The sequence below is a fragment of the Papilio machaon genome, chromosome 5 (genome assembly GCF_912999745.1).
Source record: "Papilio machaon chromosome 5, ilPapMach1.1, whole genome shotgun sequence".
In the NCBI taxonomy this organism is placed as follows: domain Eukaryota; kingdom Metazoa; phylum Arthropoda; class Insecta; order Lepidoptera; family Papilionidae; genus Papilio; species Papilio machaon.
In genome coordinates, this window is record NC_059990.1 from 3,927,345 (window position 1) to 4,071,523 (window position 144,179).

The window sequence follows — 144,179 nt, forward strand, 5'->3', positions numbered from 1 at the left end:
TAATGTTAGTTACAGATATTTTATAATTGCGCACGGTATGACCCAGAACACGAAGAAACTTGTAAAAAAAAAATTGTTACCAAAAGCTACGATTAATACGCTAGACGGCGCACGATCAAGATAACTGATTATTAATTGCCGCTAATTACTGCTGGTGTTTAGTTCGACACCATTTGCCTTTGCACCAACAAAAAAATTATTCGACAAAAACCGTGAAGAAAGATACGAATGCTTTCCTCGCCGATTCACCTGTTCTTTCGGCTTAGTATAACAAAAGGGTACAGACATCACAGTTTTTTGTCGATAATAGCTGAAGAATAAATCTTTACTGATAATAACTGCATTTGCGGCCTGTTATTAGCTACATAGCAGCGTCGGTATAGATTTAATTGTGATTTATTAATTTGGGACGTTTTTATCTGCAGGAAATGTTTTTATTTTATGTCTTGTGAGTTTTTTATCTCGTCGGACAGATTTCCGCTTGCTTTTGTTGCGGACGCACTTGTTTTGATGCTTCTATAGATGCATTATTCTTATGATAGTAAAAAGTATTTTCCTTCCTATCTTACATTTAAATTTCGTATATTTCTATACAAAAGAATTTATTTCAATTTAACTCTTTAGATACAAAAAACACACTTATATGATGCAGAAACATCGCCACTTAATAGGGACAGAGGTTATTCCCGATCAGGTAATGGAGGGTTTAGGTAAACGACATGTGATTTATTCGCCAAACATATTAGTTGCGAGGATCACGCGGGTGGGGTGAGACCGGGAGGGGCCGGATGCGGACGCATGCTGCCGCGATAAATCCAGGCTACGCCGCCGGCGCTGCTTTCGGGGTCCATCAATCATTTCGCGTATGAACCACTTCGCAGGCGGTTTCATGCCACAGATCACTTATACCGAATTTATTGTATTGCGTGTAATAAACAAAAAGTCACAGAAAAACTAATGTAGGTTTATAATTGTTTTGGTATTGTTTTTTCTTCTGATATTTCGAATTCAACAATTAAATATATTTTTAATGATAGTACAAAGATCATTTGGTTTGAGAATGCGGGACTCTGGGATTAGACAACATAAAATCTTATACATTTTATACCACCTGATCTAAGTTAATTAAATATGACATACACTCCCTTATTTATACTGACGTAAAAAAGCTCTTTGTATCATTACTTTACATTACATTCGAACTGCACATATTAAAAAATAAGCTGTGGAAGAGTTTATCTGTCGGAATCTGTGATACATGATAACTTGAGGCGAATCCACATTAATTCAAGTTGCTCGCACTTAGCGCGTGAAATTCACTTAACATCACTTAACCAACTTAAGTGCTGTAATACCTCCTTATTAGGGTTTATAAATATTATTCAATAATCCTGTATGCTGTATGATCAACGACCGCTGTTTACTGGTCGGAGCGAGGAAGTGAGTCGGCTACCGCTTTTTTGTAATGCGACTAATACCTCCATCATAACTAGATTTCTTGGCACATAAATTATTAAATACTCGTTACGGCTTAGGATTCTTGAATTTATGTATAATATATACACAATGGAAGGATATGATCTAAATAATGGCAAAATTCGAATTAAGATGTTTTTCAGTTCCTTTAATATATTTAAAACGCATTTTATTTCATTCTTTAAATTATCTTTTAACGTTTTGGGGAAAAAAGTAACATTTCGTTTATACAGTGGTAGATCCCGCAACAACAATATTTGTTGGTTGCACGGATACCACGACCACACAGAAGATAGGCGTAAAGTGAAAGCAATTCCGCGTTTGGTCTGATGAGTGTTCTTGTCGGAGGCCTAATTTTATTCCACGTTCCCTTCTCATCCTTTTATTATAAGGAAAGGATGGGAAGGGGAAGTAGATTTGATGGGGGAGGGGACGCATAGGAAGAGGATATATCCTCCTTCTGTTCGTTCCCTCCTCTGACGATTAAGGATAGGTTACGCATCTGCAACTGCTGATGTCTATGGGCAGCGGTCCATTCGCTGTTTGGGCGTATTCAGGTGGCCGCTTGCTCGTTTGCCACCTTATGATATAAATACAAAAGTATTTCTCACAAATAATAACCTTGTCTTCGAAACGAAGTTACAAGTTTTGTATTTCAATTTATTTTTAATTGCTTCACATCTTTGTTTGATGAACAAACAATAAAATAAGTTTGTAACGTATAAAAACAAAGGATAGTTAAGTTGAAATTGTAGCATGTTTTGGTTGTGCAATTGAGCGCGGTGAAGGCAACAAATTGCGCAGTTGGCTTTTGAACCCGATGAGTGAGCCTTCGCCGGCCGCCGCGCCCGCCGCGCCTCGCCGCGCATCTACGAACAGGTTGTCTTCTGACCTGGCTTCAATTTTATCGATGTGATTTAATTTTAATGTTTAATTATATTATTTTTGCTATATTTTACTTAAACGACAATGAGATGCCTTTTTAGGGAAAGATTAGATCTGAATAGACAGGTTAGAACGTCTGAGATGTAGACTTTGCCAAGAGAACATTTGCCAATCATGTCCTATAAATAGTTATATTATCAGAAGTTTTTTTAAGAAACTACAATTGCAGATACACAACTTAAAAAGGTTGAGGAATCCAAAGTAGAAGAACAACAGATGCTAAATTCTAATTATCAAAAGATGTAGAAGATTTAGTCGAATCAGTGCATGCATGGGGGTTGGTTTATTTGGATACTCGCAGTTTAAATCGACAGTCACAAAGGACTTGATAGAGTTACATCACTATAACTCACAAAAGGTGCCTTATCCAATAATGATACGATTAATAACATTGTAAAGCAAACGTCGATAGAACAAGTCCCGTATAAATCGAATGGTGATCGAGAGCCGAGTACCATTATCCTGTCGATACTCCGAGCGGCGCGCACGAACATCGCTGACTTACACCTCTATTTACTGTCAAATATAATTCCTTACTCGTGTCGCTCGAAAGTTCGCGGATGCTTTGAACATTGCAGCTACCCTACAGATTACTCCCTAGATAAGCATGGGTTCTATTATCTGGTATTCTTGACAATTAGATTTCAGTACGGAGTAACAATACTGTCACGACATAGTGATCAATAAAATAACATGATATAAAAAATGTATAGGAAAATGCAATAAAACAAAGGAGCAATAAAAATATCTTTCAAATACAAAAAAGGTAAACTGAAAAGTTTATTTTTCAATTTAATCACATAGTTTGTATAAGAAAAAATTTTTCCGTTTCAGACTTTGATATATCGTTATGTAGTATAAACAAACTCTTACTTCTTCTATTTGTAACCATGTTTTACACCTATACATTTAGAGTGGCATTCACTCCAAGTAAGTGTATCGGTTTGATATGATGAGTGATTAGTGGCGATGGTTATAATTTAGGCTTAGCTGCACGACGCTGCTTGTTAGGCTCACTTGTTATGCGCACGCTCACGTCACGAAAGATTAAGTGCTCGCTAACTATAGAATTACCTTTAGTAAAATATTATATCCATACGTTAAATTGCTTTACATAAATAAATCCCCACCTCAAAAAATCGTTATGATATTTGTTAAGATTTATATAATTATTTTGCATTAATAATTGTGATATACCTTGCCATTCCTATAAAGTGTCCTATTTTGTCTTGATTTATATTATGATGCAAATGTGTAGCTTGATAAAAAATAATGAAACCTTCTCTATATTTGATTAGCCACATATAAACACTAAAATATCGCCTACCATTTATTTATATTAGTATCATTTCTTTATCAGTTTATCACCGATTGTCTTGAGAGGTGCTATTGATGCGTTACACAGGTTATGTTGATAAATAGGCGATGACTAAATGTAAATACGATTGGTTTTTTGTATCGACTGCGAACGCCTGCGCACGGATCTGTTTGGCCACAAGAATTCGAATTGATGCACTGATGATGTGTGCTCTAAGTATTCTTGTCATGATAAATATGAAACTTTATTAATGATTCCAAGGCGTGTGCGGGGCAATGAAAATATAATTTGTTAACGCAATAAAACGGGCATAGACGTGTTCTGCTGATACAAACGGCATATATCGCGGCAATCAGTTCATAACATCAATTCAGTGTAGTTAATGAGACATGTATAAAACATTCAATGGCTTTTATGTGTCAGGAATGCTCTTGAATACCTTTTCATACTTGTTAACACTGAATGCTTCGATAAAAACATTGTTATGCCGTACCAGATTGTTAACACCTTTACAACGTAGAAATATTTTTTTATAGATATTGCTATCAGTATTTGTAACTACAATTGTCATGTCGTCCAAAGCTTTTTCCACATAAAAAAACTTAATTGAAGGCGAGCAAGATTTTTGAATTGCTATTCTGTAATATATATATCACAATATTTTGTAGGGTGTTTGCAACATCGTAACTTCGAATTTGAGAAATTGTAAATAATAAGAACTGTTTTATAACTTCAAGTAATCATTTGCCTATAAACTGGTGATATTCAATAAAACAACCCTTTGACCGTTGATGTTAAAAAAAATCTGAGTCCAATTTATTCAAAACTCGCCACGTCTTTTTTGTGGAGGTTCTATTAACTGGTACAGAAGTTCATAGTTTTTTGTTCGCAATCAACGTGAACGACATCTTTTGTTAATGCGTGTATGATGTATCAGAGGTCTCTTGTCCCGCTGCGGTCCAAGCCTTTTGAATGCTCAACGTATTATAAGACTATTTTGACACATTGCGTTGTATTGTTTAACTTTTTTAAGGCCATAAATTAATCATATCGCTATTGTTAGTTTGGAATTTGTAAATTTGACGAAGATACAGTGCTGCGATATGGGATTAACTTGATTTTATGATTTATTTCATATCTTTTGTACGATGCACTTTACTCGACAGAACGAAGTGTATAAAATTCTTAAAATTTTTACTTTTTTAACACCTTGTAGCGTATTATTACGCTTAATAGAGTTTCTTACAAGTATGTAATGTTAGAAAGTAATAGCATATGTGAATAGTTCGAACTAAATCTATTTTTTTTAAGTTCTTGTTTATATTAATACGTAAAGTGAAACCTTTGTTTCTCTTTTAAGGAAATTGTGTGAACGGATGAAAGAGTTTGACATGAAATCTTTGTTTATGAATTATGGTCGAATTTCGATAAGCGACGACTATTTATTGAAAACACTCTTCAAATATATGTTTAAAAAGTAGGAACTATTCATATATTACTTTACAGTATTTTAGTACAATAAAGTATGAAATTAACAGTTAAAAGTATGTCGCTTAGTCGGCTTATTTCAAAGGCTTAAAGTTTTAATTTATGGTAATTGTTTAGCATGGACTATGCGTAAGTCGCTATGAGTTATTGTACGGAACTGACAACGAAAACCTTGCAGGTTCAATAGAGTTAAAAATAATTACGAAAATTACCAGACGCTAGCGACTTCGTAGCATGTATTTATGTATATATTGCGTTTATCCCCATTATTTAAAACTTAATATTCACATGTACACTTGGAGATATCTACTTTCTTTAAAGTTTAAAACTAATTTTATTTATAATCTGGGTGCTTAGATAGCGCACCCGTCGTGCGAGAACGGTCGAAACACTGTTTTCTTGAAGCGAAATTACTGACACAATACAACTATATTCATTACGTGAATGACCTGTCTGGACTAATTCCTATATCTAGTAGTGCTACACGGAAGCCCGCTACTGTGTGACTCCATTGTACGCGCACCTCCTTTCAATTAGTTACCACACTATTTAGCTACGGTTCGCTCTGCCAAAGAGGCCGATCTCTATTGTCACCTCTCGACAAATATGCCGACTACACCTTACCTATTCACCGGTGAAAATGTGCCTTTTTATTTTGGTTTAGTCAGATGCGCGACGCGGCCGCATCAATGCTAATGTATTCAACACTCCAACACTCGCACACTGAAAACTGCCTGCTGGCTATAAATCTAACAATCCATATTTAATTATTCCAACTACATTTATTCCAATATTATAAAGATGAAATATTTTTATTTTTGTATGTAACTACTGAAGAGATTTCAAAAATATTTTTGCTATTGGGATTGAGTGTCATATTTATTGGACTAAAATTATCATGTTAATTTGATGACGTCATTTTGCAAATGAATGTTAAATTAGTCACGCATAACAATACATAAGGTCGGCATTTGTATATATGTGTTTCGAGGTGTTATCAAACAGCTAATGTTCACTGGGCATGTACTGCTTATATAGCGCGGTCCCCTAATGCTTACTCATTGGCGAGCTTTCCCCTGCCGCGAGCAATTAGCCTTTTATTACGGCCCCCATTGGTCCGAACGAACAAAGCTTACACATTGCGACTGCACAATAAAGTGCAGATTAGGAAGTTGTTACATTATTACATAACATAACATGAAAAAACGTATTAGGTACAAAAAAAGTTATTATCGTAGGTTATTTTAACTATTACATATCATGAATGTATCAAAATGTTAGTTGTTAACATTCTAAAATTACGGTAATGTAAGGCAAAAGATTTGGAACAATATATATGAGCTGAACGTGTGGACATTTGTTCTCCTAATAGTAACCTTATAAGTAGACAGAACTTCCATCATGTAAATATTACTGTATAAATTACTAACTTATCGTTATAAAATTAAATAACGTTAATTAAAAACAAATAACTCTAACACCGTTACGTTTTAAGTCAACTTCAATATGTAATATTCTGACATCGTGTTTGAAACAATGGCTGGTGGCGGTTGCCCCCTTCACGCTTATCACAGCCATCAATAAATGCCTTTTTTTTTATTTAATATGTTATGTGAAATTTCAAATTCAACCATTAATAATGAACTATCAAATGCGACGAAGAAATTCCTACATTATTGATATAACGAAAGGATGTTACTTGTAAGAAAGGTCTCGTCAGTGAAATAATGAAGTCAAATTTATACAGACTTAGTTTTTTGCTCGGGTAATTTTGGGCGACTATTAGATTTGTATGTTGATCGTTATGCTAGATGGTCAGCTTAGTTGATGGCGTTTTAATTACTTATAACTAGCATTTAAAATAAATTTAATATCTACTGTGTTGTTGTAGATTTGGCTTTTAAAATAAGGAATTGCTAGATAAGTACCTAATTAATTCGTTGATTTTAAACTGAAATTCGATCACCGACGAATGATTTATCCTTGCATTTCCATTAAACTATTTTTTTTTCATGATTAGATGATATACGCTGCGAATTTTTCGCAAAAAAATGATAAAAATTAAGAAGGATGTACAAAATATCTGCAAATGCCAATAAATAATTAGAAGATAATGGTTTATTATGTTAACGCACTATTAACTTTGGTGCAGTCAAAGGCTACTGTTTATTTGTTAGCCCGAAACGTTTAAAACACCGCAGGGCTGAACCGACACCTGTCTCTATTGTTTGAGTCAGATTCTTTTTGGTAAAAGTCCCTTTAAATTATCATGTGCCCTGGGACTTAATGTTTTAAAATTCTAAGTGTCGGCCATCAAAATATCGCAAGGTGTGCATTTGAATATGATTAGCAGCTTGTCAAAAATAAGTTAGTGCTCTAATGTATTCAAATTTAATCAGGAAAGGGTTACATTTATTTGGGGAATAATTATTGGCCGTAGTCCTATCAAATATTACTTTTTAATTCTAGTTTTTGTTGTCCGCATGCAACGTCAGATGCCTTAATAATTCCGGTTTTAGGATACATTTTGAATATACTTAGCAATATTGAACAAGCTTTTTCTTAACACTGTTTACACAAGGGTTTTTCAGTAATTTATTTTGGAACTTGAAGGGTACTTTTACCGGACATTTAGAAATAAAGATTGGTAGTCTGGTCTGCATTTATAGTAGAGTACCTAGGAAATTAACATTCGCTTTGACTTATTTAATATATTAAATATTTATACAAGATGAGTCTCAGAATTATTGAAATTATTCAAATTAATATCGAATTGAATGAAACTTCTAAGATTATGTTTATAAATATTGTTTATTTAAAAATACATCGAACCATCGAATGTTGTAAAGCAAGTGTTGTGTAAAACACTAAAACAACCATCGATGTAAATTAAAGTTTTTGTTTACACAAGCGTTAATATAACGATACCACATTGTCAAACTAATTAACAAGATATAAAACAAATTAGCAATAATGATACGTAATCGAAATTAATTGTAAGCGTTTTAAACGGTTCTTCGTTGAAAGGAATAGTTTGTTAGATGAAGATATTCCTTGTAGATGTTCCGATAATTGACCCTTCACTAAACGGCTACAAATGTCCGCCTGTTCTTGGGGGGTGCTAAATCGACCCGACAATGCATTAACATATCCGACTTTTATCGTTTTGCATAATTACACCCGTTTTGTGGATTGTTTAATGAACGTTAACTACATTTTGTAACTTAATATAGCTCACATTTTGCACAATTTACATATAACGTGCCAGAGAATAAGTTTAATTTTCCGGTTAAGAAAATATTAAACGAGTTTCGCTGTAGTTATAAATAATACTTAATTATTAGATTTTATATAGAGCGTCGGTGACTCAGGGGTTAAGCACTTGACTTGCAATCTGCAGGTTCTGGGTTCGAATCCCGCCACGTACCAATGTGTTTTTTGATTTTCGATTAACATATATACATTTATCCGACGTTCTTAAGATGCAGGAAACATCGTGATGCAAACTGCACATATCTGCGAAGAACTGAAGAAGCGAAGAACACGCACTGGGCCAGCTTGGTTAACTATGGTATAGTCAGCCCTAACTTAGGGTAGACTCCGAGCCTCTCAGTGGGGACGTGAGCTGATGATGAAGATGTTGATGATGAGAATTTATATATCCCTATTGTAACCAGAGAGAGAACCTCGGTAAGATGACATACGTTACCCTAGTAGAGTGACAAGTATGTATTTTGTTGAGCAGAAAGTGCGCCGCTTATTATAAGGATTTAAAGTAGCCTCAGCACAAAATGGCCTCGTACTCGTAATTAAATGTGGCCTTTAGTAGTAAAGTAAATAGTAGGCTTAAATATTCTGCACATAATTGTCATTTTTATGCGACTTTAATGGCAAATTAAACTGATTAAGTCGGTAATAGTAGGACACATATAAGTGACAGCAATTGCAACGCAATTGCGCAGCCACTGTTCATGTCCTACAATCAAGGTGATGTGACAATGACGGTGAATTGTCACTGGTGCACTTTGCAGTACATATTATAAGCGATTGTAGTAACAATTGTCGAACATAAGTAGGTGTAATTCATGTCGAACTAAATCATAAATTTCCCTAGATTTATTCGAGGTTGTAAAATAAATATAGGTATGTAATTAAAGAAATAACTATGGTGCATGTGTGAATACTTAACAATCAAATCATTTCGTCGCAACATTGTATATTCGTTAGCTTAATTTCTGCGTTTAGAAGCTTCAAGCGTAATGCTAAAATATATTCGGCTTAAGAATTCGAATCTAAATTTCTAATACGCTGGGGTATGTCCAGCTGCTCTGCAATACGTGACACGAAACGTCTATATCCATGTTTTTGTTATACAATACTACTATACGTATGAATTTATTCTATAAATTATTTCAAATCAATTAAATAAGTAAGCACTGAGTCATTTTAAGAATGAAGACTACAGTTTCAGTGAATGACTTTGTCTACGATTTATTTTAATATGTACTTAATACATTCTTTTCGGTTATAAAAATAGTTTTATTTCAATTGAATTGCATAGTTAATATATTAAAATCAAATAATTTATCAAACTAACTGACAGAAAACATTTTATCCCTCGTTGAAAGCATTTATTAAAGTCTTCATTTCGAAGCTTCGTTAACTTAACACGTGTAAGCAGTCAGTCATACAAGCCGATGCTGTCATAATATGCAAATGTGCCTATCCCCTCGTCGAGGCATCTAGCACATTGCGACGTAGTCCTACGTCTCGTTTGAAATTCGTCTCGTCGCGACTCCGATATGCAAATGTTGGGCGACATTCGAATACAAAAAGCTCGAGCGCGGTGGCAGCGAGTAAATCAATCGATCAGCGCCGGATACGGCGGGGATACGTCTTCATTGTGTTCATTAGTGTCGTCGTCGTTGAGGGAGCCCGGCACGACTACACCTGCCTCCAGGATATGTCCGGCATTCGGCAAAAACTTACAGAATTAAACAGTGAAACTTGTACGATCGATAGCGGCACAGTATCGTGCGATCTAGATACCTTTAACAGAACAAATAGTAGAATTACATTAAATATGTGTAACCAATCAGTGATCCAGACCTAATTGAATTTTGTTTAAAGTTTTTCAGCAACGTATTCTGTATAGAAAGAAAACTATTGTTGCTTTTTAAACTTTGTTAAAAAATTTTTTTTGCTATTTCGTATTATTAAAAAGTCTATTAGCGGTAAAAAATGAAGAGCAAGAAATTAACTGATCTATTAAGTATATAGCAAAACCAGAAGCGTGACGATTAGACTTAAACGTGATTGTAGCCGGCAGAGTATAAAGGACACGCGGTCATTATAATATGTTTCACGGCTTTCAAGAAGCCGCAGCGTTTAAACGACTCGAAAACACAATGCTATCAGATTGGAACCGTTACACGAAGCTATTATGCTATTAACCACCCTAATTACAGATCAAACTTTGTAACCACAAAAGCTTCATCTCGCAACGCACTTTCGACTTTTGTGTCGTAAAATTCACGGTGTGGGTGCGATCGTTTAGCGGTTTCCATAAATTGCTTTTAGGTTCCACTTAAAGCTATTAGCATCATAAATTACAATAAAAATATTCAATTGTTTGCTATCGATTGTTACAAAAACTCATTTGGTTAAATTATTAAAAAGTCACTTGCCCGAGATAAATCTATAAATTAAATATTTTTTAAGATTGTTAATTTTACCAACATATTATATTAATGCACTTTTCTTATAAGAATTATATGATACTAGCTATCGTCTGCGACTTCGTCCGCGCGGAATTAAAAAATAATTTTTATTAGCCTATATGTGTTCTTTCAGACTGTGTTCTCCATCTATACCAAATTTTGTCGAGATTCATCCATCCATCCATCCATTCGCATTTATATTATACATGAGATAAGCAAGAAGATAATTTGTATTGAGAAATAAAGCCGTAAGTGTATTTCCAAACTTGCCCGAATCAGGGATTTTCAAGTAAACAACATAATCAACATAAGGTTCAGTGACACACATGTTTTCCTTTCCTTTTATTGTACGATTCTTAGCGATGATGATTATTTCACAAAATATTGCAAGAGAAATCCTATATTTATTAATTTTTTTGTGAAAGTTAAAACCACAAGGCCCGAGTATTTTTCATTGTGATTTTATATTGTTCTCATCATTACGGCTATGGTAGCCTGTTCTCAACTTGGCACATTTCAACAACAAAACGGTATTGTTAAAATAATTGCATCTTGTAATTGTACTTTTCACAAATTCATTTTAGTCTGATAAATCAAGAATTGCAATAACATTATTAATCAAATTAGTATAATAAAATGAATGCATTAGTCTGATTTTGAGATCTATTTAAAATATTGTTTATCGGTATTCGTTTTTTTTTGCTTTTTTTCAATTAATTCGAATTTGAGTTTCAACGAATTCATAAAACAGTAAACATAATCAAATCGCTTTTAACTTTTTAACAAATTATAGGTATGTTACTATTTAATTCAGTATGTGTATAACTCAAATATAATTGGACATCGTCCATCGTGCTATATGGACACTATGCCCTTGTTTAGCGAACAAACTTTACAATGGCGTTTTATCGCACCCCGTGGAACATGTTCTGCATTCGCGTATGTGCTTTAAATCTAAGCACAGGCGAGCCATAAACGTAGTCAACCGTCCATTTACTCGCTATCACGTCTACAGTCAGTGGACATGGGGCTAAAAAGACTTATGAAACACAAAAAGTCAAAACTCACTGAAGAAGACAAGGAATATCAAACTCTATGGTCAAATTTTATGGTTTACTTTACCTTAGAGATAAAATGGTGTATCGTAAGCTTAGTAAACCAAAGAATGGTATTAGCATAACGATCCGCGCTCAACTTAACGCAGCAAGCTCGGTGAAGCCGAGCCGTGACTCTGGTCGCTATTTCCACGGCGGCGCGCGGGCGGCCGACGGCGCCGTTCCGTGAAAAGCGGCGCGTGCAGACATCACGGCCGCACCTACTTAGTCTACATTTAACAAACTATTGTAAACTTACACAAGCTTTGAGACATATGTCAACTGTTTTGTGTGTCCTTACCTTTATTAAATTTTTATGATAATCGATGAATGCAAGTTGGAGGTAAAATTCTGATGCATTTTTGACTCTTTTCGTGGATTTGTTTATAAATAATACCTACGTTAACTTTTAACATTATTTTTTACATATACTGGTTTACGGTAAAAAACTATCGTCGATAAAAACACAAGTGTAAATAATATTTTTAACATTTAAATATAGTAATAACATCTGACAAGCTGGTTATAAATTAACTATTTTGAATACATATTTACATTAACAAAGAATTTCTTTGCCTAAAATTATAATACAATACCCCAAGAACACATACGTCAAGTTCGCCTCGACCGGTAAAAGTCGCATTTCACGTAAATCCAATTTGTGCGGCTCGTACGAAAGGGCGATTCGTGGCACGATGTAATTATTCACGTGTTATGACATTCCATTTGCATATAATCGCCGAGACGGCGGCCGATGCGTGAGGCAACCGCGGCCTAACCGTGGGCCATTCACACGAACCGCTGCTATCTTGATCTCAGTCGACCTATGAAAAGCGACCACTAATTAAAAAATAAACCACCTAAGACGCCTCGTGAGTTATTCACGAAAGCGACCGGAAGAGTTTTACTCGTCCGCGATCCCCACTGGTTACGAAATGCGGACGAAGGCAATTAGTTGAAAGATTAAAATTAGATAGATACGCGCACCGAGCGCAGTCTCTTAATGAAAATAACTAGATATATCATTCATGTACGTTTCGTAGGTATACAGTGAAAAAAGGGAATGATTTCTTTTACAGATAGTTCATGTAATTGAAATGAATCTTATTTCTTACAAATCTTACTAATATCATAAATGCGAATGTTTGGACGGATGGATATTTGTTAAAAGGTATCTCCAGAACAAACTTAATGTATCTCGATGAAATTTTTCATAGATGTAGACCATAGTCTGGAAGAACATATAGGCTACTAATAAAGTTTTTTTAAATTAATTCCGAGAGGACGGAGTCGCGGGCGACAGCTAGTACGTATATATACATAAATTACTTATAAAATGATGTTATCTAAAGAAAGAACAATTTACATGTCCTTCAGCAACAGCAGTTAAACAGGTCGCAATAGCGTACGAAATATGTATGCCTATTTAAAGAATTTTCGGTTTAAAAAAATATTTCACAGCTTCCTTAAATTTGAGGGAATAATCAATTTTATTTACAAAAATAAAGGCAAAGTAAACCTCTGTATTTCATTTGAAATCTAGAAAGCGTCGAGTGTAGCATGCGTTCGTGAGTGCGTGCGTGCGTGTGCAGGCGGGGCTCGAAATTTGCATAGACTGCATCACTCGGCGCATATCTATGCATATCCTAAACCCATTGTGCCTAGTGCAGACCGCGAAGCGAGCAAAATCACCTACTTCATTTGCGAAATGTTACACCGATAGCAAAACAAACATAGATACTGAAAATTTTAATTGAAATAACAAATGGTAACCTGGAATGAAGTTTAGTAGTATTAGCAGTTTAGTAGTAGGTAACTATAATTAGGATTACAATATTCGCAACGCATCTAGTCATCGTTGGTTTCTGAGACCGAAATACATAAAACATACTGTTATATCGGTTTTGTCAAAGGTACTGAGAGGGATGACTATGTGTTTCATTAGGGGTTTTGGTCTCAGAAACCAACGATTAGTCAGTCATTTAAACATGCGTCTTTTGTTTTGTAATTAATGTTAATTGTCAAAATAAAACATTAAGTGATAGTAAAAACGTACATAACGAATTTATACTAGATTACCACGGTATAAATAAAGAATTGAACGAAAATGCGTTGTTAATTTCAAAATCGATAATCTCTTTCCACCCCATACGAGAGCTCCATTTTGTAAGCTGAGTGTTCCGCTGACGCAGCTACCAAAGTTGGCTTCTGACACCAGCACCAATGCCTCCTATCCTGCAATTTCTGGAGATCTATATTGGATTATTAAAAATTTTATTTCTTTTACTTTTAAAAAATTACGGTGTTAAATTATTTAATTTCTTATTTAATACAGTATTTAATTTTTTTGCGGCCTGTAGTTGATATAATCGTAGAACATTATGCAGCTTTAAGATATATGTTAGAAACGTAGGTATATATGTGGCATTCGTCACTGTACACCGTATGTGAAATGACGATTAAGAACAGTTGTAAGTAGCCTTTGTTTGATCTCGTGTCTGATAGGACAACCATTGTGCTGCTAACTGTATACTTTCGCGGAGTGTGCTGAACATTAGGGATGTATTATTACACGTTATTAAATTTCCTATCGTCTTAAAAAACTTCATAATTGTAGACAAAAATTGATATTCAAAGGTATTGTTAGTTATAAAAAATTACGCACAAGTATGTATACCTTTAATAAGAAAAATTAGGTGACTTATTTGATTGACAAAAATAATGTTGAAAGTAAATTACTGTTCATCTCCAGGATTTTAAAAGCAAAAGGTAGGAAGTTAAAAGCAATTCAGTGGTAAAATTTTATAGGAAAAAGTACAAATGTAACTGGTATACAAGCAATCAGGAAATTGTTCAGTATTTTTAGATTTGACATGTGAATTTATTATAAGAACAAGCCGATGTCTGAAGTGGTCGTAATTACGTCAGTTACGTGCTGATCGATTCCTTAACAATAGTCACGAGGCTTTGGTTTATTAAGTAGCGTCTGTAATATAAGAGACTTTAGATAAACCCTCATTATCCTTTCATATCGTTTAGTAGCTTGTAATTACGAAATGGTAGTTGGGTAATTAAACGACGGTGAGAACCGAAAGCTAACAATGGTGAAGGCATTAGGCGGTAGTAAAACGGATACGTGACGTTCGTTCTACATTCGGGAAAAGTGTGGTTGGTTAATAGTTAATGCATAGTAAATGGATGTAGTAGGTACAACTTGATAGTAAAAATTAGATGGATTAGAATTAGAAATCATACTAATATTACAAATGTGAATGTTTCTGAATGTTGTATGTGCATGGATCTCGATGGAATTTGGTATAGACGTAGAACATAGTCGGGAAGAACTTTTAGGCTACCAAGTAAGCTTTTTTTAAATTCAATGTAATCGACAACTAGTAACGAGAAAAGAATTAAGTCGTCGTTTTCACTATTGGGCTTAGTTTACATACTAATTATCGTTTATGTAGGAATTTTCGTCAAGTTAGTAAGCTCGCGATACAGGCGCGCTAAGCTACTACCAGTGCGAGGATTTTGGATTATTCTGTTTACGGAAAACTGATGTTTGGCTTTTGATTTAATGGCACGTTTTACTGTATATTTGGATATACATGAATTATTATTACTGTTATCAAAATACTAATTGTTCTTAGTAGCAAGAAATAAAAGAACAACGTAATTGTAGTAGATCTAGGCGATGAATACACCGTTATAAAAATAAACAGCAAACATAAAGTGTTTCTTATAAGCAATGTCGCAAAAATTCCTACACATTTCACATTGAATAAAGCCACTTGAAGCAAAGTTTTCTTTCCAGAGCCTTTCTAATGATATTTATTACTTTCACGAAAATAAATTTTACTTCAATAGTCTTTAAATTAAATATAGGAAAAACAAATCGTCACAAACAATATTATTGGTGTAGTTAGTGTTTAGTTTATGATTGGTGTAATTAGTATTGAAGGACAATTGATTTCCGTTACAAAATTTCGTTACTTCTAAATTGGCTTACACGATGAGCGGGCACCGCCCTAATGGGGGGCCCTCGGACTATATAATCTCATATTTACATAGTGGGTCGGCGGCGTCAGTTGCGCGGCTTTTTTGCCCGTTAATGTATGTAAATGGGAAACAATTAGGCGAGTTAAAACACGGGGTAGGCAGTCTAGGCAAGTGCGCCTCGCGCCCCTTCCTTCCAAACGCCATATGTTAATGGGCGGGCGGCTAGCGGTTGCTTTTTATACAGGATGCTTCTATTTTTTTGATTTTAAAAAAGCAAATTAATTTAGTTTCATATTTCTGCGCTTTATACTTCAAGCCATACGTAATAGTCGCTATTGTTTCTTCAGCCGTTTTTTAAGCTACATGCTTCGGTTCTTTACTCAATGTTTTGTATAAGGTATGCGCAGGTTTATTTTATAAGTAATCGGCCAACAAATTTCGGAATAGCATTCTATTATACGAGTATATAACATAATAGTCAAAACGAAATCTTTTACAGTATGTCACGCCACTAAAATAGTAACTTGACTTAGTTCTAAGTATTTTACTATTCTTACTAAGCGATTGTAAGTATCGCAAAAGGCAACTAAATGAATTTCTGAGCGTATAAATGATGTATAAAATCAAATCAAATTTCTACGCTACATTAAGTTCAGTTTCTTAGTTGCCATATTTTAAAAGAACTGGGAAAAATTAAGCTAGCTGTATGTAAGTTCTATCGTATTTTCGTGTCCTCAGATTGCATGGCTATGTTAAAATAAAAAGACCAAAAAATTGGGTGAATGTTTTCACGATTCGACCTCAATAACAATATACGTAGAATGTGCTGTAATTAAAAATGAAGGTAGCGTCTTAGTCGACAAAGAAATTATAAATTTTCTGCCATAATTTTTTATTTAAATTAACAATTAATTTAAATGTTTTTCCTTAAGTATTTAGTAAATAGTTAGCTAAAGGCTTTTAATTGTTATTAAAGTGGTTTATTTAAGATAATTGACCGTCATCATCAGATACCTTTTGGTACTGAAAGAAATTAACCTAACTATAAAAATAGAGTATTGATTACATTTTAGTTTAAACATATCTCTTATAGAAATTGGAAATTAGTAGAAATCATGATTATCAAGATACGATTATGCGTAGACTTCGGAAATTACGATTTTGACAAATAAATAACAATACCGGAGATACATGTTTAAGAGCAAAATATACCTACTCTTTAAAACCAGGTTAAAGTCCATAATATCAATCACGTTTCCCGCGACTCGGTGCGGGGTATTAAAAAAACGTAATAATAAGGCTATGTGTTCTTCCAGACTATGTTCTACATTTGTGCCAAATTTCATCAAGATCCGATGAGCTGATCCGGAGATACCTTCTAGCAAACATCCATCCACCTAAACTTTCGCATTTATAACATCAGTAAGATTAGATCTATTTATAATTTCTGTTAGTGTTGATTTTAGATATAGGTAATTTTTATGGAGAATGTATAATTTTTTTCAAGTAATTAAAATTCGTAAATATTAACCGTTAAATTAAATATAATTTATTATATAAATAACTGAATATAACTATCATAAATGTCCACGTTAAAAATAATTAAAAATTTATAGAATTCAAATTGTAGAAAAAACAGATCTATGTATATTGATCATAAAAAAGTTTATAATTTGGTGTAAAATGTTAAATTCAGGTTGTAACATCAAATTGAATTTGTAAAATCAAAGAATTATGATCATCGGAAAGGAATCTTACAATTAAATTCGTTTGCTAAAACAACAAGACGAGATCTCCTTCGTTAAATTTTATCGAATATGTTGGTGTCAAGCGAGTCGAAAGCTAAGGGGCGGGGCTGCGCGAGGCTCCACCCCACCGCATTGGGGGCGGGACTAATAATCGTAATGCTCGTAGATACCGAGCCTACGGTGACGCCGTCATAGGATACGAAAGGACACGATTATAAAACCACTTCCTCTCTGATCGTGTTGGCGGACTAGCATTGATGGCCGATCATGAAATAGACATTATGGATGAAAGATATTATCGCTTGAGATAATTTATTATAGATTTGGTACAAATTTCGCTCTTTTTACATAACTACTGTCATAGTTAAATTATTAAAAAATCTTTATTGATAACAGATAACAATAAGGAAATAAAATTTTTAGTTCAGAACTTTGTGATTTTTTCGGTTTCGGTTTTACTTGTACTTATTTAAGTTCTGAGCTAAAAACTTTATACCTATAAGGATATGTTTTTCTACATTTGTTCTCCCAGTAAAAATTACCGTTAAGGTTGGAAATATTGTCCATGAAATTTATATTTACATTAGAGCGCAGTCCGACTAGTCGACAACAACGTCGTTATACAGCATTCGGGGATTCCCCGCATACGGGTTAGCGAATATTGAAAATGTTCGGTCAATGTAAAGCAAGCCTCGTGCGGGGATTCTGTTGGCGAGTACCTATAATGCGCAGTAATAAAAAGTAAGGACTATCGCTCAACGCATACAGGCTCTAACGACTAATGAAAACGGTTCACGCATACGAGCGCTATGGCATGAAAGAGAAATCTCTCGCAACACGCATGATATATAAAATATTGTTAGAACAATGGTTTGGTAAATAAGTATGTATATTAATGTTCAAAAAATAAGTACATATAAATTATTTCCTCTATTTCTAACGTAGTACCTAATTCATGATTTAAAATTGTACTTTATACCTAAATATAATTTTCTTGGACGGTTAAGATGACACTTTTTGGACGATTAGGTTTTTGTTTCTTATAGTCGATGTCTTTAGAGTTAAAAAATAAAATCCTCAATGAAAGAATCAAAGCTAGATATTGTTGTGAACCCTTGTATTTCATTAATATGTTTTGTTATGTAAATATCGTATTTGATAAAGAATGTCTGACAGCTTAGAAATACGTATGAACAGGTAGCCCAATGTATTCCGATACGAGAGAAAGACCTGCTGCCAAGTTCACCGCGTGAATAGACGCGGGACGATGGCTTTGTTCCTAAAGGTACCTGTCAGATCACATCACAGCCACTTGGGTGGTCTCCGATAGATAGCATAAATATTTTGAACATATTATAATGGAAATGGGCGACGCCTGTTCTGTCGCCGCGCCTTTGTCGTATGAACCAAGACGAATTTCGTGCGACGCGCCTTCCTTTTAACACCGATGTAAGATGATCCGCGACGTTGAAATACTGGTATATACAGGTAAGGAGAAATTGCTTCCTTCATTACTTTCATGTGTCAAGTTATTCTGGACGCTTAGGTCTGCACGGTTGTTGAAGTGTTTCGTTATTGTATTTACGGCAACACCTTGTTCCTTTGTTCCGTAAATATGAAGTAGGGGAAATGCAAAAATGTTTATGTAGGTATATAGTTAAAGGTGCCTATCATATATCATGAAAATACATTGATAGGAAATAAATAGCTGGGAACATTAAGAAAGGTATATTTCAGTATTATAGTCGGAATATAAGTGTAAAAGGAGAACATGGTTGGAAAGCAGTAAAGCAGTTTTTGTCTGGTTATGTCTTATAGTACTATTTATGGCATCGGTAGGATCCACACGAGTAAAATAAAATATAAGAGGTTATTACAACAAAGTCACTGTATAACATACTCTGGAAAAAATAATCACAGAGGATTATATAATTGTAAATCATATACTTTTCGATCATTTGATTATTTAATCAACTTTAACTGGGTTTAATTTATAAATCTATACTAAAAAAATGTCAATATCACAAACAAAAATACCTTTTTGCTAAACTTAAAATATTCAATTGTTTTATTTCTTCTACTATTACGCACGGCTTCGCGTTACCGGCCAGTACGAACTCCTTGGCAGCCTTTGCCTTGCTACGAAGGAGGTTCGATGACCATCAATATCTAGTACCTATTATCCCGGGTAAACTTTGCTTTTTACGCACAAGTCTATATTAAAGTTCTATGAAATTTCAACAAAGGACATAATGCGGTATGCTAAACATTAGATAAAGCGTATAGTAGTTATAAATAAAACAAATAATCGACATAACGTCTAGTTAACTTTTAAAACCGTTAAAACGTAACATAAATTCGTGTCATTAAATTTAATGTGAACTAATCTCGGAATGTTAATTGCACTCATCAAATCTTCACTCGAAACTATTACAACACACCTTTGCTCACAAATAAAATGATAACGCTAATTTTAGTATCACTGGTGCAACGAAACCACTTAGAGCTCTCCGGAGTTTTATCGCGCGGACGAATCGATACGGACATACAGGCAGACGGGCTCACTCGAACCCGTTCAGTAACAGGGAGGCACCTTACGACTCCCAGATAGGGACTTGTCTCCCGTTGGTGTCAGATAAAAGTCGGCGAGAGCGCCGTCACAAATAAATATATTCATTAGGTAACACCCACGCGGTATCTTGGCACTAAATTCTACCCGCGTCGGCGCCTGTCCGAGGAAGCTGGCCGCACGGCCTGACTCAGAACAAAATAAAATATATAAAACATTCACTCCAATAACGACCTTACGGATATCATTAAATAATAGGCCATGAAATCACGCTCGCTCTCTTTAAAGTTTCTTATTCAGTTAAACAACAGTCACATATTTGAACATTGTTAGGGTAAAAATAAAGAAATATGAAGAAGTACTTATCTGTTCTCTAATTTTGCATATAACTTCGTGTGCGATTTTTGTAGTCATGGTCATAGCTAATTCGGGATTATCTCATCTTAATACTATAAATGCGAAAGTTTGTATGTTTGTTCGATAGTATCTAAATGCTTAACGAATCTCTGACATTTAGCACAGATGTAAAACTTATGCGGGAAGGACATATAGCGTTTAATTAAGATTTTTTTTTTAATTTCGTGCAGATGGAGTCGCCGGCGACATCAAATATAAAAAAGATTTTTTTACTTAGACCCATGTAAGCTGCAATAAGGACAGACTTATGTACTTAAATAATTAGAAATCTTACTAGTAAAATGAGTTTATAAATTTTTTCGACATTGTAAATATGTACACTGAAAACATCGAAACCAAAAATAAATCCCTCAGTAGGTATATAGTCTTACTTTATGTTATAAATGCTAATGTTTAGATGTATGGATGGATGTTTGTTTGAAGGTATATATACGGCCATAACGGCTCAACGGATCTCGATGAAATTTGGCATAGATATATAGCATAGTCTGGAATAACACATTTACTAAAAATTAACTTTTTTTTAATTCCGTGCGGACGGAGTCGCGGGTTACAACTATTTTACTGAACTTTTTTATCTCTATCTTTTGTTATAATTTATCAGTGTTCAATTCATTGCCGGGATGTCTACTTTGTCTATTATGACAGTGTTTTATGTTTGTACGTTAATCAGCATCAACATAATGTCTGGTTTTCATATGTTCTAAATTCTAGCTCCATGCTTGATTTATATCAACTGTATTTCTGGCTGACATTTGTTTGATTCAATTAAAATATTTTTATGCCGCCTTAAGTAACGTAAAAATATAGTGAGATCACATTTTCATATCTACAAATAAAAGGTGTGAAAAAAGATTGTAAAATTTAAATTGAAAAAGTTAATTTGTTATCAAAGAGTAAAAGTCTTCCAGTACATTTATTGTTAAAGTTTGATCACAGTATTGTCAACAGAAAGCAGATACGATGTTAACTGGACCATAAGGTCAGTAATCCGTTTCGTATTACGTACACATGTTTGACTATAAATAAAATATGAAAAAAAAATGATGCGTAAGGCCAGGTAAACGTTGAAAATATTAAACAAAACGAGTATTGCTTTATAAAACATTTTCTAGATTTTTTTATCTCACTTAGTATAGTAATAAATTTAGCTAGTCTGATTAGCGAATTCCACAAGGTATCGGGAAGGAGGCGAGCATTGATATCGTGATTTTATATATTTTTATCATTCATTTTCTCTTGTTAACTTTGCTATAAATGTATTGAAAATAGTTTTATCCAGTAAGGATTTAAAAATCTTCAATTACTGTCATTGATTCCCTAGTGAAAACCTAGTACCGGGTAGAAATTCATGTCTATTGCAACGTTACCTATATTAATCGCCTAAATTGAATAAAATCAAATAGAAAAAAAAAACAAACTCTATCCGCCGCATTCTTATATTAAATCAAAGTCTTCTAAACATAGTGTTTCTCAGCATTATTGCTTTAATTTTTTATTCATTGTAATCATATAAATACAACATAATATAAGTAAGCATATATGAATGTAAAACATAAATTGGAAACGTATTGCCTACATAGAATTGTATTGTACAGGCGAGCGGAAACCACAAAGATCGAGATTGCCACAAATTAAAGAACCCCAACAAAGAAAGTGTATTTATGATCAAAAGAGTCGATTGAAAAGCGACTACCATGCACGGCAGTTGCACTTCGGCCGGGACCTTCCGGCGATTCCGATTCCCTGTAATTATTAATAAAAAACCCCGCACTGATAACGTATTCATTGTACTTCCAGCAAAAAGCCGACTAAAATACAACACTAATTATTGTTTTGTATAACCTCCAGAATTCATAATTAAGCCTTAATTTAAATCCTAGCCATTACTGCAACAGATTGCTTATAAAAGCCGCCATCTGACGGCTAGGTTTCTTTAATATTTTATTGTTGGAATGAAAATGTAAATACACACTTTTAAAGGTATCGAAGGTATTCAACATAACTCAATTTATTTACGTTCAGCGAATCAATAAGCAAATAACATATGGGGTAACAAAGTATAGGTAAGTACTCAACTAAAAATGAAATCCATGCTTTTCGACTTAATTAGAATGGTGTACGGCGTTACAGCGACTATTAAACTGGTAAGCGTGGTCAACTTGAATCGCGCTTAATTAACAAACGAGTCATTACTGTTTTTGTCTCCGACTGCTGACGTTACGTTACACTTGAGTAAACGAGAGAGGTATACATTAACACCTCCGTTATAAAGGAATGATAAAAGATCACCTGTGCTCACTACTGTAATTCTACCACCGAGCGGTCGAGCACCTGTCCCTTTCATACGGTTCAAGCTTAAGCCGAACCGAACGAGTGTGAGTAGGAGTAGTTTCCAATGTATTCACTTTTAAAACAACTTATTGACCCTCATTCATTCTAAAGTAAAATGGTTTCTATTGCATTGGAGGTAAGACTAAAAATTTATCTGTAGATTTGAAATTCAGGACGGAAGGCTTGCAATGAATCGAGCGCTGCTGTACTTTTGACGCGTTCGGAAATCGAATTAAGAGCGTTAGAGTGAGAGGTGCGCGGAGGTTTGATACGGTGGAGGTAGTTTTTGTTATTGTTCGTCGGCGGTGATTTTTTCCGAGGCGTGCTAATGGGAGTGGGCGCGTGAGTGGGCGCGCCGGCACACCAAGCGCGCTCTTCAGTGTTCTGGCTGAGCTTCGAGCGAGCGCGTGCGGCCGGCTGCCGTCACTCGTATGCTTAAGTTGACTTTAAAAACCAATCGAGTAGCGGCTATTTGACCGGCTACCGTGGACTGTACCCGTGCCGGTGTGAAGCGTTTGTTGCGTATGCTAGCGTACAGTTGGGAGACAGTGGGTCTCTACCATGTTGATATCTGCGGGCAGCGGCCCTACGCCTGAGTTCTCGCCCGCCTCGTGCTGCGCTCCCTGGAAGATGGAGCCGGCGCCTACGGCGTCTGCCGCCATCTCGCAGACCCTCAATATATCACCCAACGGTAAGTTATCATAAAGTCAATTCTTCATTTCATCTCGCTAGTAGTTTTTATTTATCTATCCATTACTACCATATATGTTTTTCCTGTGTCTCGTAAAGTGACAAACTTGCTTTAGCTCAGTTTAATTTAAAATATCAACCAATTAATAAAACATTTGAACCATTAAACACTAAAATAAAAAAAAGCATAAACAGAAAAAAGTTGTAAAGTTTTACCTGAAAACTCTAATGCCGACGCTAAATGTAACAAGTTCACAAACCATGCATTCTTTGTGTACTTTGTACACTATAGTTTTATTAACTTACTAATAACTAGAGTGTAAAGCATATTAGCAATATAAAAAAATAATCATGGAATGCAAAAATAAATGCAAGTATATTAAAAAAAAACAAACACAATACAAATGGAGGTGTCTGTGAAGAGGTTTTTAACAAATAAATTAAATAAATTATCTGTGTTAAATTTCATTCAAGTGTAGTTAAAATGATTACTAAATTATAAAATTTAAATATAATTATTTAAAGTATAGTTTTATTTTTATTCATGTAAGTGATATGAGGTGAAATTACATTTTGTATGTTTGATTTTTGAAAATTCACCTTGAAAGGTCAAAGGTAAGAAAGTTTATATTGATATATATATATTTTTCCTATTTATGAATTACTTGAAAATTTACATAATATTTAGATAAGTACTTATCAGCACAAAGAAAAACTTATTACAGGATTTATGAAAATCCACCCTCCAGGCGAATTAAATCGCGGATGCCTGTTTGGTGTAAAAAATACTACCCTCCTGACTGCTATCTAGTCGGTTTTATAGCAATTTGAACTGTTTAAACTTATTTGCAAAAATAACATAATGTCATTGTTTAAGTTTCTAATGATAAAAGTAAACATAATTTCATCAGCCTGAGTTTGGCCACTGCTAAACCTTTCAGTCCCCAATGCTTTCCACAGTAGGTGTGCGTTCCTTCGCCTCTTGTCTTCAGCCTCAATTCATTACATAAAAACTAAAGTTCAAATAAATATTTTAATACTCTAGTTTCAGCATTAAATGCTTATCTGGTTAGAAGTAAAACTACTTAATATTTCAGTGTTATGGCTTGCATCAGTTACACTAATTCAAAGATTAACCTGTTAGTTAAAGTTACGTTAAATATGTCCGGTCATAGATAGAAACGACTCTAGCTCTTATCAGATTGATCTGTCGGCGATAGGGCAACGAAAAAAAGCTGCTTGTCTGAATACAAGAATGATTTAAATAAAATCTTAAGGTAAATTAAAATAAATTGGTATTTTATATGCGGAAACTTCAAAGCGTGTAGTCTTAAGGAATTTTAATGTTTATTCATTACTATGTGTAAACATGTACACTATCTTACACATATTTACAACTAAGTTACACCAATAAGGTAGTCAAGAATTAAAGGCCTAACTCACAATTTACCAATATGATTTGGATTATTTTGACGGGTAACATCAATTGATAATTTTGATAAGGAGGGATATAGCCTATTAATTATTATTAAGATGAATATTAAGACAGACGAACGAAAATCAACACTTAGTCAAATGGCACAAGTAAAAGTAAAAAATTTCATGGCGTTAATTTTTTTAACTCTATTTATAATAGAACTTAATCTTTTATGTCATCTAGGATCTCGTGGTTTAACGACATATAGGGATTGTGGTCAATAAACTAGTTAAAAATGCAGTGCTTCAATCATTAACAGCAAAGGGCACACAGGATGTGGTCAAGGAAGCCACCGCTCGGTCGTTCCAGCGCTAACAGTGATAGGTTATCTGTTAGTTTCCATTGATTGAAACACCTGTGCAAAAATATATTGCTATCTCTGTTTTTTCGAAGAAGAATGAGTGAGCGAAGAATATATTTTTTGTACTCAAATACCTATATATTGTTTAGGTAGTGTAACCTCACGGTAGTGTTCAAGTCCTGTCTACACTTTCACTTCACTATGCTTTTAGCAAATAAATACATTTCTGTTGAACTATTTGTCATTTATCCTTAATGTATAAAATACTAAAGGTATATTTCTAACTCATTCAATGAAATGAGTTGTCAAAAAGAAATATTTTTTTCCTGTACCTACCTGAAGTTTAATTATTTTATTGGGTACATTATCACAACTGGTACTCAGTACTACTTATTATAATATTTTTTATTTATTTAGTTATTAAAAGGGCTTTGTCGCGATACGACCGTACCGCCCCATAAGTCTTCTAATTAATAATACACCAATCATCTACATTATTTCTTAAACATATACATATTATCAATCAACTTAAACACCATCCGGCATCGTCCGTAGACTGGTATTTATCTGACTGACATTACACCCAAAAATCGTAAAATAATTAAGCCTAAACCGTTGGTTCCGAACACACTCCAATACAACATGGTGGATGTCTTCCACCACACGAATTATAATACATATTATAAAAGTTATTATACATAGATATGTATGTCTCGGTTTGATATAATATTAGCACGGAGCTTCCGAAAGCTACAGTTCGATAAAACAGTAGAAGAGATATAACAATGTTGTAATTACCGTGCATTCATCTCAGTCAATCACATATTTATGATCCACTTACTGCGAAGGCATTTTCGGTACGTAGCCGAGTCCGGCGCAGGCGGTCGGTTCGTTTCGAAAGCCGATGCAATGCGTCGAGTCTCGTCATTTGTTTTGTCGCAGAGGACAGCTGCCGCGATGAGTGAGCGAAAATTTAAGTCTAACAGGACATTGCAAGCATTGTATTACCGATCGAGCTAATTAATCGATAGATCGGTCGCTAGATTGTTCGGTAGCGCTTCCGGTGAAGGCTGATCAATATTCCCCCTACTGTTTGAGTTACAATAATATGCAATGTGTATTTTGTAATAGTTAGTTATTAGTTAATGTTTGTAAGACAATAGAAAAGGTTTTGTATCTTTTAATTATCTATTGATAGGACCTATCGAAATTGATAATTAATCAGTTATTTAACTATTCATATTTATAAAAAAGTAGAAAATGTAGTGAGCGCTATATACAGGCACATTCGTGTATACTTTTTGCACCTTTTTTCTTTGTTATTCTTCTTTCTTAAACTACAAACTACTCCACACATAAACATTTGAAATTACTTTTTTTTGCTTTGTAAATTATACGGCTCATATAAACACAATCTAATAGGCCGTTTCATACGACACTTCCATTCACTTTCGTAATACACATTTTCCTTGTTTCTCTTACATAATAAGTTGTTTGTGAATGTTTTTGTACCTATCATTTTTCTTTTTATTTTTTACCTGCCAGCATCTGTTGTTTTCCGCGTCATTTGATGAGGTAACAGGCTAGCAGCCTGTGACAAGGGCTACCTCTTAAGACTCTCAGACAAGTAATACGTCTAGTTCTCTAAAAAGGTAAAGTAAGGCATGAATTGTTGGCTCAGTTAATTGAATTTTTATATTAAAACGCGTAGTATAAATATTTATTTTATGGTAACTCTTTGATGTAGTCTTAATTCACCACTTACATGTTTCAAAACAGAAAAAATATAACGCTGCAGAATGGTCCAACTTCATGTCATATTAAGATATCGTAAATTAATATTCACTTACTATTTAATATCGAAAGAGGTTCTGCAAAATATTTGTTCTATAAATGGATGATGAGGGGATTCGATTTTTTTTGTTTCATTTTGTATGTTATATTACAATTAAGCAAAACTTAATGTTATATTAATAAAACAGCAAAATTATCAAAGTTCTGATTAGAAGTTACTAAACAAAAGCGTTACTAAAGACTCTTGATAGCCAGCGGCCAACTTCGCTCCGCGTATTACATTTCTCATTTTTTCTAAGAATTTAAACCAACGCGATTAAAAGAACACAAAAACAACACAACTGCTACACGGTATGAAATAAGCCAAGCCTTACCAGAAACTTTAAGGTACATAATTCTGCAAGACATTTTATAATTGATTCCTTTTAGATTTTTCTTTTATTATTTTAGTTAAAACTGTATCCCTTTTATCTGGCCGTAAAAATTAAGCCAAAACTATAAGGTTTATAAAACCTTGTGCAACGACTCCACGTGAGTGGTAAGGTCAGGAAGATGATAATATCTGATCATTCACAACTGGGAAAGTAAGATAGAAAAGAAAGATTAACGTGTTTCTTAATAACATTTTAAACCATTCCAAAACCAAGCAGTTTGTAACTTGCAACTACAATTCATATAATTGTTATACACAAAATTTACAAAAAGGTTTTCATTTAAATTAAATTTCAACAAAAAATTGTGTTGCCATACATTTTATGTATATATATGTTATACATACTTCTATATAAGATTTCCTTTTAAATTTCAAAACGGTCATTATAAATGACTTAACAACACCAATAATTCAATAATACATTCAACACCTTTATTATAATTTTATAATGTGATTCAGATTATCATACTTAAATTAATTTCAACGTCGAACTTTACACAACATTGCCGAATGGATTTGATCAGGTGCTAAATCTAATTAACATCTAAATGGTAAACAAGCATAATAATCAACAGCTTTTTGAAACAGTGACCGATCCGCTTAATTAAATGAAAATTGTCGTACGGGAGGTAAACTTAGCTACATCATTAGTACCGCATATTTAAGTAAACCAAAGACACTTGATAACATTCTGTGGCGTGTCTACAAACAAATGACGCAAATGCTCAAAGAAGTCTTACAATGCCAACTTGACATTTTTATGTTCGAGTTATTTTTAAAAACATATATTTTTTATAGATATAGAACTAGATATCTCGGGTACCATAGAAATTACGATTCTTATAAACATGATCAAGTATCTAATTTGTATAAAAATTATCAACAAGTATAAATAATTTATCATAGAAAGGTTGGCACAGATAAATAACTCTTAGAAAATGCTTTCTGTAAAAAACATAACCTTTCTAAAGATGGAAAAAGTTTTATTTTACAGTTACATTTCAAAAACTAATCAAAGTAATACTGGAATTTGATATATAATATTACAAATGGTCGCAAATTTTTCCAAGTTTGCTTTTATTAGTTATTATCACAACGACAGATCAGTATTTTACGACCATATAGTCGTCATAAATAAAATAAATTCTATCTTACTCTAAACTTTATAGTCAAGTTGACATGCTGTATTAAGAAATAAATTAGATAAACCAGAAAACGTTCGGAAAGAAATTTTATTAAGCCGTTTTCTATTAACATGTGACATGTTATTACATGAAGAACACGTCTAATGTAAACAAATCTGTATAAACTAGACAATAATATGTTCTCCGAAGCTAACTGTTCTACAGTTAAGAGGTAATAATTCTTTTAAAAAAAATGTATTGAGGTCGTGGTGAAATTGTTGTGCGCAATTGACATGTGATATCTGTGTACATATTTAGATCCTTGACAGGTAATGGGCCATATCTCACGGATCCGAGCAAATATTTTCCTTAAAACGAGAAAGTTATAAACGGTCACCTTGACTTTAAACGACAGGTAATGAAACAGCCAGATGTCAACCAATTTTATGATGTCCTAAAGAAAGTTATTTTTCATATTACTTAGAACGGTATATTTGATCCGTTTTATTACATTTAACTGTAATAGATGTTTATTTATTCGTCGTATCGTTCGTATATGTAGATTTATTCGATAAAGCAAATTAAATGTAGTACAAACGAGAGAAATGCGTTGAAAAACATGTATATTGTTTTGCAAACTACAGGTCGTCGTTACCATACATTCGCAAAAAGTTAGCATCGCGGTGGGCAAACTGATTTGATTTATTTATTCAATGCTCAGTTCCGCTGTTAAATCTGAATGTGACTTATAAATTTGCGGATTCCGCCTACACCGGAAAAGCTATTAAAGGCATTCGTTAAAGTTAAGGATCACGAATTACAAATTATAGGGCATCGTTGGCCATTAAGTTGAACTTACATTTGTGGTTATTCTTGAGGCAAAATAAATAAGAAGAAAATTTACTTGAGAATTTGTAACTTTACAGTATTTTAAAGTTTTTCATACACTTTGAAAGACTTTTAAAGGCATATGCAACTCTTGTCGTTGCTTCCTAATGAATTCGGTTGTGTTTTGTGTTCACAAATCAAAGTTAGGTAAAAAAATTGCATATGGTGGAACATTTTATATATTATTCTTAATGAGTTCTCATGAAATATAGCTTCGAATAACCAAGTATATCGATACGATTAAGGATTTTTTATACTGTAAAGCAAATTAGTATAAAGTAGTTCGGGTGCGTATTGCCAATCATTGCGTTTTTGCCTGCATAACAAGACCTAAGGTATATTGAATTTATTTTAATTAGTATAACTTCAATGCAATGCATTTACATGTATAATTATCGTCTAAAAATGGTATCGAAAAAAAAATGACGGCAAAATATTTCGAGAAATTAACCGGTGAGACGCCACCACGTCTTGATCGATGTAAAAATGAGTGTGATGTCTAGACTTTAAGCTTACTTGAGGTAATTACGAGTTATACGATAAGATAAAACTGCGCTTTTTGGCCTGACAATTATTTTTTTATATTATACTAGCTGTCGCCCGCGACTCCGTCCGCACGCAGTTAAAAAAAAATGAAAAATAGATGTTGGCCGATTCTCAGACCTACTGAATATGCTCACAAAATTTCATGAGAATCGGTCAAGCCGTTTCGGAGGAGTACGGTGACGAAAACTGTGACACGAGAATTTTCTATATTAGATTTAAATCTTGTTGAGTAACACAAAAAACTAGTCTGAAAACCTAGGTTTGAAGTTACAATATTGGCGATGGCTAATAAATATTGAGCATCTTGATGACATGATTTTATGACTTCCGGTACTACAATATCTATAATTCATTTTAACACTGTGCTTGCTTACAACTTTTTCGGGTTTTTTCATATCTTTGACTTATATCGTAAGATTATTGCACATTATTAATATCAACAAGTATCAATATTAAAATCTTGTCTATCTCTGATTGAAACCTGCTACCGTGTAACGTAATTTAGTAATTGCTTTTGTTAACTCACTCCAAACCAAATAGTCACATGCGTATTTGGTTACATGATTTGAGACACGAGGAACGTGTGACTGCTCTGTTAATAGTTGAAAATGTTTATACCCGAATACATGGCTAGTCTCTTAAGTTTTTTTTAATATTTAAGTCATCTAAGAATGCTGATGACTTTTCCTTCTAATCAAATTTCATAGCCTTAAAAATAGAAACTGCATCAATTATCTCCACTGATTATTATAAGTTTGAGTTATGGTACGAAAACAGACTCATAATATATTATTACACCTGTACCAGCATTTATATTTTACTGGTAATTTAATGATAGCGAATGAGAGGTAATTAAATAAGTAGCAGATATTTACCATAAGTTGCTTCTGCATTTAATTTTTTTTTAATTTCACAACTAGCCGTTGCCCGCGACTCCGTCTGCGCGGAATTAAAGGAAATTATATTATTTATTGCCTATGTGTTCTTCCAGCCTATGTTCTACATCTGTGGCAAATTTCATTGAGATGTGTTGAGCCGTTACGGAGATACCTTCAAACAAACATCCATCCCTTTATCTAAACATTCGCATTTCTTATATCAGTAAGAAGTAAAACAAAATTAAAGTGATACCTATTTATTAAAAATATTAATAAACCTTAACATGCGAAAGTTAACATTTTACTTAGAAATAGTTTAGTATTTATCGTAAAGCAAGTAATAAAACAGTAATTATGATTGTAAGTAACAATTTCATTGGTAATGGCGCAAAGGATCGGAGGCGTGTTATTAGTGAACACAATGAAAAGGCGTGTGCTCTCACACCGAATCAGTAGAGCTATATTAATTAACAGTAATCACGTTTTGTTACAACTTTCCCCTCATTCACGAGCGCTTTTTTATCGCGCGGTTAAACTCGGCTTGTGCGGCTCTCGAGCATAAACGCTTGAAAATCGCTCTTGTTCCGTTCGCCCAGCACACAAAATGAAACATAGCGCTATAAAAACGTCGCGATTTAAAAGCGATGCCGTATGAACAAATACGTGGAAATACATTTGTTCTATTTGAACTCTTTTATAACACGCGATAAAAAAGCGCCTGTCTGAAAGAAGGTTTACAATTAAATGTATATTCTAACGAAATAAAAACTGTTGTGTTTGGTCACACTATTTTTATTGCATTAAACTGATACAGTAAAACTCATGAAAATATTTTGATTAACTAATAAATAATAAATAAATAAAAAAAACTTGAGAGGTGTCAAGGGACACCCGGATGGAAGTTCCTTTCGATTAATTAGTGAAGGAACCAATGTTTATTCTATGAATAAAAAACTTAAGTCTTCACAAGAAGTACATTTTATTTCTATGAATTTTCGTTATATATTGTCACGTCGTTGCCATGGTGAAGTAGCGCTCATTCGTCGTTAACATACTATAGCAAAAAGTGTCGTGACAACTTTTCGTAAGAATTTTTTCCGTATAGCCCCCTTTCACAACGCGCGATAAGGAACTTCGTTCCAATAATGTAGTACGTACTTGGAGAGTTGGATTGGCTGGAGTGAATCCAGATCCTGCTCACACGCAAAATACGTGCCAGCCGTGGAGTTGCGGAAATCGAGCCCTTACAACTAACGTAGTACTCGAATTAATACAAAGACATAATTAAGAAAATTATATTTCAAAAATAGTTAACGCTTTTTAATTCACATTACAGTATAACATTTTAATACAAATAGCGGTCTTTGTTTTCAGAATGTTTTGATAGAGCCTTGACAAATCGAATTTGATTAATTTCGACGTGTTAGTTGTCTCCTTTAATAACCAGATTACAGATTACAATAACCAGATAAATAAATGATGAACTACTAGGATGATCACAAATGTATGCGGAATTTTGGCTAATAACTGTGGAAGAAGCATTTTATATGTTTACAAAATAGCTACAAATTAAAATCTGTTTTCAAAGAAATTCAGTCAATGTAAAATTTATTCTGTATCTTACGAAGACCTCATGTTAATAGAACCAGAACATGTAAACAAATAACATTGTATAAGTTAAAACGGTATATAAATGTGAAAATACTTTCACCAGAAATGTATTTTTATTATGATGAATAAATATTTTATTTATTAATATTTATACCTTGAATGGGTATCGTTTTCAGATAAAATAATAGGTTATTTAACGCGTAAACAAAAATAACGGATTAATAAAATAATATCGCATTTAAAGATCTTTTACGAAGCGATGGTTTTCAAATTTTATACAATATTAAGCAATTTAGAATTTGTGTTGTTCGTTTATTGAGACATCTTTTTGTGAAATTTTACGATACAAAATGGCGCAGATTCGAAGTAATCAAATTATTGAGTAAAAAACATGTCGATAAGCTCTTTTTCCAATCTCTATAATAATAAACACTTAATAAGTTCTGGTTATGTTTACCATTTGGAATTATTTCATTCTTAATAAAAACAAACATGGAATCGAGGTTAAGTAGTCAATAATCACAAGCGCTTATAAACATAAAATTTACAATGCGTTCCGTATAAGCTGCATTGTAATCTCTTTAAGGCGTTGCATAAAAGGGAAATGTCATATAATGGCTTCATAGTTTGCTTGCTTTTTATTGTGAGTATAAAATTGATTTTAACTGCCGTCTAGATCAATAAGATAGCAATTAAATACATTATTTACTTGTTGTTGTACTGATTATATTATTTTAGTATTTTAAATGGTAGAAGGCAATATAAAGACAACAGTGGTAGATCCCGCAACAACAATATTATTTTTGTTGGGTGCACGTATGGGCCGGATCGACCGGTGAAATACCATGACCATACAGAAGACAGGCGTGAAGTGGAAGCAATTCCGCGTTTCGTCTGATGAGTGTGGTGCCGAAGGACTTATTTTACTCCACGTTCCCTTCCTACCCTTTTCTTATAAGGAAAGGATGGGAAGGGAAAGTGGATTTGACGTAGAAGAGGACGCATAGAAAGAGGTAATATATACTCTTTCTGTGCCGTCAACTGCAATTTTTGATGTCTATGGGCAGCAGTCGCTTCGCTATTTAGGCTTATTCAGGTGACCGCTTGCTCTTTTGCCACCTTGTGATATAAAAAAATATGGATAAGGAAAGTTATGAATGTACTTAGTTAGGAATTATTATTACCACATAATACCATAACGACTGACCGTATATGAATTAAATTTGGAACAGATAAATTACAGTACGGAAAAAGAACGGCTCTAAAAGGATATATTTGATTTTAATATTCACACAATTATTCGATAACTCCGCAACCAAATAAAAAAATTAAGAAGTGTCGAATTCCAGAGCAACATATACTTTTCAATGTATTTTAAACAACTATCAAAAAGTTTCGTATTGTTGCTTCTAAGTATGACGTTATAAAAGAATGAATGATTTAAAATCATTCATTCCATATGAATACTTTTGTAATTGAATAGTACCAACGAGCCGTAGCATGTAAACATGATCGTGCTCTAGTTAGACAGGCGACGTAGAATAATCAAATTACTGTGAAGACATCTTCGCGTCTCAAGGTAACAGGACAAGTGTTACCCGTCAGAAAACTAGCATTATCACACAACTAAAATCTATTCTTAATATAAACCTGTTTAAGCAAACCGATAAAATTGTACATATTGAATAATATCTAATAATAAAATAAGAAAAAGTTTTCACTAAGAAAATGCAATGACCATGAACAAAATTAAATCTTGATTCCAAGTTAAGATCGTAAGGCAAATCACACTATACAGAAACAACAAAAATTTAAATTATAAAACGCCAAACGAACGAAATCAGACAAAATCGATTAACATCTAGAATTAGAGCATTTCACGGTATATTTAATTTCGCATCTCTTAAATTATATATCAGGAGTCATAAAACAAGTTTATTTGCATAATGCTTATGAATTTTATACAATGGAATGGAATTAGTCATGATATTGGCAACCATCGTGTGAGATTGCTGCGTCGCTGCTATATTGATATTTGTACAAAAGGAAGTAATTTTACGCTCCATGCTGACATAAACAGCGGTAAATCCTGCGTTAAAAACTTTTTATTTCCAAATTAAACTGCTTCATATTCTGCGAACACTTGTGTACCCAGCTTGCATCTCCCGATATCCACTCAGACTTGTGCAGGTGAAATCGACTTTGCATTAAAGAAGTCAAGACACGGCAATGTCTTTTTTATTTTGATCTCAGATGCGGAGTTTACTCTTATTTTAATTTTGTTTACCATTTTAAAAACCTTAATCTCATGAATGTACTCCGTCGAATAAATAAATTTCATTATCTTTAATTAAAACTTACCCTTTAAAGATCATAATCCATAATTAATTAAGGCTACGCTGGCAACTCGTAAAACGTAGGCCGATTTGCATCTCGTGTTAATTATGTAAATAAAATCATTACTAGTCGAAGTGTTCGACGTAAAATAATGAAGTCATAAAAGCCTAAAAGCTAGCGGTATATAAATAAGAGAGAAGATCGTGCGCCGGAGTCGACGCCAGTCAATACATTCTAATCAGTGATTTATTGCCCCTAATCCTCAGCTCAGCACAAATAAGCTATCTTGTCGACTTAATGTTGTATCAGCCCAGGCGTGAAACTCCCGCGCACCACTAAGTGGTCCTTCCAGTTTCCACTCGAAATATTTTAATAAGGCCTCGCTACTCACGCACCCAAATAAAAACACACGCACTCGGCCACGGCACCGCGGACCAACTCAGATCTCGCCTCGGCTTGTTCCAGCTCCCTTTATTTATAATAGTAGTGACACTAAGGATCTACATTTTTGCTCTAAACGGTGTTAATTTATTGACCGTGGGCAGATAATATAACTTTTTTCACCCATTATTAAAGCGATTACACAAGAAATTATACGTCTAAGTCCACTCCAGACCGCTCAATGGGTCGTTATCAACCAATGGAATCTGCACTTTACAACAATGAATTTAAGCTTAAATTCGTTTGCACGGAATTGAAAACTTGGATAATGCCTTATTTGACGAAACTGCCTTACGGACTTGCTAATAAAAAGTGTTAAGTTATGAACGAGTTATGCTTCTTGCATTAATTTCGATGCTTAACCTGATAAACAAATTATTGTACATTAAGTTAATAGCTTAATTTATAATTGAAAGTGTTACGACGTATTCGTAAGAAGGCATTGTTACGATCGCCTTTAAGGTAAGTGTCCGCAGTTAAGGACAAATTGCCGGGACGAAGATAATGCGATATCCATTAAGAACGCGACACCTTAAAAGTCGGGGACGTTTTAATTTTGTCTTTGTACCATCTTAACGGAGCGGGTTGCGTATAAAATTTTATTGATATAATCTTCTGCATGGATTTACAGAATTGCATTTGCGAGTGGTGTTATAAAAATTTAATAGGGTTTGTTGCGAGTTTTCAGTATCAATTTGGGACTGAGGAAATAATACTAATATTATAGGGTAAGCGTGCAGTGCTATCATTGTCGGTGATTTCACCATGTGAAATTTCCCACGAAGTTAATTTTTAAATCTTTTACTATTATGTGACGATATAATAAACTTACGATAAGTATAAATAATTGTAGAAGAAATGACAGAGATATCGTACAATAATTTGATAAGTAATGCGGCCCTGGAGGCATTTGCTCAAAGAAATGTTGGAAATTATCAAGAAAATGACACATTTTAACGCTGTTACTATTTCTATCACTTTTTTATCGTAATAAAAGAAGTTCTGCATTTAAGTTTCCTTATTAAAAATCAAAAACTTGGATAGAAAATGTAGAAAAAATTAAGCACTAAAATCATTTTTTCCATTTGATGAATTTATTTACTAAATTAAGTCAATATTTTGAGTCGAGTAAGTGTTATTTTAATTTTTATTATTATTTTCTGATGTATTAATGTTCTTACGTGCAAGGGGTTTTATCGTCTACCGGGACGTAAAAAAAACGACATCTGACGCCCGCATTATCTTAATGGGAGTGTAATGAAACATAGTGCTCGATTGGTAGCGTTTGCATTTCATATCAGCTCGTTTTACTATGAGTTTCCACTGGCGTAACAATTATACGAAACATATTGTTATAGTGTAACCAAGAATATAAAAATCTTGGCCTTGGGGAACATTAAAATTATTAGTAACATTATTAATTATACCACTTTCTAATAAGGCCTTAGTTCCATATTTTTCCGCAATATGACGAGGGTTTTTAAAGTTCTTGTCAGGCTATACCTCAGTTTTTGGAACGAAGTTCCTTATCGCGCGTTGTGAAAGGGGGCTAGACGGAAAAAATTCTTACGAAAAGTTGTCACGACACTTTTTGCTATATCACCATGGCAACGACGTGACAATATATAACGAAAATTCATAGAAATAAAATGTACTTCTTGTGAAGACTTAAGTTTTTTTATGCATAGAATAAACATTGGTTCCTTTACTAATTAATTGAAAGGAACTTCGTTCCATCCGGGTGTCCCTTGACCCCTCTCAAGTTTTTTTTAATAAAGAACAATAGTGATGACATTGACTATTAATAATGAAAATTAATAATACTTAAAATTGAATACGAGCTATAAACATTACAGATATGTAACAATTAGCAGCTTTTAAATGTCAATATTACATCTCAATTAAGGTAAAACCACTGAAATATCCTATTTATTTAATGCACATTGACAAGAGTAATTCGCTGTTAATCTCATTAGTTCATTACCTATCTACGCAATGCTCTTCATTCAGCTGACAATGTAGCATACTACAGCTTACAATGTTTATTTTCTTTGTATTTTTTAAAAATTACCTTTTACTAATTTCTCTAAATGTTAAAAATATCTATGTTAAATAAAAAACATATAAAAAGAAATTAATTAATTACGTACTTATATCAAAACTTTCAATTCACACATTGTAATTTAAGTCCTTGATACAAAAACACAAAGCACACACGATAAGGTTTTCTCACTTTAAGGCTTCAGTTAATTAAGTGTTAAGTAACCGCCAAATTTTTCAAACGGGACGCAGTAACACAATCATATCCGATGTTATTGTATTTTAGGAATGTATAATTTTTGCATATCTGGTTCTTAAATTGTGTATTAGTAAATAATAATAAATAATTTTAAACCTATTCTATAAACCTTTGAACAAATAACAAACAAGCTTACTTGAATCAATTGACATGTGATGCTTGTGGTTCATAGATATGAACATCCATCCTCGATAAGAAAACAGGATCAAGTTGCATTTTGCGTAATTAAGTGACGAGACAGACAAGATGTTTTGTGGCGCCTAGACTTGGTACGATCTTTAGCACGATCTTTAGACATGAAATAGTGCACTTTTGACCATTTTTTTAAATTCTACATTACCTCTGTAGTTAGTTCTAGAATGAGCGCAATGAAAAGAAGTTTTAGTTCAGTTGATTCGGATGAAAACTCACAGCTAAATATTCTGTTGGCAGCGTCATACCTATATGATGATGTCCATCCAATATGATCTATCAACAAAAATACAATACAAACAAAATACATAGATAAATTGTTTCAGTACCGGTGTCGCCGTCTTCTTCGGGTGGCGGGGCTGGCGGAGGGGCGGGCGGTGGGGCGGGCACTCCTCTATACCCCGGCGCGGCGTCGCACCCGCTGTCCTCGCTGTTGTCGCAGCAGAGGCTGCTGGAGCTGTCCCGCTTCGGCCTACGTCACTACGACATCGCGCACCACGTGCTGTCCCAGCAAGGTGCTGTAACCAAATTGCTCGGTAAGATTTGACAAGTGGCTAGTGCTATGGCTTACAAATAAGCTTATAAATATACCCACTAATAAGCGTAACCGGCCACCATAGCTTTTGTAAAAAAAAAACTTTCAATAGGATTTTATCTTTAAGTTTCTCGCGGCAATTTTGCGAAATAGGAATAAAATCCCTTAACTTTACGCCGCAAAATGCAATTTTTAAAGGTAATCCTGACAAAAAAAAACTTCGCTGAATGGTACTAAACACTGAATACAAATTAATTTAAACGAATTATAATAAAAATAACATTCATAGCATTTTACAAATAAAATTAAATTTATGAGTTAGAGGACTTGCAATGCTTGACTGCATATATTAATTGATAAAACGACCTTCTGCCTACTGGGTATCGGTTGCACCGCAATTAACTCATATTTCATTTCAGCAAAATACTCCGGGCTACGTTCTGCGTTATATTGATTCATACGGATGATCTTTAATGTGTTACTTATCGATTCATTGTTGCAAGGTGCAAAGTTATTTCCAATAATTACTGCTTGCATTATATTGTAATCATTTTAGGCACCATTTTTTATACCCGACCACGCCAAAGACGTTTTAAACATTAGCTTTATTTTAAAGGCACGTTATCTTCGTGTAGGCTACAATCATGTCTGAGTGAACTTTAACAAGAAGCGATGTGATCCAATGATTATATACACTTTCCAGTAGCATACTCTTTAGTCATCGCTTGAGTGACACGAGCGCTTGTCAAGTCAATTTAAATTGATAAGGGGCTCCAAAATGTGAGCAGGCGTTTAAATACTGGAGATAAAATAAAATGAACACTCACAAATATAATGCCGTACAAAAATAACCCAAACTTATTTTAGTTGATTTCCATTTTCAACTATCAGATTGAATATTAATTAATCACGTAATAGCAGTTCAGATTTTAAGTTATTGAAGTTTTTTTTGCATTCACATCAAGTACTTCAGTACTAGTACAAATAATATAAAAATTTATAGGTCCGACATGTCATCTTTGTAATATAAGATCAGAACAGTGTTATTGCGATATAATTTTTTTCTTTTAAAAATATATCACAATCTTTTGTAGTCCAAAATTTATAAAAACAAATAAAACAAATCCACCTGGACTCCAAGAACATACTCACGGACGAAAATAACCGATTATTACCAGCAAATTATAATCGATACCTCGGATTGTCAGCATTCAGTGACCATCCGGTGATTTGTCGAAAGCGCCGTGGCTCGATGCTGCATTTAACTCTGTTCTAATTATATAGAGCCGCGGCAAAAATCTCAATCGCTATTAATCAACGATAAGCCATCGGCGTGGCCGCTGCGAGAGCACCCTATTGACGAAAGCTTAGATCCTAATCGATACATAAAACTCGCAGCGTGTTAATTATAAGCCACTGGGCTGCGGACTCGCCGCGAGCTCTGCATCAATCCTATCTGAACAACGATGATGCCTCGTCTGTAATCGTTTGTTTGTCCGCATCCTTTGTTATGATTGCAGTTGCGTTTTGATAGCAATCTTTATTTGTCTGTCGATGTCCGGTGAGATTCCTCACGTTTTTGCCATAGGTTATTTTTACTGTAACCCGTTTTATTAGCATATAATTCAGTGTCTTAGCTATCGATGTTTGCAGCATACTAGACTTTATTAAGTCTGATTTAAGTTATGAAGCTAATCAGACCTGGGGTCAGCATTTAATTTTAGCTAATAGCTTTTCACTTAGCGTATTCATTTAACACAATAAAATACTCGACTGATCAACATCTTTTATCAACTATTTCCATGTAACTACACGCACTTATTTTTTCTATCGAAGCATACAAGTTTATATAACTTATAGTTTTGTACTTTTTTTATACAGAAAGTAATTTGTAGCAAAAAATACTGTTTGTAAGAAAAGTAAGAAGCACTTCTACAAAGTATGACTGGTATTTACTGTAATAGTCTCGACACGCGAACCGCGCTGCTTTACTATCTTGAATCAAATGTTGGTCATTAATTAACCTAATTATTTTATTACCATTAATTGCTCTCACATTAACATCGATACTGCCGAGATTGGTTTATCACTTCTACTATTACTAACAACGTACACAGTTTTAAGAACTACGAAGGTTTGACTTTTTTGTCAATCAATTAATTCATTATTGGAAACCTTGCAGAAGTTATTACTTTCTGGGATATAACAGACACCTTTTATATTCGCATTTCCTTAACATAACACGGATTTAATTGATAAAAGTTCATCAAAGAAGTTTGTTAAATATCCAAAGAAATTATTCCAGTCAATTAAAGCTGTATAGGACAGTCAAACAAAGCGTACGTTGGGTTCGCCTTCGCCGCAAACACTTGCCTGTATTTGAGGAATTAGATTCAGAAGTTGCATATAATTAGAACACATGCTTGCATTGTATTTGTTCAAGAAACGTGAAAGGACGATTTCAAAAGCACTGAAGCGTACCTCGACCGACATATAATCATTTTGAACGTCGATCTCACTTGAATAACTGAATGTATAATTCGTGAAATTATTAAGTCGCCGCAACATTCAATTAACTTAACTCCTTCCTGTGAGAATACAAACATAATTCTTTGTTGACTAGAAGTAAACGTGTCATTTACTATTAAAAGTAACGCTTGAGCATCATTGTTTTAATTTGTATTGTATACTCATGTCATTATATTTTCCTTGAAAGAAAACTTTAATCGTTGATAGGAGAAAGAATAAAACATTGGAATTCATTTGTTTTTCATGTGAATCACTTTTATATAGGTACAAACCAGAAGTATCTTATAACTATGTATTGTTTAGAAGTTCTGAAGACGTATAAAATGTTTTATAATCTGCAATAGTGTGTATTCGTGGTGTCAATCAATATTTGCCGTGGGTAATTTGGTAACGTCAAGTGTTGCGTTCCCACGGAAGCCGGGCTGCGATGCGCCCAGGGCCGTCATGTCCCACCACTTACGTATTTAACATATACCTTAAACTTAGCTTTAACTTAAGAATCATTATCTAACGCAAACGTTTTGTGATCTGACGGCGTGGAAATGGGTACGCTTCATGATTATAACGTTATTTAATTTTATTTTCCAGTTACATCTTTAAAATTAAGATATTGTATGAAAAAGATTTTACGACTCAAAGTTGCGCGATGTTGCGCCGATGCGAAGTTGTTTTGGTACATAAAATATATTTTGATGTTTATTCTTTCTTTTTATGGTTTTGTTTTTGTTTCATTTTATGAAATTAAAATAAACTGGAGTAACTCAGCGCTGGAACATTAAATTTTAACAGGTGTAATTGATTTTTATACCCGTTAAGTTATTCATGATATTTGTTAATATACACCGAAAATACTAGCCGAAACGTTCCGCAGTTTTGGTATGTCACAGAAGTGTTTAAATAAAAACAATGATGATCGTCTACCAATCTAACCAAAACTCCTATCTCTTCCAAAATTTTAAACCGGATGTAAGCAACTCTTTCAAAATGATCAATGTCGAAGTTTTCATTACAAAGAAATTATTTAGAATCAAACAAAGCAACCGAAATCACGAAGTGAGTAATTTCATATTAAGACGGTCATTTATTTCGTCGCAACCAAAATTTCGTAGGTAGGTAATGATACCCACTCTAGAAGATTGTACGCGGATGGTCGCGGCAACTAATGAAGCCATATTTAGTCTTTGGTACTATAATCAAAATTGAATTACCAGGGTTGACATTCTCGCTACTTAAAACATTTTTCTTTTTCTGCTCCAATTATCGTAGCTTGGATTTTAAATTTATAATGAACATCAGTCGCATTATTCGAGCCATATTTTTAGTGGGGCGTCGCATTGGCGTCAATCGTCTATTTCTAATAATACTACGTTAAGCCTTTTACTTTACCTTTTGACAAATGTACCTACTATTTCCTGTGATTTTTTGACAGGTAATAGTTTCTTCAAGACAGGTTGCTGTATAGGACAAAATTACCAATATACATTTATCTACACTTTTCGACGGCCCAAACACTGCTGATAAAACTCTTATTCCTTCCTCGAAGTCTCCGTCTAAAAAAATAGACAAAATGACATCATTATGTCATATGAGACACAGTAAAGCTAGCGTTTTCATCTGTCTTTGCAAAGTTTTTGGCGTAAATAGGTGAAAACACTATCTTGGAAACGATTACAGTACGTGTTAAAAATACACAAGAAGAGGAAACGCCGAAAAAGTAGTATACAATCACGAAGTAGGTAGTTAGTTGACTAGTAAATGGTAAGAAAGATAAAACATCATCAACATATGATACAAAAGAGTGCAGAGATTAAATATATAAGATAACTGGAAATGTAAATATTTCAGGATGCAACCAAAATATTAATGTGGTACATTCTAAAAAAAATTGATTAGCCCCTCCCACAGAAGCAACGTGTTCTACATTAAAAAAAAATCCATCAATCACTGAATCAGGCATCGTTAACACGCGCGTTGCATTAACTTCTATAAATCAGGACCACTTGCCTGGAGATTCTGATCTATTAGTTCGATGACGCAGCAGTTCTCGGCCTCGGTTAGCGCCAGTTAATACCAAGCGTCACTTTTTAATACAAATTTAATCAACCGCACTGGAGCCCTTTCTGCATCGTTTACAATGTTCTTGTCCTGCTTTACGGAATCACCGTGTAATGATTTTAAGCGTCCATAAACCACTTTGTATGGAAATTTATTGGCTGACGTTTAAGGTACCTACGTATTGTGCTCTTTGGGACGCTTATTGCCTTTAAAGTTTCGGAATGATTAATTGTTTGACATTATTTTGGAAGTATTTTTTTTTTATTTGAGCGCACATATACTAGTAGCGTAACATCAAATATTATTGTAAATGTTGTGTTATAAAAAAAATGAAACGACTCTACATAGTAGGGTTTATTTTAAAAGTATGTAATAACTTTTTTTTTTCAAATAACCGTTTCAAGCAGGAGATGTAAAAATATGATCATATGAAGATTGTCTATTATGTTGTAGAATATTAAGCAGCTATTGTACTATTTGTAATAATTTTATCAATCTTTATAATTTAAGATTGATTACTAATATAAATTTGTTGGATGTTTGGTAGAAATCGTGCAATGTAAACAATTTATGACGGCGCAGTCTGAGAGAGCCGTATCGAAGGCGGATTGAGCGCGCCAGGAGCATTAAAGTTTCCCGCAAATAATAACAATTTAAGAGGTACCTCACACGATCTAGCCACGTAGCCGAGTACGGGTAATTGGCCCCGGTCATGCGATTACGTTTCTAGCAGATTTAATTATCGCGAAATGATTAGTGTGCCGGCCTCCCGTAATTTACCTATCAATCAAATGGGGAGCGTTCCGCTTATTGGCGCTCAAACGCAGACAAAACTACGATATCGGTTTTCAATCACTCTTGCAAAACACCGGCTGCAAACCGAGAAGTCGACTTGCAAACCAGAAAAGCAATATCGCCTTCTACACTGCGACATGAATAATTACTTACGCATTATACACACTTAGCTGGTACCGTAGTATACTTATCTTACCTCTTCGGGCTCTGATTTACTAGAAAGCATTAAATAGATCGGGAATATTACAAGTATCTAATAACAAAATCAAGTCACATTTCGAACAATTTGAAAAATTTATTAGTCCAAAGCACTCAATGTTAATCGCAAAACGGATTATTAGTTATATTTGAAATAAAATTAGGTATTATATATTTAATTAATTAAGAATTAAACGGTTTTTTTTTTTAAATTTGCTTTGAGGTGCAATTCCGATGTTAATATAGTCTGTAAAATGTGGAACCACAATCAATAATTTTAATTTAAAAATATTTTACACGGTAGAAGGTCACAAACAAAAATTCCTCCAGAAGGAATGATCTCAAATTTAGACTGGTATAAAAATTAAAAATGGCCGACTCGGGTGTACGTGATGAAGGTGAGATACGGTTTTTTTTACCGCACATCACCATCTACGGACTTAAGCATTACTTTTATCAAGACATAAAGACCTTTATGAATTTATCTTGAATGGCGTTGACAAAAATGAGAATATAAATAATGTGTTGAATTATTCAGCGTGATCTGTATGGAGGCCATCGGTTGCCGCAGGTCGGTAAAAACCGTTCGCGCGCCCGCCTGCCGGAATGCAACGCGCTCGATGCCTTTTTGTCTGATTGTCTTTGGCCACGCACTCATCCATTATCTAACTGAATTAGGAACTATATAAACCTTTTCTTTTTACTCAACTCCTCACTTTCTTGATTTAATAATTTAATAAACTGTTTTGTTAAAATTAAGAATTAATTGGTTTTACTCCTCTTAAGCGTTGAAAAACAATTTTCGGGTCACCAATGTTAAAAAATGTATCGATTTTCTGTCTAATTAATTATTATAGAAATAATTTCGCTGTACAAGTAAAAAAACTGGCTGTCAAAGCTAAGGATTGAACAAAAAAAGATTTATCCATAGCTTTTGTTTAAACTGAGCAACAATACATACATCGATCGTTAATTGCGTTGTCCCTTCTTAATCTGTCGCATGATTCAATTTGCTTGACAGTCGGCGGTACAAAATAAAAGCCCGTATAATCTGAAGTATAAAAATGAATTATAAATTCTGCTCCCGCTGCTCCGACTTCGTTTAGTCGTTTTCATTGTTTCTGTAATTAATACTAATTTTCAGTTCCATTGTTATTCTACGCTGACGTTCTGATTATCAATTTTTTTTTACCTTTGTCAGTCCACCTTCCCTTTGAATGTTGCGTCGTCACCGAGAGCTAAAGACAATTAAGGAGTTTGAATCTTATATCAATGACGTTTAGTGCCGATCGATGATCGAGACTATTTTTGTTGTTTGAAATTTTATTGCTTCGGATCCTCACCGCATACTCACGTTTGGCGCTCAATGAAATTGCATCGATTGTTAACGTGTCGCAATTAGTGGAATTTTTACTGTGGATCTTGAGTTGATTTTAATGTTTAGTTCTGTGTGCGGAGGAATGCCGCAGGTGTCACTTTTTCGACACAGTTCTGTTTTTGAAATAGCTCAGGTAGACGTATGCCATTGACAAAGATGTAACACGTTTAATCCGAGCGTGAAATTAGCTCATTTGAAAATAGTTTTGTACTAATTCATTATTGATTCTACGGCGACCAATTTATTTAAATATAGATATCCTTCATGCTAAGCTTATTACAATTTTCAGGTACCCTCCGACCGCCGGGACTCATAGGCGGCAGCAAGCCAAAAGTCGCCACACCCGCAGTTGTGTCGAAGATAGAACAATACAAACGGGAAAATCCAACGATCTTCGCTTGGGAAATTAGAGAACGACTTATTTCAGAAGGTAAGAAATATTAACTTTTAACTAATTAGAACATAATTCATAAAATTGACCAAATAATTAAATGCGAATCTAACTTGGAATAATTCGTTACACGAATTCGTGTTGACTAAACTATGCCATTGTTGTTGTTGTTTTATTAAATTTAAATTTTTAATTTATTATTAAAACTGAAACTATTTTTACACCGGCTATTTTGCAGTCCTAAAATATTTAATAAATACATAATTAAAATGTATATATATCAATAATACATATCGATGTCTACGTGTAGGAAATAAGATCTTTATCTTAAGTCAGTTACTGAAAATTTTGCAACGTATTACATTAGCAAAGGTAAAAATATATTAACATTAAAAGGACGTACAAATAACTTAATTTTATAAAATTGTATATATTCCTATGTGTAAATATATTATCATTCAATCTTAGAGATCACAAATCAATCAAATCGAGCTTTAGTATACCTTAAAGCAAATTTGCGTAAACAACAAACCTTTAAGAATAATGACAAGAATTTGTTTATGGCTGATGCAAAATATTCCCCTGCAAAGCGTTACTCGAAGAACGCCAGGAGCGATCACGACCTAACCGTTAGCCGCCGTTGATCTCGTGCTTCCAAAATAATGTATACTTGTTTTATAAAGTTTGAATCGATCATTACATGAAAATTATATAAGTAATACAATGATGATATACCTATATTTGTTCATGATAAAATTCAAAAAGAATTGAAAGATTAAAAGTAAGCCTGCGTCCTTAAAAAAAAACTTTAGAGGAACATAAAAAAGTGCATAACCAAATACTAACAAGTAAGTAGTTTTAATAACTAGCCAATGCTTGTCTATGAAACCTACATAGTCCCGTTATCTTACTAATATTATAAAAGCGAATATTTAGGTGGATGGATGTTTGTTTGAAGGTATCTCCAGAACGGCTCAAGGGTCCGGAGTCCGCAAGAACTCTAGGCCATTTAATAAGTTTCTTTTAAATTCCGTGCAGACGTAGTCGCGGGTGTCAGTTAGTGAGAAATAAATCCTAATATCCTATCCTGATGCCAGAAATTAAAGTTTAATTTGTTTTTATTTAGATAAGTATACCAAAATTAATATTTTTATGACTAAAAATTCGCTTACTTTTTAGGTATACCGATAAAGAATTTCAAGCATCCGCTTTTTGAGGATATCAAAATTTGTAGGATGTGCAACAAATATAAAAACTATGCTTTCGCAAGTTCTAATTAACTGTTCTGAATTCTTAATAGTTCAATAAAATGCGCGACAATTGTTTATCCTTTTTTTTCAAAAGAAATTTAATTTAAAAAGAAGAAAAATTCGCGAACTCAACTTAAATTGAAAAGCGTACCGCTATTAAGTTTTTGCGCTCGTGCAAAAACTAGCTAAATATTTAAGTCGCATAAATGAAATCAATAAAGCGGCAAACTCGGACAATGATCTCTTTGAAGCGTTGTGTCGTTTTATTATATTAGACGTGCTAGAAAGAAAGAATACAGTAAGGTGACCAAGATGTCTAAGTAGTTTCTTCATAAAGGCTGTAGACAATTTATTGAATGATTATATTATCTTGTGTTACAAGATGTGAAACAGAATCTGTTATTTGCTTTTTTTATATAATAAGGTGGCAAACAAGCAAGCCTGTCAAATTCCCAACCTTTCCTTATAAGAAAAGGGTGGGAAAGGAAAAAGGACATAAAATAAGGCCTCCGGCACCAAATTCATCGGATGAAACGCGGATAGGTGACCACTAGTACTACAGAAACAAAAAAAAACTCCTGTGTACAAGAAAGTAACGTTCAGGTGTGCTCACGTTTCGAATAACACTTACGTACTCAAGTAATAGGATTTGGGTATTGGTTTAATGAACTTTACATATATAGTGTCAAATAGTTTTTAGGGAGGTCAGCAGGTAAAGCCAGTGAAGTGCAACCCCGAATATGGTCTAATAGTTTCGTAAATGGCCGCCGGCTTACCGACAGCGGATATCTTGTAATACGAGAAGCTCTATTGGTTTTAATGCTACTATGAGCAACGAAAGAACTTTGTTGTTGTTATGTACACGCCATATAAGCCTACTCTGTGGTTACGATACATAAATTATATAATATACACAATAAAAAAGTTGATAGAAGATTCTGTGATCTGAAGAAAAAACACCTCCTTTTTGAAGTCGGTTAAAAATTAGGTCTATTTGAAAAATAGAAACTGTTGATGCATGGTGGTGCATGTGTTGTTGGTTTTTAGTGCTGAAATATTAATGTTAAAACTTGCTATACATTTTCAGTTTTAACTGAACAGTTGAAACTGAAGGTGTTATCAGGCTTAAGAATGTTGGGGGAACTAATTTTATACGAGATTAAGCATCAGTCATCCTAGGCTAGGGCAGCGCGACAGTTATTACGTTCCATACAAATATCAGCGACGCACAGGAAATACTTGTGGGTGTTCACTAATGAGCATTAAAAATTGTTTTAAGGTTAGATCTTTCACAAAATAGGTTTTAAGGACTAATCCTGTTTACTAATTCTAATATATACATACAATGGTGTCCTAGTTCGTAACTTTGTTTGAGGATTGCATAAGTAATCGTTCAATTAAGCTCAAAATTGAATTACGACTAAGTTAACGAAGTTTTATTACAAAACTGATATCCTTATAGTATTGTCACTTTATGGCGGAATGCTAACAGTTTACACATATAAATAAATCATCAATATTCCCTTAATTATTAATTCAGAAACTATTATAACCACCTGTATTCATGCTTTGCTATTAGCACAAAGTGAAAAGCGCACGTATATAAAATCTTGGTATGCTAATGTACGTTGGGTCGTGCAGTTTTACTGCTGCACAGTGGAGTCGAAGAGCATGATGGGCGGCTTTAGCTTGGACGCCAATGAGCCAATTGCCATAATTGCACCAATGACACCTCTTGTGCCCATGCGTGACAATAAACATCACATTTATACACAAGAAACGACTCAGCTGCTTAGTAAAATATTGAGCAATTTGAACAATAAATATATGTAACATTAGGTTGAAACTACATTGGCATAGCTGTATAATGAACGCCTTTATAAAGTGCAACGTTGTGCGATTGCGTTTTCTCTAGCACTGAGGCAGAGGCAGGGTGCGTGCGATGGCTGGTGGAACAGGTTTTGCTTACGAGACCGTTTCTGGTTTACGATATCACCGCGGACCGGATTAGAGGACGATAACGTTCGCGATGGGATCACTGCGCTAAACAGAGTTGTTAAATTGGTCCATGCTCATTAAATCCACAGGTGGCAACGTAACTTCTGAGTGCAGCACCGCGTAAACATCGAATCAAAAATCTAATTTTATATTGAAGTCACCCACGTTATGTCATTTTATTTTTCTCGTTATCATTTGTTTATTGATTCCTACTATTATTATTGTTCACACTCTTCCTATACAGGGTGTACGAAAAGTTGAACTTGTATTGAAATTAAATGATTTTCATACTATATCCGCGTGAGGTGTTATTCCCAAATTACTGAATATATCCCGGTACAAAAGTTACTCCGGAGATTTTAAATAGAAACTAGGTACAAAGAGTCTGGGCTCCGAAAAAGGGGAAATACTTTTTTTCGCGTCGTGTCATTTTTTTATTTTTTTATAAAATATGTAAAACTTCGCTTATGTTTTATATTAAAATTGTAAAACTGACCTTGTACCCTAGAAATTTGAACAGTCAAAACACCACATTGACAGTTTCATCAATCATCATGGGCGATAGAGGACGTGAACGATATTTCTTTTAAATTTTACAAATTTGAAAATGGATTTGCGAACAATCGTTTTCGAAAGGCCCTTTGGCATATTCGCGCTTCAATTAAGAATAAAGGTAACAAAAATTTGCACTACATATAAGTATCGTTGTAACTTGCCAGATTGTAATTGTGACCAGCTTGTATGAGCTTCGCTCGAAGAAATATTATTGTTATGCGACTGGTTTATGTTTTTTTGTTCAAAAGTTGCCTGTCATTACCGTCATTTGTTGAAATGTATTTAAAATAATTGCGCGATCGCGGTGCGCGCTCATGCCTCCGTTGTATGCGAAAATTGCACGCGATCTCATGTCACTTGTTTTGTTTAAATGCTCACATATTTGTCGTAAATGTACAGAAAATATATGTACTTAAATGTATATTTATGTTTTCCTTCGAGTATAAACGTGCAAATAGAAAAATACGTTAATGTTGTCAACAATTACATAAATTACATTTAATTCATATTTTATCTTTGACATTGCTAAATATTAATTTTGGTGGTATCGAAAATAATACTACAAATATTTACCAATGTTGATAAGATTGTTTTATTAAATCTTTATTCTAAACAAGGTATACATTCTTAACATACTGAGTTGTACGTAGTTATATTCTAGTATATGTAGACGAGCTTGCTGTGTGTTAACTGGACCGGCCCTCCTGCTGACAGAAGCGCCTCGTCATTTTATTGTAAGTTAAAAGAGAATCAGATGTTAAAAACTACAAAAATTCGTTTAATTTACTATTCTAAACTTACAAAATCTCAAAATCAATTTAAAAATAAATTACCTTTTGGCGTACATTCATAGATGTTACGTATGAATTAATTCTTAATTTCAAGATATTTTTTAAAACGTTAACTAATTTAAGTAAGCCTTGCTAATTCAATAAATAAAAAGTAACTTATTAAGTTTGTGTTGTCAACAAACTTTTATTATTTGCAATGTCTGGTAATATATTAGATCTATGGTTCATATAAAAATATATAAGTAATAGTAATTTAATCAAATTTGTAACAAATGATCGCACTCACAATGCCCAGAGTTTTTTATTGAGACGCGTGCCTCGTTCTCAGCTCTCTTATGAAACTAGCCAAATTGATTAAATTTCATAACTGAACGCCGGCGGTACACTTTCAATTCAGTCTTTTTATTATGGCTTATTCAATTCTGCGGAACTGTTTATTGATGTTGTTAAAGTAAGCTGAATTTCGATCTCGCCAAATAAATTAAATTAACGGAGTTATGACATCAATACATACCTACCGTTTTTTTATATTTTTGTTTTTGTTCTTTAATAAATGTTATGGAAGTATGAACCTGAAAAAAAAGAGGCTTTTATTCTTTTCAATTATATATACAGGGTGTCCGGTAATGAATGGATAACCTTGAAATGTCTTATAGTACAACTTATGGCCGTTCTGAAAAAAATACGAAACATAATATATCACAAGTAGTACCTTTGATATTTTTTTTTAAAGAAAAGTCGATTTTTTTCTATCTTATTTTACTGTCTTGAACACTATGACCAAAAATGAATGATTTCTATTGATTTTTTGTTGTTTTATTATTATACACTAACTGTGCTAATAGATAAAAAGTAAACAGTATGAATAGCTTTTGTAGTTTTTATTTAAAAAAAATCGCAAATTAATTTATTTCTGAAAAACATGCATAAAATATTATTTAAGCGAAGTTCAAACCTCTTGGGTATGAAAAAAATGTATGAATGTATGGGTGGCCAATAATTTTAAAATAATGTCGGTTGCATGTAGATTTTATAATGGTATAATTCATAAATGTATCTTCCATAAATAGTGACTTATTGCCATTAATGTAGAAAAGGAGAAAATTTGACTAAGTAACAAAATTTGTAATATGGGAACATTTTTTAAATTGAATTGTCACTGATCATTAGGAATTAATGAAAACACATCAGAAGTTGATCATACATGAAAACAGCTATTTTTAAAGAAATTGAAACCAAATTAAGCATTAGAAATTAACTTATTTCAATGTAATAAAATAACCAATTTTAATGTAAAAATGGTTACTTTACTAGCGTGAAATGGGTCGTGTGACCTTCATTTTTTATATCATAAGGTGGCAAACGAGCAAACGGCCACCTGGATTCGCCACAATAGCGAGGCGACCGTTGCCCATAGACATCCGCAAATGCAGATGCGTTGCGTACCTTTAATCAACGGAGAAGAGGTCGCACAGAAAGAGGACATTTCTCTTCCCTATGCGTCCCCTCCTCCGTCAAATCCACTTTCCCTTCCCATCCTTTCCTAATAAAAAAGGGTGGGAAAGGAAAGAGGACTAAAATTAGGCCTCCGGTACCACACTCATCAAACGTAACGCGGAATTGCTTCCACTTTACGCCTGTCTTCTGTGTGGTCGTGGTATTGCACCGGTCGACCCGGCCAATTAGTGCACCCAACAAATATTGTTGTTGCGGGATCTACCACTGTTAATTGTGTTTGTTAAAACTGTTTGTTCATATTTACTACCTGTTGTCTTTTGTGTTATATTAGACAAAGACGGGTCTGAATTGAGTAAGCGGGAGAGAAAAGAGCTAAATGTAAATTTTGTGGCTCCCACGTTCACCGGATCTAAATCCATTGGTTTTTTCTTATTGGGGCTTTCTGAAAGAGGAAGTATACTGTAGCCTGTGCAGTCTTTGGACGAACTGCGCAGTCGTGTCCGAGCAGCCGCAAAAAAAATATGCGAGCGAGCGATGGTATACAACACTGCTCAGAAGATCATTTATTCAAAGATTTAGGGCATGCATAAGAGTGGGAGGCAAACAATTTGAACATTTTTTGTTAACTAATGAAAAATAAAATAAATATTTTAATTTTAAATGTTGTTTTTCATTAATTCCTAATGATCAGTGACAATTCAATTTAAAAAATGTTCCCATATTACAAATTTTGTTACTTAGTCAAATTTTCTCCTTTTCTACATTAATGGCAATAAGTCACAATTTATGGAACATACATTTATGAATTATACCATTATAAAATCTACATGAAACCGACATTATTTTAAAATTATTGGCCACCCATACATTCATACATTTTTTTCATACCCAAGAGGTTTGAACTTCGCTTAAATAATATTTTATGCATGTTTTTCAGAAATAAATTAATTTACGATTTTTTTTAAATAAAAACTGCAAAAGCTATTCATACTGTTTACTTTTTATCTATTAGCACAGTTAGTGTATAATAATAAAACAACAAAAAATCAATAGAAATCATTCATTTTTGGTCATAGTGTTCAAGACAGTAAAATAAGATAGAAAAAAATCGACTTTTCTTTAAAAAAAAAATATCAAAGGTACTACTTGTGATATATTATGTTTCGTATTTTTTTCAGAACGGCCATAAGTTGTACTATAAGACATTTCAAGGTTATCCATTCATTACCGGACACCCTGTATATCTCATCAGATCAATATCTTATGTAGAGTTTAAATAGATTCAAAATGTTGCATTGTTAATTATAATTAATTATTATTATAATTGTATGTAAAAGATACGTACGTGAAACGTACTTTATATTGAGCGCAAAAGAATTTAATAGCACACTATAGATCCTATATCTTCATCTGTCAATAAACCGTGTAGAGAATGGAGCGGAGCGGCGGTAGGTACCTACGTGTTAATTGTCGATAGTCTTCAGGAGCGCAGTTATCAAAACAGAGCGGCTCATCGAAACCGTCTAAATTTTAATAAGGTGCCCACTACCGCCTTTGTTAGCGATGACTCGGCGGTTTTATACAATAGCTTGCGCAACTTATCGACTAAATCGATATCGGTTTACGAGGCGTTACGGCCCGCTCTAGCTACTGACCACGTTTTGATTAATTGCATTCTTAAGCCACAAATTGTAGCGACGTGGTGCCCGCTGCCCGCTTTCTGCCGCCCGCATTTATTTACTGGCGCCGATTGATTAGCGAAACCGATGACGTGTAGTTTTACAAGGGGCGTGTTAAGTATTTGGACTAATATCTTTTGTATCACTTTTTTGCTTCAAAAACTATCCTGGGGCAATTTTTTTTGAAGTAAAAATCTTGTTGCCACAATCAATGAGGGATACAAACCGTTCCTAAATAGTTAGAAGCTCTCAAAGGTTTTTTGACATTTACTAACAAGGCATCGCTACGTTAGGTTATATTGTTCGACAGAAATAAATCAAATCGATCTCCACACAGCTTCCAATAAACCGATACATTTATTGATTTGTTACAGCATTAAATTGGTTCCCAGAGAAGGATCACACTTACAATGTTGTCCGTCGTTTTAAGGGTCACGCTCTTGATTTCGGAACGATCTTGTCGCCTTTTAAATGGCTACGAGGTCATAAAGTTTTGACATTAAATTTGGAATGAAGTCGGTCTTACGATGTCATTTCACGTGAATAACTTTAATTAGTATTCGACAAGATTTAATGACGATCAACTCATAGTAGAGTAGAATGAAGAAATGAAACAAGGTGTGGCTTCTAAGTTAATTTATTGCAGAGGACCACGTCTGTTACTTTGCCTATTCATTGCTAATTGAAAAGGGGAGTGAGGCATGTGCGTAGTGTAGGCGTTTAGCGCAACGGTTGCGGCCCGCGGCCCCCCGCCGGCGCGAACACCTTTTTACTCGGTCCACGCCGCGGGTGCCGCTTGATTGCCTCCGATCTCATCGTTTTATGTTCCTCATAAAGCCTACAATAATTCATTTAGACGACGTGACGCCACTTACTCGTTAACTGGTTCCTCTCGCACACTAGATGAGGGATTTCAGTATCGAACTGTTTCAACATTTGAAGAAAAGTTGTACGATTTGTCACTTTCATAGCGCTGCTGAGTGGCTCCCTGTCTAATCTATGTACCTCGGTTATTAACGGATCACTAGTAATCTTTCACCACTCACGCCGCTTTTTCAACTGTAAACCTTCTATTTTATTGATATTATCCAAAATAATTACAGCACTTCTTAAACGTTATATTAATAAATGTTAGGTAATAATTATTAGTAGTCTATTAGTGACATCATCTTTAATGCGGTTGAAATCGGAATGAAGATTTTACGTTCAAGTTCAATATCCATTTACACTATAATGAGCCTAATCAAATTTTTCGTAGGAGCCGGCCGACCGGTGTATAATAAATAAATTCATTTCGAACCATTAGGCACGAGATCCGATTGTTAATGTCTCAATTTAGAAGCGGACGTAAATCTTCAAAGGCGTGACAATTACTGTTACTTTCCAGCAATACAAACAAAAAGGTTTCCGTCAATTATCGATAAATTAACCCGATTAAACACTCCAAAGCAGACGGCGCCCGACTGTCTTATCTCGGAACATGCCACGCTTTTAGGCAGGTACCGACATACAACACATCGCCACAGAAACATATACCTACATTTTTTTAACGAATATGCTTTTTATTACGATTTCATGGGAGCAACATTTCCCTAACATGGAAGACAAATTAAAAAGCAAACGACGGTGAGGAGACTTTTTTTTTTGTTTTAATTGTTGACTACTTTTTTATTCTATTTTAGGTGAAACATTACAACTGTCTTTGTCCATTTCATACTAATTTTATTAACATCTTTTATGTGTGCCATAGTATGATATGTAAAAAACCCTATCTGGGAGATAGGATTTTTATATCCTATCTGTTGACATTATGCTTAAATGTATTTTGAATATTTTCATCACGAAAACATGAAGTTGATTATAATTTCTAAGAGTCAAATTTATTAGTTTTATAACATCTTACATGAGTTATCGTTGGCCCCAGAGTCCAAAATCTCTATATAAAACATATCACCATCCCTCTAATTACTCGTATCTTTGACAAAACAGAGATAACAATATATTTTAAACGGGGATTTTAGTCTTAGAAACCAACGATTAGTCGAATAATGCGCTAGCTAATCTATAATAAATATTTTCTTATACGTATTTTATTTTATTGTAGTATAAAATATAAATCAATCCGGTTTCATTTAAATAACTATTTAAAGCAATTAAAATATTTAAATCATCTGTATGCAATAATTCCAAGAACAGTTACGTTCCAACGTAACGAGGTGTTTTTATTTGAAGTGTCTAAACCTTGTAATAGAAGCAGACCCTATTGTGACTAATCATGATTGAACGACTTTAGACAAATTGCATGACCGTGACTAGGCATTTAGGGATCGATCCGAGCGGGTCGATCCCAAATCATTAAAAGAACAATTATAGATATCACATTCCCACCTGCAACTTGTTGAAGGATGATGATCTTTTCTAAATAAATACTTCTACTGGCTCTCCATTGTTCAAATAATTATACAAGTACGAGAATAATCTTACTAATATAATAAATGCGAATGTTTGGATGATGGATGGATGTTTGTTAGAAGAAATCTTCAAAACGGCTTAACGGATCTCGGTGAAATTCGGCATTGGTGTAGAAAACAGTCTGGAAGAACAAGTAGTCGCAGGAGAGAGTTAGTCGTCTTAAGAAAGGATTAACCATCGGCTATGTACGTTTTTCTGATCAATAATTAACGAGTAGGAGATGTTTTTTAATCATGAATTTTTAATTTAAATATTTTTTGAATTATTAAATAAGTTGCCGTCCTATTAGGAGGTTTTCAATGAATTGTATTTTATTCAATAACAAAGGTATTCGCAGCCGATTAACGTGTACGAAGTGAGAACTGGACCTTAACTGTGCGTGATGGAAAACGGTTGCGGGTGTGAAAATGATATATTTTTACATATGATATTTTCTCAAATGTGATACATATAAAACTTACATTCATATAAGAAGAATAATGACGATAGTGTACTTAAGCTAAACTATGAATATCCGCGTTACTTAATCATTGACTTATCCCCGCACTATTTCAGTGAATCGAATGATAACCATAAAAAGCCGCAAAGCATATTCTCCTTGCTTAACAAAAACCCAATTTAACTGTTCACTTAAAGTTCATTGAAGTTTTTTGTTTGAGCGCAACAAACAAGGAACCAGATTAAAACGGCCGGCTCTTAGAAAACGTTACAGAATTTTCAACGGTTTTTCTTCTTTTTAAAAGAGCTATACTCATTATGATGGTGGATATCGATTGGTAAATTACGACCGGTCATCCATTGATGTATTTCTTTGGCGCTTTAATTCTCCGATGGGAACAGAAGGCTCTATGGGAGCGGGCGCGGCTAACATAACGCGCCGATTACGAAGCAAACAAATTGTATGGATCTTTTTGTGCTTTCGACGTGTTAACAATGAGATATCCGACGCAACTGATCATTACCATTATGCCATATAAGGCTTTGTGTTTTGAGTAAATTATAACAGATCCGGTCCTCGTTTATTTATTCGATGTTCTTGTGTACGATGTTCGATCGACGAAACAATAGAGCTTCATTAAGTACAGTGATCATTTAATTTTTTTTCTAAAATTTATAGCTTAATTACTGTTTTAGGGCCAGCATAATTTGAGACTGTTACACAATTGATTGAAATAATTGATTTATTTTAGTATACCAAAAATGTTTTGTATGTTTTGTATAAGACATATGTGGTAGGAAGTTTTTCTATGAAAATGGGCATAATTAATGGCAATTTCGAATCAAGGATTTGATGGTAATATCTGGTGAAAGATTTAGTTTTCTTATGAACAACAACTCTTTAGGACAGATAATAAATTACCGTCGTAAAAATGTTATATTATGAATCATCGGTGGAAAATTACCTTAAGGAGGGTGATCTGACATCTTTGTCATAAACAAAGTCGTATATTAAGCAATTATAAATTGTTGTCCCTAGATATAATTAGTTCTTGTAGAAATGACCGCAACTTGAAATAGACCTAATTTAAGTAAATACTGGCAAATTGCTTTGAACATTGCAAAATGAAAGGACGTCAAAGCACTTAACAATAATAATGTCAATTTGTGTCGATAAACACTGCAACATGATTAAACTCCGCAATAAGAAGGGAATATTTAACTCGTATATTGCTAATTTTCATAATTGATTTTCCGGTTTTCCTTGTCAAAGTACGTCAGTTATTAATTGCGTTACTAAAGGAAATGTATGAAAATTGCTTTATTAAATCTTTTTGGTTGAATGTTGGAAATCTAAAATAGGCTGTACCGAAATTCCGGTAGGAAAAAATAAGTTTTTCATATTAAATAATTAATATTCTTCAATAACAATACTTACATGTTATTTAGAAGAATACGTTTACACGGAATCCAATTCCGTAATCGCTTAAAAGAGCAGTAGTAGTATGCTTGAAGCACCTGTATGCCCATGCAACCTGATCAGTACCCCAACAACGAATTCTACGACAATTACAAACGGACAGGCTATGATTAAATTATGGCACTTATTCCGAGTGTTTCCTGAAAATAACATGAGATGGCTCTGGCAAGGCTGCGCCGGCACGCAAGCGCTGCACGCATTAGGCTGACGACGTACGTAGCTATGTTACGACAAAGTACAAATAAACATGATACCATAATTTGATTAGGTAAACTATAACTAGAAGAATTTGGAAAAGATTTTCACTTACTCCGATCATTGTACACCTTATTTCTAATTTCTTTTTGTACTTTTTAATTACAGAATATCAAGTTTTGTTTCTATTCAACCCTTGAATTCTATTTACCTCGTTGTACTGTACATAAGCGTACTCTTCGTCGGGTAGTCTTAATTTCTAGTTAATATTAGTATTAATATCGCCCCATCAATAAATATATGCTCCTATATACAAAATATTAAATCTTATTCGATAAAATTAGATAGGTGCTGGAAATGAATGCGAGGGATCATTAGACATTTCTTTACGACCGATACTAAATCGTATTATGATTTAAAAAAACGAAATCGACCAGTGTAAACTGGCCTTAAACTACATAATAGTGAACGATTTTAAAACGCGACCAATGAATGACGCATCGGTTTTAACGCGCTGCTGGTCACTCATTTTGCGCGCAAACTGCAATTATTCTTACTTTGCTTAAGAAATATCACTGACTACCATAATTATGCCACTGTACCGTTTATGTACTCGTAACAGATCATGTACATACAGCCTTAGCTTTCAAGATCACGACTAAAATGTAAATAAATTTAATATTAAAAACTAACAACAGAGGTAAATAATTATTTAACTATTATGGATCTGTCTAAAGCTGAAAATTATATGGGACTGGATTTTAATGTGTAATTATTTTGTTTTGCCATTGAATTATGTTAACGGAAACAGCGAGCGGCTTGTTTTGATGATTAGTTATAAATAATACTAATTTATCTATAACCAATGACGGGTCAAAGAGTAAAATCATCATTTTCAACACGCTAATGCCACATCGATTAATACATCAACTGTGGGTATGACTATTAAATATTAGTTCTTTATCATTAAAATTCAAAACACATTATTTTTCTTTTAATGTTTTGTCCGTATACATTACAAAAGCAATTTGGATTAAATGGACGAAATAACTTGCCTTTGTAGAGTCAGAAGATTTTACTTTACCTGACAAAGTATTAGTGTGAAGTATAATGCTGATTTTAACACAATTTATGTACTTTTTTCTGGATAACACGATGCTTACGTTTTACATTTATCAGTTCTCATGTATTTCTTATTTTGCAGGTGTATGCACCAACGCCACCGCACCAAGTGTATCATCAATCAACAGGATCTTGAGAAACAGGGCGGCGGAACGAGCGGCTGCGGAGTTCGCGAGAGCGGCTGGCTACGGGCTGTACGCTGCTCCTCCTCCTTATGGAGGATTCCCTTGGGGAGGTGGTGGGGGTGTGTGGCCACCCGGAGGACTTCCCCTTCCGCCGGGAGTACCTCCGCCGACCGTCGGGATGCAACACCCTGACGCAGTTCAGCAGGGATTTTTGTCGTCTTCGGGACGTGGTCTTGTCGGTGAGTACGACGTTTGAATTACTAAAAAAACTATGCCAATTTTAACTTTTATACTTGTAGGTTTGAGTTTCTTTCAATTATTTCAGTTAACTTTATTATTTGTGCAGATGTCGATGGAGATGATTCTGGATCTCTGGACGGCGAACAACCGAAATTTCGCCGGAACCGAACTACATTCAGTCCTGATCAACTAGAAGAGCTCGAGAAGGAATTCGAAAAGTCTCACTATCCTTGCGTCTCAACTAGGGAACGCTTGGCATCAAAGACCTCACTTTCGGAAGCCAGAGTACAGGTAAATATTTATTCTTAATTACACTCAAAACATAACGAGACATTATAAAATATCTGTGAATTCAAAGTCAATTAATACAAGGTGAAATAAAAAAGTCAACTGGTCTCGACTTAATCGAATGACTGCGCTATCGTTTCATTTCCATTTACATACATGAATTTGTTAACACGGCGAGAACAGAATACTAATCACGCTTGTTTACCGTTACTGACAGGTTTGGTTTTCCAACAGACGAGCCAAGTGGAGACGCCACCAGCGCATGAACCTCCTCAAGCGCGGTGGCGGCTCGCCCTCGCACCGCCTGCCCCACTCCCCCTCCCGCTCCCGCTCCCGTTCCTTGTCCCCTACCCGCGGCCCCTACCATACTCCTCAGATGGGTGGCGAGAATAGCGCGTTCAAAGCTCTGTCGCATCAAGACACGAACGCACTGAAGGCACTGTCCCACCAGGCGCAGCTGGAGAGCAATGCACTGAAAGCGCTCACGCAAACACCCTTCGACGGCGGTGCGTTTAAGCCTCACCCCGCACTAGAGAATAGTGCGTTCAAGGCGCTCGTCCCGCATTCGGCGGCTGCGGCGCTTCTGGCCGCTCAGTCCATACAACTAGCTCGAGGTTACGAATCTCATTCAGATTCCGACGAGGAGATAAACGTTCATGACGAGAGCGATGATGAGGGCGACAGACAGAGGAACAAGACGAGGTCCAGATCGCCGAGCCCGTGCAGGCAGCGACCGTTGACTTCTAGCGACCTGCCGCTACAACTCACCAAGCACGACCGTTGATGTTCCAAGACTACATAATTTATTTGTTCACATGTTCAATATACTAAAACCATTGATATCGAATATTATATTTTATATAAATTTCATCGTAAGGTGTTAACACTCCTGTTTGCTTGTAAATTTATGTAAATAATGTAGAGAATTAAGTTGTTGATTGTTGTAATGGAGACTAATGTTTAGTTGTAAAAGCAATGCACAAACGATGTCGCTTTATTTATAAACTTGGTATTGTATAGACGCTATGTTGTTATTATGTTAATGATTTAAGTTATAAAATGTGCTTAGTTAATTTGAAATGCATATTGCATTATGTTTGAATATATGTTTTGGTAGTGGTATTCAATTAGTAAAATGGTTGAAGATGTAATAGATTGCAAGGTATTAATTACCAAAGTATCAAAATGGTGTAATCACGGTTGGTACAACTCAATAGTTCCTACACACTTTACCGTGTTAGCCAGGAATATAAATTAATTTAAAATAATAAAAAATAATACTGATTGATATTTAAATATGTATTCAACGTTCAATATTATTAATGTAATTTACAAAACGATAGCACCAATTAAATAATGTAATAGTTAATATTGTACATAGATAATTATTGCTAGAGCACTGTATTATTTATTATCTAAATGAACATATTTTATTGTACAATATAGTAAAGATTTTACAAACGTACCTACGAAAATAAACAAATTATCTTATTTTTGTCTTTAATTTATCTTTATGTAAAATCAAATCATCATCAAATCAGTATATCTTGATTACTTTATTTATGCTCAAAAACTGAAGAAGTATTCTTTCTAACAATGATGTTACCTTTTTTTTATAACAACACCTCAAGTCATATTACAATATACTTAACAGACATGTATCAAGTAGATAAGGGCAAAAGATTAAGCAGAAAAACTCACAACCAATCACACGCAAGATTTAAACAACACTCAGTAGTGTACTTCTACTGTAAATAAATGGAATGGAATTGGTAAAGGACAGAATATGACTACATTTTAAAATTTATAATTCTTTGATAGGTACTAAAACTTGGCTGCAATGTATTGGTACAATCAAACTAGTTGCAAGGCAACACCTAAAGCTAAAAATTCTAATTCATAGCCAGATTCTGGGACTCGAAATATAAATAATTCTTGAGCTGACATTACCCTAAAATTATACTTATCGAAAGTGACACTAGATCCCAGCGCAGTATAACCACTTACTGCTTTGTTAGCTTCAAAATATTTTAATTAATATAAACAGTTAATAGTGGACGTCAAAGTACCTTATTTAAATAAAATGGTTAAATCGAGTATGATCTGTGGGCAATCACAGTCAAAATAACTTGATTCACAGCATTATTATTTGATTTCCCTCTTGTGTTTCATAATAATTAATAACTGACTCCTCAAATTGGATTTTACCTTTAATATTTATTTTTAACATTCTTTAAGACACACACCTTTTAATTCTCAGTCGTTATACTCGTATTCGTATCATCGAAAACAATTATCCTTTTTCGTCCATTGTTAGTAAAAACGTTCCCGAATTGGTCTTCCCGGATATCGATAATCACATTGGAGAGAGTTCGGAACAAAAACATTATGGTGAAATGAAAGCCGACAGAAAATCTCTGTATGATTTTGTTTTGTCGATATATGTGGTCTAAGCATGTATCAATTAGAAACGTGAGGGATTCTAAATCGAATTATAGCACGTCGGGTATTCTTGAAATTTACTTTAGCTTAATTCTTCGATATGCGACTTTGAACGGACATGCAACTACAAAGGAACTGCCGCAAGTGATATTGTTTTATTCTTGATGAAAATATTTTTAACATATTTAAGACATATAATATTAGTACATACAAACAACTCTACTAGACATCTCGCGTACTAGACCAGTGTAAGTTTTTCATTGCTCCATTACAAATTGTATTATTTGGTAAAAAGGACAGTACAGAAATTATTTATGTAAGACTAATTAACTTACAATTGTAGTATATTGTAATTTTATATTGCTTTGTTCACACTTCACTTTCATCTTGACCGTGATCAGTTGAAATGTAATTGAAAGCCCTACAAATTTTCGGTCTCGGTAACATTTTAATAATTGTTAAAAGCAAATAAATGTATTAAAAATAATGTTAAGAGTATTAAAGACAGTATGATCAATATAAGTCACTTTTCGAGATACTCGTATTTAAGAATATGTGTACCAACTGCGCTTGCCGCGACAAATCTTTTCTAATTCAGAGATGATCATTATATAAGTAACTCTTTGTCATCCTGAGGGCGATCCTATAAGAGACTCGCACTAACCACCATTACATATGTGACTCTTTGTCCGTCTTAGGACGTTCCTGTAAGAGCCTTCCACCAACCCCCATTTTATAATAATTGCCAGTTAGTCAAATTTGATCGCTGATGTCATTTTTGCAAATCAAAGCGTGCAATTTAGTGTTTTGTGTTATAAATATTATGTAGTGTGAATGGTATTACGAGTTTTATTTAACATTTACAATAAGAAATGGAAAATTTGAAGACTACAAGTACTTTTGACCAGTGACCAGTGGTATACCTATCTGTAGATTTTATTATAAAAAAAAGTTTCGAAATCTATTCTCTTGCTACCAAACTCCGGACACTCTACTATGGCATGCAGCACGGATTCGCCCCGTGCCGGATCGCAGATACACGAGGGGCTCGTCTTACACTTGAACCTGTGGCGTCCACAATAACGAGGGCGAGTCTACTATGAATATTACTCTAAGAAGAAAACAAAACCGACCCACGGATGCAAGCTACTTAAATGATCAGTCAATTGATGATATTGTTGGGAACACTATGAACCAAACTATTTATAGCATTGATGTTATGTCAACCAGCCCAAAACATACTAAAAGTCAACATATTACACTAGATAATATCAGTAAATTACTGGATTCAAAATTGGAAATATTTAAAGCCTCCTTGATAGAAGATGTTAAAAGTTCAATCCAACAACAACTAAGCAAAACAATAGTAAAACTCCAGAATCAGATGGAACTTACAACAACTAGCCTAACAGCTGAACAAACAAAAATAAAAGAAAACATAACTATTATTGATAAAAAAATTGAAAACATTGAACAACAACTAACTCACTTAAAAAATACAAAAAAAATTGTTCTATATGGCCTCATTGAAAATCGTCAAGAATCCGAATACAATCTTATAGATAATGTGTCCAGAGTGTTCCATGACATTATGAATATTAACATAGGGCCATATATAGAAGAAGTGAAACGTATAGACAAAATTCCTTATGGAAAACGCAAGAAACTTCCAGAACTCAGGACTAGCAATAGGACCTTTCATGGATAGTAAGGCACTAAAACTCGGAAACGAGCTCCGGCAGAAACTACGAAAAGCTAGACAGAATGGCGATCACGGTGTTATAAGAAACAACAAACTTTTTATTAATGGAAGAGAATGTGAGACAGAAACAAACTACGAGCATAGACAACTACTAAAAAGACTTGACTTATCCAAAGGTACTGGCCCTGATAATTTGCCTCCTATATTTTTGGTAAGGTGTGCAGAACCCCTTTCGCTACCTGTTAGTATCATATATAATGAGTCTTTAAAATCGGGAACCTATCCGAACATCTGGAAAGAAGCCAGAATTGAGCCAATTTACAAAAAAGGCGACCGTAGCGATATAACGAATTATCGACCAATTTCACTGATTTCAGTTTTGCCGAAAATGTTGGAAGCCATGTTGCGTCCAATTTTTGTTTGTCATGTTAAGCGATTAATTTCTGATGCACAACATGGTTTCACTAAATGTAGATCTACTGCCACTAATTTATCCAACTTTGTAACCTTTCTTTCAGAATCAATTGACTCTCGTGTCCAAGTAGACACAGTATATACAGACTTCTCCAAAGCCTTCGATAAAGTTAATCACTCGCTACTTTTGGAAAAACTGGCTAACTTTGGTTTTGGAGGGTCAGTACTGTCGTGGCTTTTATCATATGTTGTAGACAGGTTATGCATCACAGCCTTATAGATCTACATCAGGTGTCCCTCAGTGTCCCTCACCAATTTTATTTAATATTTATATAATTGATGTCCTAGAATGCATCCACGAGTCGAAATGTTATATCTTTGCTGATGACCTAAAGATTGCGAAAGAAATAAGATCATGAGCATGATCATGAGAAATAAGACCCAGGGAAGGCGTATACTGGTGGACGCAGGACCTTGCGGTTTTGCGCGCTGCCAGTAACGCCGCCCGGCTCGCCTTCACCCGTTGCCGAAGACGTCGGCATCGAGTGAATGGCGAACTGAAGCGCCTTCAGGATAAAATGCAGGCAGCCAAGAAGGCGCTCACCGCCGCCATCGGGGCCGCCAAGGACGCCGCTTATGCGGAGTTCTTGGCGACCCTTGACGCGGACCCATGGGGGCGCCCGTACCGTATGGTACGAGCTAAACTGAAGAGGGCGCCCCCCACGGAGGATATGGAGCCGACCGTCCTCAGCGCGGTGGTTGAGGGGCTGTTCCCTGACAGCCCCCCATTCGAACCACCGCGCATTGCACCGCCAGATGCGGAGGAGGAGGTCACCGCCCTTGACGCTCCTCTGGTAACAGAGGAGGAAATGGATAGGGCGGTTGGCCGGCTCAGGGGCCGGAAGGCTCCGGGACCGGATGGGGTGCCCGGCAAGGTGCTCCCCATCGCCCTCAAACACCTCGGAGCCCGCCTCCGCTGCCTGTTCAGTGATTGCCTGGCAGCGGGGCGCTTCCCTGGGGTGTGGAAGGAAGGACGGCTGGTGCTCATAAGGAAGGAGGGTCGACCCGCACACTCTCCTTCCAGGTACCGGCCACTCGTGATGCTGGATGAGGTCGGGAAGCTGCTTGAAAGAGTGGTGGCTTCCCGCATCATCCAGCATCTGGAGAGGATCGGGCCGCAAATCTCCGAGAACCAATCCGGGTTCCGGTCGGGGCGATCGACCTTAGACGCCCTGACCGCCCTGAAGAGGTTCACGGAGGACGCGGCCCAGAGGGGGCAGGGGGCTATGGCGATATCTCTGGATATTGCCAACGCCTTCGGCTCCCTCCCCTTCGCGGTGATAGAGGAGGCACTCCGATTCCATGGAGTGCCCCTCTATCTCCGGAGGGTCGTAGGACACTACCTGCAGGGGCGGGTAGTGTCCTACTTAACAAGGCGAGGGAGAGAGGAAAGGCGGATGGCCTCCGGTGTTCCCCAGGGGTCTGTTCTAGGACCCCTGCTATGGAACATCGGTTTCGACTGGGCCATCCGCGGAGAGGTGCTGCCCCGGATGGCGGTTATCTGCTATGCAGACGATACGATGATCGCCGTCCGGGACACCACCTGGAGGAGATTGAGGCGGAGGGCTGAGGCCGGAGCCACCCTGGTGACCCGGAGAATTGAAGCGCCGGGCCTCCGGCCGGCGCTCTCCAAGACTGAGGCCCTATGTTTTAAAGGGCCGAGGTGGAGGGTGCCGTCGGGGGCAACACTCCTGGTCAACGGGGACGAGGTCGGGGTCAAGGCCAGTATAAAGTATCTGGGCCTTGTCCTCGACGGGGGGTGGCGTTTCGGGGAGCATTTCCGGGCGCTAACCCCCCGGCACGTAGGCGCGGCAGCAGCCCTCTCGAGGCTCCTTCCGAACCTGAGGGGTCCGGGTGTACAAGCAAGGCAGCTGTACACCATGGTCGTCCGCAGCATGGCCCTGTACGGCGCGCCGATATGGGCAGAGGCCCTAAACGCGTCGAACAGGGCCCTCCTCCGCAGGCCGCAGCGCGTCATTGCAGGACGTGCCTGCAGGGCCTACCGCATGGTAGGCCATGCGGCGGCCTGCGTCCTGGCCGGTACTCCCCCGTGAGAGATAGAAGCGGGAGTGCTGGCCGAGGCATACCGGGCGCGGGTTGAACAAAGAACCCGGGGAGAATCTCTCGCCCCGGAGGAGCTCGCCCACGCCCGGGAGAGGAGAAAGCGGAGGACCATGGAGCTCTGGGTGGAAGGCCTAGCGGACGTCGAATATGGCGTCCGCACAGTCGAGGCCATCCGCCCACAGCTCCCGGAGTGGTGCGGAAGGGGCCACGGGTCCCTCACCTTCCGACTCACGCAGGTGCTGTCCGGACACGGTTGTTTCGGACAGTATCTGCGTCGGATCGGAAGGGAGGAGACGGCGTCGTGCCATGGGTGCGGCGATGAAGAAGATACGGCGCAGCACACACTAGAAGTGTGCTGCGCCTGGACAGAAGAACGCCGCACCCTGGTGGCGACGATAGGCGAGGACCTCTCACTTCCTGGCGTTATACGCGCCATGTTAGGAAGTGAGAGGTCCTGGGACGCCGTTGCCTCCTTCTGCGAAGAGGTGATTTCGCAGAAGGAGGCACAGGAGCGGGAGCGCGAGAACGACCGTCTGGCGCCCCCGCTCCGACGCCGTAGAGGGGGCAGAAGGAGGCGGCAATTCGCCGCCGCCCTTCCCCCCACAAACATGTGAGAGGGCGATAACGCAGGCGGGGTCACGGAAGTAAGCTCACGCGTCCCCGTGGCCCCGCCATAATGCGTCGGAGGGCAGTCAGGTTTTAGTGGGTATTCCGGTCGCCTTCTGCGGCCGGCGAGTCCCACACTCCCTACGCCATTGCACAGCCCGGCGTAGGGGTGCGTAAATGCATTTCCTGACGTTAAAAAAAAAAAAAAAAAGGTACAAGGAAGCAATATTAAAATGTGGTTGTCAATAATAGAAAACTACATAAGCTATCAAAATAGAAAAAAGGTCCGCAACAAGTAATAAAATAGCATTATTTAAAAATTCATTAAAAGATATCAAATGGGAGAACATAATAAATACAAACTCAAACTTAAATAAAAATTACAACTCATTTAACACAGTTATCCAAGAACTGCTAAATAAACACATACCAGTACAAAACATAAAAATAAAAAATAAACCCCAAAAACGATGGCTAACTATGGGAATAAAAAAGTCATGTTCTAATAAAAGATCTCTAAGGACTTTACTAAATCAAACTAATAACACTGTTATCCACAATTTTTACAAACGATACAGTCAAACGCTCAAACGCAGTATTAAAATATCAAAAAAGTTAGAATTCATAAAATAAATGGAAAACTCTGAAAACAAAACAAAAACCATGTGGAAAATTATCAACCAAAAACCGGAAAACCTAGAATAAATACTCATAATAACAATATCGTGTTATAGTGTGATATAGTGTAACAATAAAGTCACCGAGTTGTCCTGTAGAGATTAGCAACATCTTTAATGACTATTTTGCAACTGTCGGTGCAAATCCAAACAACAAACACAACCCTACAGGTCGACCTGTAGTAAACCCACCAGTGTGCTCCTTGTACTTACGTCCTGTAGAACAAAAAGAAACGATCCACATCATACGTCTAATGAAAAATAAAAATAGCTGCGGTATAGATGACATTCCACCAACAGACAGTGTGCTGAACACCTTTCTATTCCCCAAACCTATTTAATAAACCAGAGTTTTCAAGAAGGACAATTTCCAAACGCCCTAAAACTAGCATTAATCAAGCCGATCCACAAAAAAGGCAATACCTGTACCCCTTCCAACTATAGGCCGATAGCTCTATTACCAACATTTTCCAAAGTATTTGAAAAAGCTATGTGCAATAGACTATATAACTTTTTAGAAAAATATAACATCATTGACGATAGCCAAAACGGATTCAGGAAATCGAGATCCACCACACTAGCAGTATACAAATACATACAAAGGGCCCTACAACACATAAATGACAAAAAATATGTACTAGGAGTATTACTTGACATGACGAAAGCTTACGACAAAGTTCAACACAATATCCTGCTAGACAAAATGTACGGTTCCGGTGTCCGCGGCCCGGCATATTCATGGTTTAAATCATACCTGGAAAATAGATCCCAAATAGTTCAAATAGAACACTACAACTCTGCCACCGCTAAAATAGAAACAATTCGATCTCGAGAAAGGAAAATAACATGCTCTATCCCACAAGGAAGTGTACTGGGGTGTGTACTATTTTTAATTTATATAAATGACTTACCAAAAACACTAAACAAAGAAAAAACCTTGCCAGTTCTATTTGCAGATGATATATCCATTTTAATAAAATATGAAAATATAACCGCACCTAATCCTATATTACAAGATACATTACAAACTGTAACAAATTGGCTCCAAGACCATAACTTAGATATAAATTATAATAAAACTAAAATTATGCATTTCAGAGCACATAATAAATCCGCCCTAAATATAAACACAACTTTTCAAAATACAACCCTAGAAAGTGTAGACACCTTTACACTGTTAGGATTAAATATTGACACACATATTAATTGGAACACATATAGAGTGCATTAAATCAAAGCTGTCCAAATTTACATATGCTCTTTTTCAATTAAAATGTAGCACAGACGTAAAAACAGCACTATCAGCGTACTATGCATATGCATACTCATGGCTGACATATGGTGTAATGCTCTGGGGAAATAGTGTAAATAGCCAAGATTTATTTATATTACAAAAGAAATATACCTTTTAGAATAATTGCTCAAATAGACAATCAAGATAGTTGCAGACCCTACTTTATTAAATATAACCTACTAAATCTTCCCTCCATATATATTTACGATATTAGTTTATTTACATTTAAAAATATAAAGACTTTTACAAAAGTAAAAGACACACATAATGTTAACACTCGTCACAAACATAAATTACACTTACCGCAATCTAGAATTAAAATGTTAAATGAAAGTCCCTATTATATGGCTGTAAAAATTTTTAACCACTTACCAAATGAAATAAAAGAAGAAGTAGAATTCATAAAATTTAAAAGAAAATTAAAACATTTTCTAAGTAAGAAATGTTTTTACAATATTGAAGAATACTTTAAAAATTCAAAACAATTAAACCTCTAAATAAACACAAATAAGCATACACACATAAGGCAATAAATAGGTAACATATATTAAATAATATATAAAATAAAAGTAATTACTTACATGTTGAGAGTGGCGGGTACCTTTCAGTTCTAGCCACGTCTTGCCACTCCGAGTATCTTCTTCAGACTGATCGTCAGACTGACGTGCAAGGGTTTATATAAGCTCAAGTCTGTCCCCACCACGCTTGATTCAACACAACTATTGTTTAAGAAAAATAAGTCTATCCACCATTAATTGTGAGTCTCCCACCAACCACCATTATATATGTGATTCTTTGACCATCTTAGGACCTTCCTGTAAGAGTCTCCCTCCAATCACCATTATATATGTGACCCTTTGTCCTTCTTAGGACGTTTCTTAAGAGTCTCCCACCAACCACCATTATATGTGTGACTCTTTGTCCATCTTAGGACGTTTCTTAAGAGTCTCCCACGAACCACCATTATATGTTTGTATTGTACTACCTTACAATAACATAATAAACTTTTTTCTACTACCCTACAAATTCTCCTACACCTTACATAATAAACTTTTTTCTACTACCCTACAAATTCTCCTACACCTTACATAATAAACTTTTTTCTACTACCCTACAAATTCCCCTATACCTTACATAATAAACTTTTTTCTACTACCCTACAAATTCTCCTACACCTTACATAATAAACTTTTTTCTACTACCCTACGAATTCTCCTACACCTTACATAATAAACTTTTTTCTACTACCCCACAATTACATTATGTTATACGCGTTTTTAATTGTGGTTTCATTTAAAAATAACTACTTAATTTAAATTAACTTTGATCATTTCTCTAATATTGTTTGTTTAATTGCTTTACTTACATAGATAGTCTTTTGTTTCATTATTTGATTGTTTATGCACCGATACATTATACAAGTTGTGTTTATCTGTAAGTGAAATTACATGTTACCTGAAACCTGTTGTAATAGTGTCTAAAAGTGATGTATGAACACATGTACTTTTGTTGGTAAACCAAATAAATAAATAAATAAACAAGCAGAACACAAGTCATACTGAAACGCAGAAGCTAACTGAACTGCAGCTGACGTCAAGAGCAGGACAGACACAAATGAAAACTCCAGCGAACAAGACGTTTCGTTACTGAACTAAATGTGATTTTTCAAAATGCACAAAGTATAGGCAACAAGTCAGACTTAATAGAACATTTTTTAATAGATTTAAACATAGATATACTATTACTATCAGAGATATTGAAAAGTAAGGATTATTGCGACTCTATTGTAATACCTGGATATAAAATAGCTTCAATCTTTTGTAGAAAAAATTATGATGGTGGAGGTGTTTGTATTTTTATAAAAGATACCTTAGAATATATAGAAAGAAAAGATATAGCTGATCTTTCCAAAGAATTTGTATATTAATAGGATTATATAGAGCAGATCGTCATATTAATATATTTTATGAACAGATCGAACATCTCTTATATAAGCTAAATACAAAAAATAAAAACAAACATATAATAATAGGAGGAGATTTTAACATAAATATAATAGCAAATAATAAAGAAGCAAAAAAACTCATAAATACAATGAAATCGCGTAATCTTACTCAAATAATAAATAAACCTACAAGAGTTACAAAAAAAACAGCCACTTGCATAGACCTCTTATTTACAAGCTATACACCACTCATACATAAAATAAATGTGCAAGACTATGGTCTCTCTGACCATAAAGCTTTAAATATAAAAATAAAGACAGCTAATATTCACACTAATAATAAAACACGGTACGTTAAAAAAAGAATATTTACTAGTAATGAAACGAACAAAATGAAATGAACAAACCAATAACTCTGCAAATGACTATATTTAAAATAAATAACAAATAATTAAGAAATAGAAAGAACAAGGGTAATCGACAGCCAAACGTCAAGAAGCAATATTAAAATGTGGTTGTCAATAATAGAAAACTACATAAGCTATCAAAATAGCAAAAAGGTCCGCAACATCCTCCCCCTCGTGCAGCTAAGCACAAACTGGTTATTCAAACCAAGGTCAGTCAAGGCCTTAGGTGGAGAGCCTAACCAGCTTTCATACGGGTCAGTGTAGCGTTCTCCCTGCTGTTGCAACGTCCACTACCCTTATCGCGCCATTGAATTGACAATGGCTTCTGCCTCGGCTAGTAAACTGCTTAGGGTTTCTTCTTTCGGAGCTCGTTCGGTTAATGTTGCGTTCAGAGCCACCTTTACTGATCGCACCAAGCGCTCCCAACATCCTCCAAAATTAGGTGTCGCAGGTGGGCCCGGCATATTGCTGGGGTAGGGCTTTTTTGCCCCGCGAACCATACACTGGGGTGGGGAAATGGGAGGGCGGACCCCGGCGCGCACTAACCTCCCGTCGGGGAGGGGTGGGGGGGTATCCGTCCGAAACTAGGGGTGGTGCGCCGCCCACCATCCGGAATGGGCGTCACCCGGGGGTGGAGTTTATATCGGCCCTTCTCGTGGGAACAAATATGGAAGAATTAAACAAAACCAAAAAACAAAGAGAGGGAGAGAAGGAGGAAGAGAGACGGGGAGAGAGAGTGAAGAGTGAGGGAAACAGAGAGGGAAATGAGCAAGTGGTCGTCCTTAGCGCGTCCTGCTCCAGTGACGAAAGCACCAGTGGTGCCGAGGAGGAAGCGTCTGCGCGGCGGCTACGAAGCCACACCAAAAAGGCTGAGCCGGCGCCAAAGGTGACCCTGAGGTTCATCCCAGGGGAAAAGAAGAAAAAGAGGGCCCTGAGGGACTCGTCCGGCGAGGAGGCAGGACCAGCCGTAGCGAACAAATTGTCCACGGCGGCCAGAGGCCGGATACGAGGCAATGCAGGAAAGCATACTTTCCTGAAGGCGGCAAATGAAGACCTGGCGAAGGGGTTGGAGAGCGAATCGGGCGACTCCGACCCCACATACCGATGTTCCTATCGGCCGCCAAGCTCGACTGCAACGAGGACGCAGCCAAGCAGGGAGCAGCAGGGCGCCGGCGAAGAACTGCGCAAGCTCCGCGCGGACAACGCTCGACTAGCCAAAGAGCTTGAGCTGGTCCGCGCGGAATTACGCGCCTTTAAGGAGGCATACTCGGAGTCGCAAAAGCGAACGAACGCGATTGCGACTCCGAGGGAGGCGCCCGAGGCCCAGCCGGGCCTAGAGGAGGTGCTGAAGAGCGCCCTGGAGGAGATGAGGCGCGAACTCCTACAATCTGTTGGCGGGATGGTGAATGCCCGCCTTCAAGGCTTAGAGTCGCGCCTCCCCCCAGAGCCAGTGGTTAGGCCCCCACTGGCAGCGGACAAGCGGCAGCCGCCGCCGCCGCCCCGGCCTGAAGCCCGATCCGGCCCGGCAGCAGAGGCCATAAGAGGAGACCCGGCGGAACCGGCTCAGGCCCCTAAGGCCAAAGCCAGGCCGGCCAGACGGGGGCCCAAAACGGGCCCCAAAGAACGACCAACTGGCCCTCCACCTCCCCCTCCCCCCTCTCAGGAATTGAGAGGACGGGCAGGGGGAGCCCAGCTACACAAAGCTGTAGCGGGCCAGGAGGACAACGCTCCCCAGGCATCGGGGAGCGAAGTCCAATGGTCAAAGGTGGTCGGCCGAAAGGCTAAGAAAAAGGGCAAAGCTCCGAATCCAGCCGGAGCTCCCCCCCAAAGCGATACAACCCGGCGGGGGACTGTGGCCACCCCCCTCACCAAGGCAGTTAAGATCGTAGCCCCCAAGACGGCTGCTATAAGCCTCACCCTTAAAAAGGACCCTGGAGACGGTGAGGATCCGGACAAGCATGACCGGATCCAAACTCATGGAAGTGGGGGGGAAACCCCTGAAGAGACTGCAGACCGCCTAGCCTCCGAGCTAACAAAAGTTATTGGGGACTGGGCGGACATCGCCCGCCCGTCCAAATTGGTCGACCTCAGGGGTCACTGGCCTGGATGAGACGGTGACCCGTGAGGAAGTGGCGGACAAGTTGGCGACGGCTGGGGGCTGCCCCTCCAGTGCGGTCAAAGTGGGTCTCATCAGGCCCAACTTCTGGGGTGGCGGCTCTGCCATTGTAAAGTGCCCCGCGACGGCTGCCAATGCAGTCGTCAAAATAGGGAAGGTGGCCATCGGTTGGACCATGGCCACCATCAACGCGGTATAGGCCCGGCCATTAAGGTGCTTCAAATGCATGATGCTGGGCCACACTCGCGCCCTATGCCCAACGGAAGCGGAGCATTGTCAACTTTGCTTCCGTTGTGGCGAAGCGGGGCACAAGGCGGCCGCCTGCGAGGCGCCCTGTAAATGCACAGTGTGTGCCACCACAGGGCGCCCGCACACGCACGTGATGGGGGGAGACAAATGTGTACCCCCCACCGTGAAAGGAAAGGTGACCAGGCTGCGTCCTAGCCCGCCGCAGCCTAGCCCGCCGGCCGAGGAAGCTATGCAGGTATCTTAATGCCCGGACACCTGCATAGCGAATTCCTGCAGACCAACGCCAACCACTCCGCCTGCGCACAGGACCTGCTCATGCAGGTCCTGACGCATGGTCGGCGGACCCCCATCAAGGGATGGGGGTCGAAGAAAGGGCCGTCGGGTTCCGCCGGGACCTGACGGCCATCTGCGACGCCGGGATGCCCCGGGCACGACGCTTCGCGCCCAGGGAAGGCGTATACTGGTGGACGCAGGACCTTGCGGTTTTGCGCGCTGCCAGTAACGCCGCCCGGCTCGCCTTCACCCGTTGCCGAAGACGTCGGCATCGAGTGAATGGCGAACTGAAGCGCCTTCAGGATAAAATGCGGGCAGCCAAGAAGGCGCTCACCGCCGCCATCGGGGCCGCCAAGGACGCCGCTTATGCGGAGTTCTTGGCGACCCTTGACGCGGACCCATGGGGGCGCCCGTACCGTATGGTACGAGCTAAACTGAAGAGGGCGCCCCCCACGGAGGATATGGAGCCGACCGTCCTCAGCGCGGTGGTTGAGGGGCTGTTCCCTGACAGCCCCCCATTCGAACCACCGCGCATTGCACCGCCAGATGCGGAGGAGGAGGTCACCGCCCTTGACGCTCCTCTGGTAACAGAGGAGGAAATGGATAGGGCGGTTGGCCGGCTCAGGGGCCGGAAGGCTCCGGGACCGGATGGGGTGCCCGGCAAGGTGCTCCCCATCGCCCTCAAACACCTCGGAGCCCGCCTCCGCTGCCTGTTCAGTGATTGCCTGGCAGCGGGGCGCTTCCCTGGGGTGTGGAAGGAAGGACGGCTGGTGCTCATAAGGAAGGAGGGTCGACCCGCACACTCTCCTTCCAGGCACCGGCCACTCGTGATGCTGGATGAGGTCGGGAAGCTGCTTGAAAGAGTGGTGGCTTCCCGCATCATCCAGCATCTGGAGAGGATCGGGCCGCAAATCTCCGAGGACCAATCCGGGTTCCGGTCGGGGCGATCGACCTTAGACGCCCTGACCGCCCTGAAGAGGTTCACGGAGGACGCGGCCCAGAGGGGGCAGGGGGCTATGGCGATATCTCTGGATATTGCCAACGCCTTCGGCTCCCTCCCCTTCGCGGTGATAGAGGAGGCACTCCGATTCCATGGAGTGCCCCTCTATCTCCGGAGGGTCGTAGGACACTACCTGCAGGGGCGGGTAGTGTCCTACTTAACAAGGCGAGGGAGAGAGGAAAGGCGGATGGCCTCCGGTGTTCCCCAGGGGTCTGTTCTAGGACCCCTGCTATGGAACATCGGTTTCGACTGGGCCATCCGCGGAGAGGTGCTGCCCCGGATGGCGGTTATCTGCTATGCAGACGATACGATGATCGCCGTCCGGGACACCACCTGGAGGAGATTGAGGCGGAGGGCTGAGGCCGGACCGACCCTGGTGACCCGGAGAATTAAAGTACTGGGCTTCCGGGTGGCGCTCTCCAAGACTGAGGCCCTATGTTTTAAAGGGCCGAGGTGGAGGGTGCCGTCGGGGACAACACTCCGGGTCAACGGGGACGAGGTCGGGGTCAAGGCCAGTATAAAGTATCTGGGCCTTGTCCTCGACGGGGGGTGGCGTTTCGGGGAGCATTTCCGGGCGCTAACCCCCCGGCTCGTAGGCGCGGCAGCAGCCCTCTCGAGGCTCCTTCCGAACCTGAGGGGTCCGGGTGTACAAGCAAGGCAGCTGTACACCACGGTCGTCCGCAGCATGGCCCTGTACGGCGCGCCGATATGGGCAGAGGCCCTAAACGCGTCGAACAGGGCCCTCCTCCGCAGGCCGCAGCGCGTCATTGCAGGACGTGCCTGCAGGGCCTACCGCATGGTAGGCCACGCGGCGGCCTGCGTCCTGGCCGGTACTCCCCCGTGAGAGATAGAAGCGGGAGTGCTGGCCGAGGCATACCGGGCGCGGGTTGAACAAAGAACCCGGGGAGAATCTCTCGCCCCGGAGGAGCTCGCCCACGCCCGGGAGAGGAGAAAGCGGAGGACCATGGAGCTCTGGGTGGAAGGCCTAGCGGACGTCGAATATGGCGTCCGCACAGTCGAGGCCATCCGCCCACAGCTCCCGGAGTGGTGCGGAAGGGGCCACGGGTCCCTCACCTTCCGACTCACGCAGGTGCTGTCCGGACACGGTTGTTTCGGACAGTATCTGCGTCGGATCGGAAGGGAGGAGACGGCGTCGTGCCATGGGTGCGGCGATGAAGAAGATACGGCGCAGCACACACTAGAAGTGTGCTGCGCCTGGACAGAAGAACGCCGCACCCTGGTGGCGACGATAGGCGAGGACCTCTCACTTCCTGGCGTTATACGCGCCATGTTAGGAAGTGAGAGGTCCTGGGACGCCGTTGCCTCCTTCTGCGAAGAGGTGATTTCGCAGAAGGAGGCACAGGAGCGGGAGCGCGAGAACGACCGTCTGGCGCCCCCGCTCCGACGCCGTAGAGGGGGCAGAAGGAGGCGGCAATTCGCCGCCGCCCTTCCCCCCACAAACATGTGAGAGGGCGATAACGCAGGCGGGGTCACGGAAGTAAGCTCACGCGTCCCCGTGGCCCCGCCATAATGCGTCGGAGGGCAGTCAGGTTTTAGTGGGTATTCCGGTCGCCTTCTGCGGCCGGCGAGTCCCACACTCCCTACGCCATTGCACAGCCCGGCGTAGGGGTGCGTAAATGCATTTCCTGACGTTAAAAAAAAAAAAAAAAAAGGTACAAGGAAGCAATATTAAAATGTGGTTGTCAATAATAGAAAACTACATAAGCTATCAAAATAGAAAAAAGGTCCGCAACAAGTAATAAAATAGCATTATTTAAAAATTCATTAAAAGATATCAAATGGGAGAACATAATAAATACAAACTCAAACTTAAATAAAAATTACAACTCATTTAACACAGTTATCCAAGAACTGCTAAATAAACACATACCAGTACAAAACATAAAAATAAAAAATAAACCCCAAAAACGATGGCTAACTATGGGAATAAAAAAGTCATGTTCTAATAAAAGATCTCTAAGGACTTTACTAAATCAAACTAATAACACTGTTATCCACAATTTTTACAAACGATACAGTCAAACGCTCAAACGCAGTATTAAAATATCAAAAAAGTTAGAATTCATAAAATAAATGGAAAACTCTGAAAACAAAACAAAAACCATGTGGAAAATTATCAACCAAAAACCGGAAAACCTAGAATAAATACTCATAATAACAATATCGTGTTATAGTGTGATATAGTGTAACAATAAAGTCACCGAGTTGTCCTGTAGAGATTAGCAACATCTTTAATGACTATTTTGCAACTGTCGGTGCAAATCCAAACAACAAACACAACCCTACAGGTCGACCTGTAGTAAACCCACCAGTGTGCTCCTTGTACTTACGTCCTGTAGAACAAAAAGAAACGATCCACATCATACGTCTAATGAAAAATAAAAATAGCTGCGGTATAGATGACATTCCACCAACAGACAGTGTGCTGAACACCTTTCTATTCCCCAAACCTATTTAATAAACCAGAGTTTTCAAGAAGGACAATTTCCAAACGCCCTAAAACTAGCATTAATCAAGCCGATCCACAAAAAAGGCAATACCTGTACCCCTTCCAACTATAGGCCGATAGCTCTATTACCAACATTTTCCAAAGTATTTGAAAAAGCTATGTGCAATAGACTATATAACTTTTTAGAAAAATATAACATCATTGACGATAGCCAAAACGGATTCAGGAAATCGAGATCCACCACACTAGCAGTATACAAATACATACAAAGGGCCCTACAACACATAAATGACAAAAAATATGTACTAGGAGTATTACTTGACATGACGAAAGCTTACGACAAAGTTCAACACAATATCCTGCTAGACAAAATGTACGGTTCCGGTGTCCGCGGCCCGGCATATTCATGGTTTAAATCATACCTGGAAAATAGATCCCAAATAGTTCAAATAGAACACTACAACTCTGCCACCGCTAAAATAGAAACAATTCGATCTCGAGAAAGGAAAATAACATGCTCTATCCCACAAGGAAGTGTACTGGGGTGTGTACTATTTTTAATTTATATAAATGACTTACCAAAAACACTAAACAAAGAAAAAACCTTGCCAGTTCTATTTGCAGATGATATATCCATTTTAATAAAATATGAAAATATAACCGCACCTAATCCTATATTACAAGATACATTACAAACTGTAACAAATTGGCTCCAAGACCATAACTTAGATATAAATTATAATAAAACTAAAATTATGCATTTCAGAGCACATAATAAATCCGCCCTAAATATAAACACAACTTTTCAAAATACAACCCTAGAAAGTGTAGACACCTTTACACTGTTAGGATTAAATATTGACACACATATTAATTGGAACACATATAGAGTGCATTAAATCAAAGCTGTCCAAATTTACATATGCTCTTTTTCAATTAAAATGTAGCACAGACGTAAAAACAGCACTATCAGCGTACTATGCATATGCATACTCATGGCTGACATATGGTGTAATGCTCTGGGGAAATAGTGTAAATAGCCAAGATTTATTTATATTACAAAAGAAATATACCTATTAGAATAATTGCTCAAATAGACAATCAAGATAGTTGCAGACCCTACTTTATTAAATATAACCTACTAAATCTTCCCTCCATATATATTTACGATATTAGTTTATTTACATTTAAAAATATAAAGACTTTTACAAAAGTAAAAGACACACATAATGTTAACACTCGTCACAAAAATAAATTACACTTACCGCAATCTAGAATTAAAATGTTAAATGAAAGTCCCTATTATATGGCTGTAAAAATTTTTAACCACTTACCAAATGAAATAAAAGAAGAAGTAGAATTCATAAAATTTAAAAGAAAATTAAAACATTTTCTAAGTAAGAAATTTTTTTACAATATTGAAGAATACTTTAAAAATTCAAAACAATTAAACCTCTAAATAAACACAAATAAGCATACACACATAAGGCAATAAATAGGTAACATATATTAAATAATATATAAAATAAAAGTAATTACTTACATGTTGAGAGTGGCGGGTACCTTTCAGTTCTAGCCACGTCTTGCCACTCCGAGTATCTTCTTCAGACTGATCGTCAGACTGACGTGCAAGGGTTTATATAAGCTCAAGTCTGTCCCCACCACGCTTGATTCAACACAACTATTGTTTAAGAAAAATAAGTCTATCCACCATTAATTGTGAGTCTCCCACCAACCACCATTATATATGTGATTCTTTGACCATCTTAGGACGTTCCTGTAAGAGTCTCCCTCCAATCACCATTATATATGTGACCCTTTGTCCTTCTTAGGACGTTTCTTAAGAGTCTCCCACCAACCACCATTATATGTTTGTATTGTACTACCTTACAATAACATAATAAACTTTTTTCTACTACCCTACAAATTCTCCTATACCTTACATAATAAACTTTTTTCTACTACCCTACAATTACATAATAAACTTTTTTCTACCACCCTACAAATTCCCCTATACCTTACATAATAAACTTTTTTCTACTACCCTACAAATTCTCCTACACCTTACATAATAAATTTTTTTCTACTACCCTACAAATTCTCCTACACCTTACATAATAAACTTTTTTCTACTACCCTACAAATTCTCCTACACCTTACATAATAAACTTTTTTCTACTACCCTACAAATTCCCCTATACCTTACATAATAAACTTTTTTCTACTACCCTACAAATTCTCCTACACCTTACATAATAAACTTTTTTCTACTACCCTACAAATTCTCCTACACCTTACATAATAAACTTTTTTCTACTACCCCACAATTACATAATAAACTTTTTTCTACTACCCCACAATTACATAATAAACCTTTTCTACTACCCTACAATAGTAACAGACATAACGTCAATAGTAACGAAGCATCCAAAGTATGTAAAAATATCGTAACATTAGACGAAATTGAACTCTATCTCTATTTCCTTGAGATAAACTTTGAAATATACTACTTCTGTTAAATTAATTTGACATTTTATATCAACATAATAGGTTGTCCAATAAGTTCGTTCAGATTTTCAATAGGTAGCTTAGAATAGACCCCAATATATTACAATTATTGTAAACATTAACATATACTAAAAGAGGATAACTTCAGTCATATTTTGACAAATGCTAGGACACGATTCGTTTATCAGTTTTATAAAAACTGATTGATATAATTTTTTGCGGAAAAAAATAAGACGTTCTGGTATAAAATAAAATAAAAATATTATTTAAAAGACGTACGCCAAAACTTATCGGACAACCAACGTATAAGTAAGGGTTTATTGTTAATAGTACTAATAGAAATATTTTGAAATATCAGTTAAAATGATAATGTGGCAGAACGAGAACATAAATATTCATATATATATATATATATATATGAATATTTATGTTTGGCTTATGGAATTTTAAAAAGAATATCATTGAGGTTTTTAGTAATAGGTAATTTGTTGTATAACTTGAAATACGCACATACACACATCAACTTGCGCGCCTATATTAAAATATAAATTGTAAATTAATTTTAAACTACAAAGTGTAAAATCATTTAAGCCTTATGTTCTGTAATATTATTAAGGTATATATTTATTGTAAGGAAGCTGTTGATTTTTTCTGGTACTGATAAATAAATATATAAATAGACATGCTTCCGAAATAAATGAACATGCCTGGCTGCAAAAGCTTACTTTGAGGTAAATTTAAAAAACAATACGAACATAACTCATGCCCGTAACTCATAGTAGGGATAGGCAGGGACATTTGACATTTGATATGATTCATCTACTTTTGTTCGTTTACATATGAAAATGTAAAAATGTATTAAAATGTAATAAATCGATATTATTGTTGAAGTATTCATCAAATAATGCGATATTTTGTTGTTTGTGGTAGTGGCGCGGGCAGCAGTGTCGCGCTCGGTGCTTCAAACGACACAAAATTTATTGTTATTGGATCGGCGCGCGTACATGCATCTACACTCCGCGGCTATCACGAACTTACAACTTTATCGAAGCCGCACTATTCTCAAATGAAATAAAAAAACAGAACGCATTCTCGTTCTGCCACATTATCATTTTAACTGATATTTCAAAATATTTCTATTAGTACTATTAACAATAAACCCTTACTTATACGTTGGTTGTCCGATAAGTTTTGGCGTACGTCTTTTAAATAATATTTTTATTTTATTTTATACCAGAACGTCTTATTTTTTTCCGCAAAAAATTATATCAATCAGTTTTTATAAAACTGATAAACGAATCGTGTCCTAGCATTTGTCAAAATATGACTGAAGTTATCCTCTTTTAGTATATGTTAATGTTTACAATAATTGTAATATATTGGGGTCTATTCTAAGCTACCTATTGAAAATCTGAACGAACTTATTGGACAACCTATTATGTTGATATAAAATGTCAAATTAATTTAACAGAAGTAGTATATTTCAAAGTTTATCTCAAGGAAATAGAGATAGAGTTCAATTTCGTCTAATGTTACGATATTTTTACATACTTTGGATGCTTCGTTACTATTGACGTTATGTCTGTTACTATTGTAGGGTAGTAGAAAAGGTTTATTATGTAATTGTGGGGTAGTAGAAAAAAGTTTATTATGTAATTGTGGGGTAGTAGAAAAAAGTTTATTATGTAAGGTGTAGGAGAATTTGTAGGGTAGTAGAAAAAAGTTTATTATTTATTTATTTATTTATTTATTTATTCGGAGAATTAACAGACACAAGTTTATGTTATAGTTACATGCGTACAATCTAATATATAAGTACATAAAAACTTATATCCTAAAATATTCTCACTGAGACATACATAATTGGAAAAGAAGCTACAAAAAAGTAAGATTACATACTAAGTGTAAAGTAACAAGTAATAATAACATGTAAACAGTCCAATCAAACATATTCTGCCCGGTAACAAATTAGCCACGTTACGATGAAAACAGTAAATTATATATTTACAAGTGTATAATATGCAGGGGTAATTTAACTACTTAATTTAATATTATATACTTAATTACTTAACCTTACTACTAAGTGTCATAAGCCCATTACAGATAGTAATAAATTGAATTGTAAGTATACCTACGTTTCACATAGATACATTTATCTTAGCCCACAATAGCATTTATTTCTTTTTTAAATTTATATAAGCTGTTGCCGAAAAGGTTTGTAGAACCAAATTTTATATTATATGATTTACATATTCTTTGTAGAGGAGCTCGCTCGCCGGCGTTAGTGGAGCACGAAACTGTGTCCAGTAACGCCGTCGATCGCGTTCGTCTAGCGGGGGTTCTGAAACGAATTTCTGCCAACAAGGCAGGGCAGTTATACTTAGCATTACATATGTTGTACAATATAGTAGCATCTATTTGTTGCCTTCTATTTTTAAGTGTAGTTATACTAAATTTTTCTTGAAGTTTTTTATATGATAAAGGTTTTCCAAACAAGCGAAGATGCACCGCACAAAGAAATTTTCTCTGTATTCTTTCTAGTCTTTCTATGTAGGTATTATAATGTGGGTTCCACACTACTGATGCGTATTCTAATTGAGATCTAATTAAAGTTTTGTACAAAATAAGATAGCTTGAGAGCTTTTTAAATGGTTTGGTAATGCGTAATACAAAACCCATCATTCTATATGCTTTTTTGATAATATTTTCAATGTGATGATCTAATATTAATTTTTCGTCGATATAAACTCCAAGGTCTTTTACTAATTTTACCTTCTTTAACAGTATATTACCCAATTTATATGTATTTACAATGTTCTTTTTATTTCTACTAATAGATATTTGCATGCACTTATCATAGGCTAAATATAGTTTATTGTTTTTACAATACTGTTCCAGACGATCCAAATCTTCTTGTATCAATATACAATCATTGAAGTTTTTGACAGTTTTATATATTTTAAGATCGTCAGCGAACATCAAAAAAGACGCATGTTTGAAACAGCTCGAGATATCATTCACAAAAATAATGTACATTAAAGGACCGAGTATGGAACCTTGTATAACACCAGATGTAACTTCTGCCTCATTGGACATATAGCCGTTTATAGTAACTTTTTGAATTCTATGGTCCAGGTATGATATAAACCACCTTAACAAATTCCCCTTAATACCATTATAAGATAACTTTTGCAAAAGAAGTTTATGGTCTACTTTGTCAAAAGCTTTTTGAAAATCGGTGTATATTACGTCGACTTGGTTTCTACTATCCATAGACTTGAACAAAAAATTGCTATATAAAAGTAAATTTGTTGTTGTTGATTTGTTTTTAACAAACCCGTGTTGTTCCTCGATTATGTGTTTTTCTATATGTGGATAAATTACATTATGTATCAAACATTCAAAAACTTTAGGCAAACATGATTGACCAGATACAGGACGATAATTGGTAACATAAGCTTTCGGCCCCGACTTATGAATAGGTGTGACATGAGCCATTTTCCATCGATCCGGGAAAATTCCCTCCGTCAAACTTTTATTAAATAATAAGTACAATGGATACGATATCACGGCCCTAATGTTTTTAATAAATATAGGTGGAATTTTGTCTGGACCTGGCCCTTTGTTGACATCTAATTTTTCTAGTTGTTTTGCGATTATTTCCTCGGTTAACAATATATTGGTAATATTACTTGCGCTTATGTGTTCACTTTCCATATTTAGTTCCTCTGCATTTATACTAACTTTTTTTTCGAACACTGAATTGAAAAAATCGGAAAACAGATTAGCCACATCTTGTGGATTATCGGCAGATTTGTCTCCAAAAAACATTTTATTCGGATAGCAATCATCTGACTTACGCTGAGATGATACAAAACCCCAGAATGATTTCATATTTTCTAATAACAAATTTTCTGTAGAATTGGTGTAGCACTTGAAGTCTGTTTTTAGTAATAATTTACAACGCGCCCTGAGTAAACTATATTCGCGATAATCCGCCGATAATCCATAAATTTTCCACTTGCGCCATACTTTTTCTTTACGTTTAAGTGTTTTTTTCAGTGCTGATGAGAACCATACAGGATACAGAGTTTTTCCTTTAATCTTAAGTGGGACATGGACATCAATTATCTCAAATAATAGATCATAAAACGTATTAACAGCTGTGTTAGTGTCCAAGTTACCTAGTTTTGCCTGCCAATCAATTTGCTTTAAAGCGTTAATTATTTCTGGGTAATTTGCTTTCCGAAAATTATATGTCGAAAGTGAGTTTTTTTCATTACATGGGGAGACCTTTTTCTTTTGCTAAAGAACTGTACGGAGGGGTGATAATTGTCAATTTTTGTTAAAGGAATAGCTGTTTCAATATGTGAAATGAAACCTGAAGTACAAAACAACAAGTCTAAAAGTTTATTATTCGAGTTTAATATGTGGTTGTATTGATACAAACCTAACATTTCACATGTTACAATTAGCGATATACTTTCCTCATTCAGACCTGATATAATCGGTTTTAAAGCTTTGTCGATATCCTGAGTCCAACCAATGTCGGGCAAATTGAAATCACCTACAATACATACTTCAGTTTTTTGTTTAGTAAACTTATTACAAATACTTTCTAGATTTTCCAGATATAATTTATACAACCTAGTTCCAGATTTTGGGGGTAAATAAACAGCGTTTAAAAGAACTTCATTTTCAGGAGTGGTTAACAAAATATAAATCTCCTCCCATGGATATTCTCTGCTAACTAGGCAGCTAGACTGAATACTTTTCTTGACTGCTATCAATACTCCCCCTCCGTCAGTTTTGGTTGATTTATTTAGATCCCTATCAGCCCGATATACGTTGTACCTGGTGTCAACAATCTCTGTGTCAAATATGCCTGGCCTTAACCACGTTTCAGTGAGAATCAGAACGTCAAAATCTGAATTTAGTATATTCAAACGTAACTCACTAAGTTTCGATCTTAACCCTCGGCAATTTTGGTAGTAAAATGAAAGTGTATCATGTATCATTTGTGATAGAACAACTATGTATGAATTTGTACACACAATGTATAATATATTTTTGGGCACGAGTTAGACATAGAATTACACACATGAAATTTAATTGGGCTTTCAACGTTAGATTATTTAAAATTATATAGGTTGCGTAAAGCTTTATCAACGTAAAGAGTACACAATGAAGAATGGTGAGATAAGAATGTCGATGTAGTCACAACTTCTCTAAATCATCCCCTTGCCGAATCGCAATCACCTTCGATTGATCATTCTTGCGGAGCAGTATGGTTGCATTTTTTATCCACACGTATTTGTAGTCTTTAGCGACTGCCACTTCTCTGACTTTAGAGAACAAAATCTTATTTTTGAGGGTAAGGTGTTCGTTAACGTATATTCGCTGTGATGAGTCACCTCCAGAGGCATAAGTAGTGGGTTCGCCTGGCTTCAAAGACGTAGTTGCTTTACGTAGTTTCTCAAGAGTAAGGTTTTTCCTAATCCTTGCTGCCGCTATGACCTCGCTTTTAAGGCGCCTAGACGTTAGTTGTACTATAATATTTTTGGGACGATTAGTCGAGTTGTTATTGTGAGCAACACGGTGGCAATCTCGAACGCGGTCTTCCGTGATTGGAACTCCCAACAAAACGCCAATTGTCCCCACAATGTGTAATAAATTTTCGTTTTTGCTCTCCGGTATATTTTGTATTTCGATGTTACATAAGCGTGACTTCTGTTCAGAATCATCGACTTGTCTCTTCAAGAACAATAACTCTTCACTAATTTTCTCCTTATTTTCTGATAGTTGGACTATATCTGATTCTAGCTTGATAACTTTTTTATTTAAGGCACCTACTTCAGACTCCAATTCCACGATCTTCGTTCCCCACAAGCTCACTGTTGACGTCAGGTTTTTAAGTTGTTCAGTAAAATCCGCTCTAAGGGATTCAATATTGGCATTTATGGTAGAAAAACTGAGATCAAAGTGGGCCTTTAGTTGGTCAACATCTATATTTACAATTGAGCGCGGTTGGTGTGTATTGTCTATTAATAAAGGCGGCATTGGGGGACTTTTGCCAGATGCGGATTTGCTCGAGCCACTTTTACATGGCACACACTTCCATTTTGGTTTATTCATCGGTAGTATTTTGTTTAGATCTTTCTCTGATAAGCCACCACAAGAGTAGTGCATCGAAACTCGGCAACTTGCACATTTAAGTACTTCCTCCGCCTTCAAAACATTACACTTTGCGCATTCCATTATTAGTTTACTTCTTATTTTAGAATAGTGGGTAACAGCTTATTTACCTGCCGACAGTCGCAAGTTGATATCAGTGATCAGCGGCTTATTCGCGGCGGAAAGGTCGTAAGCGCCGTGTAAATTGCGTCGCTTACGCGTTTTTGTCGAACACTCGCGGAATCACCAGTAGATTGATTGAAATTTAACTTTAAATTCACTTTTACTTAGATTTAACGAATCCAAATTCCTAAACTATTATGAATTATTATGTGTCTCGATATTAGTGGTTGATCAATGTCAATTTAACACCAAAACTATTGCAGATTCACTTATAAATAATTATTTACTTGGAGCACAGATCGAACGTGCAAGTAGCATTATAACATTCAAATTCATGTTGGTTTTGTTCATTGTTGTTCAAATTATGTAAGGTGTAGGAGAATTTGTAGGGTAGTAGAAAAAAGTTTATTATGTAAGGTATAGGGGAATTTGTAGGGTAGTAGAAAAAAGTTTATTATGTAAGGTGTAGGAGAATTTGTAGGGTAGTAGAAAAAAGTTTATTATGTAAGGTGTAGGAGAATTTGTAGGGTAGTAGAAAAAAATTTATTATGTAAGGTGTAGGAGAAGTTGTAGGGTAGTAGAAAAAAGTTTATTATGTAAGGTATAGGGGAATTTGTAGGGTGGTAGAAAAAAGTTTATTATGTAATTGTAGGGTAGTAGAAAAAAGTTTATTATGTAAGGTATAGGAGAATTTGTAGGGTAGTAGAAAAAAGTTTATTATGTTATTGTAAGGTAGTACAATACAAACATATAATGGTGGTTGGTGGGAGACTCTTAAGAAACGTCCTAAGAAGGACAAAGGGTCACATATATAATGGTGATTGGAGGGAGACTCTTACAGGAACGTCCTAAGATGGTCAAAGAATCACATATATAATGGTGGTTGGTGGGAGACTCACAATTAATGGTGGATAGACTTATTTTTCTTAAACAATAGTTGTGTTGAATCAAGCGTGGTGGGGACAGACTTGAGCTTATATAAACCCTTGCACGTCAGTCTGACGATCAGTCTGAAGAAGATACTCGGAGTGGCAAGACGTGGCTAGAACTGAAAGGTACCCGCCACTCTCAACATGTAAGTAATTACTTTTATTTTATATATTATTTAATATATGTTACCTATTTATTGCCTTATGTGTGTATGCTTATTTGTGTTTATTTAGAGGTTTAATTGTTTTGAATTTTTAAAGTATTCTTCAATATTGTAAAAAAATTTCTTACTTAGAAAATGTTTTAATTTTCTTTTAAATTTTATGAATTCTACTTCTTCTTTTATTTCATTTGGTAAGTGGTTAAAAATTTTTACAGCCATATAATAGGGACTTTCATTTAACATTTTAATTCTAGATTGCGGTAAGTGTAATTTATGTTTGTGACGAGTGTTAACATTATGTGTGTCTTTTACTTTTGTAAAAGTCTTTATATTTTTAAATGTAAATAAACTAATATCGTAAATATATATGGAGGGAAGATTTAGTAGGTTATATTTAATAAAGTAGGGTCTGCAACTATCTTGATTGTCTATTTGAGCAATTATTCTAATAGGTATATTTCTTTTGTAATATAAATAAATCTTGGCTATTTACACTATTTCCCCAGAGCATTACACCATATGTCAGCCATGAGTATGCATATGCATAGTACGCTGATAGTGCTGTTTTTACGTCTGTGCTACATTTTAATTGAAAAAGAGCATATGTAAATTTGGACAGCTTTGATTTAATGCACTCTATATGTGTTCCAATTAATATGTGTGTCAATATTTAATCCTAACAGTGTAAAGGTGTCTACACTTTCTAGGGTTGTATTTTGAAAAGTTGTGTTTATATTTAGGGCGGATTTATTATGTGCTCTGAAATGCATAATTTTAGTTTTATTATAATTTATATCTAAGTTATGGTCTTGGAGCCAATTTGTTACAGTTTGTAATGTATCTTGTAATATAGGATTAGGTGCGGTTATATTTTCATATTTTATTAAAATGGATATATCATCTGCAAATAGAACTGGCAAGGTTTTTTCTTTGTTTAGTGTTTTTGGTAAGTCATTTATATAAATTAAAAATAGTACACACCCCAGTACACTTCCTTGTGGGATAGAGCATGTTATTTTCCTTTCTCGAGATCGAATTGTTTCTATTTTAGCGGTGGCAGAGTTGTAGTGTTCTATTTGAACTATTTGGGATCTATTTTCCAGGTATGATTTAAACCATGAATATGCCGGGCCGCGGACACCGGAACCGTACATTTTGTCTAGCAGGATATTGTGTTGAACTTTGTCGTAAGCTTTCGTCATGTCAAGTAATACTCCTAGTACATATTTTTTGTCATTTATGTGTTGTAGGGCCCTTTGTATGTATTTGTATACTGCTAGTGTGGTGGATCTCGATTTCCTGAATCCGTTTTGGCTATCGTCAATGATGTTATATTTTTCTAAAAAGTTATATAGTCTATTGCACATAGCTTTTTCAAATACTTTGGAAAATGTTGGTAATAGAGCTATCGGCCTATAGTTGGAAGGGGTACAGGTATTGCCTTTTTTGTGGATCGGCTTGATTAATGCTAGTTTTAGGGCGTTTGGAAATTGTCCTTCTTGAAAACTCTGGTTTATTAAATAGGTTTGGGGAATAGAAAGGTGTTCAGCACACTGTCTGTTGGTGGAATGTCATCTATACCGCAGCTATTTTTATTTTTCATTAGACGTATGATGTGGATCGTTTCTTTTTGTTCTACAGGACGTAAGTACAAGGAGCACACTGGTGGGTTTACTACAGGTCGACCTGTAGGGTTGTGTTTGTTGTTTGGATTTGCACCGACAGTTGCAAAATAGTCATTAAAGATGTTGCTAATCTCTACAGGACAACTCGGTGACTTTATTGTTACACTATATCACACTATAACACGATATTGTTATTATGAGTATTTATTCTAGGTTTTCCGGTTTTTGGTTGATAATTTTCCACATGGTTTTTGTTTTGTTTTCAGAGTTTTCCATTTATTTTATGAATTCTAACTTTTTTGATATTTTAATACTGCGTTTGAGCGTTTGACTGTATCGTTTGTAAAAATTGTGGATAACAGTGTTATTAGTTTGATTTAGTAAAGTCCTTAGAGATCTTTTATTAGAACATGACTTTTTTATTCCCATAGTTAGCCATCGTTTTTGGGGTTTATTTTTTATTTTTATGTTTTGTACTGGTATGTGTTTATTTAGCAGTTCTTGGATAACTGTGTTAAATGAGTTGTAATTTTTATTTAAGTTTGAGTTTGTATTTATTATGTTCTCCCATTTGATATCTTTTAATGAATTTTTAAATAATGCTATTTTATTACTTGTTGCGGACCTTTTTTCTATTTTGATAGCTTATGTAGTTTTCTATTATTGACAACCACATTTTAATATTGCTTCCTTGTACCTTTTTTTTTTTTTTTTAACGTCAGGAAATGCATTTACGCACCCCTACGCCGGGCTGTGCAATGCTCCATATCCTCCGTGGGGGGCATAAGGCTTAAATGATTTTACACTTTGTAGTTTAAAATTAATTTACAATTTATATTTTAATATAGGCGCGCAAGTTGATGTGTGTATGTGCGTATTTCAAGTTATACAACAAATTACCTATTACTAAAAACCTCAATGATATTCTTTTTAAAATTCCATAAGCCAAACATAAATATTCATATATATATATATATATATATGAATATTTATGTTTGGCTATCCACACTGCTGCAACTAGCGTGCGGATAGTCGTGGGGGTTTTCGCGGAAGATCAACGCAGAGTGATCCAGAAAGGAGCACCCAGCATACAAAGCTGAGGTAGGACCCTATCCGGTCAGCATTGCAACGTTAATTATAAATATTTCTTTATTCTGATGTATGTAATTGAGATTTAATTCTGTGTTATGTATTTATAATTATTTTGTGGTTAAAGATTATTTTATTTATTTTATTTTAGTCTATTCCTAACCTTGTGAATATAATTTTAATATAAATACAATACATCATTCTTTTATTTTTATCGGACATGTCCATTCAGAATCAAAGTTATAACTACTATCAAACTATTATCGTGTTATCAGTCATGGGAAACTTTTCCGGTGGTTCATAATAAGCCCACGTATGTAGTATAAATATAATCCATACATTAAATCGACTGAGTAAATTCAATCTCAATCGATTAAGACAACAACGTAAACCATACGTATACCAATTTCCTTTATTATTCAGAGATTTGTTAACATCATTACTAACTAACATTGTTGTGATCTAGTTATGTGTGGTTATCGAATGGATGAAAACAGATTATTTTTATCACAAGGGATTGAGATATTTAAATAGAATTTGAGGCTCTAGCCCAATGGTGTGTCGTAAACCTCACTTAAAAAAAATATGTTATGTGGCATTCAGAGGGTTAAGTAATATACCTAAGATATAGCTCGCAAATATGCCTTGATGGGATTTTGAGAAGATTTTGGGAAGTTTGAATTATTACTATTTTAAAATCGTAAAATTACTGTTTTTATTCCTGGCTATTTAATAGTTCCGAAATAATTCTTATTTAATTAAGGTCGTTCTCCAAAAAAAAAAAAAAAAGAAACAAACGAAAACTGATAAAATTGTAGGTAGTTTCCCATAAAACCATGAGCAGATTCGAAATGTAAGCACATTAAGTTATCGCTCAAATTATCTCGATGTGTGTTACAATATTTATTTGTTTCTCACTCGGGACGGGTCCGGCGATTGTGGGCAGAGTGTTCTCTCCCAATTAGGTGGTTATTGACGTTTTACTGTTATCAGGTAAATCTTCAAACGATGGCTCTTATTCGTAGTATTACTTTTAAATATAAAACGGATGCATCACACCTAATTAGGTATACGGCAATATTTTAAACGAAGCCGACCTTCACGAACTGAAGTTTACATTGTAGTAAAACGAATTCAATAAAAGTAGAACCTTGTTACTTTCATCTATTAAATGGAAAATATGTCAATAAATTATAGTTAAAAGCTGCCAGCACTAATTCCCAAATATATCTTTATTATTGGATAACAATATTATAAGTATTATAACAGATGTCTACTATAGATATGAACATGAATTCAATCCACAAATTATATTAACTCTTGTAATTTCTACCCGGACTATACATACGAGAAACGTCGATACAGCCCAAAGTCGACATTTATCCCTAAAAGGGAAGCTGTTAATAGAGTCATTCAACGTTACCGGCCGAATTATCTACAAAGAGAGAAGTCGGTTCGGTGTCGGTCGGAAATATAAATTTATTTGGTGGTTGTCGCCGCGACACGGGCGCCCGCGCCTCTATCTCGCCGCGTAATCTTGAACATTGGCGTTAAAGAATTTAAATTATACGCCGATACAAATGAACAGGCGACCTCGTCTTATTTATTACCTTAATCCAAATTATATCGACTAGGTTTTTTGGATTTTGAGAACATTGTCACGTAATTTGTAGTATTATGGTGATGTCGATATTTTGAATGCGCGTGTGCCTAAACAAGTTCACATTATAGTAATAATATATGTGACAGTATGTTGATTGTAACAGAACGGAGGTGTTGATGAAAAAGGTCGTCGTCGTGTCGATATAAAGAATACTTAAGTTATAACAATAATTTAACTATGACTCGCAGCAAACCTAAATGAAGTCATTGTACGGTCATATATTACAGAACGCGGCGGCCTAGCACTATAAATTTGAATCGCTAATATTTCTCTTGCCAGGTTCTAATTAAGTTCAGCAACCAATTCACGCATGCGCATCGATCGGGATTGCCTCAAGACACCATTAGTCTTATCACAATATTCGCTTACAGTATATTCTTAACATGTGCGTTATTAAAACTTGATTTAAATTTCCTGCATTCAATGAATAGCTAGTGTTCAGTGTTCATAGTTTAATTTTCTTTAATCTATATATATAAAAGAAAGTTGTGTTAGTTACACCATTTATAACTCAAGAACGGCTGAATCGATTTGACTGAAAATTGGTGGGCAGGTAGCTTAGAACCAGGAAAAGGACATAGGATAATTTTTACCCCGTTTTCTTTTTTTTTATCCGCGTGGACGGAGTCGCGGGTAAAAACTAGTCTATATATATAAAAGAAAGTTGTGTTAGTTACACCATTTATAACTCAAGAACGGTTGAATCGATTTGACTGAAAATTGGTGGGCAGGTAGCTTAGAACCAGGAATAGGACATAGGATAATTTTTACCCCGTTTTCAATTTTTTTTTATTCCGCGCGGACGGAGTCGCGGGAAAAAGCTAGTATTCATTAAAGTTAGATATATTCATACTAAAAAAAATTAAAAACAAAATATTAACCATGCCTTTTATTATTTATTTATAATTTTTGTTATAAATACAGAAATGAATTAACAAAAATCAAGACATTGAATTAAATTACTTCTATGTTAATTGCTGGCGTAATTTTCGTTTGGCTTCTAGAACCATTTTCAAATCATTTATTTCTTTTGTCGACACATCGATAGATGGCTTTGGAGTTTTTTTATTGCTTTTTCGTAGTTTCTTTCTTTCATCTAAATAGTCAGCAACTTTCTTTCGTGTATCTTCCAGTGACTTTTTTGCTGCAACATGTTGTTCTTTAATAAATTTGCTTTTTGCTTCTAACTCCTCTTTGAGATTCATTTTCATAGAACTTAACCTTTCTTGCAGTTCTACCATCGACATTTCACATAATAAGCCAATTCCTGATGTTTCTGTTAAATCTATGATTTTAGGAAGCTTGGCTCTCTTGGCTATGATTGACAAAATTTTAATTTCTTTAATCATTTGAATTTTCCTTTTTAACTCTTCCTGTTTGGCTTGCAAGGATTGTAATTGCAAAGTTTCATTTTCCTTTTTAATCAAATCTGCCTCTTCTTTCTTCTTCTTAGTTACATTTTTACGGGCCTCTAACACATTTAATTCAATTAAGGATAGTTTTTCAAAATGCTTTCGGTTAATTTCTATTTGTTCTTGATTCCATTTTTCCAATTCTTTATTCCATAATTCTTTTTCTTTCATAAAGTCTTCATATTTCTTTTTATTTTCATCGTGAACTTTTTTCTTTGCCAATAGTGCCTCTTCGAATGATATTTGACCTTGTATATGTTTTTTTTCTATGTCAAGTATTCTTTCCCGTTCCCTTTCTTCACGGTCGTATTCCTCTAACTCATGAAACTTGCTTAAACTTCTACAATCTCGTAATAAATCTTGCAACCATTGTATTTCCTCTCGTTCAGTTAATTTCATTCTTTCATTATATCGTTTAAGCGTAGCTATGTTTTCCTTTACTGGCATGGATGATGTTTTTTTCCAATTCCTATGATTAGATTTTGAGAAAGGCTTTTTCCAATCTTGTTCAGGGTCATTTTGTAGGTTGATACATTGTTTTGGTTTTTCAAAATGACGTTTTTGAGGATAGTGATACATTTCGCTTTTTATTTCATTCAAGATTTTCATGGCTTTTTGTTTGTTATTATCAAACGCTTGTTTAAGTTTTTTATCAATTACACTTTTTGTAAGCATGCGTCTAGCTTTCTCACAAACTGAATTTGGCGGAGTTGCTGGAATAGATATTTTTTGGGGAGCTGAACCCTCTGATCTCTTATTTTTCCTCGTCAAGACATTCGGTTGAATTGGTATAGTCGGTGGTTTTACCTTTAAGCTTTCTATTTTAGTCAAATATTCCGCATACATTTGTGCCATTTTATCCATCGCATGTTGCCAGTTAGAAAGTGGCCCTATTATATGTTCGGTAATATAATTTGTGTCATAAATTGGCTGAGCTATTTTCGATATCTGATCTAGAAAATCAAGTGTTTTTAAGGAACTTGTGAGTGCGTTCAAAACATTTTTACGTAAATTGAACAAACATTTGTACAATAAATTCATATCAGATGACTGTAATTGAAAGATTAAACCATGTAATATAATCAACAAGTAATCTTTATCGTCGTCGTTTAGTTCCGATGGGAACTGATCAACTGTCTGTTTTAAGAATTGGTCATGTTTCATAATACCGAGAAAAGTCTCCACAATCCAACAAAGTTTTGAATCATCCGTAGGGTCGTCCCAGGATTCAATATAGCATTTCATGTATTCACAAGGTGATGTATCCGATGAGTTGTAGAAATCGGTAAGAATGTCTTTTATTATTTTCACATTTTTTGATGTATATAAATATACCATGGTTGTTATAATAAGTTCTCTGGTAAATATAATGATAAAATAAACTTGTTTGTGTCATTTATGACACTGCCAAGCACGTGACCGTGACTAGCGTATAAAGGTAATAACTAACATATAACTTTCTGTAAGACCAGTATTTTTTAGAAACCTATAGTATATCCAAAAAGGGATTATATAAATATTTACATTAAACAAATGTATTATGACATGTTTCAAAACTATGCAATCAACTAAGATATTAGTATAAATTCATAAGCTATATGTCGCAGCAGTATTTGTTTCCGTTTGTTATATATTCACTGTTAAATATTGATTTAGTTTTATGGTCAAACACTTTAAGCATAGAGTGATCTGACCCGATCAGTTGAGAGAAACGGGTAATACAATTACAAATTTGAATACCCGATACTCAATATAATAATGAAGCGAGAGAGTCAATTGCTAGTCAATCATTCTTATACTATCTTCACATTATGCTCCCGTCGCGGTCGCCATCGCTCTGGTCGGTCGGCGAGAGTATTTAATTAGGTAGCCAGTCTGTTTTCGCCGGCTCTGTCATTAATCAATCACTCCGACGCAAAGCTATTATTCGACAGTTCGACACCTCACACCGTACATCGCCGATACACACAAAGTGCAAGTCATACGGGACCTCTTAAAATATAATAATCGTGTTAAAGACAACCATAAAGGCCATATTCGATTAGAGAAATTTTAAACAGGTTGCTGTCTTGTTATCTTCACACCATTGTCGGGCGGTAACTTACACGTCATGTTAGTGGATCTGTGCGTTTCCATTCCCTTTATAATTATTCTTCCTTTAGCTGTCGGTAATCATTAATCGACATTTAACACTGGACGCTTTGAACTTCTGTCTGTATCATTGTAATTATAACATATGAAATAATTTAGTAATAAATGAACATTATGTATTATTTAATTTGAACGTTAATATCTTCAAAGATGTAAAAAAAGTTTCCAGTTGATCAAGAGCTAATGCCTGATCTCTAAAGAATTGGTTCAGTATGTGATTATTCAAGATTTAAGATTTATTGTACCGTATTTGTAAGGAGAATCGGAGTGTCATTTTACTTATGTTATTTAAAATGTTATATCGGTTTTCTTCTCTTACATATTGTTAGATTCTAAACAATATATTAATGTTTTCCTAATCTTAAGCTTTCGCAATTTTAACAATAAAATCAAATGTTCCTTCAACCGTGTGAAAGAGCGGTGGCTTATTGACTCTGTCAAAATTTATTCAACTCTGAACACAAATCAATTTCAATGTGATATTAGCTGTCAGTGCGTGTCAAATTATCGCCCTCAGTCCTCAGTTAACGATGCTGCGGCATCTTCGCGCCTCTAACAATCATTCTAAAGTATTTTGTTGAAGAACACATCGGTACTATTATGGTTAAGAATTTCATTTAACATTTAGCTTAATTAAATTGATTAAAAAAAAATACGTCTTTTACTTTTGTTATAAGTAGTGTTTTTTTTTATATTTATGAAGCAAATAATAAAATACGTTTAAACTAATATGGTTTGAAAATAAGGTTCAAGTGACTTGGTAAATTGGCAAAGCTATCTTTTAAGTACAGCAAGAAAACTATTAGGAAGATGTAAGTCTTACAGAAATACCTATTTTTCTCTAAAAAGCACTGCCTTAAAATAAAAGAGACTTAGTTATTAAAATACTTTTTAATAGTGTAGTATCTTGTAAATCAAAAATATTGTTAAAAGATGATATTTAAGCAGTTAAAATTGTCGATAGAATTTCTCGCGTATTGAAATCATTAATTTCTATCAATCTCAGTGATCATAACTTTAAAAGGAAGACAGAATTACCGAAAGCTTATTAACAAGGCCCACCTAAGGCGAGCCTTCATCAATCTCCGTGGCCAGTTACAAAGGTACCTAACAAAGAATTATGGCTCTTTATGTATGCTCGCTACTATGTAGGAGAGTTATTGCTTCGATTTAATGATCGCTCGGTGATTAGACAGCGCCTTCCCTAGACCTACACATTTATCACATAAATCTTTATAACAGAGGATATTAAAGACTTAAATATTTCAGTGGTTTAATACGTATAGTCTTCATAAAATGAGGGGTTCCTTTTTTAGGCTTGTTCTCATAGGTTGCAATTTAGTTAAGAAGGATATTACTGAAGTATCTAGAGTTGAATGTATAGTTTAATAAAATTTAAGACCAATGTTCTAAGCTATGACTAATTACCTAATTGGAAAATATTGAATTTTTCAGGACTTAATTACGTAGGAATCTAAATTCAAAGAAAATAAATAAAAAGACAAGTCCACACATTACATGATAGTATTTTGTCAGTCGACAGACTAAGATGAAACTTTTGCTTTATTTCATCGTAGCCAGTTAACATATAATTTTTATTGTATTATATTAAAAGTTGTAAAACTCCTAATAAAAGTTTTAAAAAGACAGATGACATGGCCTGTTTAGACTAAATGAGTCTAATTAGAGGGCACTAAAACATTTTAAAAACGTCGAGTCATAATTATAATAAATGTTACGAGCCAACTACAAAATCCATGTACAATTTTGACGCAGCACGCTCGATGTCTGAAATAAACTTTGATGACCGCCGATGTTATTTATTTGTTTAGTAATTTATATAAGGTTAGTTACTGTTTTATTGACCGCATTAAATCAAGCCCCAATAAGGCGACCATTCATGTTTATTTTTACGAAGTTTCTGCTCGGTATGCCCAATAAATTATTAACTTGGTCACTTTTATCACGGTCCGATGGTACCATTTATCAGACGTCGATAGATTGTGGATTGTCCCGATGATATTAAGCGAGATCTATTTGGACCGTAGTTAATAATTCACTAAAACATTAGTGCCAGTTTGGTCTCCACCGGTTCGATCGAGCGTGTGTAACCTATGACCGCGAGTGAAGTTGATTCGCGTTTATCAATTAATAATTTCACTATTAAAATGTTATTCCCGTTTACCGATGACAGGCAATCAATATAAAAATTAGAAACATGCGCCGACGCGAAATGTTAAAGCGATTGGCCGGGTCATGTTTGCCAAGACCAAGTCGGAGAATCCTAAACATAAGGTCGTAAGATGTTACTGTATGTAATTACTCAGATAAGCTCATTTATCGCTAATCACTTAATGTGTTTACTAAAGTATTAACTAACGGGTTTTTTTTAGATTTTATAGCGGTGACAGCAAATTTATTCAAAGAATGCATTGAAAAATGAAGACAAACTTGTGTAAGTAGCTTTAACTAATAAAATAGATATAGGTCACTTATTAAAGTCTTATCTAGGTCAGTATCCCAGCTTTTAACTTTGCAGATCAACAACTGTTAGTAATAAAAGTAAAATTAGCTAAAAACCCTTAAACCATTAGCTTTATATGCTGATACTGATACATAAGGCACTACTTATGTACTTGAGACGTCTTAAGATCGACGTTCAGTCATTTTTAGGTCTATCTAATAAATGTTTTTTATTTGAACAATTAATAGCCAAAAAACCTTCAAAAACTATTATTTATACGGCTTATAATTTCTACATTATTTCTTTTGATGTCCTATCCATATTAAGATCGCGTTTCACGCGTGATCACAAAGTGGCCCATCTCGTTCGGTTTTATTGATTGACAAACGGAGAGTTCGATTAAATTCTCGCGATTCGAGCCAGGCATTAGCTTTACACGGAGTCTAAAAAGATATATCCACTAAATATATCTTTGCCTACATCGCAAGCCAATTATTTAATGTGTGGAATAAATCTTCAAACGTATGCCAGCAATGGCGGCTGTCATCGAAGGTAAACTCAGATAACAAAACGATAAAATAATTATTGCATAATTAAAATTCGACACACATCTAGCAATTAATTTTTGTCATACAACATATTCACAAGATCCGTTTTGTGATTATGATAATGTATGTATACCTATTACATAATGTTTAAACTTTAATGTATGTAGTGTTTTGTATTAAGAATTATGTTGAACATTATTGAAATGAAGTCTTACATTATTTTTATTCGACTTTTAATTTTACTATTTAGGTAGTATTAGGTTAGGTAGGTATTTCAAAGAGACCATACTAAGACACTAAATGGGTTTATTTAGTGAACATTTTTTTAAATTAAATTACTTGTTTACATTTGACGTATGTAAATGAAAAGGTAGAAGAAAATTTATAGCTTTCACATTTAAAAAAATATTACAAGCACCAAACACATAAAAATAATATGTGATTAATTTAAGTAAACATTCAAGAATCAGTAAGTATCTCACAATGTTGCCCTTTTCATTACAGAGAGGAATTGAACTAGATACCGTCAATAAACGAACGTTATGCGCTCCAATTTAATTAATTTAATAAAAATAATTTAATTACGGATCAGTTCGAGATTCGTGCATACCTTTCTACCTCTCGCAGTGAACATTCATCTTAACGGCTCAATAAAGGTGCTTGTACAAAAGAAAAAAAAAGGAATTTTAATTTGTTTTGTGGATCTTTTCTGTTCATTAATTAGTATAGAATTTATTATCAAGTTGCAACGCTAATAAGATGAATTAGAATATGGTCCGTGTCCTAGCGAGGATATAAATCTTATAATAAGTTTTTATTGGGCCCCAAAAATCTCTGATCATGACGAACCATTCAAGTGTAATTGGGTTCAGCGGCTCCACATAAAATATGAGTTCATGGCTTAAGGTTTTATAGAGAACATAAATACTTTATTGTGGATTCGTCGATAGCCCTCTGGAATGCTATACCTAACTCTGTACTGTATAAAGTATGAACATTAAAACAAGGGCTTCTGTTTTGGATTCCTCTTTTCAAACAAAAAGTTCTAAAACATACGATAAAATTCAACATATTAAGTTAATAAATAATAATATTTATTACTGATAAATGTTTAATAAGTTTCGTTTAAGGCTTAAGTAATATTGATGCTATCTGACTAGAATTATTAAGCTATTAAATAATGACCCATAATATAATGTGGAGTAAATTAAATTCAGCACATTAATTTTATTCGCCAAAGATTATAATTTGATTTCGAACTTAGTGTTTTCTGTATGTCGAAATATATTATCTTTACTAGCTGTCGCCTGCGACTTACATCTGTGCCAAATTTTATCGAGATCCTTTCAGCTGTTCTGAAGATAACTTCAAGGAAAGATCCATCTATCCATCTAAATATTCGCATTTGTAATATTAGTATGAAATAAGTTAGTACGATAATGACAAAGAGGTAAATGCAGAAAGTCTTTACGCTTCTGTTGTTATATAAAGCATAACTGCAATTCGGAGTGTGAACAAAGACACGGAGACAAGACACGGAACCCACTAATGTAGCCATTGAAATTTCCCGAGCAAGTTCCACTTCGAATGAGGTTCATTTGAGCATAAAATTACATTGTCTCATCGACATTGTCAGGTGGCAATGAACTGCACTTTGACATAAAATCCCTTTCGATGGTATAAATCCATTTCATTACCTTAATAAAGGGTGATTGAGAGATTCGATAGGGAGCCATCATTTCCCTTGACCATTTTCTTAAGTCATAGTCGTTAACATCTTTATGCCTCGCGACTATTTTATTTTCTGTTACTATTTTATTAACACTTTTTTCACTAGTCCAGGTCGAAATGACGTCTAAACAAGTTTGAAAAGGCTATACAAGTTTTCATGGTCATATTAAGTTATCTCTTGTATAATTTAAGTGTAAGAAGAGTTAAAAAAAATTTAGGCAAGTTACAAATAAAATTTTAAAACCTACTTAAATTTTTGTTCTTTTAATACTGTTAGTGCAACGGTCTATGTGATTTTTTTTTAATAATAACGTTTTCTGTTTGTGTAACCTTCCAATCTTATATACCATTAATTTTGTAAGCGTAACCAATAAACAAATAACATAGATAACCTTACAGTTCATGATGGGAAATGCTTTTTAACTGTTGTTAAATGTCAGTTAGTTTGTCCCAAAATAATTGTTAATTTTTATTCCTAATTTCTGAGAATTTCTAATATTGTTTTGACATCTGATTATACTCTTGGTTTGATAGTTAAAAACAAAACACGATTTTATGTAAACAAAATGTATTTTGTTTACTTAAAATTCGTAAATTCAACTAAATAAATAATAAACCATTTAGTCCTTATTATTTTGAATACTTTCCTTTGACAGAAGATATCGAAAATCTTTATTTTTTTGTGGTTAAATTATGTCGAGATATGTAAATTCGTGAAAGGTTCACGAACAAAAAATATCGGATCATGCGTGTAACAGGTGTACTTTTGATTTCTAATAATTGTATTGGTATTGTAATTATGAACCTGAATCTGGTATTAAATTTTTTGTTCAAGATTCAACCGACCGCAAACTTTCGACTTTCCTTTTTATTTTTGTGGTCGAAAACATCTCGGTTATTACGTGTCTTAAAACGCAAGTTATATTTCCATGTGGAGCGTCGCTGGCTTAGGGGTTAAGCACTTGACTTGCAATCTTCAGGGGTTAGGTTCGAATCCCGCCATCTACCAATATGTTTTTCGAATTTAAATTTACATATTTACATTTATCCGACGTTCTGACGGTGAAGAAAAACATCGTGATGCAACCCGCACATATTAGCAAAAAGAAATTTGGAAGATAGGTGTAAATTCCCGGGAGATAAAGACGGCGACGTGGCACGCAACCCATCACGTTCTGCCAGCCGAAATGGCGAAAAATGAATTGCGGAGGTTCGTTTGGCTACGCCAAATAGAGGTCCGGGATCTCTGCCTACCTCTCTGGGTTACAGGCGTGTGTTGTGTTATATTTACACAAATTGGTAACCGTACTACCAGCGAACTGGAATTATTTTTAAATCCTTCGATCATGATGTAAAACTTGCGTCAGCTTCGTACCAAATATCCTATATTATAGCATATTAAACTTTCTTTGTAACCTAATATTTGCTCCAGAAAAGATACAACCTGCCATGGCTAACCCTTGATACGTGACGAAGTTCAGTATTCTCAAAATTATATCTCCATTGATATTAAAAAGTAATATTATTGAAACTTTAATTGTTTTTTTTATCTGTTGCTTTTAACTTAATAATTAATTGCTTAAGAAACGTTTGACGTGAATCTTGACCTCTATAACTTGGGTTTACTTAATAAGTTAAACCCAAGTTGGTGAGTTCATCAAAGATCATTTAAGATTGATAATAATAACACATTTGTCAATATTTAACGGTCATTTTAATTTCAAGGTAAGTAAATTATTAACTAATATTTTTGAGAAACTTTTTTGCTTTTTGTAATGTGAGAAACATTTGGGATATTGTAGAAGACGATTTATAAGCAAGTTAGTGAGAAAGGAAAACATTTGACGTCGAAAAAAGTCACCATTTTGATGTATAAAGTAATTTTAACATTAGGGTTTTTCACCAAATTCGTCAGATTTAGAAATAACTACCTTGATCCTAATAGGTACATTAAAAAATTAACTCAAAATCATTAACTGAATTTTTTATTTTTATAATAATAACATTAAAAAAAACCTGACACATGGTTGTAAGATTCTAAGCACTGTTCGCTAGTAGAGTGAATAGGTAATAATGAAATGTTATATCTTGTTGTAATATCGGGAGCTTCTGCGGTGCGCGGCGTGGGCGCTACCAGGATGTAGGATTTACGAGCGCACTAGCGCCCCCGCTCTCGACCGCACCGGCTTTGACAGGCTTATGTCGCTCTATAATTTTATTGCCAATATTATAGTAGCATTATCGTTACATCCTGATCATTCTGCATAAGGTTTTTGATATTAAAATTTAGTTGATGTGAATGTAAACTTATGATTCAAAAATTATCGTGTTGACCAAAGTGAATAAGACAATTTTGAACATTAATTTCTTGCACGCTACTCTGAAAATATTTATGAAATTTAGAAGCAGTAACGTTTCCTAAAAAGTCTCTATAACTTTACGAATAGTTAAGATATAGCTCGACTGCAAATTAAATAATTTGCTGTTGTAACTTAAAAACATGCGTTTTAAGTTATAAATGTATTTTTATAACTTCACGCTACTTCGGTGTAAAATAAATCATATGGTGCTGATTGGCGCATATTGTTTGCGGATTGTGTCGCGTACGGCGGTAGCGCTGCGCTCGCACCCGAACGCCAGGGAGTAAGCCGATTGCTTGCAATGTTGCCAGAGTTTTATTAAAATCTGCAGAAAAAATTGTAATTTACATATCTTACATATTACTGAATGAGTTTTCCCTTTTTTAGTATTATTTTAACCTGTTAATTTTATAAAGCACTTCTTATCTCACATCAAAAATTACATCTTACAAGTGAGTTCGTGGAACCAAAAAAACTTTTTTAAGTTATGCAAATTTTTACCACTATTGCAAATGGAACGATGATGAAGTAACTATAATAAATAATGGTACTTGATTACCTTTTTAAAGTATCTTTCCTATGAAATCAAAAGCACAATGTTAAGTCTTAAAAAGAAAAGAAAATAAGGCATAAGTATATTATGTGTGAACTTGTTATAAAGTTTTATACACATTTATAGGTGCGTTGTATTTTATTCATAATCTGCTCAGAACCGTGAAAGTTTTTACACACAGCAATACTGGTTACAAGTTTTACGCTTCAAAAGCAGTATTATATTTCTCCTCGGGTAAAGCTTTGATTTATTTGCGTTGATGCAATTATACTACTTGTGCGTGCGAATTTACATTGGTCTCTCTTATAATTTTATTATGCGTTAATATACTGGAAGTATCATGCAGTAGCAGCACGCATAGGACGTCTTTATTCGGCCAAGGCGGGTTTGCATACTTTTTATACTTAGTATTCACATATAAGTAGCACTCTGAAATTGTATAAGAATACTGCATCCCTAAGAGCATTGTAAAAAAGCTCTGCAGTATATGAGAGAATGTTGTTCAATTATTGAGCTCGCTTGGTGTAATTTTACATGTATTTCAATGATTTGTGTAGGTACATCAAACGGTCTATGGCAGTGCAGACCAGAATCGAACATGTCTATGAGCAATAAGTATAATAGTTTAAAAAAACAACGCTACAAAATTTAAGATATTTATATTTGATTTAAGATACTACGTTCATAGATATTGAAACGTTTAGATTATTTGGATTAAAATGTTTCAATGAAAAAAAAATGAAGTTTAAGAAAGTAAAGATAATTTTGTTGACGAGTGTATAATGGCTAAATGGCATAGACAATTTTATAATTGACGTAAAGACGATTCCCTAACGATTTCCAAAAGGTGCGGTGTGCGGTCGCCTCGGCCGGTGACGAGAGTCGATTGATGGATGATTACGTCTTCATCCCGAACTTATGTCCTGGAACGGAACGCCGTAACTTCACATACAGCGACTCTACACGTCTTGATACTTATACTTTTACAAGATAAAATTTTTATTTTATCCAACAGTTTAATGCAATGGCCGTTGCTAAAAAAATATACTTTATCGCATTTTAATGTTATGAAAAGAATTCTTGAGAATGAAAAAGTAATCAATCTAAAATCAAAGTAAATCAATAATTAGAGTATTGGTTTTGTAACAAATGCAATTAAAAAAACAACCATGATGATGTTACGACGTTCAACAAATATACTGCAAATGCAACTGTACTTATTTTATTTTACTTCTATTAAAAAGTGATCAAGATTTTCTAATCCTCAAATTATACGTCCAGTTATATATACCTATGTCACTCACCGTGTTGTTACAGGTCGCTTCGCTTGTAAAAAAAATCTCTTTCAAATGTAAATCGGCACAAACCGACAAAGCAAATTGTCACAAATAAACATTGATACATTCCGTTTTTTATAAAAGCCGTACAAAAAACTCCAGCGCATCACTAAAGGGTCAGACTGGGCCAATCAATCTCGGAATATTTCTTTTATTGATTTTTTGCTACTACCCATTTTTAAAGATGTCCGTGCAACTGAACTGAACTTTGATTGTTATCCGTGAGACTTGATCAAATGCAAGATAAATTCTGCTTTTAATAACTTAATCAGTTGTATTTGTTTGAAAAGAGAATTGTTAGTCTTTTTATTATTTTATTACGATGCTATTGTTTACTTTAGTTTCAACTGGGTTATGGCTGTCAAAATATTTTAACATACAGACACTCTATTATAACTGCAACAACATCGAAATGCAGAGCTTGAGCATTAAATGGATGTTAACCAATGTCTCTGTATGTATTTATAAAATCTGCTTAATTTGTTATTATAATCATATTCATAATGTTATGTAGTTTAAATAAATTGTAAACTAAACGTCTTCAATCATGCGCAAAGCAAACAAAGTGACAATATCAACTAGTAGACATCACAAAAGGAATGTCTTGTTATACGAAATAAAAAAGCATAGAAGAAATTTAAATATTTTAATCCAAATATTGATTTAACCCTATCAGCGACGGAAGCAGGTGCGCGACGCACGCGCTGCACTTACAATCAATGAGCCTTTCCTAACTATGAAATTAAATGATAATCAAGCTTTTTCACATTCGTCTAAAGAGTTTAATAATCACGTTTTGTTTGTTAAGCCAGGGGTTTTCAACATTTTAGTTTAGATGTTAATTATGCAATGATTTAAATGTAAGCTTGCACTAATGTTAAGTATTTCGAAAGCTTTTATGAAGTCCTGAGATAACATAAGGGAGAAAATGAATATTTTAAAAAAAATATATCCAAATAGGAAATATTGGTATTTGAACCTCACTTCCATCTAGCGTGATGCGTTTACTCCTGAACTACGAGTTAATTAACGTTTAACTGTCAATAAAATTTTATATTCACCGGTTCTATAACTACAAATTATACACAATCTTTTTACCGTATTTATATTTAAATCGAAAAAATAAGCCAGAGACTACTTTTTAAAAAGTTTTATCGGTTTTGTAATTAAATTTTACAACTCCTTAGATATCTTTCACATTAATTAAGATTCAAAATCATAATAGTTTATCACGTATATTTAATACAACCAATTCATATAGCTTTTAATATTTGATAGGAACCATTAGGAAGCTAGCCAAGCTAAAATAAAATACAAAACCTAGTGACAATATGGTTAGGTAAGCTCATGAAATATTTGACAACTCTTCTTCAATATTTCGTGTTCGTCTCCACTTAATATCGCCTAAAAAGTTTAGGACTTAGCCAGGGTGAGAGAAAGGGTTTACACTTTTGTGGTACAATTTACTTAGAAACTTGATATAGTTCTTAACTCTTTTAAATTTGGGCTTTGATACAGTAATTTCAATTTTTCTAGAATAGATATGTTATAGATTGTAACAATCCTATTAGAATTTTATTGTATTTCTAACGCCATCTGTTGGAAAATTATAAAAACAAAAATATATGCTCGTATAATATACCTTACTAATAAACAATGGATACATTAAAATATTTTTAATTAACGTTTTTAAAATTATTTACACAAATTATAATAAGGGAAAAATCTTCACGACTTCTTCGAGTATTTGTAGCTTACAAATACTAATTGACTCGTACCATTAAGATTCATTTAGTTCATATAGTTTACGTGGAAGGTATAAAAGTGAAGCACCGTATAAGCATTTAAAACATATTTTAAATAAGATTAAAAAAATAAAATGTTTAGGACTGCTGCAGATTGCGCGTCATTACTCATTTTAACGGTTTGCCGGCACCCACGAGAGGGTTGTACGTCACGCATCACTCTGATGTTACGGATAGATACAGGATAAGGTTGTTTTAGGCAGATGCGTTAAACTTATAATTCGACCATATCAAAACAGAAGACCGAAACGCTTTTAAGCAACTTAGTTAAGCAGGAAAAGGTTTTTATGTCTAATATGCACTATTTTTTAATGCAATAACTATTTTAAATAAGTTTAAGTAATAAGATTGTAAATTCAAAGGTAAATAAAAGTAAGAATAGTTTTATATTTTAATTATTTTAAAACACAAACTTTGGATAGTGATGGTAAAAAGTTAAACACATATGAATGTTGGTGCTTGTGTTTTTTTTATTTCGTACAACTTAATCCACTCATAAGAACTGGACGTGTTCGGGGGACGTAACGAGGTGAGAGTGAAACTATAAAAACGTGATAATGTTGTCATAAACTCGCTCAAAAGTATTAAAAAATAACGGTAACATCTCTTGGCCGGCTGGAGTTAGTTGTGTTACAGCGCTGCTGACAGATATAGACGCAATTCTAATAAACGTCACTTTCTTAAATTGTTCGGGAAATTGTTACTTATGAAGTTAATAATTATTTATTGGTCGTACGATTTGTTTCAAAGCCAGAATATTTGATACGATTTCCTTTGTTTTTGATTGGGAAAAATGACACGTAGTGAACGACAATTTTTGATATGAATGGACGGATGAAAGAAATAACTATTAAAATGAAAGAAGGAAACATAATTTTACCTACATATAGGCCCTTCGTAAACAAAGCAACGTAAAGATTAGAAAGTCGGCCATTTTAGCCAATAAGCAATTTACGCAATGCGATTTCATAGGTTTGTCTACAGGCACGGGTCGCCGACATTTTTTTCTTTAGTCGCCGAAACCAGTCGCTGGCAACTTGTTTGTCGTCGTGAGAAAAGTTGCTGCGATTTTCAATATGAGGGAGCAATTTTTAAAAAAATTGTACAGTCGCTTTACCTGTACTGATCGAATAGACATCTCGCATCGACGATTCAACGTTGTATGTATGGACCTCGAGCAATGCGATACTTGCGACGACGCAAGGATACAACATTAGTTTTGAAGATTTACGTTATCTTGTATTAAAGAAAGGCCTTAAAATTAGTTGACATTGAAAATGAGATGATGTTGTGCATGAACTGCGAGATTTGACAGTGAGAACTACCTCAATATCTTTATAGAAAATTGCTCTCTTTTTGTTAAAGAGTATAAAGGGATGGGACTATGTATTTATACATGTTTTCGGCAGTGAAAACCCACGGTTTACAGAACTATCGTGTTAGACGACCGATGACTACGCCTACGTGGCTACTAATCTTGTCACTTTCAATATTGTCACAACATAATAAAACATTAGGTACAAAATTTTCAGTAAAGATTTATGATGACAAAAATTAAACTCGATGACCATACTTTTAACTGTTTAAATTAAAAAAAAAATATTTTATAGAGAAGTTTATAACAAACAATTTATAACAGAACATTTAATTAGCAAAGGAGTATTGCCTGATTAAGATGCATCAAAGAAGGTTGCACAGATCCTATGTTTTTGTTCGGAAGACAAATTCCATTCCCATTTACATATTATGTAAATACGCTTTTAAGAAGGAGGTTCGCTTATTTTTCTGTTAGAACTTAGTCGAGCAATGCAGCTCCGGTTTTTATTAGTCCCTTTAATCACTTCATTTCACATTACCTTGATTACACCGAATTGATTCACATTATTAAATTTCTGATTTACTTTATACGTATTTTAGTAGTTTTAGTGTATGCACAATGTAAGTATTAAAGAGCTAAAAATCTTATTACATGTGTGAAGAATCCATCATAATTTAAAGTACGACTTTCGATAAGTCAAAAATCTCTATCATTCCCGTCGAATCTTTAAATAATAGGGCAATTTATCAGAGGAAAGCGGTTTGCATATGTAATCCCTTAACCAGCCGAGGGCGACTTACAATGTGTTTGTTACATATGGCGGGGACAAGAGTTGCTTTCTTATATCTTAAACCATTTTCTATTTTTAATATAGTTGTTCATTTATTACGCAAATAAATATATTATGTGTATAAACTTATTTAAAATGAGTTAAATATTAATTTAGATCCTAGGTAAAAGTAAAATAAAAATATTCCGTAAAAATATTATACAGTTGGATACCTTTTTTCGGTGATGAAGAATGATAAAATACAAACTTGAGAGGTTAATATCGATCAGTGGGAGTGCTTAATGCTTAATCCGAAATGTGGGTCTGCTCCATACATGGCTGACATTTATTGCGAGAGCCCGTTAAATGTAAACAGAAACTTTACAATATTTATTTCGTCACACCCTGTATATGGCCATGCCAACATTTAGCTAGTTAAAGTTATGTGATATGTGCCATAAATGTCGATCAATTCGAACATGTTCAGTGACCATTGGATTTAATGTTTAAATGTTTTGAATAACACAATGTATACAACATTTGCTTGTTTTCAATATATTTTTAAAATTGTTATAATTAAAATAGAAACGATTAACTAATAAATGCAAGGAAATGTAAATCCAAAAAACTTGAACTATTTCAGAAACTAACCAATTAACTGAAAAATGTCATTTAATTTTGATATTTTTTATGAGCTTCTACGAATATCATGCAAACAATAAAAATAATATTTTTCATAATAAATAATAAAAAAATTACTATCAATACTAAAAAAAAAGCTATTTTGAAAAAGAGTGCTATTTCACTGCCATCTATGAAATAAAAAGTGGAATCTAGCCTATTACAGTGAAGAGAACATAGATGTCGCTGATTCAGTGTTTTAGTGCCATCTCGTGGTGGTTTCATCGGTAAATAATCCACCATGGTATGTTATTATTCCCTAAGTGTTATTATGCGTAACATAGATGGCGTAATGCCTAAATCATGAATTAATTTTATTCGTAATTAAAGCGTTATTGAAAATAGATTTGTTAAATTTTAGAAATTTTAACGTTATTAATGTGATAATATTCATATTTTAAAGGGATCTAAAATTCCCGAAATTATCATATTTAGAAATGATAATTATTAATTTGATTAACAATTAAACATTTTTAAAACTTCAGAAACATTTGATTCACATTAACACCAGAAAAAGTAGGTTCATTAAATAAACAGAAAATGTTAACGCCAATTTTAATTAAAGCAAAATTGCATCAAAAAATACCAATGCATTTATTTATTTCGAGTATCCGATGCGACGGCTGATTGGAATTTCAGTCTCAGTGATTCACAGGCGTACGCTCGTTTATCAAACATTAAAGGTCTGAAAATGGATGCCTACGTCGGCTTCGGCAGGCTTTTCATTTGAGGACACAGTAAATGGATGAGCCACAGGAATTATGAGCAAAAGCTAGCAATTTTCTAGAAATTTCTATTATTATTCTGCAATAAACTATACCGTAGTATCTTATAAGACAAATTATATTACAGTGAAATTCTGTCTTACTTTAAAGGCCTTTTTTTAGTAAAATCCAGTTGTTATAAGATTCTAGGTACAAGTATCTTACGAGTATGTGTCGTGATTCCTTACGACGCCGATAGGCTTTTAGTGGTCGTTACTAAGTGCTGTGTTTATTTATTTTTGCGTCAATTTATTGTGATACAATTTAACAACGAAATAATCTGTTGCAATTTTATTGTGTCAAGGCACCGATTGGTTTTGATTTTTTTTACAAATTAAGCAAGTAGCGGGATGGCCGAGGTAATTATAGAAGCTTTGAATATCTAGTTTTATGCTTATTTTTTAATCTTTAATTTCAATACTAATCTATATACCTACATATTAGGTCCTTACATATGAAATTGGCGTTTTTCGTACTGGCCACTTTAATCACAAATTTCTCCTCTTTGGTAAGGAATTCCAAATTCAAATTTGTACAGCTATAGACTCATGTATTTGTGGTTCGATGACCGTCATTCATTTGTTTTTTTCTTCTGTTTTTTTCTGTTTGCGTCACTCATTTTACAAAATGGAAAACTTAAAATATCGCATTATTTACGAGTACGAGTTCCGCCGTGGCACTAGTGCTGCGGAAACGACTCGAAGGGTGAATGATGTGTATGGCGGTCGTGTTGCAAAAGAAAACACAGTTCGTTTTTGGTTCCAACGTTTTCGTTCTGGAAATTTCGATCTGCAGAACAAGCCCCGTGGACGGCCTGAGACGCAAGTTGATAATGAAGAGTTGAAGGCTATTGTGGAAGCGGATCCATCGCAAACCACGTCCGAGTTAGCTACAGGCTGCGATGTTAGTGATAAAACTGTTTTAATTCACTTGAAGCAAATTGGGAAGATTAAAAAGCTTGAAAGGTGGGTACCTCACGAATTGATTGAAGCAAACCGGCAAACGCGCGTCGACTGTTGCGTTACATTACTAAACCGGCACAATAATGAAGGTATTTTAAACCGAATCATTACCTGTGATGAAAAATGGGTTCTTTACGATAATCGGAAGCGCTCAGCGCAAAGGTTGGATCCTGCCAGCCAGCCAAATCCTGCCCCAAGCGAAAATTAACCCCAAAAAAATACTTGTAAGCGTTTGGTGGACTAGTGCCGGTATTGTTCATTACAGTTTTCTCAAATCTGGCCAGACTATTACGGCTGATGTCTATTGTCAGCAATTGCCAACCATGATGGAAAAGCTAGCGGCTAAACAACCTAGGCTGGTCAATCGCTCCACGCCACTGCTGCTTCACGACAACGCTAGACCACACACTGCGCAACAGACGGCTACTAAATTAGAAGAGCTTCAATTGGAAAGTCTAAGACATCCTCCGTACTCCCCGGACCTTGCTCCAACAGATTACCATTTTTTTTCGAAATTTGGATAACTTCTTGCAAGGGAAAAAATTCAACTCCGATGGGGCAGTTCAAATCGCTTTCAAAGATTTTATTGATTCCCGTCCGACTGGTTTTTTAAGTAAAGGGATCAATGAACTACCTATGAGATGGCAAAAGTGCATAGAAAATAATGGTTCATACTTTGATTAATTAAATATATTATATTAAAAAATATTCGACTTTTTGTTCCTCCCATACAAAACGCCAATTTCATATGTAAGGACCTAATATAAAAGAAAGTCGTGTTAGTTACACTATTTATAACTCAAGAACGGCTGAATCGATTTGACTGAAAATTGGTGGGCAGGTAGCTTAGAACCAGGAAACGGACATAGGATAATTTTTACCCCGTTTTCTATTTTTTATTCCGCGCGGACGGAGTCGCGGGTAAAAGCTAGTTATATCTATTTGTAACCGTTGTTCATGTGATGTTTAAAAATTATGTGGTGGAATACATAGTGAAACCAAAAAATCACTTCACGTGTCGGATCTATTGTAGAATATAAAAATTTTGACTTTCTAATGGTACATTTATTAAGAGTTTTTCAAAGTATAGTAATGTTAATCGCATATATTTTAAAATGTTCACAAACAGACGCATCAGTGTCACTTTTTAAGGTTAATTGCAAAAGTTTTTAGGACAATACCAATTTTTGCGGATATTAATTTTTTATGTGTCCGTACCGTTCATTTATTGGTTGTTATGAGAACTCTAGAGAAGTGTGTGTGTGTTGTGTGTTCGAGGATTTTTGCAAACAAAATTGGCTACATAAGCCACATGCGAGCACACCAACGTCAAAACCGGAGCTGAAGACAGTCGCCGTGGCCGATATCGGCCGGGTGAGAAAGAGTCAACGTGTTTCTCTATATACTCAATTTTCTCGTATTTAACAAATGATTCTAAAAAAAACAGATTACACAATTTAATAAAAGCATTTAGAGAAAAACCAACATTACCTTCTTGAAATTGTGCAGCCACTGGCAATGCAAACGATACGACGGCATTCTACTCGAATTACACGCTTGGGATTCAAATTTAATCATCATGATCGTATAATTCTATGTATTTTCAACTAACCTTTTATTGCAACAATTCTTAAGTTGATATTATTTTACTCTACATAACGATGAACTATTCAATTTGTTTTAATAATTTGAATGGAAAATTGAGGTATACTTTAAACTAAAATTCCTCAAAACTAAATTAATAGACTGGAGCCAGATTTATACAGGAGATTACAATGCAGTTTTTTATTTTTATTATTTAATTGCTTTGCAGAGTTAATATTTTAATCTTAAATGTGACTGCTTTTATTTCTAGGTTCGGGTTTGTTACTTAAATAACTTAATGTGAGTATGTTACATCTTACTAATGTTATAAATGCGAATGTTTAGATGGATGTTTGTTACAAATTATCTCCAGAACGGCTGCATGAATATCGATGAAATTTGGTATAGATAAAAAAATAGTATGAAAGAACACATTAGCTACTAATTAAATTATTTTTTCTCCCGCACATACGGAGTATCGGGTGACATCTAGTATAGACATAATGGTGACACAATATTAATTAATCTCTGAATATCCTTCACTCAACATGATGAAAGTTTTTATAGCAGCACTCGTGACTTTATCTCCAATTTATTCAACGCACCTTTTCGAATTGAAGATACTTGTCCATTAAATTCATTTATTTACCTGTCAATTTTTACTGACTACTTTTCTATAAAATTTTAAAAACATTCTTAACATTTACTTGCTGTATTCTGAATAGTCTAAAATAATTAGGTGGTAATAAAGTATTAAAAATATAAAGATTTCATTGAATACAGTTTTTTTTTACTTTATTTTCCAGTTAAAGTAAAAAAATCAATCATGACTCGAAAATGTTGTATTTTGTCTACACTAGATGGCACAAGTAATTAAAATAGTTATTTGTAGGTTATAATGTTACGTCATAGTTTACCTTAAGTGAAACTGTTTGAGGATTTAGCATCTCGTCGGTGCAACATCATTTAAAGTTTTAATTGCTATCGAACAACCACCATGAAATTTTTGGCTTGCGCTGCGAAAATGTATACTAATCAGAGCTGGGCATTAACTCGTTAATCCGTTAATCGTTAATTAACGAAGTTAACATTTTGCTTAACGGATTAACTTTTAAGTTAACTTCAAAAAGTGTTAACGCTTTTGTAACTTCCGTTAAACTCAACTTCCGTTAATAAAAGTCCGTTAATCGTTAAATTTGAGACTTGGAGACGTGCATTTTGTTTAAATTACGCGCCACGCCACGCTCGTAAGTTCAACTATGTTGGGCGACTGTCGGCGACTCGAATGGTGAACGAACGAGTTCATAATTGATATATGTGAAGTTCGCGTGTAAGTGTGATGCATCAGAGCGTCCGGGAAAGACGTGACCAACAGAACAAAATCAAAAGAAGGTTCGAAATAGTATATTTCATTACGAGTATATAAAAGCAAGAGTATGTAATAGCCCACATTCCGAACGCTCTTCGTCCCTGTAATACGCCATTTTTTGAGCAACTGTATTAAAAACACTTTTTTACTCGTGCTTTTTCTTTAGCTTTTCCAAACTCGTGCGTTCTCTTTCCCAACTGTCAAAATAATGTCTATTAAAAAGAAAAACCAACCACGAAGTTTTTACAAAAAAAATAAAATCATTGAAGTTTTTATGATTCATGCAAATATTTCTAAAAAGAAGCTCCTAATTTGTTACAATATCAGATTTAATGATTTGATTCAATGAATTAGGTTAGTTTCATTTTATTTCATCTCATTAAATTTAATTTTCATTTCATATCAATAAAAATATTCTACTGAAGACTTGGCTGTTTGGGCATAGTTCCCTTTGCCTACCCAGGATGGGTGAAAAAAACAAAAAATCTCTGTTTGTATTCTTTTACGGTTGGCGCCATATTTCAAATATTTTAGTTAATTGTGTTTTTATTATTATATTAAATTGCTTCATTTTTCGCAACTGTATTAAAAAATAGTTGTTTAGTACATGGGCCGAACTGTCATTACAATTTGTGCTAACTTTCAACCCTCACCTTCGGCTGCGCCTCGGCTCGGGTAGACATTTGTCGGATCTCTTTGCAATGACAGGCTTTCCGCACTCGTAATGAAATATACTATAATGTATTCATACTTGTCTCTAATACTACTGTTTTATAGAATTAAGATTATTTTTTATTAATTGTTATAATTAAAATAATCAAATTACTATTTTAAACAAGTGTCGCCACAGTAAGTGTGAAATTAGTATGTATAATTTTGGTATGATTAACTGTTAACGATTAACTTTAACTTGCGTTAAATTTTCGAGAATTTAACGCTTTAACGATTAACGAAGTTAAATTTTTAATTAACGAATTAACGATTAACGAAGTTAACTTTTCGATTAACTGTGCCCACCTGTGATACTAATAATAGACGAAAATCAATATGTTTCATCAAAAAAATTATAAAAGTAACCTCTGAACGCTGCGTAGCTAATTACATACAAAAGAACCAATTTATTTTATAGAAGTTATGTGTAACCTTAGAACTCCACTGCAGTAACTTTATTACACATCGCCATCCTACATATTTTTATCCTTTTCATTTGCTTTGACGAAATAGAGACAACAATATGTATAACACGTATCATCATTATAAATGTACATATGTAAATTGAAAATCGAAAAATACATTGGTACGTGGCGGGATTCGAACTCAGGACCTGCAGAATACAATTCAAGTGATTGAACCCTGAGCCACCGACGCTCTCATATTATACAAGTATCACACCAGTTAAAATTGATTGTAATTATGGGTTACGTCTTAATATCAAATTACACTTGATTTTTTGATTGCTGTTTTATTAAAACTATTAAACTAACTAAACTATTTGGTTATTCAAATGACCATACTTTTATCTTTCGCTCGTTTACACATTTATATAGTTGTATTTGTTACGAAATGATTTTTAGTTCAATGTGAATATACGTGTTGTTCATTTTACGTTTTTACATATTCAGTATTGTGTAGGAATGGCCATTTGGACGTCGGAAGGCTTTCAGTTCGCCGTCGTAGGTAAGTGCCTTCGTTATTTATTCCCCATACGGTGATCGTATGTTGCTGTATTTTGTAACAAGAGTGCCACAGCATGGCTATAGAAATAAAATAAAATGTACATCGAAATTATTTTGGAATTTAATTATACACTTTGTATTATATAACAATTTCATGAAGTTGGTTAATTTTATTTTAATAAGAGGTAATCTTATCGATTTAATTAAATTAATATATTGACAAGTGAGCGGTCAAACTGTCAGAAACAGATTGGCCCCTGACACCTTACCGCGTAATCGCTTAACTTTCTTGAGCTATCGATGTTTTTGCAAAGCCTCGATGGAGACGCTTTCGATCTTAATATGTATTTATAAGTATATTTTCGTCATATCTTTCGATTCGTAATATTTTATCACTATTTAGTTTCTCTTTAAAACAGTTGTGGTGGTTAAAAGTTTTCCTTCCGATAAATTATGTTAAAGAATATAAACACTGTGCTGTAATGATGTCAAAATTTTCATAGCTATCGACCCTTAAGTTTTAATTCTAATTAATTATTATAATAATAAAATAATAATGATTAAGCATTTGTGCCAGTTGTTTAAGTTTAGCATCAAACAATCTCGTTCTAGTAATACGAGATGATCTATTTCAGTGCACCGTCGTTTAAACTTTTAATTGCTTTGGAACTGCGACCAACAATATTTTCGTTGTATAAAATATACATAATTACATATTTTTAATACTTATTAGTAAGATGTTGTGTTATATAAATTTAAATAGTATCTTACAGTTTACGTTTACTTAATGTTATCCTATTCGTTAAAGGCCGGCAACGTATCTGTGACTCCTCTGGTTTGTTGAAGTCCGTGGGCGGTGAATTCTTTTTACTAATGTTACCCCTGCTCTTGTCCCTTTATTATAGGAAAAAACAAATCGTAGAAACCAAGATATCAGAAACAAATACGATTAATATATTGAAAAACTTTCCTAAACAGCAACGAAACCTCTAATATCACTTAAATGAACACTTGTTGAACGTGTAATTAAACTATATGATTCTAAGAATTTCAAAACTAAAGATTATGAACTTGGCTTTGTTATTGTTTGTAAAGAGAAAGTTGATTAATATAATTTTATCCTTTAAGGTCTTGCTATTCATTGCTATCTTTTTGGAACGAAGTTCCTTATCGCGCGTTGTGAATGGGGGCTAGACGGAAAAAATTCTTACGAAAAGTTGTCACGACACTTTTTGCTATAGTGAGTATGTTAACGACGAATGAACGCTACTTCACCATAGCAACGATGTGACAATATATAACGAAAATTTATAGAAATAAAATGTACTTCTTATGAAGACTTAAGTTTTTTATTCATAGAATAAACATTGGTTCCTTCATTAATAGAAAGGAACTTCGTTCCATCCGGGTGTCCCTTGACACCTCTCAAGTTTTTTTCATAAAGCAATGAGTTAGAAGGTTGTATATGAGTTGCCTAACTTTGAAAGAAAGAGGAGTGGATGTACAGAAAGTGGATATTTCCCTTTCTGCATTAAATAAAAAGAGAAAATACTACAGGGTATCGGACGCGTAATATTGAATGGTAAATGTAGAAGACTGAAACAATTTGTTTATATTGTTCTCCAGAGGCAAGTTGTCTACATATCCGTGTGGGGAACTAAGCGTATCTTGTCTTGTAACGTTACAGGAATAACTTTGGGATTTTCCTTTATTAAATCTCACTACATCTCTTTGTTGTCTACGGAGTTAATATATATTTTTCAGTTGTAAGAGCTTTTAGATGTTTTACATACGTACTAAATTGTATTACGAGCAAAAGAAAAACTTCTAAGAACATATTGACATAGAATTGAATGTCCATGGTAAGTGAGTATTAATGTTTTAAAGATTATCTTTATTATTTTGAACATTAAAACTTCCACTAACTTATCACTTAAATTTTGTAAACGCTAGACATTTTAGTTGTTAAGTTACTCAGGTAATAGCTCAGTAATTATCTTGTATGTTTGTATCAGAGAAGAAGAAAGTTGATAGCACTTGACTTGCAATCTGTAGGTCCTGGGTTCGAATGCCGACATGTACCAATGTATTTTTCGATTTACAAATGTACATCGAACACATATGGATTTTCTTACGGTGAAGGAAAACATCATGATGCAACCAGCACATATCTCAGAAGAAATTTAAAGATAAGTCTAACATCCCGCACTGAGCCGGCGTGGTTGACTATGGCCTAGTCACCACTAACGTAGTGCAGGCATCAAGCCCCTCGGGAGAGACGTCTAGTGAGCTGAAGAAGATGATGTTTGTATGAACAATAAACCAATAAATGTAGCAAAAAAGCATAAAGCCTGTCTATTTAAAAATTATGGTTAAGCTATAAAACAGATTTTTTAGAGCAAAAAGTTTGATAGTATAGCGGGTAATAGAAAACGGCGCGTTCTACAATAAATTGTACAGACTTATTCCAGGCTTACACAAACAACATTTAGTGTAATGGCCATTTGTACGTCGAAAGGCTTTCAGCGCACCGTCTTTGGCAAGTGCTATCGTTATTTATTTCCACTGCAGCTATACAATAGCGGATGTACCTACGGTTCGGCTCTAGAGAATATTTCTGTTTTAAAGCCGAAAATCATATTAAATTATTAATAACTGTATGTGTAATCAAACTGTACATGAATTTAATATTAAAATTTTATCTTAATACTTTGTTATAGAAATGACGTACATATTTTGATAAATATACAATTACCAAAATGTCATATTTTTCTTAATTTCGAGTACAAAATCTCTCAAAACTCTTTATTTATTTATTGCTTATTATAGAAGAACATAGATATGTATAATTTAATGGTGAAACTTTTGCTATCGCTCTCTACAAAAACTGATCGTTTTCAGAAGTTTGTAGATTAAGAGGTGAGGTGTTAGGGGAACAGGTCTGTTTGTGGCAGCCACACCGTTCACTTGTTAAAACGCTCCCGAACTTTTGACCCTTGCTAAGGTATCCAAAGATTAAGTGGTAAAAAGTTTTGACCAAATTTATTACTCTCTACCTAGAAATACATTCTCGGTGAAAGTTTTATAGAAAATACTAATAAAAAATATAACTAATGAGATTGCCAATTGAAGTCATTTGATCGATATCTCGAATTGCTGCTAATTTTTCCTTTTCAAAAAAAAAAAAACTAAAATAAAATGAATTTGAAGTTTTTATTAGAATGAGTTGAAAAGCCTGACTTAAATAAGTTATTTTAACTTCGTTGCTGAATAAAATATAGGAATAAATAATGATGACGTGAATGCATTTTTTGGTTTCATATTCAAAATCCCACGTGAACAAAAAAGTTAGACGGGTAATGAATAAATTGGAACTGAAGCACGCATGATTCACTTCAAAAACTCCAAGCATAGGGGAAAGTTAAACGATTAATCCACAACGCGAGGCGCGATCAAGTCTGTGTGTGACATTTATAATCGCCATTTTGTTAAAGTACCCACTCTTTATTTTACGGTTAGCTCTATTGGAATTTTTATCAAATAATTGTGCTTTAAAATGTAATTTGAAGTATATTAAAAAGTTATCTAACGTTATTTTTCTTAATTTTTATTCTTAGGTTTAAAAATATGAATAAATAAAATCTTTCAAAAATATACGCACGAGTTATCGTAATGTCATGTTAAGTGTGTGTGGAATAATTTATTGCAGAAAGAATTAAGATCGTACATGCGTTGTGCAAGATAAGCCCTTTAGGAAGAACGCGTGGGAATTACCTCAGCTGCTGTCGAATACGAAAATGGAGAAAGAAACTTTTAATATTTAAGTAAGAACTCCTCGGGTTAATATATCAAGGAAATGAATTAGGAGTGTGTATACTGATTTATGTTCTTCACCAACTTCATCCATCACTTCTAAATTAAGATAGTCTTCGAGACCGTCCGTCGTAATTTAATTATGATGCTGAAGATGATGATGATGGTTATAATTTAAACTTATTTTCATACTCATCAAGGTCATGATTCAAAGACAGCTTGTGCTGAATACAACTGTGTGACGTAATTTTCACAGCAAAAACAACGTGTGTATTAATTTTTTTTTTATAAAAAAGAAGGGTGCAAACGAGCAGCGGGAACACCAAGGTATTCATCGACGATTGATTAATTTAATCAATTAATTTGCATTCAATGCGAGCTTTGAAATAGTAACATTTTGTTTTATAAAAATAGCCAGGAAGTACTTAATTGTAGTATATCTGGACTTTTGGATTTCATTTTAATTGGCGACATTTAATCTATTACTAAAACGCCTACTACTTTAAAATAGCATAACACCAGTCAGGACTGAGAAAAGATTGGCTTAGGTGCAATTACCAATTCAACTCGGTTTGAACTTTATCGTTTGGGTAATGATAATGACTATGTTTATTAAATGCAGAATAATAATATTTTGTACTTCAGTCTATATTTAAATAATGTATTTTATAAATAGTATATGAAAGCGTCTTGCTTTTGTCTTTGTTTGGCTTCAAGCTCCTGGGTGCCATTCCAGAACAGATGCATAATTTCATGGCCAGTTTGTTTTCATGGCACGTACCTCGCCTCTGCGCTTGATAATTGAGGAACAGCAATATCCTTCAATACTTTGTTCTACATGTTAAAATTATAAATCAGATTATTCTAGATTTGTTGTGTATCAAGTTTGTGTTTACTTGTTAAAAGTACAATGCAGTATTGCCATTATCATTTGATTAAAATTAAATTTCAAAGAAAAAGGTACCTTTTAAAATGACTGAGTTTATTTGATTGAATCAAACTTGGATCATGTTTGTAGTTGATCTATTTTATTTACGAAAATAAATCCAAAAAGAGTAATAACATTAGCAACTGAAAACGCCAGGAAAGTTAAAAAAAAAGTTTTTAAAATTAGAATTGTCTTTTTGAATGCATAATCCCAACAAAAAAACTATCATTATACCCATGGGTATAATAACTGAAAAGTAACATGCCAGTTCGTACATGAAAAAATCCTAAAGGAATTGTTTCATGTCGGAGGTGGTGCGGCGAGCCACCAGCTTTTATACTTTTGTTAGTTCTTTTATTTATTACAAAACAAATACATTTATGTCTGCTAACAAGTTTATAGTTTTAAGTATTTTTTTCCGTATTTTTTAGTCACTAAAATGACGTGGGCTTAGAATATTTTGACCAAGAAAAAATGTTTTATTATGTAAGTATATATCTTATTATCTTATCTTATCTTATCTTATTATCTTATCTTATATATATATATCTTTCTTTCTTTCTTTCTATATACTAATTCTATGCCAATACAATATGATTGTCAAAATGCCGCGCTAGGTCGACAAATGATAACTAAGCAACCCTTTTGGTAGTCCACTTAAAGACTTTGAGTGCAGAAGTTCTTAATTATTATAAAAACGAGAGCGTAATCTAAAAAAATCTACACATTTACGTTACTTAGCGAAATGAGCTACACCTGAAGGATAAGGATAAAGCGTGGTCGAGAGTTAGTTTGATTGGATGTTATTTGTTACCTTTGTAGTGAGCATTAGCGCAACTAAGTGCCGTTATACCAAGCGGAGAATACAATTTAAATAGACAAATCGTTTGTGAGAACATCACCTTGTAAGAAAGACTAGACACATTCTTTTTTGAAGGAAACTTTTTAGTAGCAGGTGCAGTGACAATTATTCTACTTTATGATAAAGTTAAGTAGCCAAAAAGTAATGTAAAGATAAAAGTCATATTTTATAATGAAATAGGAACCGATTTAAACTATTAGTTGACTTTAAATTAAATTCTGATTCGCTGCTTTGGTCTCTGAGAAGTAATCTTATTATTTTAATGGGTTAAATCTATAGAGTCTTTCCGAGTCTTTATTGTCAAAATAAGGGTCTCGTATTTAATAGACTCGTAGACGATTGATTATTATATTTTTACCTTTTGTAAAATCTAAAAAACATTATGATTTGTAGAAATTTCGAAAAGGTTGCAAGTATATTTCTTTAGTAGTTCAGAACGTGCTATGAAAACGAACGGGCCATGAAATTAAACGTTTCCTCAAATACGACAACCGAGAGCAACAATAGACGAAGGAGCCAGCTACTTGCGCTCACATCTTTGGAATTTTACTTAACCTCAATTTCTTTATAGATAAAACACATAAGATTTTAAAGTACATTTCATAGATTTTTATAACAATCATACCTTTAAAGGCATATACTTTTATACTCCGATTTTAAGTTGAACAGAAATAAAACATGATAAATTCGGAATAGAATTTTAGGAATTTCGGGGAGTCTGCTTTAAAAAATTTTAATATAATATAAAAAGTTCGGTATTATATCAAGGCTCACACTCATATCAAGGCTGTTCCAACCCTGGTGCGGTATCTATGATTAGCTCATTCGTGATCGCCATACCGATTCGTCGAACTGGAGGTAAAAGATAGTCAATATGTCACTCGGAATTCTACGGAGAGTTGGTGCCGGGTTGATAGATAGATGAACCTTTATACTTGCTTTATTCTATTCTACATCTACTAACAATAAATGAAGCGAAATATGCTCCAGCGCTGTAAGCTTTTTTAGAGAAATAGATAAACAAACCAACCGCCGGGAATATCTTTACATACAAAGAAATGGAAGGCAAGGATTGAAGAGAAAGCACCATTCATTCCATATTCAAATGGCATGGTATCTAGGGGCAGGGGAATTTTTACTTTTATTAAAGGTATTTTTTTAATAAATATTATTTTGAGATAAGTATGTTTTATCAATACTGAAGAGAATATTCTATTTACAATGAATATGCGTGTCAAGAAGATCATAGGTACATAAATTAATTTAAAAGGTCGTCAATTATTTTGGTAGAAAAAAGTCCGTATAACTAAATTCGTATGAAGTCATTATACATCTTATTTGCATTAATCGAAAGATAGAAGAAATTCAATCAGAATTCAAAGCCGGAATAAATATTCATACTCAATGATCTTGCGATATTGCTTCGGCTCGTTCAGTCGATGAATTAAAATTCCACTATGAATAGCTTTGAAAATAAAGTTAAGAAATAATTACGGCATTAAAATATAATATTATTTATTTTTATTACATCTTCTTATTTGTCATAAACGACGTTCAGGTCATTTATGTATACACAACATTTTTTACTGCATAACTTTATTTTTATTGAAATTATTGTATTTAGGAACATTTCTTGATTCACCTTTAATCAGTTACTGTAAAAAATTATTAATAAAAATCTAAGCTTATCTATTATTTCTTATAATGAGCTTTCAGTGAAAGCTTCATTTCATCCCTTAATAAATGCGCGGCGCGTATCTGCCGTTTTCAATTTTAATTAACACGTACACATAGGCCCCGTAGCGCTGCTTTCACGTTCAAAGCCCAGCTTTGATGATTATGCAACTATCGAATCTGAGCAACGCTTTGCTTACTCATACCTCGTACAAATACTATTCAGAAGCTTGTCTTTAAAACATTCCTCAATTATAAAACCTGATGAATCTAATGAAATCATTTATATAGATGGGACTATTAAATAACTATTAATAGGATTATTTTTACTAACAGGATAAAGTAATAAGACTCGTTAATTCGTAAGTACCGTCGAACACGGCTTCGTCCGCGACGATGTGTTTTCAAAATACCTGAAAAAGATGCTCAATTTTTATAGTCATCATTAGAATTAAATTAAATATGTTTATGAAAAACTTCTTCGCTTGTCCGATGCAGACATGTTACTTATTGTTTCCTCAGTTTTCAATTTTATTCGCAGTTCAGTTGTTTTTATTCAAATCCCGTTGCAATCCCTCTTATAATTACAAAAAGCTCTGGTGATTATGTCGATTACAATGGGACCAAAAAAAAGAAGCATTTGAAAAGTAAAAAAAAAAAAAAATTAATGAAAAAATATAAGGCTGTTTAAAACCACGCCACTGACAAAACATTAAAATTTTGTTACAATCTCATGACAGAAATTCACGGCTGACCCTCATCAGAGTAACAATATAATAGTGAAATGATATTTGTGAAATGTTGGCATTCTATGTTGTTATTATCCACCATTGTTACTAATTAGGGTTTAATTGTTTCATATGAAGATATAAATAATTACAGTGTTCCTTTCAAAAGTACTTCAACGTCCGAATTCTCACGTTTAAAATGGTATTCACATTTTAAATAATCACCTAAATTACGTGTCAATGAATTTTTAAAAATTAATATTATTGAATAGAACCAGCAATATAGATATTAAAGACTAAAGTATTAAATAGCAAAGCTAACCTGTGGAAGGATATTAGATTTTCTAGATTTAGTTATTTATGTAGTTATTTTTGTAACTGTAACAGAATTTTATTCAATGACATAAACAAATATGAAACATCTTATCTCGTAAATAATCTTTTTACGATGAAAATCTAATATTTACGATGTAATACTTTTTTCTTAATGGCAAATGGTTTTCGATTTTCCAGCCAGCTTTATGTGAACGCTAGAGCCTTTAGCAAACATAATAGCGACTACAAAAGCTCTCGAATGGAGCCAATCAAATCGAAGACAAGTGTTAAGTAAACAATAACTCCCTTGTTACACAATCTGTGGATATGATATTTGTAACAATCACATTTCCCGATTCGTATTTTAATCAACACGTTGTTAGAATAAAGAGATCTTTCCCCACCACACTCAGTCATAAATTAGGTATTGAGAGACTTGCTTAATGTAAATTTAATTGGAAAAATCTGCACTAAACGACGTATGTAAGTAACCAAAAAACTTAAAGCAGGCATGAAGTGTGACAATAAGGGTATTGGTAGTAAGGTAGCCTTGGACGATAACATCAAGCAAAATTGTAAACTCAAGCCTTCGAAAATATGAAAATATCACGAAAATGTTAAACAATTTAAGATAACTAAAAACAAAATCTTTGTAAAGTTAACTTTAGAATTTAATTTAATATAGTTATAAAAAATACTTCACTATTCCGATACGGCTGACATGTAAGTTATTGTTTCCTCAGTTTTCAATTTTGTTCGCGGTTCGGTTGGTTCCATTCTTGTTGCAATCCCTCTTATATTTACAAAAGGCTCTGCTGATCATGTTGATTAAAATAGGAACAAGAAAAGAAGCATTTGTCCTAACGAAGTTTTTGTCCTAATTCCACTTCTCATAGTTTGGAACATCTGCTTATTTAAGTGATTCAAATTACGTTCTTGTGTTAGGGCGAGAAGAAGTTTTTTTTTTAATTGTGCGATGAGAAATAGAGAAAAGTTTATTTTATCAAGCGATTATTTAAAATGCTGGTATCTTATATTTCACCGCAATATTACATTGGTATGTGATAAAACGTATCCCTATACATCATAATAACATCGCTCTAGATACATTGGATAAATTCATTTGAAACTGGGCATTCGATATCATCACAAAGCAACGAGTATGATACAGACAGCAAAACAAATAGCCGCCATTTCGTTTCTCGGATCGGTTGCGGTCCGCGGTGCCAGTAAGTGCTATATGAGATTGATTGAAATGAAACAGTCATGTTATCCGCGACTTATAACGACACCACGCGACGTATATAACAAGTATGGCAACACATTTGACGTCATAACATTTTCAAACAGTTATATATTAAGATTTCTTATAGTTATAAAAGTAGGGTTGGCATCAGGCAGGTGGCCAGTCGTAAAAAATTAAGCCAAAACTTTAAAGTTTAAAAAATCTTGTGTGTCGACTCCGCAAGAGTGGAAAAAGGCCAGGGTGATGATGATGATGACTTCTTATTGTTATAAAATGAAACATGAAATATAATAATGTATACCTTTTTATATTAAAAGGAAGTAAACGAGCAAGCAGTCACCTGATTAGCCGAAATAGTGAAGCGATCACTGCCCATAGAAATCCACAATTGCAGATGCATTGTATACCTTTAATTTAAGCTTTTGTACATATAAAGTTCGAATAAAAAAAAACAAAAATTATAATAATAAATAGAAATAATAACATAAATAATATTGATAAGTATTAATGTTTCATCTTTCACAGTGCCTTATATTAATTATAAGATTTTTTTCTACGATACATTAGAAACATCATTGGAAGCGTAGCATTTTTAATGCGAACGACATATTTATTTTTACATTTTAAAAAGACAATTATTGTTTTTTGTCTTTTTATTATACATCAAAAGTTAGACTAGTAATGGTTAGTACTTTACCTTGACATAAAATCCTGTCTAATTTTGTATGTCCCCGTACAACTCTAGGGCTAAGATGATCGCGAGGAGATGGAAATTGTTCCGACGTCGAGCAGTTAATTTCACGGAATATTTAGTTGCTAAGCGAAAGGAAAACTTATCTATTTTATGTAAAACTTTTAATTTTGGTAAACATTTTTTAAAGACGTATTTTTTTGTGTTAAATTTGATTCCATAAGGTTTTTAAAAAAAAAATATTTCAAAATCATGTTTTTTGTAAGTTTGTTCGTAACTGCGAAAATAATGTTTGTTAGAGATTTAGTGTCAAAAAGATTGTTCCCATAATTTCCTTCCTCTTTCGATTCTGTTTATTTCACCCCACGGTATCATCGCTAGGAAATTGCCTATTGGCGAAAAGATCTCTATGTTCAAGAAAGCATTACTAAAGGAATAGAAATATATTTTGCTTTATTTTGATATACTTATTCATAACATAACACCTTTTGGATCTTACTTATGAGAGAAAAGTGGTGATTTTTTTTATTAACAAACTATGACAAATGATATGATGTATGTAGATGTATGATATACTCAAAAATATAATATATGTACGTAAATAATAAACAGTCAAGCTGTTGATCTAACAATTTTTTTTATCTATGAAATTTACCTACTCTCTTGAATTAATTCATATGCGCATAATACTGTAAAAAATGTACCAGAATATTGATGACATTTTATGTTCACTAGAATAAGTATATTTATAATCATTTTTCTAGTTACACATAATTTTACTATTTTCTCTTCTCTTTCTCTTTATTTTAAACCTTAAGATTAAAAAAATAACTTTAGTAACTAGTTAAAATCCGTCTACTAATCATATCATATCAGGCTGTGTTTATGTTATATTTTAGTCGGTTTAACGGATTACAGTGACCATAGGACAACACAATAGTGACGATTAAGTTAAAATTAGTAATTAATATACATATTTAAGTTATAACAAATAAAAATATTGTTAAAATGGCTATTTATGTAGCGACAAACAAACTGTTGTAGTGAAAAATTATAAAGAAAGAAGCTCTGTGTTTAAAAACTGATAAAATGAGTTAAGATCGTATTTAATAAAAAATTACATATCTCTCTACGTTCACTACATTTGCATGTTTGGTTGTAAAACAACTACATTCGAATAAATATTTAAAGTTACTTTTATATAAAATATCGCAACCACAACGTTATTTTTCATTTCCGATTAGCTTCTTTCAAACCTCAATAAATGACCACAGCATCGCCGCTATTTCCATTTTTAATCAACATGAACGCTAGAGCCTTTTGTAAATATAAGCGGGATTGCAGCGGGACTTCAATGGAGGCAATCGAACCGCGAATGGAGAAGAGATCCGACCGATTAATAACACACATGTCGGTTAAAATTAAATGACTATAAATAACATTAAAAATTAAAGTACATCCACAATAAAAATAATGTTAAAGTTTAAACTTTTTCTTTTTCTTTATTATACTTTCGACATAATTTTGATTTTAAAAGTTACTCTTTAACAGAAGTTGTAGGCTGCGGCTACTTAGCTCAGTTTTAAGTGAAGTTAATAGGAGGCCGGAAACCAAGCCCTGCCGTGACACGCAATTGCACTCGAACTGACGAGACGTGCATCTTTGTGGCGTCACCACAAATTGTAATATTACTTTTAATTAAGTAGTACAATATTTTATTCGAAATCATTTTTATTCATGCTTCCTAGTTTACCTTGTATCTTTGTTAGGTACAGATTTGTAACTAGAAATAAAGTTACCAAAGATTGCTTCGCTTCGAATGAAATAAACTGAATCTTTTTAAATTCGTTAATCCCAATCTATAGTTTCCAATTTTCATGACATTCAAATCTTGTACAAAATACGATAAGCGCTCTCTTAATATTCATGAAAATATTTGGCGGCGAATTGCCTTAGTAATTACGCGGCGAGATTAAACTCAATTAAAATTTGCTTATCACGGCTATAAAGTGATTAAAACTTTTAAACGATGCAGCGCCGATGAAGATCATGTAATTTAAACGAATATATTTACATTTAAAGTTCTTGAATTTCCTTCAGCAAATGCCCAAGTTGTGTTTGAATATTTTAAAATTTATTACATGTTTTATTTATTAAACCTTGCTTATTAAGGGTTTTACGTAATTTAAAGTGGAATGGAAACTAACAACTGTTTTGAAACATACAGTTCACAATGAAATCTTTTGGTTTCTTTATCATTCGTTACCATCATCATCATCATCATCAGCTTACTATTCGTCCCCACTGAGGAGCCTACCCTAAGTTAGTGCTGACTAGGACATAGTCAACCACGTAGGCCCAGTGCGTGTTGGTTGACTTCAGACATATCTTTGAATTTCTTCGCAGTTATGTGCAGATTGCATCACGATGTTTTCCTTTACCGTAAGAACGTCGGATAAATGTAAATTCGAACCCAGGTCCTGCAGATTACCAGCCAAGTATATAACCCCTGAGCCACCGACGCTATCCTGAGCTACTAATCGCATAAACATTTTAAAACTAGCATTAACTTAAGAAACATTTTTACTTGTTAATAAGTGATAAGTAAAAACCAGTACTCAATTTAACGCCGAAATACTTGTATATGATGACTAAATTGTATGGTATTCAAAAGTAGATAATCACTGTATAATAATATGTACACAATTTTTTTTAATTTTTATTTTCTTTAAAGGATAACAAAATCATATGAGTACTTTTATATACGTTAAAAATATTCTCAAAACGAGTCTAAGTAAACCGGCACTGAATACAGTGTTCCGTAATTATCTTAGCGCAAACAACGTTCATCGTAATAGAATTAATTTGCATCCTTTTCTGTATTAAGCTCGCTAACAAGCTTACAAAATATTTCTCACTTTGAAATTTTAATACACAGACTTTAAAATCTTTGTTGATTATCATCACACCTATGCAAATTTAAATTTATCTTTAAAAAGATTTCAGAAAAAGTACCACGAATAGAATAACAAATTAATCCTTTAATCAAAACACCTGTTTATTGAATTCAGGTGACTTTTAGAAGTGATTTATCTGGATAACGATACTTCCGAAAAGAGATTTAATAAAAATAAATTTAGATTTTCATAACTACATTTCACAAAACAGAGTCTTCTCGACTCTGTGTCTATCGGTCAAAATTTATGATTAACTATTAAGTTACTGCGATGTCTTGCTTGATATTCAGCAATTTGAATACTAAATTAGTGACAGCCGTAGTGAAAGTGCAAATGTTTGAATAATTTGCTATATTACTTGAAGAAAAGGGCATAAAGGTACGAGGTGTGTCGGTCCATTTTCATGGAATCGTTTTATGGCATCTCCGTACTAAGGTAAATCACTCCCGGGGGCGGCGAAGAAGAAAAAATCTACATGTACACGTTAACTTCCAGGAATTTGCTTTTCTCTTCTTCCATAAAGTTATTTATAACATCTTTTTGATGACTGACTTGATTGATAAGTTGATTATTTAATTCAGCTGTGATTTATAAATAAAACGTATATTTTTAATCCTAATGTACTAAATAGATACTATAAGAGAGTAGTTGTACTGAAAGTTTACACTTACAATCACGTTAATCAACATAAGATAAAGCACTAGAAGACTAATAGCAAGTTAAGACAATTAGAAATTTTAAATTACTGGCATATGCTGTTTCAAAGAGCATATTTCTAAAACAATGTTTAAAAAAACGTAAAATCAAATTGTAAAGAAACTTTAATCAGCGGCCATTTGTGACCAGTTGAGGGAGAAGTTTCTCGAAGACCGGAAAATGGCCGACAGCTTGACATGCCTTTGCACTAGGACCAATGATGGGGAATGGAGTGGAATTTTAATACCACGAAAAACTTTTCGTTTCTTTGATTTCGTGCCAATTCGACTTCATTGTTTATTTTGCCTTTGTAAAATTAATTAAGTTTAAAAATATACAAATGTATCACAAGATAGGTTCTAAGTACGACATCGAGACTTACTTATCATTTGTGTAAGTTAGGATGTAGTGGAAAGCTATTGCAAAAGTATATGGTTCTGCCTGACTGATGAAATAATGAAATTTAATAACAATTGTTTTTGAACCGAGTAAGAAATATTTTGTTAAAAGTGCACAATTTTTTATAGTTTTACTAATAACACTTTTTTAGATTTGTGATTTCACAAATGACATAAGACGATATTATTTATAGGAAAACACGCCATTTTCTCATTTCGCTTGTAGCACATATCAAGTTGATTTCATCTTGTTCACTGAATGGAATCCACGGATAAGTTTTCCCCGACGTATCATATAAATAAATTGTTTTCAGTCTTTATTACATTCACTGTACGTATTACATTCTCTCGCGTTTTTTCTTCACTGCCCTACGTGACTTTTGTGTCCTTGATTTTAAACATAAGGTGGCAAATGGTTGAGGAATATGGAGTAAATTTAATGATTATGTCGGAGAACTTTAACAAAAAACTTAGATAAAGTAACACTATAACGTTAACCAATATAAAAATTAAACTAATAAAAAATTCGATTATTTAAAAGTCCGTTCGAGAAATGTTTAATTCGTGCAGTTTATATACAGTTATTTCGTGTACTCATTTAAAATTTATAACAATTTGTAAAAATGTAGAGAAAACATAATAACGAAATGTGTCATTGAACCTACGGCCGAAAGGTTTTATTTCGCCTTCATTTGTCCAGTGCAAAATGTAGAGTCCAATTTGTCAGGCGTACAGGGAGATTAAGCGGTTACAGAGAAATGAATACGGGAGGGATTATTTCCTAGAGCTGGATGTTTCTATTACTGCTGCACATGAATTTAATTACAAAAAAGTTTCATAATACTTTTTGTATCATAAACTACAAGAATTATTTTCTTTTTCTGATCACATTTTTCATCATTCATTTTAAATTCATAATAATCACTTACAAAACTTAAGAACCGATGCGACGCATAATATAATATTCTGTTGGCTGGTTAATTGGCTTAAAATGACCGTTAGTTAAACTCCAGTTTGCATCGACTTACCAACATTGGGCGAATTTATGTTAGTGTAATTGGATGGAATGATTCTGATAGTGTTTTTAGTTAGCTGTAGAGGAGATATTTATAAATATAAAAGAAATGGTATTTATAGACGTACAGTATTACGTCATCGATTTCGACTTTTACAATACTCTTACAGTTGAATTGCGATATATTAGTTACATTTTAAGGTATATTTCAAAGACGTATCACGTAAATAGCGGAAACTACAAAATTTTGTCGAATCACATTTTCCTATAAAACATTTGTCACATTTATCATAGCGATGACAGTAATAGGTGTATGTTTTCTATACTGTACTTTTCATACTGTAACTAAATTATTTTCTTGTAGACACTGTATTTGTTATTAAATTTACTTTGAATTATCGATGAACATAATCTAGACTATATCGACGCTGGAAAGCGTAAACGCTGTAACCCCGAAAGTATGAACTTTACAGGAGAGCCAAAAAATGATAACTCGTGAGCTGATACGCCTACAAGCATGCGGTATTTAGCAATGTTGTGTAGTTTGTGCTAACCTATAATAAAATCATTATCGTTTGATAATGGTTGAAATTATTAACGTGTGAAAAATATATTCGCTTTTCAAGAGTTACAGCGTTTATGCTTTCCAGCGTCGATATGTACATTTTTATTGTAATATAAAACACATTTTCATTATTGAAACCAATTTCACGAGATTTAATAGATTGCTAACTTAAACTTATAAAACCTTTACTTGATACACGCAACACATATATTATTATTTTTTTACAACTTTTTTTTATTGTCATTGTTCTATGCTATATTAAAATAGAAGTTATGTTAAATTGTATACTTTGTATTTATACTGTAAGACTGATATATAGTAAAACATACAGTTTGTTGTATATTTAGATGAAAATCTACTGTGAAACCAGGCTGTTTAAATTGTGTTTGAAATTACTTATTATAATTTTACATTTTAACCCAATCGTTATAAAAAATGAAAGCATGAACCACAGCTTGTACGATCCATCAAAACGAGATATATTTTCCTTGTCACACATAATATGATTAATGTTCGGAAATGAAGTCGATACCCTCCTAAGCGAACATGTTTCGATAAGGGCAGATCACCTTACGATTTGAGATATTTTATTTCAAAAGCAATTTATTTTTATACCCATTCCAATGACCGATTGAAGTTTGTTTTGCATTTGTATTAACAACAACCTTATTATTGCACTTATCCTGTTACTTATCGTTTTTTTCAAAGTCAAAAAAAAAGTCGTTTTAGAATCATTTTATACACACTTATAACAGGGATTTCTTGTTTTAATATGTTTTGTCAATCAGAACTGTGTTTATTTAATTTTTACATAGATCTTCATTTAGGGAATAAAAAAAAATTTAGAGTGACAGGTTGGTGGCAGTAGAAATCATTTCCTTTACGTCAATCATACGCCAAGCGTGTCCGGAGGAAGTACTTCAGATAATGAACGAGAGAGTGCAATCAAATTACATGTCTCACAATTTACTAGCACTTTAAATAAACCAATCTTACTAATATTATAAATGCGAATGGATGGATGTTTGTTTGAAGGTATCTCCAGAACGGTTCAACGAATCTCGATGAAATTTGACATTGAGGTAGATAGTCAGGAAGAACACATAGGCTACTTATTAAGTTTTTTCTAATCCCGCGCGGATGGAGTCGCAGGCGACAGCCAGTATTACATAAAAGTTCAAGTATACAATAGAATAGAACATATTCAGATAGATTTTCTAGTGGTAAAAATATTTGCGGTGTCGGCTTTACATATGCAGCTTGTTTTACCACGATTCAATTCGCCAGCCGTCGAATATTAACGCTGACTGATTCCGTTGCGTATCTATCGGGACATAGGTTTTGGTGTTTCCGATTCGGCAACTCTTTTAGACTCGCTTGCTAATGCCTTTTGTGGTGACATTTTGGCAATATCATTTTTTTGTATTAATTTATTGCATTTAGAGATAACATTTTATATTATTTATGTATACAAGTAATATTTTGAATTAGATAAAGTAATATGAAAATGTTACAGTTTAAAAATGCAAATTAAAACTACTCGTAATTCCAGAGGGTAATCAAGGTTATGAGCAATATGCAGGCAGCTATGCCAGCTTATCGCAACATATTTTACGGTATAATTTTCAATCTTGTGAACTAGATAAACGTGTTTTTAAATTGAAGCCAAACTTAACTGCGCCATTTTTGAATTAAATTACTAAAACGATATTTGGTACATTTTTTTTCGCTTTGCAATGCCTATCGAAAAGTCCAGAAAAGTATTCCCACTAATTTATGGATTGCACGGCAGTGTATGATTATTGAAAAAAAAAAAAACGATAAACAGATTAATCTGTACCAGTTTAGATATAAAACTATGATCTTAGTAAATACTAAGTAAATTAAAATTCAATAAAAAATTGTTGTATTCCTAGTTTTCGATTATATATTATTTAAAGGCTGTCTTCAAGGTGGTACAGTGATTTATCGCAGTGGGTCTCGACCGCTAACGACGGCCGACGTAACCCAAACGCCCGCTGATTGATGCCCTACATTTGTTTTAACTGATTTACTTAGGAATTCGCACACATTTGTACAGGTCGACGCTGAAAACGTGCCAGCAAACTGTACCAGACATTCCTATAAATTTTGCCCTTAACTTTACCCAACAGTTGCTGATGTAAAATCTTCAACAAAGAATTACTAATGGATTGACAAAATTGATAGAGTTTAGGAAGTAACTAAAACTTTTTTTTTATATTTTCTTTTTTTTATCTTCCTTTTCTTGAGCGTACCATAAAGATCATCACACTAATTGATACATATCTATTTTCTTATATTTGTGCTATATCGGATAATGCAACTGCCAATCCATCGTTCCATCTGAGCAATAGCGACTGGTACTTCGAACCGACAAGTGTAAAGCTCATAGTCTGATGAAGTGCAGTATATACTTCGTGCGTATCACTGGCAGTTTAGGTTAGTGGGTATTTTGATATATTAATTAAACAATTAATTAACGAGCACATGAGACACTGTATCATTTCTCATCGTACCATAATAGGGTCACGTCAGTGAAACTTGTGCGTTCATAAGTTCTATTCACTTTAAAACTATTCAAGCTTAGATAAATTAATGACTTGTATTTTATTACTTTACCCACATCACAAGAGATACTTCGATTTAATTTCTGATTTACTAAATAGAGTTTAAAATGTATAATATGTCAATTAAGAAGCCTAATGTTTATTTATTTAGATAAATATGAAGGATTACTAGTAGTAATAATCAATAACAAGTGAAAAGTAACCTATTACATGTCTTGTTGTGGTATAGTAAAATTTCAATTCAAATTCAATTAAAAAGTCTGTTTGATTAACTCCAAACGTAAATCGAAAAAACTCTACACGAGCAGTGATTGCCTGTTACGTAGCTTCCAAAACTTAAAGGTTTTTTCCTTGTTTATTTTAATCCCGATAGTTTCTATCTAAATATGTTTTTGCTTTACTAAAAAAGTTTACAGCTTTTTAGCCGACTTCAAAAAGAAGGAGGTTATTAATTCTTCTGTATTTTTTACATCAATAAGAGCCTGTTTGTTCTTTCTATTTTCATTTATTTCAGTGTTAATTAATTTAAATTTATACGTGTAATGTTTAAAGGGAACAAAAATTCAAACACCCAACATATTGTATAGTACAGAAAGATAAATAATGCCTTACCCTTAGTGAAGTACAAATATTTGATAGAGTAATAATGTATGTATGCGATACATGAAAGTTATTCATGCCATTGCCAAAGGGGATCGAAGTAAATTTTCATAATCTTGCGGTTTGTGTTACTTGTTAATATTAGTTTATTACTCTTGCATGTTTACAATAAAAGTAACTACCCAAGTTACACGTGCGTTAATTTAATCACTATAGAAAAGACTTTAAAAATACAAGTTTTAAAGTTATCTGTCATAAACACGATTTTATACTAAAATTAAAATTGATAAATTAAAATATAATCAATGTGTGATATGCTAAATGGTAAATTTAATATTTAATCTGAAAGAACTATTATCATCATCATCATCAGCCGTCGTCTACCCACTGATGGCCTTCCCCAATGCCGTCCACTGTATGCGGTCTTCCGCCTTTCGTAACCAAAAGAACTATATCTCCTTCTCATTACGTCAGTCTGTTGGAGCAAAGTTAATAGAATTAGTATATTAGGAAGTCATTGGGAGAGATTATTAATTACAATGAGTTGCAGTTTAAACATTTCGCTTTTGCTTATTAGTGAAGTGGGAATACGTCCAGCCGGGCAGACGCGACGTGTGACTGACACATCGGAAATGATGCCAGTTCCTATCGCAACGCGATATCTCTGTAAAAGATACGGTCAATACATGCGAACATCGTTTTTCACCTTTTCGGTAACTGAAATCTAGAGACCGTAATTACATTGGTTTGAATCACACTTAGCAAAAAGACTTCTTTTTGTTACAGTCAATGGCTTCGATTCTTGCCCTTTTGTCGCCAGTTCTGGAGTACCTCAAGGGTCCCACTTAGATCCAATTTTGTTTTTAATTTTAATCAATGACATTTCAACCGAAATAATACATTGCAAGTTCTTATTATTCGCCGATGACCTCAAAATCTACAAAACGATTAACTGCATGCTAAATTTAATCTACTAAAATTAATTATCTACTGTAATACCTGTATTGTACTAACTAGAAATAGTTATCGTTATTCAACGAAAAGACAATATTTCGTTCCTGACTTCTGTTAAATAACTAATATAATATTAAAATATTAACCACATACAGTAAATATTACGAAACTCTTTATATTCAGAGTTAATTTTTTAACCCTGTTAAATAAATCAAATAATACAGATGAAAAGATTACTAGTAAATTTACATAATCTAATCCATTTACACCATATTTTATGTACCTATTACTTTCACTTTAGTGATAGTAAAATTTAAAAATAAAGAGACAAAAATGAACGAAAAGTTGTAAGAGACCAGTAGACTAGATATTATGCTAGACGGTTTGCTAGAAAATTCAAATACTAAAATTAAACAAGAATTGCATAATATCTGTGAAAACCATTTTTATAGATCTGCCGCTCTGAATGCCGAGATTAAATTTATGCCCCGGGGTTTCATTCGTACAGAATGGCTGCACAACGTCTGCGCTCCGATGAGGAATAAAGAATAGGGCTATCATTTGAATCTTACTTGTCAAGTGAATCTTACAATTTATAATTATTTCATGCATTATATACATGTACATTATGTGCATTATGTACGTGAAATTAAAAGCGAGACAAGAATTAAGAAACAAGACACTTATAAATAATCAACACTATCTGAATTTATGTTTGGAAATTGTAACAGTTTGTGACTATGGGTATGACAGTTTATGTCTAGTATTTTAGGTCTACAATTGTTTGAAAATTTTACAATAATAAATAGCTCACTAGCTAGAAATTTTTCGATAAATTTTTATCTGTTCTGTCCAGAGCTGAGGTCGTTTTGTGCAGATACTGAGACAACAAACACTGCACACAAAGCGGCGGTGCATTCAAAACATGGGCCATCAAGAGCTAAGTCAACTATCCATCGCTCTCTATTTGCACGCTATGAATCCTAAAGGTCTCTCTTCTAAAGTAGTCTTGCTCGAATGCTAAGCGATATCACCGTAACTTAATTAACGCAGAACTTTCATGAAAGACGACTCTTCAACGGTATAAAAGTAATAAATATTTATATCGAATTTTATCCATATAATAATTCGAGTTAAAAAAAAGTATCGATTAATTTGTTAAATGTAAAATTATTAAGAAGATAATAAATATCTTTTAACTATAGGGTCGAAAAAACGAAAAAAAATATATAAATACACATGTACATAAAAAAAACTACAAGAATCACTTTTGTTGCTTTTCAAATCATACTTTATTATAGAGAAGAACTTTCTCGTATATAATTGTTTTTATTACTCGTATAACTATTGTAATAAAAGTTTGCTTAGACTCTCGAGATTTTCTACAGTGATAAAATTAAAATCTCATGAACACCGCTGCCAGACACGCGATCCAGCTTAAATCGTGAAACTAACAAACGTACCATACGATACAATTAATTTGATTTATTTTTATCAACATATGTATGCTTATTATAGTTAACACTCGTTGCATTATCCTTAATGAAAAAGACTATTAACATTTAACGTCTATTTTTTAAACAATGCGTTAGTTATTGTTGGATCGAAAAACAAAAACGCATTTAGACTTACACTTTTATTAATCAACATACAAAAATGTGTTCGTCAATTACAGCGTGGGAAGACATGACAGTTAGTGAGCAAAGATTAATTAAGAATTTACTGGCATTGGGTACTTGCTATTTGAGCCTACAAATCTCCCCCTCACAATGCTAGTGTTAATATATTCCCATAGCTCTTCGAAGTTCTTGATGTCTGTTACCAGTCAGACCTTTAGTAAGAATATCGGCCAGCATCTTTTGTGTTTCCATGTACTGGACTTCTATTTCTCCTTTACTAATATGTTCTTTTAAGAAGTGGACTCTAAGGTCTATATGTTTGGTTCTGCTGCTGATAATTGCATTCTGGCAAAGTTTCAATGCAGCTTGGTTGTCATTGTAAATCTTTATTTTTCTTTGTTTCTGAGAAGTAATGTCTTTCAATAGCAATTTTAGATGTAAGGCTTCTTTCACTGCATCTGATAACGCCATATATTCTGCCTCTGCTGTAGACATGGCAGTGGATCTCTGTTTCCTAGACTCCCAGCTTACTATACCTTTTTCCATTTTGAAGCAATATCCTGTGTAGGATTTTCTGTCTATGTTACAGGAAGCCCAGTCAGCATCAGCATATCCATACAGTTCCTTTTCTTTGTCTTTTTCATATGTTATACCCATCTCCTTTGTTCCTTTTAAATATCTCAATACTCTCTTTGTTGCTTTGTAATGTTCTGGTCCAAAACAATTGTTGAATTGGGATAAATAGCTTACTGCATAAGCAATATCTGGTCTGGTTGCTACTGCCAGAAACATTAAAGATCCTATTAGCATTTGATAAGGTAAGTTCTCATCACATGTATCTTTCTTCTCTAGTTTTAAGTAAGCTTCTATAGGGGTGTTCACCGGTTTGCAGTCTTCCATTCTGAACTTTGTAAGTAATTTTTCAATATATTTCTTCTGTTTTATTTTTATTTTTCCTTCATTCTCTTCTATCTCTATTCCAATAAATTCTTTTGCATTTCCAATATCTTTCATATCAAATATTGTTTTTAATTTTTCCTTTATTAATTCAAATTTTCTTTTGCAGGAATAGGCCATCAGGATGTCATCAACATATAGACCAAGAATTATTTTTGCTCCTTCCTCTTCTAATATGTAAATACAAGGGTCTGCAACTGATGGAACAAAACCAAGATGTTGAAGTTCTAAATCCAATTTCTTGTACCATTGGCGACCTGACTGTTTCAGTCCATATAAAGCTTTTTGTAGTTCACATACTTGTTCCCCTTTTATTGTTGTAATGTCTTGTAACATTTCCCGTGCTTTAAGATAGATTGTCAAGTCTTCATTTGAACTTTCCTCGAGTAAAATTTCTGTTATATAATCTTCAAGTCTATCTGGTTTTTTTAAAAATAATTTTTCCTCCAAATCTCCATTTAGGTATGCGGTTGTCACATCAAGTTGATGTAACTTCAAGTCTTCTTTAACTGCAGTTGCTAACAGCAATCTGACGGAGCTTAACTTTGCTACGGGGGCCCAAGTCTCTTTATAGTCTAAACCAGGTGTTTGAGTGTAACCTCGGGCTACTAATCTTGCTTTCTTTGTTTCATTTTCTGGACCTACTTTCTTCTTTAGTATCATTTTATAGTCTACAACTTTCATATAATTTTTCTTCTCTACAATCTTCCAAGTATCATTTTTGATATGTGCTCTTATTTCTGTTTTGATTGCATCCTTCCAGTCCTCATGTATCATCTCATCTTCACATTTGAATGTTGCTTCTTCTGTATCTAATTCATGATATTCATCTGATGATTCTAGATCAAGTTCATAATCTTTATGCCATGCAGGGGCTTGCCTTCTTCTATGAGATCTTGTAGCTACATGTTCACTACTGTTTTGATTTGAGTTTTGTTCAACTTCATCTTCTATTTCAGGTTCATTTCTTTCTATTTCAGATTCATTTCTTTCTATTTCCGGTTCATTTCCTTCTATTTCAGGTTCATTTCTTACTCTTTCAGAAATATCTTTGTTGGCTGCTTCAATTGTAACATCTACAACAGGTACTATTTTTATATTTCTGTTGCTCACATTTTCATGTTTTTTATTTGTTTTAATAACAGTTTTTTCTTTTTCAGCTTGCAGCTCATTCAGGTCATAGAAGATTCCATCATAGTTTGTATTTGGATTTTTGTTGTAATACTTCTTGTCAATTACTTTCACATCTCTGCTGATTATAACACCACTTCTTTCTGGGATATAAATCCTGTATCCTTTTGCATTTTGGGCGTAGCCCACAAATACACCCTCAATAGCTTTAGGTTTAAATTTTCCTTTTCTGTTTTTGTCAAGGACAAAAGCTTTACTTCCAAACACTTTGAGATGCCTTCCTGACGGTGCACGACCGGTCCATTTTTGATAAGGAGTTGTATTCAGTGCTTTTGTGGGGCTTCTGTTCAATAGGTAGTTTGCTGTGTACAAAGCTTCTGCCCACAATTGTTCAGGTATTGCACTCTCAATCATTAAACATCTCGCTTTATCTAACAATGATCGGTTTTTGCGTTCGGCTTGTCCGTTTTGTTGAGGTGTGTAAGGTGATGTTAGTCTCCTGTTGATTCCGTTTTCCTTTAGATATTCATCAAACTCATGGTTACAATATTCAGTTCCATTGTCTGTTTGTAAGTTTTTTATGTGTTTATTGTGAAATTTTTCAACTTTGTTCTTATATTCTTTAAATTTTTCAAAGACTTCATTTTTGTATGTAATGAAGTAAATGCAACAATATTTTGTATAATCATCAATAAAAGTCACAATATATTTGGCTCCTGCCAATGTTTCAGGCTGTATTGGTCCACATACATCGCTGTGAATTAATTCCAATGGTTGGTGCGACTGTGGGCCTTCTACTGATTGAAATGGTAATCGGGTCATTTTTCCTTTTATACATGTTTCACAAACCGGTAAGGTTTCATTTTTTATTTCAAGACCTTTTATCATGTTGTTGTTTGCTGCTAGCTTCAGATCATTTTCATTTAGATGACCCATTTTTCTATGCCAATTTTCAATATTTGTGTTATTATTTGCAGCATAACTTATGTATTCCTCTCCAGTTATGTAATATAGTCCATTTATCTTAGTAGCTGTTAATGTAGTTTGCCCATTTTCATCCTTGATATAAGCCTTTTCTTTTGTAAAGATTACTTCATTTCCTTTTTCTGTGATTTTTGCCACAGATAGCAGATTTGTTGATAAAGAAGGCACGTACAAGGTGTCATGCAGGTTATATGTTTCTCCATGTATCTTTAGTTGTATAACACCCTTTCCTTCAACCTTTGCTTGAGTATTATTTGATGCCAACTTTAGCGACCCATTTTCAGGATTTATCGATTTAAACAAATCTTCATTTGCACTCATGTGAGAAGTACAGCCACTATCTAAGCACCATGTATTCGGTTTTACTGCAAAACAGGTAGGTGTGATGTAAAAATTTTTCTCTTGTTTCCGTTCTTTATTAGTTTTATTTTTATGGAAGCAATAATCTACACTATGCCCCTTCTTTTTGCAGTATACACAAAACTTGGTTTTCTTTTTGGAAAAGAATGCACCTTCAACAGTCTTTGTATTTTTTCTTGCTTCATTTTCCTCCAATATTTTTATTTTTAAATCTTCTGGGTTTGGCAATGAATCTCTCGACTCAATTGCAATTCTGAAATTGTCAAAACTAGATGGAAGGCTGTAAAGCATCATAATACTTAGAAGCTCTGGATGGATTTTAACGTCCATGTCTGCCAGCTTATCAACAATATCAAGGAAGTTGTTTAAGTGGTCTCTCACTTCTTCATTTGGCAATATTTTCTTTAACACTAGTTGTTTGAGTAATGTCGCTTTTCTTGCTGGTCCAGTACTTTGATAAATTGATTTTAGCTTGTCCCATACTTGTTTAGATGTAGTACACCCTTTTATTTGTTTTAGTTCGGATGGTGATATCAGCAGGAACAGCTCTGACCTGGCCATCAAGTCCTGTTTTGCGAACTCCACTTTCTCCTCAGGGGACGCTCTGCTTGAGAGGATTTTGGCTCCATTTACGTATTCCCACAAATCATTTTTTATTAATACGGCTTGGGCTTGCAGACACCACGTATCATAGTTATTTTTGTTCAAGGCATCTACACGGTATGATGACGTTGACGAAGTCATTTTTCTTTGCGTTTTGTAGCAAACCACGCTCTGCTACCATTTGTTGGATCGAAAAACAAAAACGCATTTAGACTTACACTTTTATTAATCAACATACAAAAATGTGTTCGTCAATTACAGCGTGGGAAGACATGACAGTTAGTGAGCAAAGATTAATTAAGAATTTACTGGCATTGGGTACTTGCTATTTGAGCCTACAGTTATCTCTATTAAATCTTATTTGCCTTCTGTTGTGTTATATTTTATTTGTTTTGTAAAATTTACCTTTTAGAATAATTTATAAGACCAAAGTAAACACACTGATAGAGAACGCGATCAGCATGTCTACTTTATCCTCCCGATTATACGTCGGCACGTAGCCGGGATTCTCTGTTGGAGCGCACAAATTTTATAAAATTGAACTCATCCTTTAAAAAGACACTTAATGTTTATTCCTTTAACAATATCAGACATCTGTGTGTATGAGATTGTAATTCATAAGTGTCTAAAAAATACTCCTAAAGATTCATTTATTCATGATTTAATTAGAATACAACATTTGTGGCGTGTAAAAAATATATCCTTTTAAGTCGTAAAATAAACATTTTGTTAATTTCAATGAAAGTTTAACGTAAATATAATAAGCTTCCGACCGCTTTTTAAAAGACATCCAAAATTTAGCTGAGCGCGCCACTTCACTACAAAGTGCTCTCCTTCAAAAGGTTCTGTCCACTGATAAAAATTCAGCACTTCCACTAATAACTCTAGAAATAATGATTTAAATTTTACGGATCATTAATTAAATTGCTCTTAGCATTATAATTAGTAAAATAATTTTTCATTTCAATTAAATTTACATCCTACTTTTTTGGTTTGAGTGTGTTGGCTATGTCAGTGAACTAAAATGAAAAAAAAAATACTAGAACATGACTCGGCTTACCTGAGTGATATTTTTTTTTCGTTTCAACTGATAATTTCAACGTTAGAAAACTTCCAAAGTTAACAATAGATATGACCAGTTTTAAATCCTATATTTTACAATACCTGTAAAGTTATAGTACAAATAAAAGAGTGTATTCTACTTGCTCATTGCAGTGTTAGGCAAAGGAGACAGGAAGGGGAAGCATTTTATCTGTGCCGTGCCTCCGGAACTCGGGTAAGAGTGCGCCGGCTTCTGTCTTCACTTCCGGTAAATTCCTTTAGGCGCTACATTCATACGAGTAACTTAAACTGTTAACTTATTTGTGTTCTAATACAAAATATTTTCTTCATTTTCTATAAATGCGTGTTTTAAGATTTGTATATTTCGAAATAATGATGCTAGTAGCTTCTTGACGATAAGCTTGCATGAGTAGATGTATGGATGTGAAAGGAAGAATAGAGGTGTGGGAGGACTGCTGGATATGGAAGTCTCTGTCCGACTTACAGCCGTGAGTTGTGTTTGATAGTTTGATCTACAATAAACAAACATGGATTCTATTACTAAACGCGTGATGGATCCATTTTAAACTGTTGTCTGTTTTTATTAACAGGTGTTAGAAATTGCCTAGATCTTTTGTTAAATCTGAAATAGACTCCATAACATACATTTACCCTAGCATGCATTATCCATACATTTTGTTTTTAAAAAAATGTTTTACTACTCTTCTAACATCGGCTCAAATAATATTTAACTAACCATATTACAGTATAAAAATGTATGATTTGTAGCTACATCAAATAAAAAATGTAATAAAATATTTAACATTATTTTATAAATTCACTCTTCGCAGAAGCGGACTAAAATTCGCTTTAGTTGAAAGCGTTTATGATTCACTGCACATTCATATTTCATTGAATCATTTGACAGATGTTTGTTTTGAGACAATTCGAGCGTGTACAAAATCATTTCAAAATACTTGTAACATTAAATACATTTTAAAATTTTATTATTAACTTGTTATCGAGTTGAGACAACTTAATTAATTTTGTATTGTCCCATTATTTCTTTATTTGTAAATAAAAAATAGTTTCAAATATAAGGCAAATGTTCTTTCGTATGTCCATGTCGTATATTACAATTCTCTAAGTCATACACGTAAGTAATGTTCGTCGTCCAATTAAATACCATTTTAAAAATGTAAAAAAAATATCTTCACTTTATGCCTTTTAATGAAATTCACTTAAAATACTAAAGAAAAATCTCGAGTTCTATTTCATTTTCCCAAATATTCAAATTATGAAAAAGTATTCTATCAATAAAGTTTATAAAACGGTTGTATTTTAGTTTCAATATTAACTGTAACATTTATGAGAAATGCGCGGAAACCTAATGATGTTATTTCCTTTCACAACAACGGCAATGCAGATTCGCTAAACACAGTAACCAACCGGTAAGCTAACGATGGGTAAGTCATAAATTGTAACTGCTATAGTAATGTGCTACCGATGCTTACCTTGATTTAAGACTTCGTCGAGGTTGAAATATACCTGATTGTGGTAAAGATATTATATTGCATTCATGTTATTTAGTTTTAAAACATTTAAATTATATAATGATAATTTTAAATTAATATACACTTATAAACCTTGTGAAATAAGTTAGACCGTCATACTAAAAAATATTTTTATTTTCATACAAAATGTATATTTATGTAGACTAAGGTATTCTTACTCCCCTTATTTCCTACTATCAGAATAAACATTTTTAATCATTATATACAGCCCGGAAAACCCGGTCCCCCTCAATCGTGTAGACAATCCTAGCAATCAATTAGCTTGATTGCCCAGATATGACTACCTTTGGAAACAGTTAAGAGTTTTTTTT

At 34.5% G+C, this 144,179-nt stretch overlaps 6 protein-coding genes across 6 annotated transcripts; 4 read left to right on the forward strand and 2 right to left on the reverse strand.

Annotated features, from left to right (window-relative positions):
• Positions 1-23,495: 23,495 nt before the first annotated feature.
• LOC106708731 (paired box protein Pax-6) lies at positions 23,496-61,399 on the forward strand. Its single transcript, XM_014500278.2, has 6 exons — positions 23,496-23,799; positions 38,446-38,655; positions 45,899-46,039; positions 59,521-59,802; positions 59,910-60,094; positions 60,309-61,399. The coding sequence occupies exons 1-6, from the start codon at positions 23,670-23,672 to the stop codon at positions 60,873-60,875; spliced, it is 1,515 nt and encodes a 504-aa protein (XP_014355764.1). The 5' UTR covers positions 23,496-23,669; the 3' UTR covers positions 60,876-61,399.
• A 5,484-nt stretch (positions 61,400-66,883) lies between these two features.
• Positions 66,884-67,387, forward strand: LOC123721017. Its single transcript, XM_045678019.1, has one exon. It carries the CDS (start codon positions 66,884-66,886, stop codon positions 67,385-67,387), a length of 504 nt encoding a protein of 167 aa, XP_045533975.1.
• A 4,982-nt stretch (positions 67,388-72,369) lies between these two features.
• On the forward strand, positions 72,370-73,812 carry LOC123721018 (serine/arginine repetitive matrix protein 1-like). The gene has a single exon (XM_045678020.1). The coding sequence runs from the start codon at positions 72,370-72,372 to the stop codon at positions 73,810-73,812; it is 1,443 nt and encodes a 480-aa protein (XP_045533976.1).
• Positions 73,813-76,304: 2,492 nt separating this feature from the next.
• Positions 76,305-76,808, forward strand: LOC123721019. Its single transcript, XM_045678022.1, has one exon. The coding sequence runs from the start codon at positions 76,305-76,307 to the stop codon at positions 76,806-76,808; it is 504 nt and encodes a 167-aa protein (XP_045533978.1).
• Positions 76,809-85,535: 8,727 nt separating this feature from the next.
• LOC123721020 lies at positions 85,536-86,576 on the reverse strand. Its single transcript, XM_045678023.1, has one exon. The coding sequence runs from the start codon at positions 86,574-86,576 to the stop codon at positions 85,536-85,538; it is 1,041 nt and encodes a 346-aa protein (XP_045533979.1).
• Positions 86,577-93,050: 6,474 nt separating this feature from the next.
• Positions 93,051-94,843, reverse strand: LOC106708801. Its single transcript, XM_014500354.2, has one exon. It carries the CDS (start codon positions 94,833-94,835, stop codon positions 93,051-93,053), a length of 1,785 nt encoding a protein of 594 aa, XP_014355840.2. The 5' UTR covers positions 94,836-94,843.
• Positions 94,844-144,179: the final 49,336 nt, after the last annotated feature.

Excerpts from the sequence above, each read along its gene's own strand:
- LOC106708731 (XM_014500278.2), top strand. The coding sequence starts at position 23,670 with ATGTTGATATCTGCGGGCAGCGGCCCTACGCCTGAGTTCTCGCCCGCC. Across the intron at positions 38,656-45,898 it reads TGCTGTAACCAAATTGCTCG|GTACCCTCCGACCGCCGGGA; the intron begins GTAAGATTTGAC and ends TACAATTTTCAG. Across the intron at positions 60,095-60,308 it reads TTTCGGAAGCCAGAGTACAG|GTTTGGTTTTCCAACAGACG; the intron begins GTAAATATTTAT and ends CGTTACTGACAG.
- LOC123721020 (XM_045678023.1), bottom strand. The coding sequence starts at position 86,576 with ATGGAATGCGCAAAGTGTAATGTTTTGAAGGCGGAGGAAGTACTTAAA.
- LOC123721017 (XM_045678019.1), top strand. The coding sequence starts at position 66,884 with ATGGAGCTCTGGGTGGAAGGCCTAGCGGACGTCGAATATGGCGTCCGC.
- LOC123721019 (XM_045678022.1), top strand. The coding sequence starts at position 76,305 with ATGGAGCTCTGGGTGGAAGGCCTAGCGGACGTCGAATATGGCGTCCGC.
- LOC123721018 (XM_045678020.1), top strand. The coding sequence starts at position 72,370 with ATGGAAGAATTAAACAAAACCAAAAAACAAAGAGAGGGAGAGAAGGAG.
- LOC106708801 (XM_014500354.2), bottom strand. The coding sequence starts at position 94,835 with ATGGTATATTTATATACATCAAAAAATGTGAAAATAATAAAAGACATT.